The 144179-nt window shown below is 42.1% G+C and overlaps 1 long non-coding RNA gene across 2 annotated transcripts; it reads right to left on the bottom strand.

Moving 5' to 3' along the window:
* Positions 1–24891: 24891 nt before the first annotated feature.
* Positions 24892–122775, bottom strand: LOC144588583 (uncharacterized). 2 transcript variants are annotated; one of them, XR_013544199.1, is made up of 2 exons: positions 120278–122775; positions 24892–30269 (listed from the first exon to the last, which is right to left on the bottom strand). It is a non-coding gene; the product is annotated as an uncharacterized LOC144588583 (long non-coding RNA). The 2 variants fall into 2 exon arrangements; XR_013544198.1 differs by lacking the exon at positions 24892–30269 and adding an exon at positions 95927–97057.
* Positions 122776–144179: the final 21404 nt, after the last annotated feature.

Here is a 144179-nt window from a genome sequence, read left to right as displayed (position 1 = left end):
CACCGTTAGCACTATGCTGTGTTTTATCTTTGCTTGTGTTGCCTTCTTTTTATAGACTCATAGAGTCATAAAATAATTTAATTGAAAGGGGTCTATAAAGCCAACCCTTGCTCAATGCAGGAATCCAAATCAAAGCAGATCTGACAGATGGTTGTTCAATTTTCTCTTGAATACCTACAGTGTTGGAACACTCCCCACCTCCCAAGGTAATTGGTTCCATTGTTGTACTGCTCTAACAGTTAAAATGTTTTTTTTTCTGATATTCAACCTAAATCTGGCTTCCTTTAGCTTTAGCCCATTATTGCATGTCCTGTTCTCTGAGATATTCGAGAACAGATCCTGCCCCTCCTCTGAATGACTACCTTATCTTACACCTTTCTTCCTTCTTCACCACCCTGTCTCCCCTATTTTTCCTTCATTTCCCCAAACATGTAACACCAAGAAAGCGTATCAGTAGATGTGAAAGTGACCGTTGCAAATGGTTTAACCTATGAAGGCATGATCAGATGGTGGGAAAGGCATGTGTGTGATCACATCAGAAAAGTTCGCTTTGCAATCTTTCCCCCCCTCTTTTTATAAATTATTATTATATAACAAACACACAACAATCAAAGGAATACAAATACAGTGGGGAAAGGAAAAGAAAAACGAGACAAAACAAAACATAAACATAGAGAAGTGTTTACAATAATACAATATCTAATATAATCTTGACTCCATGGATGTGTTACATTACTAAAATCCATAACATATATTATATTCTCTACTCATATTTGTTTCTGGGCCTAATCATAAAACATTTTCCAGCTTTCTTTAACATACATGCTTAGGTTCTCACGTAATGCCTCTGACCAACTGTCCATTTTTGCAATATCTAATAATATTTAAAACTCCTCTATCTTCTTATTTTCCTCTTCCCCCATTTTTGGGCCCAGATCAGCCTTGCAGCTATAAATATGTATACCAACATATATAAAATTTTTTTTAATCAACAATTTCTGGCATTATATTCAACAGAAACATTTATAGTTATTTTCTGTTGTATAATTTTTTGTGTAAAATCTTTTATCTGTCTCCAAAATCTTTTTGCTCTATTGCATGTCCACCACATATGAAAAAAATCCTAGGTTGCTGAGAACAAATTCACAAATTCAATTTGTGTACCTTGGCTCAACAATCTCTGACACTCTCTCCCTAGATGTCGAGCTGGATAAACGCATTGAGAAAGCAGCTCCATGTTCTCTAGACTCACAAAGAGAGTATGGCTTAATAAGAAGTTGACGGCATACACCAAAATCCAGGTCTATAGAGCCTGTGTCCTGAACACACTCCTATACTGCAGCGAGTCCTGGACCCTTTGTGCACGGCAGGAGAGGAAGCTGAACACCTTCCATATGCGTTGTCTCCGATGCATTTTTGGTATCACCTGCCAGGACAAAGTTCCAAATAGAGTAGTCCTAGAATGAGCTGGAATTTTCAGCATGTATACATTATTGAAACAGCGCCGTCTACGTTGGCTTGGGCACGTCGTGAGAATGGCTGATGGTCGGATTCCAAAAGATCTCCTGTATGGAGAATTAGTGCAGGGTAGCCGCCCCCGAGGGAGACCACAGCTGCGTTACAAGGACATCTGCAAGCGGGGTCTGAAGGCCTTAGGAATGGACCTCAACAGATGGGAAACCTTGACGTCTGAGCGTTCAGCCTGGAGGCAGGCGGTGCTTCATGGCCTCTCCCAATTTGAAGAGACACTTGTACAGCAGACTGAGGCAAAGAGGCAGTCCCGAAACAAGCAAAACCAGGGAGCTGGACAGGGGACAGACTGGATTTGTCTCCAGTGTGGAAGGGATTGTCACTCTCGAATTGGCCTTCTCAGCCACACAAGACACTGTTCCAAGACCTCCATACAGAGCACAATACCATAGTCTCTCGTGACTGAAGGATGCCCACTGCTGAGAACACTTTCAACATACGTTGCTAACCCCCGACGTCATTTTTGCCAGTTTAACAGGTGTGAAATGCCATCTATAAAATATCTTTAAAACATTGTTTCTCAAGTTTACAGGTTTAATCCATCTATAGTTTTCATTCCACATTTGAGTCCAATCATCTATATGAATATGGTAACCAAAATTTTGTGCCCTTTAATCATCACTACTTTCACCCTTTCATCTTCTAAATTACATTCTAACAAAAGGTATACATTTTTGTATAATCTTATCACTGGTATAATTCCATAACTCATCCACCTGAACCTTCCCTTCATAACAGCCCATTATTTTGTCTTTTTAAATCCTTGATTCTAATTTTAACATTTCCCACCAGTCTCTCGGTAGACCCATTTCCTTCACCTCCTGTATACAGTGGTGCCTCACTTGACGACGATAATCCGTTCCAGCAAAATCACTGTACAACGAAATCGTTGTCAAGAGAAAGTTAAAAAAAAACCATTGAAATGCATTGAAAACTGTTCAATGTGTTCCAATGGGCGAAATAATTCACCATCCAGCAAAGATTCTCCTTAAGGCGGCCATTTTCTGGTGCCTGTATAGCGAGGAATCCGTCCTTAACACAGCAGGGAATCATTTTGCACAGCGGGGAGCCATTTTGAGAGCCGGCAATCAGCTGTTTTTAGATCATCGTTTAGCGAAAAATCGGTTCCCAAAGCAGGGGACCAATCGTCATCAAGTGAATTTTCCCCATTTAAACATTGTTTTGCAATCGCAAAAGCAATCGCAAAAACCTCATCGTTAAGTGGATTCGTCATGGAGCGGGGTAAATTGTTGCCCTTTATTTAAGAGCTCTTTATACGTATATCTCCATTCTTTCAACATTAAAGAAGATTGTGTAAAAGCTTCCAAAGGTGCTACCCATATCAGAATTGTTTTATACATTTGCCCCTGAAATTTTTGCCAGACCTGATACAGCGCTTTTCTTACAATATACTCCAAAAAAGGTGTTCAATCTTTGCCCTTGCTGTAACATGTTTGTTTGTTTGTTTCTTTATTCTATTTGTACCCCATCTATCTGGTGAAATGACTACTCATATGCATGCCATCCTAATCATAAATCATGTCCTTCCAATTTTAAAAGTCTTTGGTCCTCCAAAGTAATCTATTCCTTTATCCAGTTCAAGGCACAGGCCTTATAATATTTATTTATTTATTTATTTATTTATTTATTTATTTATTTATTTATTTATTTATTTATTTATTTATTTATTTATTGGACTTATATACCAACCCATAGCACTACAAGCACTCTCCGGGCAGTTTACAATTTTTTTTTTAGTAGACAATATAGTAGACAATTTGGCAAGCCCATTCCTCCTCTTTCTTTTAAGTCCTGTAAAGCTTTGAGCTTGATTTTCATTTTTTTAGCTTGCCATATAAATTTAGAGAACACAGTGTCTACCTCCTTAAAATATTTATAATTCAACAATATTGGGAAATTTTGAAATGTGAACAAAAGCTTTGATAAAATATTCATCTTTATAGTAGCAATTCTTCCCAACATTGAAAGTTGCAGCTTACCCCAATTTTCCAATTTTTCCTGTATTTCTTTAAGTATCGGAATATAATTATCCTTCATCAGAGTGCTTGGTTTTTGTTTTTTTTAAATATACACTTCCAAAAAATTAATTTTTGATGTGTGTTCAAATCCAGTTTCTAATTCTAAGTTTTTTGCTTCTTCTTGTGTCATTTTTGTCAAGAATTTAGGTTTTTCATAATTCAGTTTAAGTCCTGATACTGCACCGAAGTTTTCAATTGTGGCTATTAATTCTCTAATCGATGCCGTCCAATTTCCTAGCAACAACACCAAGTCGTCAGCATAAGCTTGTAATTTATATTCTTCTCCTTTTATTCTCAACCCCCTAATTCTGGAATTTTGTCTTATTTGTCTATTTAGTATTTCAAATGCCTAGATGAAAAGTAAAGGTGATAGGGGCACCCTTGTCTTGTGCCTTGTTGAATTTGGATCTCGTCCAAGATTTGGCCATTGATCTTGACTCTTGCTTTTTGCTGGGAATAAATTGATTCCACTGCCTGAAAAAAACTTCCTTGAAGATCCATCACCTTTAATTGATTCAACATAAAGTTCCAATTCATATTATCAAAGGCTTTCTCTGCATCATTTGCTTTCCTGAACTTCGTAATACAAGTGGTGCCCCGCATAGCGAGGTTAATCCGTTCCAGATTAACCTTCGCTATGGGGAAACATCACTAAACGGAACAGAAAAAGTTCCAAATGGGCCCAAAACTCACCGTTCTGCGATGTTTCCCCATCCGCGAAAATGCTGCGTGTGGCCATTTTGGGTGTTCCGGTGGCCATTTTGGGTGTTCTGGTGGCCATTTTGGGTGTTCTGGTGGCCATTTTGGGTGTTCCAGTGGCCATTTTGGGTGTTCCGGTGGCCATTTTGGGACTGCCGAACAGCTGTTCCCCCGTTACAATGCGATAAAACATCGGTATGCGATCGTATTAGCGATCGCAAAATCCTCATCGCTATGCGGATTCATCGTTAAACGGTGCGCTCGTTATGCGAGGCACCACTGTACTCCAATATGTCTATTACTGTCCTTATGTTTGCCGCAAATTTTCGTTTATGTAGAAAGCCAGTCTGCTCTTTATGCACAATCAGGGTGAAGACCATTTTCAACCTGTTAGTTAAAACTGAGGCATAACATTTATAATCCACATTTAAGAGAGAAATTGGTCTATAATTCTTAATTTTGTTCCTTTCCATTCTTGTTTTATGTATTAAAGATCTATGGGCTTCTTTCCATGATTCAGGCATTTTTCCACCTATCTCAATAGCTTCTAACAATTTTTTAAAATGTGGCATCAGTTTTTCCTGGAAAACTTTATGGTATTCTGCAGGCAATCTGTCTGGTCCAGGAGACACTGTTTTTCTGTTTTTTCCATGCTTCCATGATTTCATCCATTGCTATAACATTATTTAGATTTTTTACCTGTTGTTCCGATAATCTCCAAGGAAGGATTCCTTCTAAGAATTTTTCTTGTTGCTGCAAAAGTATTTCTTTTTTTCTTGTACAAATTGTCATAGAACTTCCGAGCTATTTCTTTAATTTTTTCCTGTTTGAAGATTTCCTTCCCTTCCTCATCCAGAAGAGAGTTGATTTTCTCTTTCTTTTTAAATCTTATATGTGAACCATCTTCCTGGTTTATTTCCATTTTCAAAAATGTTTTGTCTTGCAAATTTTACTTTCTTTGCCATCTCTTCCTGGTTAAGCAAAATCATTTTATGCTGTAATATATTAATCTTATGTTTAAGTTGCTGTGCTGTCGTATTTATTTTTAAAGCTTTTTCTTCTTTTTTAAGTACCATTAATAAATGTTGATATTGCTTACTTCTTTCTCCTTTCTTCTGCATTACTAAATCAATTGCTAGTCCCCAGATGTAAGCCTTCCCGGTATCCCAGACATTGGCAATCCCAATATCTTGAGGCTTATTTATTTTAAAGAAGAACTCTAGTTCTTTTCTTATTTTCTTCAGGTAAACTTCATCCTTCAGTATGGATGTGTTTAGTCTCCATATTCCTCTCCTTTGTGAATAATCCAAAATCATCCAAACCAGATTATGATTTGCAAAGATATTTGGGAGAATCTCACTGTCTTCCACTTGTTGAATTAAATCTGCTGATATCCAACAATTATCTATTCTGGGTCAGGATTGATATGTATTTGAGTAAAAGGTAAAGTCCTTTCTAGTTGGGAATCTCGTCCTCCATATATCAATTAGTTTTAGCTCTTCTGCCATTTTCAATTTTTTTTTCGGAATTAAGTTTCTTCTGTTTTCTCCTCCCCCCCTGTCCACCCTTGAGGTATCTTTTTGTTTATCAAATGCCACATTGAAATCTCCAATTATACATAATTTTTCTTCAATTCTTGGGATTAACTCCCTTTTAAGTTCTTCATAGAATATTCCATGGTGTTTTTTGTTGTTGTTTTTTAGTGTAAATATTTATCACCAGGATTTTTTCACACGCTTTCCACACTCTGACCATAAGAATTCGTCCATCTTTAGAGGCATATATCAATTTGGGGTCTAGCTCCTTTTTAATGTAAGTAGCTACACCTCTTTTTTTTTCCTGGTCTGCTGCTATAAAGACTTTATGTAATTTGCAATCTTTCTTAAAGCAACCCTTCTGTCCATAGGGGAATCACTCCAGCCCAGCTCCCCAAAGTAGTAGCCCTACATGGGCATAGATCGAGAATGGGCTGGAGCTCAATTTCACACATGTCATGTGATCACCGGGAAACAGTTCCTACCAAACAATTCCAGAAGTGGTCCAAACTGCAATCTATTTCCCCATGTAATCACACCCTTCGTCACAGATCTTAACATATGTCAGTGACCTGAAAGAAAGACAGAGGAGAAATCATGAAGAATAGAGGCATATCATTTTGCCATCATCTGTGTAACTGAGAAGCAGAAAACATGGATTCTTTCTCTTTAAAAGAACCGTATGTAGTAAATGATAAATAATTAGAAAATAATAAATATATCACATGTGCCTTATGGAGTGGAACAATTTTCTGTCCTTCTTTAACAATATTTCTGTTGCCTTTTTGTCTGAATGATGCTTTTGTTGCAGAAAGTAACTAATGCAGGAAGCAGAACTTCAAAAACTTTCCTTTTGGGGATCATCAGCACCCAGAATATTCCCAGTCAACATGATGTATAGTTTTTAAAAAATAACTTTTTCATGCTCTGGTTATGAAGATGGCATGGGGGAGAATGAACGATAAAGCAAATATGATTTTAGGATTTCATTTAGAATATCCTATGTGTTTAGGTCTGTCCCACACTCTAACTAGAGTCTGAAGTGGAGTCTCTCTGTTTACACGAGATATTCCCACATTGTTTTAATGGAAAAGGTCCCCACATGCCACCCCCCCTGTGGATTTATTTGGTTATGTTCAAAGGCAATCACAGAATGTTGAACAGATGGGTTGCCTCCTGTAAGAACATATAGATGGTTGGGAGGCCCAATTAAATTATCCTGCTATTCCTTGAAGGCCGTGCCAAAAAAACGTTGAGCTTGCTTGTCAGCTTTGATTGTGTGAAAAGAAAAAAAAAAAAGAAAAAAGAAATGAAAGACAGCTCACATTAAGTAAACATGTTGCTTATTATTTTCTGGTCTCTGGAACATACCACAGTCTTTTACATTAACAGGTCTTGTTGCAGATATTTACGAGCCAATGAGATCCCAAAGAAGATCACGGTTTGCTGTTATTTAAAGAAAGTTGCTTTAGTTATGCTGGCCAGAGAATGCTGGAGTTGTAGCTCAAACAAGGATAATAGGATACAGACCAAGTGGACACCATATTTTGTTGGAGTTCATTTGAACCTTGTATGATGCCTGTGGTCTGAGTTGACTGGGTGGGGCTTTTCTGAGCTGGAATGTCAATCTATTCAGAATTAACCAATCATTTCCTCCGACTTCTGAATTCATAGAGAGCTCTGCCTCTCTGTGAGTGTTCCCTTTCCCTCTCTTTAGTCTGTTGGAAGTCAATTGGTTTGTTTGCTGTAAATCTGCTCACAACTGTAAGTAATGAAGCATTTTTATTCTTTCTCCTACAAATGTCTCAGGGTGAGCTACTGATGCCTTAAGTGCCAGTTAGTGAGAAAGGAGTGGACTATCTCGGGAACTTTTCCTCCTCTGTGAGTCTCTGTACTTCTACTGTGTAACAAAGGGGATTTTACCAGAAATACAAAGCTCTGCAACATATTTATGGGCAACAGACTTGGGATGCTGCTCTCTTTTGACAACAGTTCCTTATTTTTTCTGTCCCTTTTCTGTCCCATCTTTTTATGGTGACAACAGGGTCTGGGAAAAGTACTGTTTTGGTGTCCAACTCCTAGGGCCACTTAGCCAAAGGGATAACTGCTGAATATTACTGCTAATGATGTTCAGAGCAACTGCCTTCGCCGTTCCAAAGTGCACAGGCTCCTGAAAATAGATGTATACTAGATTAATTTAATTTCCAGTCTACTGGTGTAAAACCTCTGAATGAGGGAAGAAAGAGTTATTGTCTTCAAAACGACTGTCATGTTCCATGGGAGTCTCACCAACTGTCACATACAGCACTGATGGTACCTGTCTGTCATGGGTTTGGAGGGAAAGTTCCATCCTATGGGGAGTGGAAGGCGGGACATCAGGGGGGAGGAGCTGTACTGTATATATATTTGGAGCTGACGTGGAGAAGTGGAGTTGGAGTCTGTGTGTCAGACTGGGTACAACTGTTCGTTAGATAGTACATACCTGATAGGTTCAGGTTTCTATCTAGGTAGCCAGAACTGATAGGTTCAGGGTCTGTGCGTTACCTTAAAGTGTTCCGTGGGAACCAATCTGTTGTATGTGTATGATTGGGACTATACCAAGTTCCAGTTTCCTATTTACCTGATCCTTTTATTTACCCTGTTTGTTGTTTCAATAAACCTTGTTCTTTTGTTTATTAAAATCCATTCCTGGTCTGGGTGACTTAGTAGAGCGAATGGTTGGTGGCAGCATAACTACAGGGTGGGATACTCCAGTAGGTCTGGGGTTGCCACACCAACCTACTTCCTAGTCATTGTAGACGTTAATAGAACACTTTCCTATATTTAGTTGACTCATACTGGTGATACTGCAGGATGAGGCATTCCAACTTTTGCACGGCAGGTGGGTTCAAAACTTGGACATCCATTTCCACTATCTCCAGCTAAAGCACCCCCTGTAGGCTGGTGATAACTCCTCTGCAAGCATAATAAGGTTTGGGAAAACCTCACCCATATAATCTATTGTGGGCTTTAGAGAGCACAGGATGTGAAGCCTGGTGGAAACAGTGGTGACTATAGTAGCTGCTGGGAGCATTTTGCCCCCTAGATGGCTACTGAAACCTCGTTGTGGGATTTTCTGAATCATATAACCTGGTTAAATTGGTTTTGAATCCATTAACCTGGATTGCCAGGTTTTGAATCCATTAACCTGCATTAGTTCCATAATCAGCCGACCGTATTGCCTTGTTAGCCAGTTTTTCCTAAATTTGGAGCCCGTTAAGTCAGATTCCTATTTTCATAATTAGTTAGCCTGGAAGCAATTCTGCCTACTTCCCCATCTGTCCCAATTCTAGTATGATAGAAGAAGGGATAATTTATAGAGCAACTCACACATTCATTGTGAATACTTCTATAGAGGTGAACAGTGTGGACTACCAGAATATTTCATGGCAGAGACTAGAGGCTGATGTTGGAGATAGTTCATGAGTGGAAGAGGAATTGACAATTTTTGTCCAGTTGTGTCCGACTCTAGGCGGTGGTGCTCATCTCTGTTTCCAACCCATAGAGCTAGGGTTTGTCTGCAGACAATCCTCCATGGTCACGTGGCCAGGGTGACTAGACACGGAATGCCATTTAGAGTCCTCACTAAAAAGAGCATTGAAGTGTTACAACCTCAACTTATCTCACTTCATGCTACGTAATTCTGGTCTTTAGGATTTAAGCATGGGAATTCTTTAAAGTCTGATTTCATAGACATGGAAAGACTTCCTCCATCATTTCTCTGCAACATTAACATGCATTCAGCTCTAATTATGGGCCATGTCTCACGTCTATTTCTGGCCTGGATTGTTCAGATGCAGCCTTTGGGGAGGCTGAGCTGTAAATTGGTTAGAACTTTTCCAGATGTTGGATTAATAGAGGACTGCTCAAAAGCAAGGTTTTGTAATCTTTAAATTCTTACAAGTATTCACAAGGGGATGTAGTTTATCTAGGTCATATGTAAATGGGGATGGTTCTTAGTATTTCATTCAAACCTCCATAACTTCAGCACAAGGGAATAGATGTTCTTTGTAGGCTATAAAAACCACCAGGAGTCCTGTGGTCTCTTAAAGATGAACAAATGTATTGTGGCAGGAGGTTTCCTGGGCCAGAGCTGGCTTCATCAGATGTGGGGTTTTGCCCACAAAAGTTTATGCTGTAATAAATTTGTCAACTCTCTAAGGTGTTCCAAGACTGTTGGCAAGTCTTGCTCTAAATGTATTAAAATAAGCGATTCCCTTTAATCTGTAGGCTATAAGGGGCCCCTCCCCTTTGGGTGATTATCATTTTTAACTTGAAAGAAGACACTTCTTTTTTGTTTTTTAAAGAATGTGAGAAATTTTCTGGGCATGATGATTACTGCCTGTGGGCAGCTTGATGATAGGTTGTGAAATTCAGACCAAGAATTCATTACAAGGAAAGGGTTTGGGTTTTTCTTTAAGTGGTGTAACATCTTGGAAGTCATATATTTATTTTATTTTCTAGGGGGTTCCCCCCTGGAGATTGATAGCAATTGTATTGATTTCTATTAGATGTGTCAATTTTTTTGAAGGGTGTTGACACACGGCACTCACATCACAGTATCTTCTCTCTGTCTTCAAATTTCTTGCTGTGACAATTTTTCTTAGCAAGCTTGAACCATCGGCCACCATTTGATCGGAGGTGGGTAGATGAGTGGATTCTGCTTCACTGAGCGAAGTGAAAAGAAAAGGCTCAAATTGGATCTGACCATACGGACAGAGCAATTGAAAAGTAAAGGGGAATTAAGTCCGTCATGACTAGAGTTGTAACAGAAAAAAGTATGATCTGGATTTTTTTTTTTTTAAAAAAGAACTTAGCCAATATGCAGCCTGGAAAACTATTGATGAAAGTAGGTAGATTTTTTTTTGTTTCCTGGCAGTGGGAATTTGAATCACACAATGAATAAATGTGCAAATGATGCAAAGTTCCAAACAGAGTAGTCCTAGAACGAGTTGGAATTTTCAGCATGAATACATTACTGAAACAGCGACGACTACGTTGGCTTGGGCACGTTGTGAGAATGGCTGATGGTCGGATTCCAAAGGATCTCCTGTATGGAGAATTAGTGCAAGGAAAGCGCCCCAGAGGGAGACCACAACTGCGTTACAAGGACATCTGCAAGCGAGATCTGAAGGCCTTAGGAATAGACCTCAACAGATGGGAAACCCTGACATCTGAGCGTTCAGCCTGGAGGCAGGCACTGCATCACGGCCTCTCCCAATTTGAAGAGACCCTTGCCCAGCAGACCGAGGCAAAGAGGAAGTCACAAAAGCAGCAAAACCAGGGAGCTGGACAGGGGACAGATTGGATTTGTCTTCAGTGTGGAAGGGATTGTCACTCTCGAATTGGCCTCCTCAGCCACACTACATGCTGCACCAAGTCCCCCATACAGAGCACTTTACCATAGTCTTTTGAGACTGAAGGATGCCTAACCTCTAATGATGCAGCCACTGGAGGGGCCCTGGACCTCAAACAGTGAAGCTGGCCTTGCCTTCCACCTGGGATATCGCGAGACGGATTAGTCTCATGTGAGGGGAGGGGAAAGCCAGGGTATTTAAAGAGGCTTTCCTTTCTGGAATACCCTCTTCTTTTTGGGCACCCACCCACCCTCCCTATTGCTAGTGTGAGTTATTCTGGTCGCCCTTACGGGGCTGGATAGGAATTTTGGCCTTCATCCTGATTGGCCTGTGGATGGGGGAGTTTTTTGCCTATCCCACACTAGAAGAGGGTTGTGGCAATTTGGTGGATTAAAACTTCGGTCACACTGGTGGGTAGTGTGGAAAAAACAGGTACCGTATTTTTCGCACCATAAGACGCACTTTTTTCCCACAAAACGGGGGTGGAAAGTCTGTGCGTCTTATGGAGCGAAGAAAACAGATTATATTTTCCTGTTTTCTTCTCCTAAAAATTGGTGCGTCTTATGGAAAGGTGCGTCTTATGGAGCGAAAAATACGGTATTTACGGTGGGTCCCGCTGTAATCTGAAGTAAGCCAACAGTACATCCGACCACCTGGCACTGCGGACCGTGCAATTACAGTGCCTGTGGCGGGAAGATGTGCTGGGCCACTTCTAGACTAACAACCCTTGAATAAAGGGGGATCAAGGTCTGGGGTTGTTGGTTAGCGGCTGATCAGGTTCCTGCTATCCTTAAGATCGCTAGAGCCTGGGGGCTGGGGACTCACCCTTTCATTGATCTAGGACTATTTAGATACTCACATCATTTAACTGTTTCCGCACTACAGCAGGCCCCTTCCTTCTGAATGGCAATTATGAATATGAATGTATATTAACAAAGTGTGGCCCATATTTAACCCATATCACTGTCTCGCGTTTTATTCCGGAGTTGGGAGGGCAATACATCTGTTTCAAAAATGTGAAAAAAATATGTTTTTGTCAGTGGGGAAAATGCACACAAACTATGAAAAATGCATGTCAAAAGTGTATATGTAGGAAACACATGCATGAAAATAAACACAGATTATCGTGTGAAACACAAACACAATGTGATAGGAAACAAAGACAAAAAGAAAATGAAGACAGGATTCAGAGACAAAATGGAGAAATCCTTTTTTTTCCTATCACTACCTGTAACTAATTCGTCTCATTGATTTAAGTGAGTCTGTTTTAGTGGTGACAAGATCTGGACATAACCCAAAAATTGGATCAGGTGGAGGAAAGCCTGGTTTTACTTCACTGTCTAATAATTCTATTTAACTCTTTATTTATTATGAATAGACAAGCCAGAATTAAGAAATTATTGCACATGGTTCACTACCTCTTCTAAGTGAGATCATAAGAGGGGGTTTCCCTTCAAAAATATTATTCAGTGTTAAAAAAACACAATTCAAAGTTCCTGACTTTACTCAATACTCAGGGTGTTATCGCTTTAGTGAAGATACTATACTCTCTAAACTCACACCAAACTGACATTAAAGGGAATTTTAAAGATTTTTAAATGGCATTGCAATATGTAATGTTTACCTTGCATCAGTAAATTAATCAGGAATTTTAAGAAGCTGTCTTCTTCTGCACAGTCACCCTTCCCCACTATTAAATGTGCTTAAAGTAGCTCACATGGCATTTTGTAAAGTTGGGACAGTCAAAGAATTATGATTGAGAGCTGTGACAAATTTATTAGAGCATATGCTTTGGTGCATAGAGCATATCTTAAGTTGGTACATCTTTACATACGCTTCTTTTTAGAAGGGAATGAAGGCAGTGAGGTCAGAGCGAAGTGAAATGCAAAATCTACAGTGTAATAATTACATCTATCTATCTAGCTGTCAAATTGGGACAACAGTTCATGTATTGGATGAACCGGACTCCAGTCTATGGAAGATTAATTATCCATAATCAATTGGTTAAGTCTTTAAAGTGCCGCGAACTGCTTGGCAGGCCTTGTGGGAAGCAGGGCCAATGAAAACAATCTCACTCACAGTTTGAAGGCTGTCCCTTTAACCCTTTAATAGCATTGCCATTTTGTGTCCTGCCATACTCTGTGTCTGTCTGTGTGCAAGTATGGATGAAACACAGCCTTCTTAAATCTCGGGGGACCAAAAATATGGTGTCAATCACAGGTATGACTTCACTCAGTGAAAGGGAGGAGCTGCTTTGATTCTTGCAAAACATTAGGGTGGAGCAATGACAGCATGTTTTGCCTCACAAATTGGCTTCCACAAAGACGAACAAAAGCAGATGTCGCTCCACTGCCTTAGCTATCTCGACTTTGTCCCACTTTATGGCTCTGTCTTAAGCAGGGGTGAGCAGTTAATTTCTATAGGGGGGGCCACATGAAAAATCTGAACTGTGTTTGGGGGCTGAACCAACTTTACTTAAAAATAAAATGAAACAGCGATGTTATGATTGTTTTTATTTTAAACTTGTTAATCTTCACAAATACTAAAGAGGTTTTTTGTGGTATGTTAAAGATAAGCAACTGATCAACTTTAGACAAAAAGTTATGAACGGTTTTGATGTTCAACTTGTTCAGTGAGAGAAATCCAGTCTGTCTTGGGCTGGAACTAGTGCTTGAACACCAGACTGGAGCGACGACTGGCTGGCTGGACAGGAGCGGCTCGTGAGTCATATGTGGCCCCCGGGCCGCACTTTGCCCAGGTATGATCTTAAGGAACTTGTGGATTTGGATTTTGATGAAGTATGCTAGACAGCAGTTGTTTGCTCCCCTGAATTATTGTTATCCTAGTATAACTCTAGAGTGTAAATCCACATTTACTTTTTTCTAAATAAAATATCGCACTTTGGACCAGCTGAACAGACAGCAGATACTGTGGCTAGGATTAATCTGAAACCCAGCCAACTGGATAACATGGGAACTGTACCTTCCCTCATTTTCTCAATGGTTTTTCCCTACCTCCACCCCACTAAAGAAGAAATTAGAGAATAACATCAACGCATCCACACAAGACAAAGATCATCCACACCATTGCATACCCAATCCCTCTGTAGAGGTGTGAAAGTGGGACACTGTGGACAGTGAAGAAAACTGACAGGAATAAAATTGAATTGTTTGAAATAAGGAGCTGGGGAAGATTTTTTTTTTCAGATGCCCTGAAAGACATACAAGTGGGCCCTGAAATTTCTCCGGAGGCAAAGGTGTTGAAACTGAGGCGGGATGAGATGGCGGGATTCTCTGAAAGAGACAATAATGCTGGGAAAAGTTGACAGCAACAAGAAACAAAGAAAATAAAATATAAGATGGATTGACTGCCTAAAAGAAGCCACAGGCTTTAGTTTGCAAGAGGCGAGCAACGCTGTTAAAGACAGGATGTTCTGGAGGTCACCTGTTCATATGGTTGCCATACGCCACAGACGACGTCATGGCGCATAACAACAATTTGTATCTCCTGGATACAAATATGAAGTGCCCGTGTCTAGTCTACATATATGGACACAGATATACTGCAGCCAAAACTGTGCTCACGACCCAGAGTTCTATCCCGGGTAACAGTCTCAAGGTTGACTCAGTCTTCTATCCTTCCGAGGTCGGTAAAATGAGTACCCAGCTTGCTGGGGGGGGGGGCGCAATGTGTAGCCTGCGTAATTAACTTGTAAACCGCCCAGAGAGTGCTTGAAGCACTATGGGGCGGTATATAAGCAGCACATATCATTATTATTAAAGAAATTGTAATTCGAATATCTGTTAGTACTAAATTCTATAAACTCTCATTGCAACTGACAAAATTAATGTAGAATATACAGTTCTTTTGCATCTGATGGAGTAGGCTGCTGTCTATGACATGGATGTAAGCATAATTCTGTTCATCTTTAAAGTGCCATAGTCTTGGATGTTTTACAGCTTAACCTGGTTACCCCTATGGAAACTATTAGAAAACACAACAGTAGTTCTTGAACTTGCCTTCCAATTTGCTTCTGAGCTAAAAGCTACAAAGCCCCCAATGACTTTGAGCCAAGTCATCTGAAAGGCTGCCTTCTCGCATGTGTACCTTAAAATCCTTAGCAAAGGCCCATTTATGTGTCTTGTCATCTGAGAACCTAGGCTGGCGAGTACATGAGACAGGGCATTCTCAGTAGCAGCCCTCTAAGTCTGGGGCTTCCTACTAGGAGAAGGTTGATTGGTTACATTTCTGTTGCACTTACAGTGGACAGCAAAAATTGTACTGTTCCAAAATGCCTTTAGTCTCTGGGGCTGGTTTTGGGGAAATGTTTCAAATCTATTTTTGAATGTTTTGAATTTGTTTAGAATGCCTCTTTTTTTGTTTTCTGTAATCTAGTCTAAATTGGGAGTCCTGGTGGTTGGGAGGCATTAAACAAATAAGGACCATGATGATGATGATGATGATGATGATGATGATGATGATAAGGCAGATGTTCACAATTCCCATTTTCTCATTCATTTCTCCTCTATTTTGCATAGGTAGGAATAACTTAGATCAAATCATAATGGCTATCTAATTGCCCCTTTCCCCATACTTCATCCTAGAATCACACACCCCCATAGTTTGTTAATTTAAATTGTTAGATTGCAATTTCCGAAGGCCCAGTTAAGCACAGCTAATGGACATGGATGATGGTATTTATAGTTTATAGCTCAACGACCTCTGGGGGGCCATGGGTTTCCCACTTTTTTCTTAGAAAGGAATATGATGTTCAACTAGGCACTGTGACAAATTCTTTGCTTGGACAGAAGCCTTTAATCTAGAGATCATTTACATGAGGTATAAGGAATAATCCGTCCTTAGCTGGAATTGTTTCTTAGCCACCCACTGCATCTAGTTTAAATGCAACTACTCCTCCCTTAATTGTTTTAAAGACCAACATGAAATTCTCTCTCAACAGCATCCAAAGTAATAGTTTACTTTTCCTCCCAACTCCTGTTTGTAATTACAATAGTCATTGTGAAATACATAATTGGTTCACTTCCCTGCACAACAATAAAAAGATATAGATTTTTGAAATAAAGCTGGTCTAAATTAACAAGCTTTGGGGAGGGGGTGGCATTAACCCCATCACATCTTACCCCGTCTCAAAATGCATGTCCTCAGGAAACGTTTTGGTATTGATATGATCTGTGATATTTTCAGGTCAACATCGGTGGGGAGTTTGCTGCCTGATGACCCTCCTTAGACCTCTAATGTCTTTAAGGAAACTTTATTTCTTTATTCTTAGCAGAAAGTTGCACAACTCAAAATCATGGGCACACATGAAATGTAGGCAAAACCAATTAAAACGTTAATCGGACTAGTTTTGACCAGAAGCAGTCAGAGCTTGTGATGCTTGTAGAAGCCTTTCCTTGACTTCAACCATTGTCCAGGGGATTGGCATCCACGAAGTGGATGATTTTGGTGCTGTTCCAATGCGACACTTCTGGAAGTGAAGGATTTGCTGACTTCATGCTGTTGGCCAGGGGACACCCAAGTACAGTATGCTCCCAATACTTTCTCACTCTTCATAGAGGCTCATTCTGTGTCCTCATGTAACGTTCAGCAGATGTGTATCCCTCATTTCTGCTCCATGTGCAATCACAGCCATGAAACTAACTGGGTATGTGTCAATGAATGCCTTTGGGAAGCAATCAGAGTGGGCCCTAGCGTTAGGTAGAGTGGAGTGACTGGTAGCAGATGCTGCAGCTGAATCACTTGCATTCTGTGTTCAAGGCATTAGCTCAAGTCTCAGGGAATTAGAATGTTTCTCTCACTTTCCAGGTAGGAGGACAAAGTTTATGGAATCTTTTGATGCTAGAAGAGGTAACAATTTGTCTTTTGTGCATGAGATGGCTTTAGCGTCTGGGCATCCGTGTGTGTCCATTTCCAGCGATATCCAAGGCTCACTGATTCGACATGAAGTTGTTTGCCAGTGTAGGGCAGAATGTGTTTGTGTGTGAGAGGCATATGCAAAGCACAGCAAGGTGGAAAGTACCTCACCAGTATTGCGACTCGTGAACTTTTTAGTTGCACAAGTCCTGGCAGCAATGGCAGAAGGCCTGGAAGAAAACTCCCCATGTGCTGGCAGTGAGCCTTGCATTAGTCCCAAGAGCAGTCTAGAGTCTGGAAAGACTCTCCATGAGTTATGTGTGCTAATAGCTGAGGCCATGATACAAGACCTACATTGCGGGAATGAGGACATCCACAGCAGCTGTTTTGCTACCTGTCCAGCTGTCAACAACGCCACATTTTGGAAGCAATGGGAAAATGCTGACTTGCTTACGTTTTCTAAGCTAGCTTGCTCTCCTCCCATGTCACAGAGACCACTTTGTCCTGCTGAAGTAAGATGAAACGGCTGGTCTGTTTGTTTTCTGTATGTCAAAGCTCAACACATTATATTCAACAAGGATGACTGTGCAGTCTTAAGAGCCAGGACAGATTGAACAAATTCAAAGGTCAAGATGCAACTTTATTGACACCTTATGACACTTCACATCTGCTTGGCTGGTAACTGCATTATGATCTTCAGGTAGAGAGAACATATATCCTCTTGTAGGGACACCAGTACTCCATTTAGAGTACCTTCCAAGGCCGTTTCTCATATTTTTTTCCCTACCTTCAGGAAACCCTTTCCACACGAATGTTTATTGGCAAAGGCCACTGAAGAGGTTGGGAGTAAAGAAGAAGGTGGGTGGAGAAAGCCTTGGGGGCTTTTTGGAATCAGTCAAATGATAAATAATAATGTTATTTTGTCCCCTTCCTTCTTGTTAGCTCCTTATTCTGTGTCTGAAGAAAAGGAGAGTCACATATCTCTTTGGCTCTGTTTTTCCTTACCTTTTATATACATGTTTCCTGTTATACTTTCTTTCTGATTCTCTTCCTTGGAAGTAGGCCTATGTGTGATTACTAGGGAAGTTCCCTTTTTTTGGAGCACAACTCCCAAAATCCCCAACATGTGAGGATTTTAAAGTTTTGGATTCCTTACAGTGAGTCCTCCCTTGCTCACCTCAGCTCAAGAGAATGATTCATGGTGGCTTTGCCCACTTGCAATGGGCCTGTTTGTCTCAGAGTGGCCACTACTTCATAGCCACAAAGGAAGACAGACATTGCTAAGATTGGTTGTTGTAGGTTTTTGGGGCTGTTCGGTGGTGTTCTGGAGGTTTTTCTTCCTAATGTTTCATCAGTCTCTGTGGCCGGCATCTTCAGAGGACAGGAGCTAGATACTATACTACCTCACACACTACACCAGAACACAGACAGAGTTGTACAATAACTCCTGTCCTCTGAAGATTATGGCCACAGAGACTGGCGAAATGTTAGGAAGAAAAACCTCCAGAACATGGCCAAACAGTCCGAAAAACCAAACAGCTTGAAAAACCTACAACAACCATCGGATCCTGGCAGTGAAAGCCTTCGAGAATACATTACTGAGTATTATGTACATCTATGTGGGAGAAGCAGAGGAATCACCATTTACAACAGAATGTCTCAATAGGAGAGCTTCTTAGAAGTGTTTAAAGAATCTCCGGTTTCCCTTGGAACGCACTCTGAAAACCACAAGGAAGCAGTAGGAAACTTTTCCCTAGGGATGCCACAAAGACTTATAATTAGTTGGTTCATGTCAAATCCAGTTGCATTGCTTGGATTTATTTATTTATTTATTTATTTATTTATTTATTTATTTATTCATTCATTCATTCATTCATTCATTCATTCATTCATTCATTCATTCTATTTATACCCTGCCTATCTGGTCATTTTGACCACTCTAGGCGGCTAGAGTGGATGTATTTCAAGCCCTGACATGGATGCAACAAACTTCAATACACCAATAATTCAAAACAAGAGTGATTACAAGTATAGGGCACCTCTCTAGTTTTGCAGGCTTCAGCAGTTAAAGTCAGCATAGTATATCCAGATATCAGTTGTTGTAACTCTTTACTTATCAAAGGAGATTTTTTAAAGTTGCCTTTAAAATGCCTCTGTGCACTGCAATTCCACTTTTAAGGCTTTAGTTGTGCTTTGCCAAGGAGACCAATCAATTTTTAAAAGCTGGCTCTCGAATCAAGCAACGACAAATCACATCAGAAGAAATTGTCATTTTGTTTTTATACAACACTTCAACGTTTCCTTCCCACTCATAGAATCAGACATTCATTTCTCCTCCCGCTAGTCAACTTGTGGTCAACATTTCTCTTTCACATCAAGTATATAAAGGCCTCTTTCTGGCCAGCAAAAAATAAAAAAATAAAAAATAAAAATAATATAAAAAAAATAAATCCCTTGATGTCAGGGAGCGGAGGGCAGAAGGAAAAGATATAAGAAAAGCAATATGTGCTCTGTGTGGAACTTGAACTTTTAGTTTGTGAGTATATATATATTTAAAAAAACCAAAAACCGATAAATGGTATATATGAATGGCAGACCAACATACTTTTCATCTGCTTTCTTATGACATTGTGGTGATTCAGACTTGAATCAACTGTTCTTTTCATGCAGAGCTTGGAGGTACTGGATTAAAAAATATTTCTATGATTATTTGCTTTTTATGGGAATGGGAGGGGAATAGTGTTGTTTATTTGCTGTAATGGAACAACTCACTAAGACCGTGTTTGTTTGTTTTCCCCACACAAAGAATAATGCTAATATTGCATTTTCATTATCACTCAACTTTTATTATGTAAAGTGGCTTGCACTTCTGTTCCATTTTTATTACCGGATTACTTGTTTTATCATTATTACTCACTTTTAATTATATCATGCAGGCAGGATGTGTGCTCTGTTCTATCCTGGCCTTGAAACAGAGAGTTGTGCACCAGAGAGCAGTGTGGCAATGGCCAAAATCCTGTTCACGTAGTTATGCGGCACAAACTGAATGATGTCATCACATGGCGCCAGTAATATTAAACTAAAACGAATTAAAAGCTTCCTATCCCCACCTGTTTCAGATTCTGAGGCTCTCTAGGGTTCTATTTTGCTCTGAGGAAACTTCTGGGAGCCTTGGGGTTTGGGAGGGAAGCTGGTGTCCCACCATGATTGGGACAGCCAGTGGTGATCCAGCCACCCTCTGTTTCTGGACTGTACACCATTGTGTTGGTTTGTCTATTGGGTTTTCCTGACACTCTGGGAAGTTGTAGGCAACTGCCTTCCATGCTTTCTGGGTTGTGTGGGTTCTGAAGAAAGAAGAGACAGGGTCTCACACTGCTGTCAGTGGCATGGGAATCTCATCTGCAGGTTAAAAATAGAATACATACACATACCAGTGTCTACCTAAGTAAGTGTAGGAAAGCAGCAATAGTAACCCAACAACAATAGCCTGTCTTATTTCTGAAGCCCTGGTAATGGTAACAAGTAGCCTGTTAAGGTGGAGAACAAGCAAGATGATCAGATACGTATGAAAAGCAGAGTTCTAAACTCTGCTTCCATGTAATGAAAAGGATCCTCTCCTTTTCTAGTGAGAGGATCTCAGGTATGGCTCAGATGGATAGCCACAATTTGGAAGGGTGTTTTATTTCTGGATTTCCTTTAATTACTTCTCTAGGTGTGTATGTGTGTGTGTTAACGAACCTGAGAGGATATGTTGGGGTGGAAACCAATCCATTGCTATTGATCTGTGAACAAAACAATTGGAACACGTCAGAGAAGGATGTGTGTCTGGGAAGGAACATCCTATGCACATGGTACATTCTCAAGATCCACTGTGTTGAGTCTTTATATATAATTATGTGCTGAAGAACATTTCTGTATGTGCTTGGTATAAAACTAAAGCGCAGGACCTCTATCACTTGTGAGAAGGAAGCAAGGAGTCAAAAACGGAATTCGGTTCTATCTTCACTGTACAAAAATTCTGAAGATGCTTCAAAAAACTCCTTATAGCAACACATTTTCATGGAGAATTCATCACCTAGCAACATGATTATGAATTATAGTGAAGATCAGGTCATACTTTGCTAATACGAAGCTGTCATAGAGCCTAAGGAACATTCAAGGGATTGATTAATTGATTGATTGATTGATTTACTGTGTTTCCCCGAAAATAAGACAGGGTCTTATATTAATTTTTGCTCCAAAAATGCATTAGGGCTTATTTTCAGGGCATGTTTTATCTTACATCTTCTGGTTGCTGCACAAGGGTGGAGGCCGGGGTTTCACTTAACCGGGGGGTTATTTTTGGGGTAGGGCTTTTATTACGAGCATCCTGAAAAATCATACTAGGGCTTATTATATATATATAATAATATATAATGCTTGTGAAATACAACCACACACCAAGACTTTAACAGCCAGTGGATATTTAGAATATTCTATTTGTGAAATCGATATTTCATTTTGTTTCCAGATGTCTGTCAAAGTGGACTTGTCCATGAAAGCTCACATGAAAATATACATAGTCTTTAAGGTGTCACATTTTTGACTTGTGTTGTCTCGTTTCATTGGACTTTGTCTGATACAATGGTTTAAAAAAGGCTATTAAGTAAGACAAAATTTACAGTTATTTTTCCTGGAGGCTCTTTCCAGCATCCTTGCCTAGCAGGATTATTTTTCCCCACCCTGAGACAGTTTTATAGGACACTGCCCGAAAGGACAGGGGGTGGGGAAAATAAAATAATTTTTTTGAACATCAAACCTCATGGTTAATCCTAATATTTTCTCCCTTGTTCTTTTTTGTTTTCCCAGTGAAAAGCAAATATAAAATATATTGTTTCTCTGCAACAGGGCAACAAGGCTTTTTTGAGTTTTAACTAGCAAGTGCTTTTGAGAATATATTGCTAGGCGTGACTGAAAGCACCAATAAAAAGAGTTTCTAGTTGTTTCCCTCTTTTCCCCCTGCTTTTGACCCAAAGGGAACTCTGTGTAGAGGATATACTACTTTTGCCTTGAGTTTGTTTTCATTTTTATTGCCAAATCCCAAGGAGCGCACTGCAAGGAAAATAACCATTCAATGCTCAGCACCTCGAGAGTGTAATTTTAACTTGGTCGAAATGTTCATGAACTTCCAAGCAGTAACCAAAGCCTAGGAAGGCCCCAGAAGAGGTTGGGCTACCCATTGCGGAAGATGATTCTCCCCCCCTTTTTGCCAACAGAGAAGCCCCGCAATGTCAGGAAATCCTGCTTGGCATTTAATTGTTAGTGACTTGTTCGACTGAGAACAGAGGTCCTTGATAGCTCAGAATATGAAAGAGGAGAAGAGACCAGTGAATGAAAAGGAAGGGGGGAACTCTTTAAAACTGCCAAAGAAAACCAGGAGTGCCTGTGATCCTGAACAGAGAGCACAAAGATGTGTAATTCTTTTTTGAAGATCTGGAGGGGATGGAGTGATACTGAAGAAAAGGGATTCTCAAAGAATATCTGGGTGGGTTGGCAGCAACAGTGTAATGGCAGAGCTTTCACTTATCGTATTTTTCCATGTATAAGACTCTTTTTCCTGAAAAAGTAGTGGGGTGTCTTTTACACAGAAGTAAGCTGAGCCAGCTGAGGAGAGAACAAAACGGCCCATACCTTGCCTCTGTAAACAGGCTTCCTTCAGTCACAAGGCTTAGCTTTCTACAGTCAGGAGACTTAGCTTCCTCCAGTCGCGAGCCTTATGAAACTGACATAAGCTGATGCTATACAAACCAATTGGAACACACCTCCTTGGAGGTGGAGCCTGTGGGCTCAGATTCAACAGGGACTCCTAATGTCTGACATTCTGAGCCCAGAGGCTGAATTCTCAAAGCTACATTTTCTTAATTTCTGGGTTAGAAAAGTGGAGGGGTCTTGTAAACGGGGTGTGTTATAAATGGAAAAACATGGTAAGTAGAATCTCCCAACTACTGATGAGCAGCAGTCGGTTCAGAAATACATTTCTTTATGATTTTATTACAAAATTTGGAAGTATCATTTCCAGTAGCTAAGCTGGCTGGGGAATTCTGGAGGTTGTGGACCAACAAAGCGAGAAATACTTTGCCATCTAAAGTCCTGGCCATCGGCATCTCTTGGCACTGAATTCATGAAGTCTACAGACCCATGACCAACATTTTTATAACTTACCAACGGTCCTCAATGCTGCCCCCAGGGAAGTTGTCATGGTGGCAAAAGTGTAGTACTTTTGTTTTCAATTTTCTATTGTGCTGCTGAAATTTGGTCGTGTGGTAACAAATGAAGAAGCACTTCTTTTTAAATAACGGCCTGTACGAGAATCTGCACCTTATTTTGAGACTGTGTAATGTTCACAGAACCTTCCTGGTCATGCTTTTCAGCTTCTAAACAACATGTGCTCTCCCTGCATGTCTTATTTCAAAGTAGAAATTCTTGTTTTCACATTTCTTTTTTCGCTCTCACAATTCAGTGATGTGGTATCTGCTGGATTTGGGGGTGGCCATGAAAGCCCTCCGCTTCTAGAACTTGCCCATCCCTGACTATGGGCTGGATTCAGGCTTAACCATCTTTAGAGCAGGACTCCAGGATCAAATAACTAATGACTATATTCCCTTTACCTGAGGAGTCTATTCTAGGCATGGATAATTCTGGATCCAACCTAACGATGCTTAACAAATTCCAGTTCCAGTCCTTCAGATTCCTTTCATTTTCTGTACAGCTTAAGTTTTTAAATATTTCATCAAGTAGAAGGTCTCCATAGGTGTAGGTTTTACATGGCAGTTTTCTGAGTTTTCTGCAGTTTTCTGAGCATCTATATCACACCTCAGCAATCCACAAGGATGTAGAAATGAGCCTTTAGCTCAGAATGAAATGCTGATAACGGACTCCAAGGTGTGTCATTCTCCTTTGAAGTTTCACAATCCTTGGTAAGAAACCAAGAAAGCATGAAGCAATTTAGGTGAGCCCCAAATATCCATCTGTTTTCCGAGGCCAAGCAACATTTCATTAATCCATTGTTCTCACACTAAGCGCGGCTGCATTTCCACATCTTGGTGTAATCACAGAGCATTTGTACAATTTATGCAAAATCATGCTTTACACGTATAACTGGGTGAGAACTATATTGAAGATTGAGAAATTAGTCTTAGGAACGGTTTGTGAACCCTATAAAATGTGTATTTCTCTTTGTGGTGTGCATTTGTCAGCTTAGTGAGTAAGAAAATGCATGCTCTGTACATTCATATGATTTAGATTTACTAACATATGTATGGACGCTCTTCTGTTATACAGCCATTACATCTCTCATAAAAGATGACATTTCCTAAGAGGATTTTAAAGAGACCTGATTTGAATGTAAATGTATTACTCAGTCCTTTCATATACTGTATTTGGGTAGATAATAGCAAACATGTTCAATACTGCAACCAGCAAGGTTGTTAGTAATGGAGGGGGAGCCTGTATGTTGCATGAACTACTGAGGAGAAAACAATCTGCAGCTCTCTATAAGATTCTTGTCCCTAAGGACACTGCCACCCTTAGAGAAAACTGAGAGGCAGGGTAACCCAGATTTTAAAAAAACCTTTTTTCTGCATGATGAAATTGCACCTATGTCTTTATATATAGGAGAATGCGTTGCAGAGTTTTGAAATTTTGGTTAAATTCCTTTAACTGCCAAGCAGAAGTGTAGGAATTCAAAGAGCCAAATAGCTTTAAGTTCCCCAGAGTAATCCACTCCTTTTCTCCCTAACTGGCACTTAACAGTCTCAATAACTCACTCTGAGACATTAGTAGCAGAAAAAATAAAAAACATTTTCTTTACTTACAGTTGTGAACAAATCAAACAGCAAACTGATAAACACGAGTGCCTTCAACAAGCTTCAACAGACTCAAGAGTGGGAAAAAGAGCTGAGCAGAATAGCAGGGCTCTCTTTGAATTCAGAGGTAGGAGGGAAATATTGGGTAGTGCTGGATAGATTGACAGTCTCTCCAGTGCAGAAACGTCCTGCAAGCATACCTACTAGAGGCAGCATGTGAGGTTGTAAAAACTGCAGAAGAAGCCCTTGGGCTAAATTCAGAAGCTTTCCCCAATTCTCCTTTAGCAAAGCCAACCTGTCCTTCTGCTTGAAAACTGCTGGGCAGAATTTGAGAGGGAGGGGGAGAGAGAACAGGGTGGCAAGAAGGGACAGAGAAAACGAGGCAAGGGCAGAAGCTGCAACTACAAGATGCAAGCCCTTTTTCAAAACAGCACCCAATCCAGTTCTTTTCTGCTCCATTTTCTGCAGATACACCACAGTTACAGGTGGTATCGCATCACCCTTTTTTTCTGCCAAAGCAGGAGTGCGTGCATGAAGAAATTAAGTGGTGCAAATGTCTCCTAAAAGTGAAGTGAGTAAGGAGCAAAGTTCCAAATATCTTTATCTCCCAAGGCAGAAGATCCACAGCACAAAGAAAAGACCTCCAGGTGTAGATTCTTTAAGGCTCTAATATAAAATACAATTTCAGATACAAAGACATAATATCACTGCATGGATTCAACCTTCCAGTGTCCCTCCTGCACAAATGTATTCAAATTCTACGACCTAAACCAGTGGTTCTCAATCATGGGTCCCCAGATGTTCTTGGTCTGCAACTCCCAGAAATTCCGAACCTGAATTGGTAGTGTGTCTGGTCATGCACAGATATTGGGATGCAAACTGAAAAAGAGTACCTAGAAGATGACCTCTCACGTAGTCAGAGGTTCGTTCCATGCTCAGTGAAGCTGGACTACAACATGAAACAAGAATAGATAACATTCAGGCTAGATTATTGTAATGGGGGTTTTTGGTGGAAGGGGCTTGTTGTGACCTTCAGTTAGCTATACTGATATTGTAGGCCAGCTTTCACTGGGTGAAATTCAAAGCAAAATTTTGTGTTTGATGCCAAGACTGAACTTTTGTTGTTGTTGTTTAGTCGTTAAGTTGTGTCCGACTCTTTGTGACCCCACGGACCAGAGCACTCCAGGCCCTCCTGTCTTTCACTGCCTCCCAGAGTTGGGTCAAATTCATGTTGGTAGCTTCGGTGACACTGTTCAACCATCTCATCCTCTATCACCCCCTTCTCCTCTTGCCTTCACACTTTCGCAACATCAGGGTCTTTCCCAGGGAGTCTTCTCTTCTTGTGAGATGGCCAGGGTATTGGAGCCTCAGCTTCAGGATCTGTCCTTCCAGGGAGCACACATGGTTGATTTCCTTCAAAATGGATAGGTTTGTTCTCTTTGCAGTCCAGGGGACTCTCAAGAGTCTCCTCCAGCACCACAATTCAAAAGCATCAATTCTTCGGCAGTCAGCCTTCTTTATGGTCCAGCTCTCACTTCCATACATCACTACTAAAACTGAACTAGTCCTAAGAAATAATGATCTTTTAGTAACTCTTCGACACAAAAGCAATAAAACATGCACTATTGTATTTAGTGGAGTGTTATTATTTGTGCATGTGCAACAAAAGGGAAGTTGCCACGCAGCGCACATTCAACCTAAACACTGGACAACATCCAAAGAACAGCCTTCAGACCAAGCTGCCAATATATTCTTGGATGACGTTGGCAGTGCTCTGCCCATTGCAATGAAATCTAGGAACATTTGCTGTTTCAAAACATGTGTGTTATTTTACATCTATTGGCATATGTAAAATTGTAATTTGGAATGCAATAATGGAGTTTATAAATTTGGGGACCATCACCCAGTTAAGGACACCAGATGCTAAGCTGATTTGATTATGTGGCCCACTTTTGCATTGGCAAAAGAGCATCCAAGGCAAAAGGAACAAAGGCAATCTCACAAGTGCCTCACAAACTTTGGTCTGTGGTGTGACAGGGGTGGTTGAACAGGCATGAAATCATATTCTTTTATGTCATGTTTGTATCTCTGCCATCTAAGTTGTTTGAGTCCTGTTTCACAATGTGCAATATTTTGCAGTGAAGCAATGAAGTTAAACCCAGTCTCAGAGAAATCCCTTAATCCTGCATATTACTGTGGAAGCTTGTACTTTGGTAAATACATTCGTAAAGACAATGTTCATTGTTGGAGGGCAGTTCCCACTTCATTTATAGCAGCTTTGTGGTATAAGGTGACCAAACACATTGGGCTTACCTAAACTATAAGGTGTGCAAAACAGTAAGAAAACTCAGATAAAGGTACTTTCTAGATTACAGTTTTTTTTCTTTCGTTATGCTGAGCTTTAAACATAGTGACTAACTGTCCTGACGAAACAAGAGTGTTCAATTTCAGTAAGTAGACAAAAACTTGCTGTTTAGCTGAATGTCCACAAATGGGATGATTCAATGACCAACCTGTATGTTTTCCAAAGACCAATTCCTGGCCAGGAAAGCAAGTGCTTGGATTATCTCCTGAACCACATGATATGGGAAAATATTATGACATTTGCTATGGAATGTCCTGAAGAATTGGGACTTGGGCTTGTCACCTCCTATTGCCTTAAGTGCCCTGGAGTCAAGTGGAGAGAACATTTTTCTGGAAACAAAGCCAGAATCTTAAGAGGAACAGTGTTCACTGGTAAGGAACAGCTTGTTCTGCTAGCCATCAGATTTCCCTTATAAACCGAGGCCACCCATATAATAATTCATAAAGAAAATGTTTCGTATTCTTTGAGGACTGCATTGGCCAAGACTATTCTCCTTGCACCTTTTTAGTTTTATGTATATATCATTATTTCATCAGCTCCAGGCATCAAACATATTGCCAACATTCCCCTCCACCCCCACCCCTCTTCTCTTGTTTATTGCATCATTGAACCTGGGTAAATGAAGGCATCTAGCCAAGCCATCTGGTAATGATAAAACAGTGCTCTACAATAGAGGAAGATCAACAAGTCATATGGATTTACGGTAATACGAAGCGTATGTATACATCTCCTCCACACACCTTAGAATATTAGTCATTTTGTTTTGTTTTGTTTCTCTCTCTCTCTCCCCTCTGCCCCTGCACACACACATATAGGCTGGAGGGTGTGAGAACTCAAGAATCATGCTCAGTGCAATAGTTAACAAATGTGGCTTGCATCTTTCCCCAGTGTTCTTTATAACTCCTAAAGCATCCGTCCTTTGTCTGATATTCCGCAGCTGCAACTCTCATCTCTCCAATTGCCACGGCTACAGCAGGAATCGAACACACCTGGTGGGTACCAGTTTGGGGAAAGCTGTGCTAGAGATTATGGCAAACTTGGTATAATTCATGCTTGCCTAATAACATACAGGGCTGTGTATAAAACCACAAGCTGGAACATGAATGAAGTAAAATGCAGCCTGCACTGCACCCTATTTATGGCTGTGTGGGAGGCTACTTCGTCTTTCTGGTAATTTCCTTAGCATTCCATGAGACAATCTTCGTTCATGCCTCACACTGCTCTGAGTTTCCCTCGCTTGCCTTTAATGATGTGACAACACCACCATATAAGACTGGCTACCAGGGGACATCACTCGACTCACTGCACCATCCTTGATTGGGTGGGAACGTCTGTGTGACTGATCCAGGAAGGAGGAAAATAAGCAAAGCATTTATTTCACACTTCTGTGGCTAGCAAATTGGGTATTCATAAAATATCAGGATTATCTTCTAAAATGAAAAAAAAAACCTTTCATCTTGGCTGGAAATCAGCAGAGTTTGGAAACAGTACTCTTTCTGGATTACAATTCCTGGTCATGCTGATGGGGATTCTGGGAATTGGAGTCCTCCACCCACCCAAACGTTCCACATTCCTGAAGAAATTGGCAGTGTAATGAGATATGAAGATGACTTGCTGTTTGCTTTTCTAAAGAAGTCCAGGAGATGAAGCTCCACTCTGGACAAAAATGAGTGTGTGGTTTAGATATCAAAGACATACATCAAAATCTAGGCATTTGAAGAAATGTTGCTGCATATTCACAATCGATCAGACACACTAGCTCAACCTATTGAGATGTCAAGACAGCCTGTCAAGAATTCATTAATCCCTACATCCATTTAGGAAACAGTATATCTCTTTGATCCCTATAGTGTGTCTTGTTTATGTGTGACAACCATTGGCTGAAATCCTGTAGTGCAACTCTAAGTGTGCAGTGATGGTGATGTCATCAGCAGTGGGAAATCAGTGCTGATTCAAGGCATTTTGGAGTGTAACTCATACCCAAAGCAATGAAATAATGTCATTCTGAAGTCCCTAGAGGAAACTTTTTAATCAGAAGTGACTTGCCACTGCTGAGGACATCATCACTGCTATGTACACAATATGATTTCAGCCATTGTGTATGTTCATCAACCAATGAGTACGTACTGTTGCATACATTTACTTTGTACCCTAAATTATAGGGTGGCAATATTCCTAGATATGACTGTTTTGCAGATTGTCTATGACATCAAGGCATATACATTCCTCTGTTTCATTCTTCAAAACAGAAGCAGTATTTCATTATATGCACGAAGAAGTCCAGTATGGTTGTTGGCCTAAAGCTGAGCTGGCCCGTGCCATGGCAAAAAGGATTACACAAAAGGACTATAACAATAAACATTGGGGGAAAGGTTACAGCAGCAGTATCCTTAGCACAACATTGGGGATGAATCCAGAGCATTGGGAGACCCAAATGCCTCCTGAGATTAACCACAGCATCCCCCAACTGCCAGCTGGGGCACAACCAGGACTAACAGTCCACCAGACATGACATGGGTGCATGTCACTCTGTGGCTCAGTATGTCCTCAAGAAGCATGACAGAAATTTGCTCTTCACTTGAGGAGAGAAATGATGTAGTAGGGCTTAGCATGTTCCTCCCCCACTGCACAGATCTATTTTTCCTAATTCATTGCAGCTGAATAAGGCGTATGTCTATCTCTCTTGCCATCCTTCATCTCTCTTACATGGAGTTCAGAATCCATTCTGAATTCCAGCACTCCTATTTCCATTCCCACTTTGTAGTAGACCTTCTCCACTCCCTCTTTAGCACTTAAACCCTTCCACATATTTGCTGGCTTCTGTCATGTCCACACCTTGAATGCCATTGAGCCAAAAACTGACCGTTCCCCAATTTCACAGGTCAGAATTTTAATGTGCTTCCGAGAACAGTGTCCACTGACTTTCTGCTGTCGAGACTTCCAGGTGCAGCTTCCCTCAGCTGCATGAGGAGAGACTGGAAAAGGTCCTGGGAAAAAGAGAGTGGGAGATGGTTGACCACTTCCAGAAAAACAAATCAATGTGGATATTGACATTCCCAGATGAATTTTATAATCTGTTGCTATTAAGCTATGAAACCGAAGGCAGACCAAATGCAGTCAATTATTAGGAACACAAAGAGAAGACCCAGCTTTTAGACTTTTACAAATTAGCATCAGGCCGAACTTCCATAAAACTAAATATTCAGCTTGAACTTGGGAAGAGTTTAGGGGCACAAAGAAAAGGTGAATAATTCCATTCACAAATATTAAGGAAGACAACTGTACTTGTAATGGTCCATAGCACACGTGGTAAAAACAAAGGAATCTTTGGGCATTATGCTGTTTTCCCACTAGTATTTTGCATTTAGCTGGCTAGATAGTTCAGTGGCTTGGGTAGCTGGCTACAGAGTCAGAGATTGGGGTTCAGTTTCCCCACTGTGCCTTCTGAGCATAGAATCAGCCTATGTGGCCTTGGGCAAAACACACAGTCCCAGGGCAACCTCCAAAAGAAAGGAATAGTAAATCGCTTCTGTCTCTACCTGAAAACCCTTGAAAAGGGGTCACTGTAAGTCAGAACTGGCTTGATGGCATTTATTTATTTATTTATTTATTTATTTATTTATTTATTTATTTATTTATTTATTTATTTATTTATTTATTTATTTATTTATTCCCCACCCCTCTAGACCATGTCTACATGGCACATGGTATTTTGTATTTAATGATTACTTTTCATTGTGCTTCGATGCGTTAGTCTGATTTTTTAAAAACTTGGAACTACTATTTAAAGTTACTATTGATAAAGAGGTGACTAAATACAAATGATTAGGTTTTAACGACTAGTGTTTTAATGATTAAAACAGTTAGCAATGATTCTGTCACAGAAAAGTCTTCTTCCCGGGCAGTAGATGGAAAAGATTCCTTCCACTTTCCTTAGAACATTTTTTTTTTTGCATTTTTAGCCAAGCACTGCAGCTTGGAAATGCTAGCCGACGTTAAAGTTCCATGAACTGATAAAGCCACTGTGGAATTCTATGTTTGCATTTGTGGTACAATAGATTATATGAGTGGATGAATTGCCCAGTTTCACATTGTAGCATGCTCATTATTTTAAAACAATGCATTTTTCCTTGCCGTTTATGAAAAAAATGGTAAATTTTCTTAAGTGCTGATAAATAAGAAACCAAACTAAATTCTGTCACTGGCCAGATTCACTAGGCAGAGCAGTTCCCTGATGGAAGAAGACCACATGGAAGCTGTCCATCATATTGCTGTTATAGAGGACAAGATTGTCAGAAACCCTTTAGTGGTGAATTGTCGTAAGTTAACAAATCTTTGTTGGCATTGTGGGCTGCACAGCAAGCTGTGTGACTTGGTATGCAACAGATAACGCCTATGGAGACTACTTAACTTATAGCAATTCACTGCTAAAAATTACTCCTTTTGTGTAACTGTGCAAGAGGATGTTGGTCCAAAACAGGATTTTTGACATACTGCAGGAAATATGTACCGTCTGTCTTATTTTGCCTCATGCATGCAAATATATTGGATGTAATCCTATTGGTGTTCTCATAACTTCCCAGCTAATTGTGGCTAATTTGCAACGTGCTTGGGGCACGTCTAGGTTTTGCTATCTGGTTTATCACCAGGGAAAATAACTAAGAAGTGTTACAGCAGCTCAGCAGTTAGGCACAATTAAGTGCAGCATGACACAAAAACTTTATACAAATAACAGGACTTTGCACATTATTTTACAATTTTTTACAATTGTTACATAGGGGCCCCTCTCCTGTGACACCCTAAGGGCCTGGCTCCACTCTCAGGTTTTCACCCCTGAAATCTCATTGGAAGGGAAGCAGCTGGCCAGGTAGTTCTAGGCACCTGAATATGATTTCCTTGGTTTTGAACAGTTCTAAATGTCACGTTCAAAACCGAACCTTAGAAGATACACTTCAAAAATTCAAAAGCTCAACTTTAGTTAATGAAGATTTTCATGGATTGACTTCACAGTGTCTCAGAAGGAAAGACACTGAACTATACTGTTGCTAGTGTTAATTTTCTGCAGCTAGCAATATATTTTAAGTTCAATATACTTCTCTAGGTGCGTTAGCCATACAGTATGACTTTTCAAGCAATGTGTCATACAGTATCAAAGAATAAAACTGTCACACCAAAAATTGGGAAAGAATTACACAAAGACACATCAGATGTGAAATAGAACTAAGCAAGATTATGTCACTAGATACCAAGATTATGTCACTAGATAAATCTGCAAAACAAACAACTCCTCGAGATTTAAGGTAAAATTGTACAAGTTTTTTAAAACATCACTTGCCAAAAAGCATTGCTTTTCTTAAAAAGCATCTTAATAAGAAAAGACATGTACACATTTGACAAGTGTACTGGAATAGAAGCTAGTGATAGGGTGTTAAATGTTTTCTACAACCTGTATGGAAGAGGCAGAATAGCGACACCATTTCCACATGGACATACCTAATTTTTCAGTGGCATTATCCTGAAACAACTCTTTAAGTGATGCTGAGGGCAAACCATTAAGTCATGCTCTTGAAAAAGCCATTTGGTATCTAGAAATCATTAGATCTTGGAAATAATATTCTAGTGGTTTTCAGCCGTGGGTCCCCAGATGTTCTTGGACTAAAACTCCCAGAAGCCTTCACCACTAGCCAGGATTTCTGGGAGTTGGTGTCCAAGAACATCTGGAGACCCAAGGTGGACAACCGTTGCACTATACTGTTCTGTGTTACAAGGAACACCTCACCCCCTTTCCACAATAGTTTCACTGGCTACTGATCTGTTTCCAAGCATAATTCTAGGTTATGATGAAGCCCCATACAACTTGGGCCCGAGAATATGAAAAATCGTATTCATTGGCTCTGAGATCAGCGGGAGAGGCCCTTCTTTCAGGCCCAACCTTCTGAGGCTCGTTTGCTGAGGAAGCAAGACTGGGCCTTCTCAGCGGCTACTCGTAGGCTTCAGTCCTCCTGCCAAGGGAGGATACAGAAGCCTCTTTCTTTGCTGTCCCTCCATGGACAGGTGGTGAGCATTTTGTTCAGGCTGGCCTTTGGCAACTTATTAAAGTCAAGTAGTCTGGAACAGAGTGTGTTGAGGTTCTTGTCCTTTTAATGTAAACCAGGGCTCAACTTTTAGTAGACATGTCTTAAAGTGGCTTCCTTTCAATTGCATTTTAATATATGGGTTTAATTTCATCTCAGCATGTGTATTTATGGTGTTTCAACTTTACAGATCATTATATATTAAGCCACCCTGGGACCCAGTCCTGGGAGAACAGCAGTAAACAAACAAACAAGTGGAAGGGTAATAGATTGATAGAGTTCCTATTATCGCATTAGTGTGTCTTGGGAGTTGCAAACACATGTGAAAAAATTGTCCGGAGCACTACATAACGAATTTTAATTTCTTGCCAGCAAAAACCCAAATCTCCTATAAGCACGCATCCAAATGAGGCAGCCCATTGTACAGTTTTATGTTCCATTGTATTAGCTGTGAGTATAATTGCATATGATAGGAGGAAATGTGCACTCGAGATGCTGCTTTACAATAGCAGCTATTACTTCCATACAGAGATGCCTGTGGCCAGCCAAAGCAAGATGAAATCCCTTGTGATGTTGTTCCTGTACCAGATGCTTGGCGAAGATCACAAGTGAAAGAATAACAATGGCCTATTGTTGGATGGAAGCAATGAACAATGGGACCTCTTTCTCGATACACTGAGATGCAGATCGAGAGTTCCGGTGGGCAAGATGAGGGAACTGCATGGTGATTCTCCACCTACGTACGTGTTTTTAATAGGGAAAAATAAATATTGTTCATGGATTAGGCATCCTTCAGTCTCGAGAGACGATAGTAACGTGCTCTCAATAGAGGACTTGGAACAGTGTCTAGTGTGGCTGAGAAGACCAATGCAAGAGTGAACTGTTCAATATAGGCTTCCAGAGTCCAGACGTAATACAGTGGTGCCTCACTAGACGATGATAATCTGTTCCACTGAAATCGCTGTCTAGCAAAAGCAAATCGTCATCTAGCGAAAATCAGTTTGCAAAGCAGGGACCAAACATTGTCCAACGAAATTCCCCCATAGGAATCACTGTTTTGCGAATCGCTATAGTGATCACAAAAAGTCAATGTCTAGCAAAAAAACTGTCATGCGGGGTAACTGTCTAGCGAGGCACCACTGTATACACCTGACTGCTTTGCTTTAGTATGAACAGTCCAGTTCACCTCCAAATTCGGAATGACCAGGATTCAACTGCTGATTTGCACTTGCGTAAGTGAAATAGTATAAGTGACAGTGGCAAAGGTTCCAGCCACTGGATGGACATATCAATGTCCTGGATCAGCGTAGCTGGCTTTTGCCCACTGTCCAGGAGGATGCGAGAATGCCCCGGGTCATGTGCTTGGTTAGGGAGGGCGAGCACGACTATTTAAAGAAGCGCTCACCCTCATTGCACCCTCCTTCCTGTTTGAGCTCCCTCCCTCCCTCCTTATTTCTAGTGTGATTTTATGGTTTCCTTTTAGGGGCCGGATAGGAATGTTTGACCTTCATACTGATTGGCTCTTGGATGGGGGGGATTTTTCGCCTATCCCACACTGGAGAGGGGTTGTTGTTGGCAATTTTTGGTGGGAATTTTAGGTCACATTGGCAGGTAGTGTGGAAAACAGGTCATCTTGGTGTGTCCCATTTGTAATTCAGGTAAGCTAACAGTGTATCCAACCTCCCGGTTCTGCGGATCGTGCAATTACAGGGCTGATGGTGGGAAGATGCGCTGAGCCACTTCCAGACCAACAATCATCATCTAAAGATGGCTTGAGGTCTGGGGTGATTATTAGCAGCCGGCCGGATTCCTGCTGTCTTTAAGACCTCTGGAGTCTGGGGCCGGGGACTCGCCCATTGACATATTTGGATACCCTGCATTCACCTGTTTCCGCACTACGGCAGGCCCCCTCCTTTGACGATGTTGGTGAGATACAATTTGATCTGATTTAATAAAGTATGGCCCGTATTTAATCCATATCACTGTCTCGCATCTTTATTCTGGGACTGGGTGGGCAATTGCTGTTATTTAGTGAAGTGTTACTTCTGTTCCCAGATATGTGCCTGATCAACCACTCAGCAGTGCACTGGCTTCAGGAAGAAAAGTGTCAAAAAAGAGATATCACAAGTTTATTTGTGCACTCATCATAGGCATCCTTCAGTCTCGGAAGACTATGGTAACATGCTCTGAATAGAGGACTTGGAACAGCATCTAGTGTGGCTGAGAAGGCCAATTTGAGAGTGGCAATCTCTTCCACACTGAAGACAAATCCAATCTGTCCCCTGTCCAGCTTCCTGATTTTGCTGCTTTCGTAACTGCCTCTTTGCCTCGGCCTGCTGGACAAGGGTCTCTTCAAATTGGGAGAGGCTGTGATGCACTGCCTGCCTCCAGGCTGAATGCTCAGATGTCAGGGTTTCCCATCTGTTAAGGTCCATTCCTAAGGCCTTCAGATCCCGCTTGCATAGCAGCAGATACAAAGCAGTTCAGGAAATGCAGGCATAGTTCAATTCACAGTGCCAACCAGTTTTAGCAAATGTTAGTTGCACCAGTCATAGTTCTTTTAAAACCTGATGGGTCCTAATTGCCTATTCAAGACCAAATAATCAGAGAACATTGGGTACGGCACTTGGAATAGCTTACAGTGACATACTGGGCAAAATCCTGATCATGCAGGATTTTGTAAAGTTAGTAATACTTGTGCTGTCAAGTCAATTCTGACTTATGTTGACCCTTTCCAGGGTTTTCCAGGCAGAGGGTACTCAGAAGTGGTTTGCCATTCCTTTCTTCTGGGGGCGCCATAGGGCTGTGCCACTTGCCCAAGGCCACCCAGGCTGGCTAACTGCTCCCTGGAGTCCCAATGGGGAATCCAACTCTAAACCTCTCGCTCCGCAGCCAGATAACTCACACACTCTAGCCAGCTCATCATAAAGTATGCCTGTGGAAATATGCCAGATAACAAGGCAGTGAACAATTTGATTGCACAATCCGTCCCACGACTCCCATTATGAGTCTTGTGCAATATGAAGTGGTTCGTAGATAGCACATCTGCCTTGGTGCTGTTGTCGCTATGCCCCTGTAACTACACAAGATAATTTTGCATGACGTTGCTAGAAAAAAAATATATATTCCCTCTCCCCCCCCCCCCCAGCTACTATGGTAATGGAAATCAGAAGGAGAAAGGAGGTTGGGGTGAAATTGGCAGGGGCATCCTTGTCAATCACTGGTGCCAAATCACACATCTCTTTCTTCCTCCACCACCACCCAGAACTGTCTCCCAGTTAAGGAAGAGATTTTCATCTCCGCCTTTCTTTGTCCTGAGGCAGCCGCTGTTGGAACTGATTAAAGCCACTTCATAAGCGGATGCTATCTCACAAAGAAATTTCATGAGATGAAGATGTTTTTACAAGCTGCTGTCAGCAAAGAGCGTGTCTGCACTGCACAGTGAAATCAGTTTGATGCCCCTTGAACTGCTACAAAATTCTTGGAGTTGCAGTGTGGGGAGATACATAGAATGTACTGCTATAGTGCGCTAGAGTTTTCTAGCAAAGAATTCAGAGTGTCTTTCCAAAGTACAGTTCCCAGCCTTTCACAAGATGGTGTCCATAACGGCTAGGTAAAGGTAAAGGTAAAGGTTCCCCTTGACAATTTTTGTCCAGTTGTGTTCGACTCTAGGGGGCGGTGCTCATCCCCGTTTCCAAGCCACAGAGCCAGCGTTTTGTCCGAAGATAATCTTCCGTGGTCACATGGCCAGTGCGACTTAGACACGGAACGCTGTTACCTTCCCACCGAGGTGGTCCCTATTGATCTACTTGCATTTGCATGCTTTCGAACCGCTAGGTTGGCGGGAGCTGGGACAAGCGACGGGAGCTCACTCCGTTGCATGGATTCGATCTTACGACTGCTTGGTCTTCTGACCCTACAGCACAGGCTTCTGTGGTTTAACCCGCAGCGCCACCACGTCCCTTTCTCCACAATGGCTAAAGTAGCATCAAACTGATATAACTATATAGGGAGTGCATGCCATGTGCTGTCAAGTCACTTCTAATGGCAACTTTATGGATTAATGATGTCTAAAAAGTCCTGTCATTAAGACATTGCTTAGGTGTTAACACTGCAAATTCAAGGCCGTGGCTTCCTTCAACGCAGTGCCCGTTAGGTCATCCTGTTTTCTTACAGTCTTCTGTATTTGCAAGTATTACTGTCTTTTCCAAATATGATAGCCTCCGTTCAATCATTTTAACTTCTAGTAAGAACTCTGGCTTGATTTGATCTAGAACTCTCTTAGGTCTGTAATATCCATATGAATCTTCTGAAGAAACTTGACACATCATGTAGCAACCAGCAACAGCAATAGTCTCAATCTTTGGTGATACACTAAGAGAAGGGGACTTGGTGGCGCTGCAGGTTAAACTGCAGAAGCCTCTGTGCTTCAAGGTTGGAAGACCAGCAGTCGTAAGATTGAATCCACGCAACGGAGTGAGCTCCCGTCGCTTGTCCCAGCTCCTGCCAACCTAGCAGTTCAAAAGCATGTAAAATGCAAGTAGATAAATAGGTACCACCATGGTGGGAAGGTAACGGTGTTCCATGTCTAGTCGTGCTGACCACGGAAACTGTCTACGGACAAACCCTGGCTCTATGGCTTGGAGACAGGGATGAGCACCGCGCCCTAGAGTTGGACATGACTGGACTAAATCTCAAGGGGAACCTTTACCTTTTACACTAAGGAAAAGAGGCAGAAGGTAACTAAATGTGGACTTTGCCGTACTGTCCATATTCTGAGCAAAACCTCAGAAGGCTGGTCTCTGGTCTGTGGGTTGTACTGCTGCACTACTGCTGCAATCTCAGCAGGCAACTGCCATATACCAAAACATCCCATCTGCCTTTTCTACAACTCCTGCTACGATGTCAAGGAAACATCTTTGAAACCACGACATACGGTCTTGGACTGGTATGATATAACAGATACGAGTTTTAACCAAAAACATCATTAGTTGAACAGCAGTGTAATATGCATACTCTAGCCACCTAGAGTGGCCTTTTAGGCCAGATGGGCAGGGTGTAAATAAATAAATAAATAAATAAATAAATAAATAAATAAATAAATAAATAAATAAATAAATAAATAAATAAATAAATAAATAAATAAATAAATAAATAAATAAATAAATAAATAAAGACTGTTCCCAATATTGCATTTTTTATTTTTTATTTTTGCATTTCTGATGGTGTTATTTTAGACATCTGCAGTTGGTTATAATGTTTTAGAAAATTCTGTGGCATTGTTCCCAGCGCTCCAACAACATCGGGGGCTACTGAAACGTGTTTCATCCACAAGCTAGTTATTTCTATGGCCAGGTCTTTGTATTTTGTTAATTTCCCTAATTCTTTATCTTTAGCACTGGCATCCCTTGGAATTAGAATGTCAATTGTCGAGGCTTTTCTTTGTTCTATTGCTATTATGGCTCAAGGTATTATGCTCAAGGTATTATGTCTGTCCGTTTGCATCTGAAAGTCCCACAAGATCTTAACTTGTTCGCTTCCTGCCACCTTCTCTACCTGATGTTTGCACGGCTTCTTGGATGCTGGAAGTTTATATTTTTTACATAATGATCAATGTATTAATTTTGCAACTCTACCATGTCTAGCTAAACATGCACAGATGAGGTGTGACACAGTTTCATCTTTTTCTTGGCAGTCAACATTTGCAATTTAAACTAATTCCTGAATTTTAGCTTTCATGACATTGTTTTAAAGTGCTTGTTCTTCTGCAGCAAAGATCAAGCCTTTGGTTTCTTTCTTAAGGGTCCCCAGTTTTAGCCATGCTCATGTTGAATTGTTTTGTTGTTTTCTACTAATTTTAGAGCTACCACAAGCAGCAAAGATCAAGCCTTCAATTTCTTTCTTGATGCTCTCCAGTTTTAGTCATGCCCAAGTTATTATGTTTTTCATCAATAGTTCTCAAATATTGTCCATACAGTAGTTTATTTTTCCCGCTGTTTGATTTATCTTCAAATCATTGGTTTTTAAAAAATATTCAACCTTTGTTTCTATTCTTTTCCAAGATGTTTTTTTTATTCTTATTAGTTGCCTAGAATCCTGTGTTCAGCTGGAACATTGCTTCTTGTCAGCTGGAGAATTTAATAGAGAGAAACTACTACATATAATATAGCTTCTTATTTAGAAAATTATATCCTACGGTGCTTGATGTTCCAGATAAGGAAGTAGCCTGGTTTTATATGCAACCGAAAATTTATTTATTCCCTTATTTACTTCTAGAAAAGAAAATGACTACTCTGAAAATGGACTCAACTCCTGTCATCGGTATCTCCAGTGGTATCTGAAATACATTTGAACTTCTAAGGGGCTTTTAAAAGTTAATAAGAATTCAGATTAAAGGCTTGCATTTGCAATATTACCCGGCCTACTGTCTGGTTCCAGCAGGCAAGAAGCCAAAGCCATGCAGTTCGAAAACATGAAAGAGGCACATAATATTTGAGTCTCCATTTTGCAGAGAAACTTCCTGAGTGGTCGGAAGCTTGAAGCACTTGGAAAGTTAAAGCGACAAGCATGAAACGCGCCAGCCTACCAACCAGTTCTTAGTGGTAACAACAGAAAATGCTCACTAAGATCAAACAGACAAATTCAGCTGCCACCTTTATGTAAGAATCCAGGTGTCCCAGCTCAGTCACCTTTGTATGCAGAAAATCCAAAGGTTCATCCAGAGTACAGGATTTTACTTTTAAAACTGATTAGTTTTAACCATAATTTCAAGGCCAGCAAAGTAGTTACAGAAGCAGAACTTAGGGGGGAAAAAAGGACTTTTCTGGACCAGCTGCTGGCTGAGAAACTAATTACAAGTAACTTGATGGTTGAAATCCAGTAGAAAGTTGCAACTGGAGTAGGCCCATTGAATCAGTTTGCCTGCCCTGCCTCCATGACATCAGAAGGCTCCACCCCATGACATCATAACAGCACAGCTGTGGTCTCAGGTTTTGGCAACTGGAATATTAGAGAATGGAACGTGAGGGGCCTGGCAAATTATAGTGATGCCTCTACTTACGAATGCCCCTACATACAAACATTTCAACTTACGGACAGCTCCGGTCGCAAAATTTTGCTTCTACTTGCAAACAGCGCTTTCAATTACGAACACAAAAAGGCAGGGGAAAAGGGCGGGAAATTCAAATAGCTCACTGTAGGTGGCGAAAGAGGCTGCTTCTTTGTAGCTCTTTCGCCCTGGCAGTTAGAGATCCGAGGAGCCTGCCTGCTAAGGTAAGGTGCTCCTTTATACTTTAAAAAAAAAGTTCTGGGTATTTTTGCAGTGTGGCTTTAGGCTGGGGGGATTATGTTTCTGTGCTGTGATGGGTCTTGGGGGGTTGTTTGTTTTTTGATTTCCCCCATTTCCAGTGGGGGGGTTGGTTGCTTTTTGGAGTGTTTTTTTCCCCATTTCTGATGGGTCTTGGGGGTGGCTTTTTTTTGGGATTCCTCATTTTCGATGTGTCTTGAATGCTTTTTGCTTCATTCTCTGTGCATTTCTGATCTGCTCCATTTGTTTTTGCAATGGTTCCTGCATGCTTCCCTTGCTTTTTTCTTAGATTTTTGTGTACTTCCAACCTTGTCCCTTTGTTTTCTGTGCATTTCTGATCTGCTCCGTTTGTTTTCTGTGCATTTGCAATGGTTCCTGCATGCTTCCCTTGCAGCTTGGGTTTGGGCTAGGTGTGTGGGGGGGTTATGTTTCTGTGCTCTGATGGGTCTTGTAGCCCCTTTCTGCTACGGTCTGTGCTGGCTGGTTTGCTCTAAAATGGAGTTTAGATTTAAGTCTCCTCCCCATCCTTGTCTTCTCTCTCTCTCTCTCTCTGCTCCCCAAGTGCTTGTTTTGGTTTAAAATGTGTTTTGTTTAAAAGGTGCTTGGTTTGGTTTAAAAGGTGTTTGATTTTGAAGGTGCTTGGTTTGGTTTAAAAGGTGTTTGGTTTTAAAATGTGTTGGTATAAAATTGTTCCCCATTGTTCCCTCCTTTCCTGCTCTTTTTTTTAACCTAAGTCATCTTAGGTTTTTTTAAAAATTCTCCCCCTAATGGTAGAGGACGGATTAAATAGTTTTGCATGATTCCTATGGGAACTAATGCTTCGACTTACAAATGGCGCCTCTACATACAAACAAAAAACATCCGGAATGGATTAATGGGTTTTCAGTGCATTCCTATGGTAAATGCTCATTCAACTTACGAACGTTTTGATTTAAGAACATCTTCTGAGATGGATTAAGTTCGTAAGTAGAGGCACCACTGTAGTATGAATGAATCCTCAAAATCTTTGCTTTTCCCATCATGAGCAAAACTGGCAACAATTTCTGAAAGTGTTATTTGAGAATAGAGAAATTATGCATATTTTATCTTTTTTCTTCCCGTCCCCCCTTCCCCCGACGTTCTGGATCCTTTCTGCCCTCCTTTCCTTACCTTGTGAATCGCTTGTTGCCGTATCGAGTGCGGGGCCGCGGGCTGGAGCCAGAGCATAGGCGCGGAGCCGTGGCTGAGTTCGTCCTGGGCTTTTCGGCTTCGGCGCAGCTCGGACGCTCGGGTGCCTGCGGTCCGAAGAAGGTGGCTGTTTGTTGTCTGTGGCGCTTGCCGCTGAAGCGTTTTTCGCGCCATTGGAGACCCAGCTCTAAGATCGTCTGGGGGTTGCTTGCCAGAGAACGGGCTTCTCGGTCAGGAGCCTCTCTGAGGAGGAATATCGTCCGCTGGTGGCTGGTGGCTGGGCGCTTACACCCCCCCGAGCTTGGAAGTCTAGCGTCCGGAGCCCAATTGGTGACATTTTCCGGGGTGAGCGGAGGCGGCTCGCGTTCTTTCTGAGTTCTGTGGTCCCTGCTGCTGGAGCAAAATAAGGCGAAATTTTGGGAAGAGGCGGCGGAAGGAAGACCTTCTCTGACTGATTCCAGCTTGTCGGATGACCGCCATGTTGGGCTCCCTGTGGGCAGCTCCTGCCTTGTTCCTAACCCCAGACTGCTTACCCTGCCTTCTCTGGACTATCTGTAGAAACATCTTGCTACTCTCTCAAAGAAGGGCAAAGGGGATAACAGGGACTATTTATTACTGCATTTGGCTTCTGTCGTTCCAGTTGCTGCCTGCTGTTTTTAAACTGAACAACTCAGTGTGCAACATCTCTACTCTGGCACCTTCTCTGGACTTAACATCAATCCAAACAGCCTTGGAAAAATCTGTCATTGTTAATAACATCATTAAGATCAGTAAAGCTCAAAAGGCAAGGCTGCGATCCACTAAAGGATGGACTTGACCCAGCTGGGGAGTGGGGGGGGGGGGTAACACTATTATTATTTTTTGATGTTCCTTATAGCTATTTAATTTAATTTAATTTACTTTGTATATGTTTAAAACTGTGTTAGAATATTTGTGTTATTAGCTTTTTTTTTTTCCCTTTCCTTTTTTCTTTTCTTCCTTATTTTGTCTGGCATGGAGGGGGAGGCCTGTTTGACCAGCAAGGGGCCTTTCAACATCCCTGTGGTTATGGGTAGAGGGCGATATGGCGTTGGCGCAGCCCCCACTCGTGTTAGTAGAACGGTGAACAGATGTTTGAAGGCTGTTCACTGTTCTGAGGCTGTGACCAACCCCCAGAATCGAGGTAACCAGTTCAGCCAGCCTTCCACTCTAACCCTGCTGCTGTTGAATGCCAGGTCTGTATCCAACAAGCCCCAGCTAATTCAAGATCTTATTCTGGAGGAGGATGCAGACCTGGCATGCATAACCGAGACGTGGCTTAATGGGGAGGGTGGACCTCCTCTGGCCCTCATCTGCCCGTCCGGTTATGATGTCCAGCACCAGGGTAGACTGGAAGGGTGGGGGGGGGAGTAGCCATTGTATATAAATCCACCTTGGAGGTTACCAGGCGCTCCTCGGCGGTAAGGCCTGGTCTAGAGGCCCTCCACGTGTCGATTGGGGCCAGGGATGGAATTGGGATTTTGCTGGGCTACCGCGCTCCCTGCGGCCCAGCCACTTCCCTTCCGGAGCTGGCTGACTTTGTCTCCGCGGCATTGTTGGGATCCCCGAGGCTTTTGGTCCTGGGTGATTTCAACGTGCATGCGGAGGCAGAGGTTACTGGGCCAGCTTCTGAGTTCTTGGAAACCATGGCTTCCTTGAACATGTCCCAACAAGTCAACGGCCCCACCCACGTGGGCGGTCACACACTGGACCTGGTCTTTTCCTCCAATTGGGGTGAGAGTGGTCTGATGGTGGCGGACCTGGTGTCAGTCCCCTTGTCATGGTCAGACCACCACCTGATTAAATGTAACCTCACAGTGGCTCTCCCCCCACGCAGGGAGCAGGGGCCTATTGCTATGGCCCGCCCTCGAAGACTACTGGATCCGATTGGTTTCCAAGATGCCATGAGAGGGATTACCGCTGACCTGGCTAGCGCTCCTGTCGACGTTCTGGTGGACAGCTGGTCTACCGCTGCCACCCGGGCAGTCGACACGATCGCGCCCAAACGCCCTCTCCGACGCAGAACACGTCCGGCGCCCTGGTTTTCCCAGGAGCTCCGGGCAATGAAGCGAATAAGGAGAAGGCTAGAGCGTAGATGGAGGAAGAATCCGACGGACGATAATTGGATAGCCGTTAAGGTCGCAACTAACCTTTACCTGAGTAAGGTGAAGGCTGCCAGTAGATCATTCTTCGCTAACCGGATAAGCGAAGCATCCAACCAGCAGGCGGAACTTTTCCGTATAGTACGCGACCTATCCGGAGTTGGCCCGGGAGATCGGCCTCCCCCTAGTTTTTCTCCGGACCAATTTGCGGCATTTTTTAAATCTAAAGTGGAGGCCATCCGCCGGGAGCTCTCTCCCTTTTTAAATACAGTGAATCGAGCTGAGATGTCCAGCGCTCCGTCTTGCCCGGTTATTTTTGATTCTTTTCAGCCAGTTACACCTGACTCTGTGACCAGAGCGCTTGACCGCTGTCGGGCCACCACCTCCTCCTTGGACCCTTGCCCGGCCTGGCTAATCAAAGCAGCCAGGCCGAAAACAACTGAATGGGCCGCAGCTATAATAAATGGGTCTTTCCTTGAGGGCAGATTTCCATCTGCCCTCAAGGAGACACTCATTAGGCCCATACGAAAGAAATCTAGTTTGGCGGCGGACGAAATTGGCAATTACAGGCCCGTCGCCAATATTTCTTTCATGAGCAAAGTGGTGGAGAGGGTGGTGGCAGACCAGCTTCGGGCGCTCTTGGATGAAACAGATGCACTGGACCCATTCCAGTCGGGCTTCAGGCCGCGCCATGGGACAGAGACGGCATTGGTCGCCCTGTATGATGACCTCCTGAGGGAGGCCGACAGGGGCAAATTGTCTCTGTTGGTCCTCCTCGATATTTCGGCGGCCTTTGATACCGTCGACCACGGTATCCTCCTGGGGAGGCTCTCCGAGTTGGGAATCGGTGGCCTGGCGTTAGCCTGGCTCCGTTCCTTCCTGGAGGACCGTCCCCAGAGAGTTCAGCTTGGGGAGAGGCTCTCGGCCCCGTGGAGCTCCAATTGTGGGGTTCCACAGGGTTCGATTATCTCCCCAATGCTATTTAACATCTATATGAGGCCGCTAGCGGGGGTCATCAGGAGGTGTGGAGCGAAGTGTCACCAGTATGCTGATGACACTCAGCTCTATATCTCCTTTTTGCCAACTGCAGGTGATGCCGTCCTGACCCTTCAGCGCTGCCTGGAGACTATACTGGAATGGAAGCAGGAAAATGGTTTGCGGCTGAACCCGGACAAGACGGAAGTCCTGAGGGTGGGGCCCCCCGTGGTTGGTGGCCTGGTTGGCCCTCTCTCTTTTGGGGGGGCGACCTTGGCCCCGGCGAGCGGGGTCCGCAGCTTGGGCATACACCTGGACCCGACGCTCACCATGGAAACACAGGTGACGTCGGTTGTCCGCTCCGCCTATTTCCATCTTTGGCGGATTGCCCGGCTGCGGCCCTATCTCGACACGGGGGCCCTCACTACCTTAGTACACGCGCTCGTAATCTCAAGATTAGATCACTGCAACGCGCTCTACGTGGGGCTACCTTTGAGGCTGATACGGAAACTTCAGATGGTGCAGAACGCAGCAGCCAGACTTCTTACCGGAGGGAGAAAATACCATCATATTTCTCCCATTCTGGCTAGACTGCATTGGCTGCCCATTTGTTTCCGTATCGACTTCAAAGTTTTAATGCTCACTTATAAGGCCCTAAACGGTTTGGGACCTCGATACTTGGCGGAACGCCTTCACCCACCAAGTTCTACCCGAACCACTCGCGCGAGCCTGGAGGTGAGGTTGAGGGGCCTGACGCCGAGGGAGGCCCGGAGAGAGAAGACAAGAAACCGGGCCTTCTCGGCGGTGGCCCCTCGCCTTTGGAACAATCTCCCTCCTGAGATTCGCGCGGCCCCCTCGCTGGGTACATTTAAAACTCAATTAAAAACATGGCTTTATGTCAAGGCCTTCCCTCCTGCCAGCGTTTAATTTAATTTAATTTACTTTTTTCTTCTTTTTCTACTTATTATTTATGATTTTTATGTTTTGTTAATTGACATTTGATATTTTTGGATTTATGCTGTTATAATTGTATATTTTATGTTAGCCGCTCAGAGTGGTACTGACCTACCAGATGGGCGGGATACAAATCAAATAAATAAATAAATAAATAAATAAATAAATAAGTTTTAAAAGTTGCAGAATGTTGTTTTCTTTGCTACAGAATTTTTGATTGTTTCCATACAGAACCACCACCAACACCACCATACATACTGCATCAATATTTAACAGACACTTAGGTTTTCGGTTAAAACTTCTATCTTTTATATAATACCAGTCAATGTTTTTATAATTTTGATTGACTGTACCTGGTGTTTTTGAATAATAATTATAATAATTTCTTCCAATAAGTATTATTATTATTAACATAGTGCTCTGTTTCTTACTGACATATTCATGTTTGATTGCTTCTCTCTCTCTCTCTCTTTTTTTTTTTACATTCTTTATATCCTGCAGATGTCAAAAAGACCTCTTGAGGCTCATCAATGTGAGATTCTCAAGAAAGCCAAGTCATGCATTTGCCATTTGCAAATGGTGTCTAGAATAGGAACAACGCGTCTTCTCCTTGTGTAGCTCCTCTTTTTGTAACAGTGCGAACAACATGCTTATTGAAATAGGGCAAGATTCCCTGGGTTTCTTATTGCCCGTGCTCATGCTTGTTCTGTCTTTCTTCTCTCTCTTTCTCTCTCTTTCTCTCTCTTTTTCTCTCTTAGCATCTGCTTCTATCGTGATGGACAAGTCTCGTGCACACGAACCCTTCAAAAACAATCCACATAAACCTATGACACACTGATCTCCTTGGGAACATTCCCTTGTGTCTTCAACAATACTCCTGTATCCCAGGCTTCCAGCAGCTTGAAGTCTCTGGCAGCTGGACTGTCCAGTGGCTCAATTTCTGACTCATTCTTTATTGGAGCTGTAACGATCTCCATATGTCTGGGATCTTTGGAAGGGATGCAGGGGTTTCACGGAACAAGCCTCGGTGGATTATACCCTTAACTCTTTGCAAACAGCTCCATGGTATCCACTAGATGTGCACTTACTGGCATTGTTGCTACAGCTCCTGAAACAGCTCCTGCAGTGGCCAGGGATGGGCAGTCGCCAGAGGCCTGCAGGACGGACATACCAGTCCCTGGACTTCGGACAGCCACACCTGCTCCTCGACTTCCACCAGCCGAATTTTCATCTTACAAATATTTGTAAACCGGAAAAAAAATCCTCCTGTGTCTTCTAGCGGCCATCAAAAAATATTAAGCAATTTGGGGGACATGTTGGAGTCCGATGTATGCTAGGCCCCCTTGAAACACTTCAGAATTTCCTCCCACGAGGATATAAGGAAAGGCAGAAAGGAACCTTTTGAGCATTAAAAAAAAGTTTAGGATGTGTTTGAGGTGCCCCCAGTGTGGTGACGGGCCATGATACTCACCTCTGTCTAGTCTGCCACCCATACGGCTTCTTGGTATTATGAGGTATACAGAGTTTGGAAGGAGATGAGTTGCAGAAAACTATGTTATCTTTAACATGTTGTACGGCAGTAAACAAAGGCAAAATAAGAAATCTTGAGAGTGCCTTGCTTAGGGTTTAGTCTATCTGTTTGTGTATTATAGCCTGTTGTGAGCCACTAGCCACCCCCAAGAATTCCTGCTCCAAACTCACGAGTGGGATACCATGTTTCCCTCCCCATTACAGTTCACAAAATTTGCACAAAATATTTGTTTTGTATTTTCCCCTTTCTGACATTAAGCATGCACAGAGACTCCCAGTTAGCAATGACCCATCCCATGGGTCTGCTTTTGAAAAGTCTCTGCAGCAACACAGCAGCAGTTGTTATTGTTTTCATTTTTCTGAAACTACATGATCCTGCAATAGAGATGAGCACGAACTGAACCATGAACCAGGGGGGAAAAAAACAACCAACTGGGCTGGTTTGTGGATCCCGTTTTGCCAAAGCAAAATGAAACAGTGAACTTTTTTTTTTACTTTGGCAAAAAAAGTACCAAACTTTTTTCTGCTTCGGCAAAGCGGTATGTCTGGCTACCCCCTTGTACATTGCTCCTATTGCCTCCCTACTTGCTACCACCATTCTCAGAGGCAGTGGACTGGGCTTCCCTGCTAGGAGAATCTAGGCCCACTGCCTCTGTGTATGCACCCATTGCCCAGTTGATCAGTGATGGTGGTGTGGCAATAGCAGCAATGGGAGCAGGGTGACAACAGAAGCAAGTAGGGCCCTCCCTCCAGGCATGAACCGAAAGCCAAACTGTGAACTGATTCAGGTTTCAATATGGTTTGTGGTAGGTTGTGGATAACCATGAACGATCACAAACCACAATTTTTCATCTCTAGTCTGCAATAGTGCAAATTTGGTCTTGTAAATATACAAATTCTCTCTTAGACCATTAAAAAAACCCTCATCCTTTTGCCATGAGAAGAAGAAACCATTTAGCATAATTTTTGGAAGACATTTATTTTATCCTTCCTTGAATTACACCTTGCCTCTAACTTTTCTTGGCATATTAGCAACACAAGCCAGAGATAGGGAATCATATTCTGGAGATGGGCAGATTCTCTCCCATGGGCCAGAGGATGACAGGACATGGCTTAATTGCATTGGTGTCCATTGAAAGGGAAAGCGGCAGCACAGGAATCACTGCTGTTATCACCGATCACTGATCAGGGATAACAGTCTAGATCCCTCTCCCTTGTAGATTAACAGTGGGAGTTTCGAGGATGACCTGTTACTATCTGTGTTATCAGATTTCAAAATTGTGTGAGCCAAGTTAGGCCAACAGCCTTCCAGGGTCCTCAGACAAAGGATAAAGCCCACAGACGTCCCCTTTGGCCAGACCTCTTCTGATCCTGAAGCAAGCCCCGACCAACTTTATGAAAGAACACCCCATCTGAATCCACTCTGTTGAAGTTGCAACATGAAGAGTCCAAGGAGTGATATTAGGAGCTGTGCTGGGTCAACACCAAGAGACTACCAACGTCCCATGTTCTGTTGGTCCAGGGGAGAACTGATTGGCAGTGGCACAGTGGGGCATGAAGGCAACTCCCAAGAGGGCCCCAGCAATTGCACACAAGAGATGCTGTCTTGCTGGAGGCTGAGCCCTATTTGCTCCCTCAAATGTTGTTATGGTAAATGTGAGTCTGAGTAGCCACCAGCCGTTCTCTGAAAGTTCCCAGATGTCAGATGCTTCTGTTTGACTTCCACTGATATTTTGCCTCTAGTAGTTGATACCAGGCTCCAGAAATGACCTTCTTCGTTCACTTCAGCAATGGGAGCAGTTCCATACCCACATTTATTTGCAACATCAAAAAAACTAAGATCATGGCCACTGGTCCCATCACATCCTGGCAAATAGAATGGGAAGATATGGAGGCAGTGACAGATTTCACTTTCTTGGGCTCCATGATAGCTGCAGATGGTGACAGCAGCCCTGAAATTAAAATACGCCTGCTTCTTGGGAGGAAAGCGATGACAAACCTTGGTAGCATCTTAAAAAGCAGAGACATCACCTTGCCAACAAAAGTCCAAATAGTCAAAGCTATGGTTTTCCCTGTAGTGATGTATGGAAGTCAGAGCTGGACCATAAAGAAAGCTGACCGCCGAAGAATTGATGCTCTTGAATTGTGGTGTTGAAGGAGGTTCTTGAGAGTCCCCTGGACTGCAAGGAGAACAAACCTATCCATTCTAAAGGAAATCAAGCCTGAGTGTTCACTGGAAGGACGATCCTGAAACTGAGGCTCCACTACTTTGGCTATCTCATAAGAAGAGAAGACTCCCTGGAAAAGACCCTGATGTTGGGAAAGTGTGAAGGCAAGAGGAGAAGGGGACGACAGAGGACGAGATGGTTGGACAGTGTCATTGAAGCAACCAACGTGAATTTGACCCAACTCTGGGAGGCAGTGGAAGACAGGAGGGCCTGGCGTGCTCTGGTCCATGGGGTCATGAAGAGTCAGACATGACTAAACAACAACAGTGATGCAACAAAATATGAAATGGGGCAAAGGTTAAAATATGAATTTCCCCAGCTCCAAAACTCACACCCCATTAAGAGTGGCTTGAAATCTGGTGTTTCCCATTATCACCAGTAGCCAGTCCTACCCTGCCACTCCTGTCTTATACAAATTACAAAGGGCTTGAAAACTAGTAGCAGATCCAGGGCATATAGATATAGATTTGCAGGTGCCTTCTTAACTAGTCTGGATAAATTGGATAAAAAGTCATGGGCAATTAAATGTTCTAGACCTCCCTAGCAAGAAAGAGACTTCTTGGGAGCACCGTTCTCTGCCAGCGTGCAAGGGCTGTTAGATCTTAAGAGACAGCCGAAGTTTCAAGGCATTGCTATGCTTGTAGAGTCAGCATTCTAGAAATTTCTGCATAAGAGAGGGTATGACATCAGCCACTTCCCTTTGTGCTTCCTTGTTCCTTTTGAACTGCTGTAACAAGGGCACCTGAAGGGGATTCCATCTCAAATGGGCAATCAAGAGCCATGAACTTTACAAAATATCTACTCCTCATTTCTTGATACGGACCAATCCAGCGGTCTGTCTTTTTCAGTTCTGCTAATTGTGGGGCTGCTTAAAGTTTCTTTAATGATGAGCATCTGTACTTCCAAATTTACAACTGCAGCATTGCTCCTGATGTGATATGTGCAATAGGCAAAGCCACTTTGGCTGCAAACCCTAGCTGGAATTGGTGGCAACTGCTGCAGTTGCTGGACATATTTTGCCACTTTGCTTGGCCAGTGACAAATTGTTTTCTTTCTTAGCTCCGGATTGCCCTATTGTGTCCTTACCTGGATTCTGGATTCATTTGCCCCTCGTGCCTCTTTCCACAATTCATTGGCCAAGCAGCAGTTCTAACCCCACTCACTCCCCGAGCGTGCCCCACGTCAGTGACATTACACAGGCTTCTGCTCTCAAATCCTTGCCCTGAGAGCTCACAAAATGAGCTGCTGCTAACCGGGCAACCCTAAATGTCCATGAGTTTGAGAGCTTCTTCAGTTCAGGTCTGGTCGAAGGTGTAAAAATAAAGGACCCTCACTAGTCTTTGGAGAAGAGACAGTAGAGGTCATTTCTACTGAAACGGGTCTGCTCAGCAGCTCCTAGGCCTTTTACAGTCTACAGCAGTGGTATCCAAGCTTAGCCCTCCAGATGTTCTTAGACTTCAACTCCCAGAAATCCTGGCCAGCAGAGGTGGTGGTGAAAGCTTCTGGGAGTTGAAGTCCAAGAACATCTGGAGGGCTAAGGTTGGACACCACTGGTCTACAGTGTCATTGCAGAGCTTTGCGGTGTTATGGCTGGAGGACTGGACGGGATTCCAGTTTTAGTCCCCCTCGAATCACTACCTTCACTGGCTGTTCTGGGGTTTGTTACTCTCTTTCACGGGGTCCTTGTGAGGGCAGAATGGGGAAGAAAGCCATACATGCCACCTTGAACTCACTGAAGAACGGTGGGACATAACCTTAATGAATAATAAATAATACAGAAACTCACTTCATACTCTTTCCAGCTTGGGAAAGCTACTTTTCCTCCCCCAAATCCCCCAGCCTGCATGGCCAGTAAGAGTTCTCACCCCAAAAAGTAACTTGTCTAAGCCCTGAGAAAACTGAATATTGGGTAGGTTTTGAGTTTTTTTGTTTTGTTTTAAAGAAACAGCTCTTGTGGTTTTGCATATGCTAACTTCAGCAGAGAAGAAAACAGAACATTACAAATAGTTTCTAAGGGGGAGAACAATGTTTTAAAGAATAACATTGATACAAAAAAAACACGAAGCCAAATGTTTTTGGCTAGTGTTCAAGGCAAACGAAACTTGAATTTGTTTTCCCAACTTGGTAGTTGTAAAACGTAACATTTTAAATACCAGCAGTGAAATGGACTGCTTGGGGAAATATTAAATACTTAAAGGTTTATGTTGTTTATGGATAAGAAACATGTCCCCCATCGTGATGGGTGGAGTTTGCACACCACAATGTTCTTTATATAACGGTGATCCCTGCTAAATAGTGTCCTCTCTCTCGATCGAGAAGCACCCCATAGCATAAACCACGATCCTGCCCCGAAACAACCCATTTCATCTGATTTTTGGAAGCTAAGCAGATGAGACCCAAATAATACTCAGATGGGAGACCACCAGGGAAGGCTAGGAAAGAATCCCCCTTGTAATCTTGGAGGGCTGCTTCCATACAGAGTTGACAATATTGAGACAAATAGACCAGTATCCTGATGCGGTCAAGGGCAGCTTTCTTATGTTCCCACATCACAGGACAGTATGCTGTTTATATCCTGTCCGTCCTAAGTCAATGTGCCAGGCGTTACAATGGACACCAAGGGATTACATTGTTGAATTGTTCAATGAGTTGTGTATCCCTGGGGACCAGATTTCAATACCATGTGGGCCATATTAGGCCAACAGACTGGAGGACTCCTCATGGCCTTTGGTATAAGACTTCCAGGGCCCGCAGAAAAAAGGATCAGGCATCCCCTTTGGCCAGACCTCTTCTGATCCTGAAGCAAGCCCCAACCAACTTTATGAAAGAACACCCCATCTGAATCCACTTTGTTGCAGTTGCAACATGAAGAGTCCAAGGAGTGATATTAGGAGCTGTGCTGGATCAACACCAAGGGACTATCAACATCCCATGTTCTGTTGGTCCAGGGGAGAACTGATTGGCTGTGGCACAGTGGGGCATGAAGGCAACTCCCAAGAGGACCCCAGCAATTGCACACAAGAGATGCTGTCTTGCTGGAAGCTGAACCCTATTTGCTCCCTCAAATTTTGTTACGGTAAATGTGAGTTTGAGTAGCCACCAGCCGTTCTCTGAAAGTTTCAACTTGTCAGATGCTTCTGTTTGATTTCCACTGATATTTTGCCTCTAGTAGTTGATGCCAGGCTCCAGAAATGACCTTCTTCATTCACTTCAGCAATGGGAGGAGTTCCACACCCACATTTATTTGCCTTTGTGATGCAACAAAATGTGAAATGGGGCAAAGGTTAAAAATATGACTTTCCCCAGTTTGAAAAGTCATACTCCATTAGGAGCGTGTCCCTGACACAACTGGATGCAGAATGCTTTGGTGGAAGTGCTTCAAGGATGGCACTTTTGCCATGGCTTTAGTGCAACTCTCGTGTGTGCTAACTCAAGTTACACATCCGCAGTTGCACACTAGGATTTTGGCCACTGGGTACAGTTTTCTTTCCCCTAAGATAACTCATATAACTCAGTGGACTTCATGACAGGGATCCTGCACTGCTCAGCCTTGTTTGAGGAGTTTGGCTCACATTACGATTTAGGAGAAAGTTGGAATGGAGCAAGAGGCGTTCCAAGAAATTTTGCTTCCCAAAGCAGAAAAAGCAAACAGTCCACTGCTCTCCCAAAACAAAGCACAGAGTCACCAGAGCACTACAAAGCACAGATTGGCTGATGACCCTAACCCACACTTTCCCCCAATTTTATTTTATTATTTATTTATTTTTTTGGAATTTGTAGCAGGTATTGGGTTGGTATATGCTGAGGGCTGTTCATTCAGTTCATTCACCAGCAGTATGGAGGCATGGACTTATTCTTGAGATAAAGAAAAGTGGCTTTTAAATTTCCCAAAACATTTGGGCATTGCAGCATAGGGCCTGAAAGGATGTCATAAAAAAAGAAGAGGTGGCTACCGAGGGAGAGGGAAGGACTTTAGCAGAGGGACAGCATGTCAGTTGATAAAGAAGAGCTTCAATTTATACTTTCTTCTAGTGCCAGGAAATGCAGGTAGGGACAAAATCACAAAACAGGCAAGAGAGCTTCACTTTATGATGCAGTATTGTGTTTGAAAAAGACACAGGGGGAAAAACCCTCAATGTATGGTTTGATTTTTTTTTAAAAAAAATCTAGAACGTGTGTGTGCATGAATATGGGTAATACACACACAGGGGGGGGGGACTTTTAGTGCTCCTGATGCTTGGCAAGCTTTCTCTTGTTCAGTGGGCAGACTTTTAAATCATCCTTTTCATTGGCTGAAGAAATAAGGCGATTAAGCATTTCCCAGAAAGTTAGTGCTGTAGGTCGTGTGTCACTTGACTCTTCTGCCCAAAGAATCCGCACACAGGATTCAAACCACAAGCCAAATGTGGCGTCGCTCTTTGATGAGCTCGAAATTTGTCAAAGGAAAGAAGATGCCCCCCCCTCCGCGGGGAACACAGGGGACTGTTCCAACTCAGCAGCACCCATTAGGGAACAATAAGCCAACCCACCCCCCTCCAGCCACCCCCCAACTTTGGAACATGTGTTAGGACCATCCAACACAGAAATAATTTGGATATTTATGGCTTTGGCCTGAATTCAAGAAAGCAAGAGAACCAGTATTTTTTAATAAAGCAACAAAGACAGAAGGAAGGATAGAAACAAGAGGGAACATTGCAGTCCATCTTTGATTTGATGGAACAAGAAAATGATTGTGTTTGCTTCATCTTGGGTTTAAAACTAAAAAATCAATGCCAGGGACAGATAAAATCTTCATTTTATCACCCCATTTCCCCAAAGTCCCATTTATCACTGAAATCTTTGCTCAGGAGCTGTGCTCTCTGGTGCATTGTTCACAATGCATGTCCATTTTTTATTAGGCCCAACATCAGCACAAGGGATGTGTGAAAATGTCAAGCTCAATTTCATCAAATATTGAATTTTCCTAAGCGCAGGCTCCTTCCAGCAAGGGTCCACAGATTATCGTAAGTATTTCTGTCCTCCCTGCAAGGAAATGACTGCATATATTTCAAATGCATCAACCTCCTTTTGTATGCATTTCCCTGACTGGCTAAAACCAATAGTCCTACAGAATTTTGCAGGCACATGCTTCCCATAAGCACATTCATTGAGGAGAGGGGGAAGGATTGCTTACCAACTCATGAATGTACACTTTTCAGACTAAAAATTCATGTGGAGGCGTATTTGGTTGTGGAAGGTGCCACCTGGGTAACTGCATCTTGAAAGGTAAACTGATGGATCCCTAATTAGCACAGAGAGTGGGTCAAAAGCTAGAACTCACCAATGCAAACTATGGTAGTGTGCTTTTTTTTTTTAATTAAATTTAATACACTGTTTTAGCTTAAAAACTGATTCCTTTTGTTGGAGCTTTTGCAACCTTGCATGCTGCCTTTAGCAGGTATGGCCGGGAGGGACCTTTATGGGCTTGGGGTGACTGTCAATCTATCCATCACTAACCAATGGTACCGCCTGTCTCAGAACCGAAAGAGAGCCCAATTTCTCTATTCGATTTCCCTCTCTTTAGTCTGTTGGAAGCAGTGTTGTGTCTTGTTAGTTTACTGTTGATCTGTTCACAACTGTAAGTAATGACACCTTTCATTCTTTCTATTACTATTGTCTCAGAGTGAGTTACTGAAACTACAAGTGCCAGTTAATGAGAAAAAAGGAGTGGACTACCTGGGGAACTAGAAGCCATTCTGCTCTGTGATTTCCTGCACTTCTGCTTCACTGTTAGAAGAATTTAACCAGAAACCCCGAAAACCCCCAGAAACACAGCTATAAATACTCAACTATCCAACAAACAGCAACAGAGCATGGACAGAGTTCCTACTCCAGTCCTCTGAAGATGCCGGCCACAGAGACTGGCGAAACATCAGGAAGAACAACCTTCAGAACACGGCCAAAGAGCCCGAAAAACCCACAACAACCATCAGATCCTGGCCATGAAAGCCTTCGAGAATACCGCAGAAACACTTTTCATACAAAGTTCCAGACGATGCAGCTGCATCCACCATCTTAATTCTTCCAGAATGTCTCTTTACAATTTTTTCCGGCTCTGCAAAATGGCTTCCCTTCGTAAAATGACTTGCCTCCCTTCGCAAAATGCCTGTTTTCCAGACCCCTGCTTCGGAAGACAGTGATTTTAAACAGCTGATCGGCGGTTCTCTGTGGGCAATCTTCACTGGACTATGAGGTATTTCCCCATTGGAACACATTAACCGGTTTTCAAGGCATTCCAATGGTTTTTTTCCTGCTTGACGACGATTTCGCTTAACAGCGATTTTCCTGGAATGGATTATTGTCGTCAAGCAAGGCACCACTGTAAGTACATTTTGGTTGCAATCCTGTTGTGCATCACTCACCACTGATTGAAATCACTAGTGACTAAAGACAATGTCCAGCTGTATGTCATTCATACATGGTGCAACAAAGTTGTGTGCACCCTAAAATTCCCAAAGCCTTTAATCAGTGATCACGTGCCACTGCTCCTGATGTCATCCTTGTTACACACACAGAGCTGTGCAACAGGATTTCAGCAAGCATATAAATGTATACATGAATTTAACAGGGATGTTGGCAACTCTTTGGTTCCATGTCCCAAGTTCAAGTCCAAATGGTCAAGTCCAAATCTTTGGTATAAGTCCTGAGTCCAAGTCTGAATTTTTGGTACCAAGTCCTGAGCCCCAAGCCTCAAGTCCAAGTCCCTAATAAAAACAACAATTTTCCCCTGGCAAAAAGGAGGGGGGCAGTGGGTTCTGAGTTGTGAGTCAAGTCTGAATCATTGGAATAAAAATCCGAGTTGAGTCCAAGTCAAATTGCAAGTGTGATTTAAGTCCAACTTGACAGTGAGTCATGCAAATCGAGTTCCCATCCCTGGTATTTAAGAAGAGAGAAGGGGTCGTGGAGTGGAGTGGTTCCATATCTTGGGTCCCCAGATGTTCTTGGACTGCAGCTCCCAGAAACCCTGGCCAATATAGCTAGTGGTGAAGGCTTCTAGGAGTTTTCATCCACGAATATCTGGGAACCTAAGGCTGGGTATCACTGGCGCAGTGTATAGAGTGTCAGACTAGAATTCAAAATACCTGGGCTCAAATCACCACTTAGCCATGAAAAGTCACTCGAAGGGAGGGGGCAGCTATGATAAATCGCTTCTTCAACATCTCACCTACCTTGAAAACCTTTTTAGAGTCACCATAATTTGGAACTGACTTGATGGCATTTAATAATAAGTGGGGACTGTGGGACAGGGGGAGGAAGTCTTTAATTATGGGAAACCACCACTGCCAGCATGATTTTACTGGTGGAAACAATTTCCAACTTTGAAAGGAATTACATAGGACCTCTGAGGGATCCTAAAATGGGAGAAGGAAATGTTTGATTTCCAAAAAATTGTCCCAGCTGATGACTGTCATTAATCATATTCCACAGAACCTACAGAAGAGGATTCCAGGAAAGAAGGGATAATCTCATTCCTTTTCATATAATTGCAACATTCTACATTAGTTTTATAGTGATGACTGTGGCCTCATTAAATAATGGATGATGGATACCACATGATTCAAGTCCTGACTTGCACTGTACCTTTGCACTGCTGAATTTAAAATATTCATTTTTAAAAAAATGAAATTGAATCAATAGCTGGAATCCAGTAGTAAGTTGCAACTAAAGTAAGCCCATTGAATCAGGGGAGTACCACATTTTTCCGTGTATAAGATGCCCCCATATATAAGACACCCCCCACTTTTCTAACCCAAAATTAAGAAATCTAAGTGGGGCTTAGCAAGTGTAGGGGGAAAGGGATCAAAGCGCTGTAGGATTGCTTTGATCCTGCTTTCTCCTTTCGTGCTAAGCCCCACGAGACTTAGCAAAAGGAAGGGGAAAGGGGTCAAAGCAATCCCTCAACTGCATGAACATTTTGATCCCTTTCCCCCTTATACAGTCACGGGATTGCTTTGATTCTTTTCTCCCTCCTTTTGTTAAGCCCCATAGGACTTAGCAAGCAGAGGGGAAAGCAGGGATCAAAGTGACCGTGCAGCACTTTGATCCCCGCTTTCCTTTTGCTAAGGATTAGCAAGTGGAGGGGAGAGCAGAGATCAAAGCCCTGCAGGAACAATTTGATCCTTGCTTTCCCCTCCACTTGTTTTTGTACTCTTCTCAGCTTACTTCCGTGTATAAGACGACCCTCAATTTTTAGTCTAAAATTTTAATACAAAAGTATAGTCTTATACACAGAAAAATACAGTATTTGGTGAGTCAAAATCTATGTAAATTCTATTGATTCAATAGACCTATTCTAGCTGCAACTTAATACAGGATTTCAGCACTGGGTTTGACAGTGCTTGCAAAAAACAGGAAAGAAAATAGCTACGTACTTTAAAAAAACTACATCTCTAACAAGAATTTATCTGCTTTCTGTAGCACCCATGTGCTTTTTGTACCATCAAACTATAACTGTAACTAATTACTTTTAGAGGTAATTTTTGAGTTTAGCATCCTCTCTTTTCTTTGGCTGTGCTATTTATTATCATTATTAAGGGTATCCCTTGTTCTTCTCATGTACAAATTGACTAAGGATGAGAAACTTCCACTTGGCCATGGTGGTAGACATTACCTAAGGAATTAACCAGGCCATGAGCTTGAAATGTGTACAATAAATTGGTGCTGATGGAGATAACACTGGTCTTCAACTGAATGCTTAGGAAGGGGGTTAACTGCCTGAGGGCTCCTAGTTTTGCAAATTAGCCTAAATGAAATTCTATTCTTCCTTAGGGATGTGAAAGTTTTGGTCTCACTTATGTAGTGCTTGCATTCTCATGCCTTTCTTTTTTCATATTGGGTTGTAACTCTTTGCTTGTTTTTCTCTCACAGTGCAATTTGGTGGTGGTGGGGCTTTGCATCAAGGGACTGCATGTGCTTTTGCATCCAGATTTAGAACCTGTCCACACTGGCATATAGTTATGGTATATGGTTCCCTGATAGCCCTGTTTGGCACAGAAAAAAAAGACCCCATCCACTTGTATTTCTACTTAAAATTATCCCTCCTTCCCCTTTAAGAGCTGGCCCGTATCTTTCTGGCACAGGGCTGGGGCATGCAGTCTTTTTGGGACGGTTCATTGAGATGCAAAATAGTTCTTTGGTCTGCCTTTTTGGATGAGTACCAAGACTTCAAACAGACTGCACTGAAGATAAGGACTTTTTGAACACCGATCGGATCACACCAAATTTCAGCCCTGAGTTTAGGCATATTCCCTGTTGACTAAAAGGCATGGTTGTCCATATATGTTAAATGTATGTATTCTTAGTATTTGCATTTCTATAACGTGCACAAGATTTTGTGGGTATTTTAATACTTCAGCATATATCACAAGCATATATTTTGAAGGCAGGATGTGCTTCATCCCACAATGAGTCTTGGACAGAGAGAAATTGATACTGTTGAGAATTACGAACCTGATGTAATTCTTCTGTTGCCGCTGCAAGTTTGCATTACGCTGGTCTTTCGAAGGAAGGAAGGACGGAAGTGGAGGGAGAATCATGTATGCTGAATTAAAATCTTGGCTTTTGTCTCCCTTTTTGCTAAAGCCAACTTGTTTAGCACACACGATTCAAAGAAAGAAAGAACAACAACAACAACAAAAAACCTCCAGCAACCATAGATGTCAAGTAGAGACCAAAGTATGGCAATCTGGGCTTCTGCCAAACAGCTGCAAAGGAGCGAGGAAAGAGCATGATTTGAAGCAGAGACATGGCAAGCAAAGGTGGGGGGATGTTTAACCCTCTCTGCTGTTGCTTCCTCTTCCCCCCCCCCCCAATTATCTTTTGATGGAAGATAGCAGATCTCACTCTTCTTCAAAAGCCTCCTTCCTAGGCATGGGTGAGAATTTTGTTTGGGTCAAGGGGGGTGGTGGTTTAATAATTTCCAAAATATTTCTCCGTAAATTTGACAAGAATAAATCTGCAATTGAAGATATGCGATTGTGAGATATCATCCATCCAGATGGAGGGCTTCGAGGGCTTTTGTTGTTGTTTAGTCATGTCCGATTCTTCGTGACCCCATGGACCAGAGCACACCAGGCCCTCCTGTCTTCCACTACCTCCCGGAGTAGGGTCAAATTCATGTTGTTAGCTCATCCTCTGTCATTCCCTTCTCCTCTTGCCTTCACACTTTCTCAACATCAGGGTCTTTTCCAGGGAGTCTTCTCTTCTCATGAGATAGCCAAAACATTGGAGCCTCATCTTCAGGATCTGTCTTCCAGTGAGCACTCAGGGTTGATTTCCTTTAGAATGGAGGGCTTAGCTTTTGGCAATCTGCCCTGGGATTGTTGAGTATTTAGAGAGAGAATAACGAGGCCTATTCCCCCAACAATCTTTAACAGCTACCTGGCAGGTAAGTATAATACAATACAATCTGACTCTTGATTTGTTAGTCTAGTACAGTGGTGCCCCGCATAGCGATGTTAATCCATTCTGGATTAATCGTCGCTATGCAGAAACATCGCTAAACGGAACGGAAAAAGCCATAGGAACGCATTAAACTTCATTTAATGAGTTCCTATGGCTCTCAAACTCACCATTGAGCGAAGTTCCTCCATAGTGCCGCCATTTTCACGCCCTCGGTAAGTGAAGGCAGGGCGCGAAAAGACTTGCGGCGGCCATTTTAGGCACCCGGCGGCCATTTTGGAACAGCTGATCAGCTGTTTCAAAAAACATCGCTATGCAATGTTTTTAAACATCGCAATGCGATCGCATTAGCGATCTAAAAAATTAGATCGCTATGCGGATTTGTCATTATTTATTTATTTATTTATTTATTTATTCAATTTCTACCCCGCCCCTCTAGACAACGTCTACTCGGGGCGGCTTGCAAACATTAAAACACATTAAAACAATGTAGAAAAATAACTAACATAATTATTATAATTAATATTATCCAAGATGGCAACATTAAGAACCAGAAAAAAGGGGAAGGAACTTAGGTGATTGGGGGGAAGGCCTGTCTGAATAACCATGTTTTTAGTTGGTTTTTGAACACACCCAGCGAGGGTGCCAGCCGAATTTCAGTGGGAAGTGTGTTCCACAGCTGAGGGGCAACTGCCGAGAAGGCCCGGTTTCTTGTTTTCTCCTTCCGGGCCTCCCTCGGCGTCAGTCCCCTCAGCCATCCCTGCTGGCTATATCGGGTGACTCGGGTAGATCTGGGTGGGAAGAGGCGATCTGCCAAATATTGAGGTCCCAAACTGTTTAGGGCTTTATATGTAATCATTAATACTTTGAAGTCAATGCGGAAACGAATAGGTAACCAGTGCAGCGCAGCCAGAGTGGGGGAGATGTGCTGATATTTTCTCACCCCACTAATAAGCCTGGCTGCTGCATTCTGGACCATCTGGAGTTTCCGCAAGAGCCTCAAAGGCAGCCCCACGTAGAGTGCATTACAATGGTCTAGTCTCGAGATTACGAGCGCGTGGACTAGAGTAGTGAGGGCCCCCCGATCAAGATATGGTCGCAGCTGGGCAATCCGCCATAGATGAAAATAGGCAGAACGGACCACGGACGCCACCTGGGTTTCCATGGTTAGCGCCGGGTGCAGATGTATCCCCAAGCTGCGGACCTCACTCTTTGTGGCAAGGGTCGTCCCTCCAAAAGAAAGGGAGTCACCTATGCCGCTGACGGGAGGGCCACCCACCCTCAAGACCTCCGTCTTGTCCGGGTTCAGCCTCAATCCATTTGACTGCATCCATTCCAGTACGGTGTCCAGGCAGCGCTGAAGGGACTGGACGGCATCCACTGAAGTTGGAATAAAAGAGATGTAGAGCTGTGTGTCATCAGCGTACTGGTGACACGATGCCCCACAACCTCTGATGACCCCGCCCAGCGGCCTCATGAAGATGTTAAACAGCATTGGGGAGATGATCGACCCCTGTGGAACCCCACAATTGAGATTCCACGGGGCCGAGACATTCTCCCCAATCTGCACTCTCTGGGGGCGGTCCTCCAGGAAGGAGCGGAGCCAGGCAAGTGCGAGGCCACCAACTCCCAACTCGGAGAGCCTCCCCAGGAGGATACCGTGGTCGACGGTATCAAAGGCAGCTGAGATGTCGAGGAGGACCAACAAGGACACATTGCCCCCATCGGCCTCCCTCAACAGGTCATCCAGCAGTGCGACCAGTGCCGTCTCTGTACCATAGCGTGGCCTGAAGCCCGACTGAAATGGGTCTAGAGCATTGGTTTCATCTAAGAGCGCCTGAAGCTGGTCTGCCACCACCCTCTCAACCACTTTGCTGAGGAAGGACACACTGGCGACGGGCCTATAATTGCCAATTTCATCCGCCGCCAGATTTGGTTTCTTCCTGATGGGCCTAATGAGTGTCTCCTTGAGGGCAAGGGGTACCTTGCCCTCCTGGAGAGACCCATTAATTATTGCAGTGGCCCATTCAGTTGTTACCGGCCTGGCTGCTTTGATTAGCCAGGCCGGGCAAGGGTCGAGAGAAGAGGTGGTGGCCCGACAGCGATCAAGCACCTTGTCTACCAGCTCTGATGTTACAGGCTGAAAAGAATCGAGAATTACCGGGCAGGACGGAGCGCTGGACATCTCTGCTCGATCCATTGTATTTAAAAAAGGAGAAAGGTCACGGCGGATGGCCTCCACTTTGGATTTAAAAAACGCTGCAAATTGGTCAGGTGAGATGCTAGTGGGAGGCCCTTCACCCTGGCCAATTCCGGATAGATCGCGAACTATACGGAAAAGTTCCGCCTGCCGGTTGGATGCTTCGCTTATCCGGTCAGCGACGTAAGCTCTTCTAGCAGCCTTTACCTTATCAAGGTAACGGTTAGTTGCGATCCTGACAGCAATCTTATTGTAAACCGTCGGTTCCTTCCTCCAAGTGCACTCTAGCCGTCTCCTCATTATGCGAGGCACCACTGTATTACTAACTATGAATAGTGCCTCGCTAATGTTTTGTTTTTCCTTTTTCCTGCTGCTCTCTGCCAGACCTCCTTACCATCTCCCATCCAACAACTAAGTGGGCCCAATCTTGTTTGGCTTCTCAAGTCAGAAGAAATTAGTTGTGTTCAGGATGGCATGGTATACAACGTATGTACCCATCTTCATGTTGGGGAGAGATGTACTCTTTTAATTTGGTGGGTGCAATGGCTATTTTCTTTTTGGTACAAATACCCCAACATCTGCACATTTCTTCACTTATTTGATGGAAAGAACTTGAAATTTAAAACAAGAAAGGAAGGAAGGAACGTCACTACGTGGACAGTCTGCAAAAGGGATCCAAAATAGGCAGAAATCACCTTGAGCCCTCTTGATGAGAAAGGTGAGGTGTAAATAAACTAACTTACCAAATAAATAAAATAAACCAAAAAACAGAGGCCAGTAACACTGTAATTAGACAAGTAACCAATGTGGGAGAAAGTGAAAGTGACAGATTCACTCCTCCCTAATTTACACCTGCGAGCCATAAAGAAACAGGATGTTCCCTCCCCCCTGCTCCTTATCAGGGGCTCTGAGAGTCCATTACTAAAAGTCGACATTGACATTAAAGGTAATATGTACTGGATCATTTTCTCTTCCACGATACAGTTTCTCTGTTTCTCAGCTTACCTTGTGCTTACCTTCCAACGACCAATCACAAAATACGGGATGCTAAATGCAAGAGGCAGAAGTAAGGAAAAGCTGATGTTTAGCCACATAACATCTGTCACCACTTGAGCAAGCAAGACGTCTAGATACAGGGTAAGTGAACGGTTTGGTTTGATGCTGAGAGATTGCCCTATGTGCATTACAGTATTTCTCTGCTCTTTTATCCAAAGTATTGAAGGGAAAAAGCCAGCATCCTATTTATCATGTGTGCACACTATGCATATAGACGCATACACGCCCACACAACCCTCCAAATTCTCACATTGCATCCTCTCTTGAATTGCTCATGAGACGTCTTGTGCCTTCTTTCTCTTGCAGTTCCTGAGGTGCTAAAAACAGAGAGAGGACAGATGTTTAAAAGAGTAATGGTTAATAGTGAGTGACATCTTGTTGGGGCTTGCTAACAAGTAATTTAGCTCATGGACCATCAACTAAACTATTAACCCTTTCTACTAACTTTCTCCTCTTGTTGAAGACTAAATGCAAAAGCTGGTAGTTGAGCGAGTCAAACCTGCTGTAACGGGATTGCCTTTGATGTCTGATAATGAGATTCTTAAGGCCATTGGCAACCTCTCCACACGCACCCCACCCAAATTTCCATTCTGTTGGTACACTTAGCTCCTCTAGTTTGTAGATATTCTCTCCCAAATTGGTGCCCGGACCTCTTTGTTCCATCCAAGTATATGCATAGAGCTTGCCCATCCGCTTCTAAGTGAATGCATTGTGGTGGAGATTTCTGGCAGTGGGGGATACACTTGCCGATTCTGTTACAAGAGTCATTCGTTCCTCAAATGTTCTCTATTTCCACTGTGAAATCCGTCACTTCTCTGCATACAAAAACAGTGCCCTGCCACCCCCTCCCTCCTCCACATGGTTACATGGGAAATTTCTCAGAACAAAGAGTGTGTAGAAAAGCCCATAGACTGTAGATGGGTTGGGGCAGCTTAGATGAGAGACATTGCCCTTCCCTCCCACAAGCTGTATTCTGCCACGTTCCCATTCCTATCGCTGTGGTCTACTGATGTTGACGGTGTTGGTGCTTCTTCATGTCACTTCAAAGAGGACAAGAGACATTCCCAAGCTATTGAGTTTCTTTCCCAGCTCAATGTAAACGAAAGGCAAACACAGAAGTGAGTGACTCCATTCCCAGTTAAGAAATCCTTAAGCATTGTAATGCATGGAGAGAGGGTGGAAGAGAACTGTGTTTTATTCCAGACTCCTCTCATCAGGAGTATCGTCCCATTTGCCAAGACCCCTTGAAATATCACACCTCACCTTAAGAATTCAGTAGGCTCCCACAGCATTTGAGAGGAATAAGGTGCACACAAATGTACAACATACTTAAAAATGTGAAAGGCGAAAGTAGGTACAATTGGGAAAAAACATATATACAAACTTGCTGTGGTCAGTGGAAGGGATGGATAAACTAGCGAAAGAGCCTAAATAAAAACATAGATAAAGAAGAATGCACAAAAAATGCATATGGATTCCAGGGCAAGAAGAAGAAACAACAACCCAGTCTTCTTGGGGCTGGAGCAGTGGTCTGAAGCCAGCAGCGAGCCACGGAGGGGGCCAGAGGTGGCCTGGCGATGGCCATGTGGCTCCGTGGAATGCTCCGATCATTATAAGAGCAACAGTGGGTGATTCCCCTCCCCTGCCATCCTCTCATCAATTGATTACAGAAGGCTTCACCCCGCCAGCTTTCCATTGGCGGGTGGGGAAAATTCAAAATTATGACTACAGCCAAGCTGAGCAGGGAACAGAGTGCTCCACTCCAGTTCACTTGCCAGATATAAAAGCAGAGTGAAGAAGCCACTCCAGCAATTCCACAGCTTGCCAGCTTTTTGCCCTTTCCCCTCTCCTGTTTATGGGGGTGGTATGATGGCTCTTGTTATGTTTGTCGCTTGGTACAGTATTTGAGTTTTGGCAATTATGCCTACTAAGTCTATGTTGAGCCCCTAACGACTACTGGGCCCCAGAAGAGAACTAGTTTCGCTTTCCTATTTTCCCTATGAATTTCCATAAACGAACCATACACCATCTCTCTCTCCTTTAAGAAACACAAGATACAACACCATACATATGTAAACTGATAGGGAGAGCTAGGAATGAGAAAGCGAAAGAGAAGACGGGTAAATGGGTGGGCTTAAGAGTCGGAGAAAGTAATAACGAAAGGTAAAGCTACATAAGCAGCTGAACTTTATGAAACGCCCCAGAGGATCATCTGAAGGCACACAGTGTAGTTCTGGCTCAGACCTTCAGCTGGCTCCCTTGAAAGCTGAGTAAGTTTTGGCTTGGACTCCTGGCTCAGAGTCTTGGCTGTTGAGTAAGAAGATGACCTTTCCTCCAGTAGAGTGAATAGTGAGAGAGGATTCTTTAATGGGTGTTGATGGATAGGCCAGGAGTGAGACATATGTGGCCCTTCAGACTTATGCTGTTAGATTTGGCCAGTATAGCCCATGGTTAGAGATAACAATTGGCAATCCAGACATGTACTGAAGTAACTTCATTCAACCAAGAGCAATACGGACTGAGCAAACACCATGTCTCCCACCTGGCAAAGGAACAAGACATATGGAGAACTCTTCCTGACATTGATCAGGGGTGCTGTGTTTCAGCAGTGGCTGACAGGCTTTGACTGTTTACTGTAGACTCGACTCTCTTTTGATCCCACATTGTCCTTTAGACCCTTTTGCTTATTTTCTTGGGAAGGGTATTTGCTTTAACAATACATGATGTGTGATTGTTTTGACTTCCCAAAGCAATGGTGTTCCTGTTCTGGCTGAAATTGTCTTTCTCTCTCTCAGAAACATCTCTCCAGGAACACTTCTTTGTTCTTGGGGAAGAGGCCAAGATTCTGAGAAATTTTGAAATCCACCGGAAATGGCCAGCACTGAAATATTACAATAAAAGTAGCAGTTATTGAAGGCTGAGACCTGGACGTACACATTTCTGGTAAAGGGATGGGATGAATCAAAATTAGACTTTCACGGTACATTTTGGGTGGTGTCCCCTTTTTCTGCTCCATTCTGGAGTCTCTTCCTGCTAAGTTAAATTTCCTGTTCAGTTCACATTGGCCCATCCATTATTTGCAAAAACAAGTGTATTAACATGGACATAGTTCATCCACATTGGAATGATTTTGGTGTAAATTCTTTTTGCCAAGGCATTTTCAGGTCAGCTGCTTCTGTTTCACTGTTTTTGCTACTTGTCTTTCCCTTGATGTAATATTTGTAGTTTCTATTGTCTTAATTATTTTTTTGTTTTAATTATATTGACATGCCATCATGTATTATGTACTCATATGAATGAAGGGAAATCTAGAAATGTTATAATTTAATTCTTTTTAAAAAAATCTCTGGTTTATTAATGTGGGTATTATGCTTTCTGCATTCAGAATCCAAAATGCCAAGAAATGCCCCAATATTGCTGCACAATACAGTGGTGCCTCGCATAACGAGTGCACCGTTTAACAACGAATTCGCATAGCGATCCCTTTTTTGGGATCGCTAATGCGATCGCATACCGATGGTTCCAATGGGCAAAACTCGCATTGCGACGATCGGTAAGCGTTTCGCTTACCGATCTTCGCATTGTGATGTCGGGGAATCAGCTGTGCAGCGGTTCCAAAATGGCCACCGGAACACCCAAAATGGCCGCCTGCATTGTTTTTGCGCCCTGCCCTCGCTTACCAAAGGCGCGAAAATGGCAACGCTATGGGGAAACTTTGCACAACGGTGAGTTTTAGAGCCATAGGAATGCATTAAACTAAGTTTAATGCGTTTCTATGGCATTTTCTGTTCTGTATAGCGATGTTTCCCCATAGCGATGGTTAATCCGGAACGGATTAACCTCGCTATGCAGGGCACCACTGTATTACGCCCACATTGCCAGCCGGAAAAAGGATGTCAAGTTTTATATAGCAAAGGGCAACCTGAATGTTGGTGACACCAGTGGCAGCAGTCAAGATGGTCTACAAGATGCCTTCTTGTGCTCATTACCATTCACAATCTGACACCAAGCAAGGGAAAATCACAGAAGCTGACTCCTTTTTTTCATCAATTAACCACTTCTCATCCAGACACAAAGTGACTGTCTGGGCTGTTTTTCAGTAAGTTTCAATGGTGGGGAGGGATCCTAAAAATGACACTCGTTACTATAGAAATAAGTGTGAGAGATAATATCCAGGAGTGCTTGTATTTAATGAATGTCATGTCATTAGGTTAGTGGGAGGCATGAGGCTACAAATAAATTTCACAAAGATCCTGTATGTACAAATACCTTATTCTAAGAGGAACATATCAAGGTTATAACATGATGACCTGCTCAAAGGAGAAGTTTGTACCACTTGACACAAAACAGCTTTCCTTCCCTAGAGGAAGAATGACTGCTGATTTAAATTCCTCCCTACCAGTTTCAGTCCAGGAAGGCGAGGGTATAAAAACTCTTCTGGTCTCGGTGACCCCTTTGCCAAAGAACAGAGCTTGCTGAATTAGAAAACAAAAAGGAAGAACATGGCTTGGAGCAATGAGGGCCATTAGGGAGCCCAAATGTGTTAATTTAGAATTGGCTCACACTTTGGCAGGCGTCTAGATCCTAGAACTGCTGGATCTTAGAACGGTGGTTTAGGTATGGTTGGGAGTTTGATGCCTCCTTGACAGGGGCTGGACTTGATGATCTATGGGATCACTTTCAGCTCTGCTGTTCTAAGATTATCGAACTGATCTTGAGGAAGGCCCAGTGAACCCATTGGCTGACTCCCATTTCTCCCCTTTTAGAACTCAATCCCAGCATTAATTTCACATTTTCACCTCTTCTTTGCTTTTGTTTTAATAAATGGCACTGCTGGGGTTAGATGGCATCACAGTGGTTTCAGGATTGAAACGAATAGCTACCTTTTGTTCAAAATAATTAGCTAGTTTAAGCAAACCTTTTTTAAAAAAAGAAAGACTGGCCAGGATCCTATTGGTGTTTGCATAAAGTTAACTTAATTTGTCATGGGTAATTATGACTAATTGACAGAGTGCTGGTGTATATTTCACTGACAACCTTGTTCCGTCCTATTTTTTTAACAGTTTGAGATTTATTTATCTATCTACAAAAAGTCTAAACATAAGTCGAGGTGCCTTTTTGCATGCAGAAAAATTGCTTTGCATTCTTGTATATATTTCCCTCTAAAGCATTCCTTTCCATATATAGTTTTTTTACATCTTCTTGATTGGAAGAAATTGTAAAAATTTAGAGGTGTGAAACCTGAAGGAGAATTGCATGTCAGTTCAGGAATTCAGTAAATTCATATCGAAATGGAAGCCAAGTACATTTCCTTGTCATTTCCAGACTTTGTACTGGGAACGCAGAAGGCTCTTTCTCTGGTATGTACCTTCCTCCTTTTTCTTCCTAATAGCACCAGCAAAATTTTACAAGACAGAATTATAGGATGAGTTTATCCACCAGATGGTTATAGATGGTGGGCGGTTTCCAGTAATGACCCTCCCAGAATTGAATGGCAATGATTTCTTTTTGGCAACTATTTAAACTATGTTGTTCACTGGTGCTGTGGGTCTACCTCGCCATTGTGCCATCTTCTGAAACACTGAAGTCTTTTGTGCCTTTTACCTAAGCACCTACCGTATTTGCCGGTGTATAAGGCGACTGGGCGTATAAGATGACCCCCCAACATTCCCACTCAGAATGTAGAGTTTGTTATATACTTGCTGTATAAGACTACCCCCTCTTCCGCATGCGTGATTCTGCTTTGGCTGCATCATGGGGAGAGTTCCTTTTGCCCCTTTTGGTTCCTTATCGGAGAGAGCCAGGGTTTGCTGGAAGAAGGAACAGCAGAGAGGCGGCAGCCATTTTGGAGAGGCGGCAGCCATTTTGAGAGGCAGTAGCCATGTGGTTGCATCTCAAAATGGCTGCCTCCTCTCTGCTGTTCCTGACAGTCAGCTGTTCGGCCCTAGAGTCAGGCTGTTCCCAGGCTAGGAGTGGGACTCTACTCGCTCCTACTACCAGGTAAGTGACTTCGCTGGGAGAGAGGGAGGGTTTGCTGGACATGCACCCGGCGTACAAAACGATCCCCCCCACTTGGAGGCATCTTTTTCAGGGCCAAAAAGTCATCTTGTACGCCGGCAAATACGGTCATAGAATAGCTCGGTGGTTTAGTTGGGAATTCGATTCTCCTCTGTGCTTCCTTGACAGGGGCTGGACTCAATGATCCATAAGGTCCCTTCAAGCACTGCAGTTCCAAGATGATGATGATGATGATCATCATCATCATCATCATTGATTAGCAACTATGGGATGAGAACTGTGGTTTTCTAGCCACAGACACATAAGTAGGGAATGGCTTTCTGGGACCTTCTTGAAGTTGTAGTCAGTGGTAAAGTTGGAAGTCTTGGCACTCATCATAACATTCTCCACAGGACGCCAGCCCCATAAGGAGACACCAACAATGCTGGCAACAGGCAAATGGGAATCAACTATTTTGTAAAGTTAATTACCCATTTAAAACCAGCCCAACCTCAAATACTTTGAATGACAAGAGGGATAGCTTGCAACAATACAGATTCCTATGCCAGCTACTGTGAAGATTTCAGCTCAGCTCAGAGGGAAAAGGGAAACCTGAGGGGCAAGCTGGATGATTCCATGCTCCCCATTACTCTGTAAGTCCTGGACCTTGTGAGTCCTAACTCCACTACACCACTGCTTCTGGTCCAAAACCACTAAAACTATGCACCTCAAAAGATCAGAGAGATGCATGCTTTTAATACAATGCTAAATTTAATTACTTGAATAATCAAACAAAGCTTATCTTCCAGTTTAAATTAATGTTATGGCATAATTCAGCTAGCCATCCCAGTACCTATGTTGCATATAATTAGCTGTGTGCAAAAGTTAAAAAGAAACACAGGCTTTGATAGTATCATCATTAACAGACAGTAGAATTACAAAGCCCTCCTGTGCATAGTCATTTCACATTTACTGGTTTAGCCCAACTGTATTTGTGGCAATGATGTCTTTTTGTCCATAATGGGTTTCATTCTAAGCAAAGATTGTTTGTTTATTGTTTTTTTAAAAATTTTTAGGAAATCAAAAAGTGAATCTCACTTATATTAACATGGAGTGGAACTTAAAAAGCAATATTTCCATGTTTTTCAAGGGGTAAGGTTGATCTGAAGTCTATGCTTATCCTTTATATTTGAGGGTACAACATCAACCATAATATTTTGCTGCAAATGTGTGTTTTTCCCCATTTTTGGGAATCTTTTTAATAATTTTCATCCCATATTGGTTGCGCAAATTGAAATTGGAAATATAGCTGTGTTTAAAATCCAAGATGTTCCAGAGGTGGGAAGTGATGTGTCCGCCAGCAAAATGTACTTCCCTCCTCTTAACATTTTCCAGGACTCTGAAAGGCTGCAAAGCCTTTGTTTGATTATTCAAGTAATTAAATTCAATACTGTATTAAAACATGTTAATGAACGACGTAAAATGCACAACCACATCAGCTGTTTTGCTTTCTTTCAAGCTTGGGCTAAATCCACAATTTCCTGTCAATGTGTCTTTCAATGAGTCCAACCACGTCAATTTGACATCAGTAGCCTTGCCTTAAAAAGAAGAGGGAAGAAAATGACCAGTGGAATTTGCATCAAGAAAGCCTTTTTTTCAGGGAACACAACCCAGGGATACGCAAAGCGATCTTGGTTATAAGCTCAGAGGTCAAATCCTATAGACATTAGTTATGTATACTGGTAAGGAGCCAGTACTTTGGGGAATTTCTGACTATTTTTCTTTTTCTTTTTTAAAAATCAAAAATAATATTTTAAAAAAATGTTCAGGAGAATAACTAGAAACAAGGTTAGGAGCTGCTGTCATTTTTAAAAGAAAATGAACAGTACCTTTTGCTCTCCTACAATGTGGTGGAAACAGGAATGAGCATCAGCAACTACCTGTACAAAAGAAATAGTAGCTTCACTGACCATATTAAAACAATTCCAAGGTCTGTGCCTATCTTAGGCAAACCCAAAGAAGGAAGGAAGGAAGGAAAGACAGAAAGTATGCAAACTTTCAAGACCACAGATTTCTTTTTCATGGAAGATGTTACAGAAGTGAATGAAACAAAAGAGGAAAACCTTATTTTGAAGCCATGTAGTTTTCAGGAGATCTGGAGATGCAAGGTGATGGGTTCTTCAGATGTTCAAATGGGCTGATCAGGTGAAGTAACAGAATTCACCTGAGCATAGAGCCCACTGAATTTCTTGGAAATGGAAAAGCAGGCATGTTTAGCCCTCCATTCTATTCCCGTAGTGTTTAACTCTGAACTGATAAAGGTATAAGTAGATGTGACCAAATAATGTTAGATTCATCATGTCAATCTCTAGTTATTGCTTTACAGTGCTCTAATGTTGTTGTTGTTGTTGTTGTCATGTACTGCCAAATCACCTTTAACCCATGGTGATGCTATGAACGAGTGAACTCCAAAATGTGCTATCATCCCCCGCTCAGCTCTTGCAAACTCAAGAACCATGGTTTTCTTTATGGAATTGATAATAAACGACATTCTAATATTGTTCCTCTAAATACTCTAATGTTATGCATCTAGAAACATTAGTGCTTCCAGGAGGCTTCTTTAAGTGCTTGCTGCTTACTAGAGAAGTCATGAGGCTAGGCTTTCAGTTTAAATCAGGGGTGTCCAACCTTTCACCTTCCCTGGGCCACATTAGAAGATGAAAATTTGGTTTGGGTCGCACATAAATTTGGTTTGGGCCGCATGGGGGGGGCAGCCCTAGCTGTCCTCCGCAGCCCCACTCCAAGCGCGCTTACCAGTAGCTGCGATCTCAGATAGCAGAGGCTGCCAGCTTCGACTCCGGAGGCTTTATGGGGCTGGGAGGGGGTCCACCTACTGACGGGGATGGCACAATGCAGTCACACAGCCCCCCTCTCCCCTCCACTCCTGCTCCTTCCTTCCTTCCCTCTCTCCCCCCCCAGCCGCATTCTGGCCGCAAGCACCAGCAGTGTAACTTGAAACTCTGGAATTTCTTTACAAATAAAAAATGCACTGGGCCGCATTATGAGCCGACCTGGGCTGCACGCGACCCTTGGGCCGCAGGTTGGACAAGCCTGGTTTAAATGAAATGAGGAAAAGGTAGCTTGAGTTTAAAGAAACAATGAAAGTGGGGAGAAGGAAACTGAAGTCAGAATTCTCACCAGAGGAGTGGCTGGACCCCCGGAGGCTCCAGAGAGGGTACCCTTTCTTGTATTAAATTATAAGTCACAAGGAGTGATAAACAGTGGTAATAATGTATTAGTAATGAGGAATTAACCACATTGCATTTGTATAACTAGTCCAGTAGGACCCACGTATTTGAAAAGGATCCGTTCTGTTATCCACTGTGAATACCTGAAATTGCAAATAGAAGTGAAACATATATACAACATACAAGGAGGCAGTACAAAGGCCACAAGGTCCACCTCCTTGTATGTTGTGTAATAGATTAGGCATCCTTCAGTCTCGAGAGACTATGGTAACGTGCTCTGAATAGAGGTCTTGGAACAGCATCTTGTGTGGCTCAGGAGGCCAATTCGAGAGTGACAATCCCTTCCACACTGAAGACTAATACAATCGGTCCCCTGTCCAGCTCCCTGATTTCGCTGGTTTCAGGACTTCCTCTTTGCCTCGGCCTGCTGGACAAGGGTCTTTTCAAATTGGGAGAGGCCATGATGCACCGCCTGCCTCCAGGCTGAACGCTCACAGGTCAAGGTTTCCCATCTGTTGAGGTCCATTCCTAAGGCCTTCAGATCCCGCTTGCAGATCTCCTTGGATCGCAGCTGTGGTCTCCCTCTGAGGCACTTTCCCTGCACTTATTCTCCATACAGGAGATATTTTGGAATCTGGCCATCAGCCATTCTCGTGACTTGCCCAAGCCAACGTAGACATCACTGTTTCAGTAATGTATACATGCTAAAAATTCCAGCTCATTTTAGGACTACTCTATTTGGAACTTTGTCCTGCCAGGTGATACCAAAAATGTGTTGGAAGCAACGCATATGGAACGTGTTCAGCTTCCTCTCCTGCCATGCACAAAGGTTCCAGGACTCACTGCAGTACAGGAGTGTGCTCAGGACACAGGCTCTATAGACCTGGATCTTGATATATGCCGTCAGCTTCTTATTGAGCCATACTCTCTTTGTGAGTCTAGAGAACATGGTAGCTGCTTTTCCAATGCATTTATCCAGCTTGACGTCTAGGGAGAGAGTGTCAGAGATTGTTGAGCCAAGGTACACAAAGTCATGAACTGTTCGACAATTTTCCAGTGTTCTTCTAAAGCTATCCAAATTGACAGCTGTCTCCACATCACATGGCAGTGAATTCCACAGTTTAACTATGCCTTTGTAGACATACAGGAGGATCGTGGTATTCACAAGGGATCAGTTCCAAGCCCCCTGCACAATGCTGAAAACCGCAGATATAGCAAGCCCTATATATAAACCATAGTCTCTGGTTCCTTCTAGTGGCCTGTTTTGGTAATACACATCGGAAACATGTATTTCTAGGGTTTTTTATTTAACAGGTAACTGAAACCACAGGTACTGATCCCATGGATATGGTAGTCCTACTGTACTTCCTTTTATTTACCCCTGATCTCCAAAGATTCAGCTTCAGCGGATATCTTTCAGAGTATTATATGAATGACAAAACTATACTTTCTCCATATCTTGCATACTGTTACACACTGCTATATGTCTTGCCTTACTAAACTTGTTATGTAGGTTAAATAACCCAAATATAACATTTCCTAGTAGAACAGTTAGTCTGAAAAAACTGCACTGTTTCCAGTGATACAGTATTCTTTTCCAGGCATGGTTATGCTGGCTGGATAAGTCCGTGGTTTAGGTATGGTTGGGAGCTTGATTCCTTACTGTGCTCCTGTGAGCAGAGCCAACTTGTGTGACCTTGGGCAAGCTGCACAGTCCCAGGGTGTCCCCAGAAGAAGGGAATGGGAAACCAATTCTGTGTTTTTTCTATATCTGGAAAACCCTGAAAACGGACATCATAAGTCAGAATTGACTTGATGACATATGATCCTTCTTATTCATCATAGGCATCCTTCAGTCTCGAGAGACTATGCTAACATGCTCTGTATCGAGAAGTGTCCTCTCCAGATCATGAAGCCTGAATAAAGTAGTATGGAGGATAGGCTGTTACCCAAGCAGCAAATCCCCCCTCTCCACATTGCTGAAATGGTCCAATGGAAAGGCAAGAGCCAATACAACTGGTTCCAGCGATGTCACAGGAGTTGACAGAACGACATGAACTGCCTTCGGGAATCTACATTCAGTCATTGGGGAAAGGAATTAATTACATGTAATAGTTATTTGTAGCTAGTTAGTGCCAGTCTCTGCACTTATTTGCATAGCTTTCATGGGGATCTGACAGAAGTAGAGGGAAGACACTGAGGAGGCTGCAGGCAATAGTTTGTTTGGAGTAACCAGTGAGACATGAGACAATATGCAACAAATAAAACATCTAGTTACCAGTTAAACTAACCTGGCCACATTGGTAACGTAATATACATTGTTTAATTCCAGTGCCCCAAATATGACTAAGTCTGGGTTAAATCCATTGTTTGAAATCAAAATCCAAGCAGAAACACCCATGTATCTATGAAATTATAATTGTGATAGCCATGCTGCATTGATTTAAACATCCACGTATTCTGTGTGACCCAGACATTTGTTTCAAACCAAGCTCTGGCAAACAGATTCCTGATTTAGAATATGAGCAGTTTGAAAACTGCTGGCAATGGTTTCATGCGCAAAGTTTAAGCTGCATAAGGGAGAAGATTTTCCTCTGGTTGATTCTCTCTCTTCCTGTTGGTTTACAGAGGGAACTCCAAGAAAGTCCAGACAATGATGAGTGAATTAAAATTGGTAGACGTTTTCAGAAAGAGGGCTAACATTATGATTTAGAAAGGCTGACCAAAGCATCAACCTTTCTTTGCACATCTGGAAGAGTTCTCTCTCTCTCTTTTTAAAATCTGCTTCAGCTTTACAAGGGAAGTTGATTACACAAATAAACAAGAGCATGGATGCGGTCATAGAAAAACCTGCACTGGAGATAATCTTACAAAAACAAACGCCGCCTCAATGCACTTTTGTTTATTGCCTTTACGCCAATATTATTGACCTTCTCATGTATATTGTAAAGATGTTGCTGCACAGCTGGCAATAGCCCTTCTTGTCTGTGATTTGAAAGCCGTTGTCTGCTACAGTGCTGTATCCCACCAGCTCCATACTCTGGGTCAACTTAAGTTGCAGCTGCCAACACACTGGTGTGGGATTTGTTATTAAAGCTAGTGTTGCTGCTTAAATCCAGAGAGGAAAAGAGTGTTTTATTTTTATGGTTCTCTCACTTTTAGATTTATAGTAATCATTTTGATGAATGCTTTTGAAAAATATCATAATGAACCATTCTGACCCATATATAAGAGTTGTGCTTTCTCTTAGTTCATGCAATAGTTTATGTTTTCTCAATTGCTTGTATTTTTACAAACTTAGACTTCTCCTTGGCCATTCTTGAGTGGAAAACATACCGTATTTTTCCATGTATAAGACTATACTTTTCTCTAAAATCTTTAGACTAAAATTGAGGGTTGTCTTATACCCGGAGGTAAGCTGAGGAAAGAACAAAAATGAGTGGAGGGGAAAGCAAGGATCAAAGTGATCCTGCAGGGCTTTGATCCCTTTCCCCCTATACTTGCTAAGCCCCACTTAGATTTCTTAATTTTGGGTTAGAAAAGTGGGGGCGTCTTATACATGGGGCATCTTATACATTGAAAAATACGTGCACCTTTTAATAGTTTACTAATTTATTCTGTAACATTTTGCTTTAGATATCTATATTACTCTAAGCACACCTTGAGTTAAAATACTCAATGAACTGAAAACTCTAGAATCCATTGTATCAATTCAAATTGGAACACAAGTGTTCTTGCGGATGTTAATACCTTTATGCTTGGGCCACAAGTGGCCTCCATACAAATGAAATTTGGTAAAATTTGAATTGGTGGAAATCCGATAGTTAAGATCTAGAAGTGAAAATGAAAACTGAATACCTTCAGCACACTTGAGGCACACATATGTTTTATTTGTGCAATCTTTTAAAAAAAAAACTAGAATGTAAGAATTGCCTTGATTGATGCAACCAGCCATTACTTTAATTTGTAACTCTCCCAGAAAGGCTAGGTGGGTGGGAAAGAAAGTTTATTAGTCATCCCAGCATTTGGTAATTAGATGTATACTGATTTACAACATGGAAATCTATTCTTGGTTGTCACTCATTGAGTCATCAGAATCAGTGTTCCTGATAACTACCAATCAGTTTCCGGGCAGAGTCCTTGTTGAAATTACAGGGCTAAACCCAAATGTTAATTCACACTACAGTAAATCCACTGAATTCATAGGACTTACATAAGGGATGACTTAACAAGTCGCATTCATTCAGTGGGTCTACTCTTGTTGGGCATAGTTTATAAATGTTATCAAGCATAGTGGAACTTAATAAATGTACTTTTTTTTTGAAAGAGTCTCACTGCTGGATTTTTCTATGCCTCTGAAATCTTGACATTCTGTAATGAAACATGTCCCACCTTCTCCACTAGAGATGAGAACGACTCACCATTTTGGCGAGTCATCCAGCTTCATGAGTTGTCAAAAGCAGATGACTCACGAAGCACGAAGTTGCCGCCATGAAGCGATAAATAATGGAGTTATTTGTCGATTCATGGGGGGGGGGTTATTTTAAAAAAACTTGGAGTAATCCAGGCTGCCCTTTCCAAAGATGGTGACTGCGGCTTCTTTTAGGGTAGGGAAGCTATAGCTGCCATCTTTGCAAAGGGCAGCAATTCTCTCTTTTTACACACTGTGGCTGGGAGGCCAGATGGAGACCTCAACAGCGGTGGTGGCGATTATGGTAAGGGTGTGTGGATGGGGGTGGGGGGGCTAAGGTAGGGAGAGGAAGGGGTGGTGGTAGGCTATGGTGATGGGTGGCTGCCTATCAGCTGCTGACTAGCTGATTGGCGGCCGGTAGGCAGAATTTTTTTTATATATGAATGACAAATAAAACGGGTAAATATTCGTCCCTTTGTATTTGTTGGGGTTTCTGGAACCCACAAATATGAAGGGATGAATACAGTGGTGCCTTGCTTAGTGATGTTAATTTGTTCTGAAAAAATTGCTGCTAAGTGATTTCATTGCTAAGTGAAACGTGGTTTCCCATTGAAATGCACTGAAAACCGGATAATCCGTTCCAATAGGAACGAATTGCCGTCCTTAAGCAAAAATTGCCATAGGAAACATCGCTAAGCGAAACGCGGTTCCCCAATTGAAATGCATTGAAACCTATTCAATGCATCTCAATGGGGGGGGGGGGAATACAACAACAAATTTAAAAAAAGTCAGAACAAAGTCAAATTTGGTTAACAAAGGGTTTATTAAGTGCACTTTATGATTTCAAACATTTTAAACAGTAAACTTTAACTTTATAAATAACAGAAAAACATTTAAAAAACAGCAAACATGAGGCTGTTTAAACCATCGTTAAGCGAAACAGGGGACCCAAAATTTAATCGCTATGCAAAGCATGGTCCCAACCATCACTAAGTGAAAATCGCCCAGCTAAATGAAGCACAAAAACACTCTGAAAAAGTCGTTGCTAAGCGATTTCGTCACTAAACGGAGCGCCCGTTAAGCGAGGCACCACTGTATTTAACAAATCGGCTATTTTCATCGAAAAAGGAGATCCGTTTTTATATTCGTCTCCATCTCTGTTCTCCACCAATTTGGCTGTTTTTGCATCTGGAGGATCTGATCAGCCAAGCTGGGTAAGGAGCAAGGGGAAATGAAGTGAACCTTCTCCAATAAGATCAGAACTTGGTTGGCTGCCTTATTTAATGCCTTTCGACAATGAGCTCACGGTTGTGCTCCTCCCTACTTCAACTTTACAGCAACCTTCATCTTAGACTGAAATATCCCGATGTACCCACTGAGGGAGCAACTAAATGGGTATTTGTTCCATCGTTGGCACCATGTTTCTCACTGTTCTTTTAAATATTCTTTTCTGTTGGCTATACAACATTAGTGCTTAGTTGCAAATAGGTTCAATCTTTTGGCGCAAATATGCAATGCATTTTGTACAGCTGGCAGGACTGTTGTGTTGTGGGTTGTGTTTTTTTTTTTTTTTTGTAATGTTTTGGCTTGCATTCTTTTGACCTGTTTTACCTTGTGTGATCACCTATATCAGTCCTTTGGGGACCGTTTTGGGCATGTGTTGGGCACGTCCAGATGATCTCACTGATGATGTACAGAGCAGGGTGGAGTGTGGGAGTGTAGCCAACTCTTTTTGGCCACCTTCTGCTTCTACTGCTAACGACAATCACTGCAATGAAATCAATGAAATTTTGCAAATTGTATTTTTTTAAAAAAATATGTTTTCTTCTATTTTAGGGTTATAGCTTTAGTGCTGCTCCCAGACTCTGGAACTCGCTCCCGTGGGAGGCCAGGCTGGTCCCATCTTTGCTGTCCTTCCGCAGGCAGACAAAGACCTTTTTCTTCTGGCAGGTTTTCCTTTAAATGACTGATTATTTTTTTTTTAAGGGATCATTTTATTCTGTACTTTACTTGTGTTTTTAATATTGCTCTTATGAATTTTAATATGATATCTGTTTAACACTTTTAATGTTATAATAATTTATTATTCAGATTTTAACTTTGTTTCTTTTAATAACTGTAAGCGGCCTTGGATCCTTTAGGAAAAAGGGGACGTATGTTGCAAATATTTTAAATAAATAGTGCTACAGCGCTAATTCAAATGCACAGAAACTTCAACACTAGGGACAGAGAGAAGGAATTTGTATGCCAGTGAAAGGAGTGGGTGAGAGGGTGGTGATAATGCCAGAGAAAGGTGAGGGGAAAGGAGGCTGTGTGATGTGTGGACACTTGAAATTAGAGATAGGCATGATTTGAACCATGAACCAGAAAAAAACAAAACAAATTGGGCTGGTTTGTAGTTCAGTTCATAAACCAGTTTGGGGACCCTGTTTTGCCAAAGCATTTCTGCTTAAAGTACATTTTCCTGGGATAATTAAATATTTTTGTACGAACTGTGACAATGATTTAGATGCGAGTGTACAAAGAGGTTTGCATCAACCTGGGATAAACTGTCATGTTCTGAGTTTCGTGGCTCACTATGGACTAGAAATTCAATCCCTCAAGCCCTAGACTCTTTCATGAGTATATGAAAGCAGAGAACAGAAAAATTCAAAAACCAGCTTTTCACAAACTTTATATTATGTAGAAGAGGATCATCTTTGAAACAACATATTTTTTCCAACTTTCTTGTTCAGTTTTGACTAGCATTACCATCTCCTTTTTCTTAGCCAATGAACTTCCAATCTCTGGCTCTGGATCATACATTTAACACTTTTGTTGTCTTCTCCATTCATCCAAATAATTTGGTTTGAATTCTTTAACAGTTATGCAACTGTAAATATAATACAGCACAGTTCTATATGTATCTACTCAGAAACAAGCAAGTCCCAGTGAGTTTACTATGATTCACTCCCAAGGAAGGGAGTACAAGATAACCATCCTTACATCTTTAAGATGCTGGGAGACTCTTTTGTGTTTTTTTTAATCAGCAACAAGCTGACATAGGTACTGTTCTGGAATGTGGAGGTACATGGACCGCTGTTGGTTTAGTTACTGAATGATGTTTAACAAAATGGGGCCTGCAACTGGAAACAGGGTGGTGATCCTTGCCAGGAGTGCCATAAATAACAAATAAGATGGTGGATGTTTCCCCCAAGGTCCCTTGACAGCTTCTCCAAACCAACAGTATCTGTTCAGAAGTTTATGACCGTGTCTGCATGGAAGCCTGGGAGGCTCTAGCACAGGCTGAATAACAACAGATGTTCTCCCTTGTAGTCAAAACATCGACAAAAGACTCCCTAGGTTGTAGGGAGTCCACCTAAAACAACTTATTTTAACCCATTACATATGTCATCCCGCTTTTCACGCCCATTCCCCTACAGTCCTGTATATCACAGAGACGTTATTTAGTTATAATTAAAGTTGGAGGTTAGTAACACATACACTGTTGAGTAAAGGCAGTTCAGGAAGTTCTTGCTTTCACAGATATACTTGACAAAAAAAGTTAAGCACTGAGAAGGTGTTTTTTTTCCCTAAATCTTCAATTTACCATGAAAAAATGTAGTTAAATCTTAGATTTGCATTGCTAGAAGGGGCCCTATGGTTCACTGAGTCCAGCTGCTGTCAAGGAGTCACAGCGGGGAATTGAACTCACAACCAAACCTAAACCATTGAGCTATCTAATAATTGTCAGAGAGCTGCTTTTTCCTTCTGTATGCTAGTTTGTACAAATGTGTTCTGGTTGCTGGTTGCTCAGTGTGCAGCTTTTGGCTCCAAAACATGTCACAAAACCAATGAACACTTGCATTTTGGAATAAAATATGTTTAGAAATATCTTCTTGAGAGAAAATACATTTAAAAGGCTAGGTGAGCTAGTTCCCTTCAGAAGTTTGATACCTCAAGTCCCATAATCCCTGGCCCCATTGGCTGTGGTGGCTGAGGCTGATGGGAGATGTAATCCGAAACATCTGGAGGGACTCAAAACACATCTTTTGCAAGGAAGGAAATAGAGTCCAAGAAAACGATGCTTTAAAATGAGCGAATATATCTACAATGTGTTTGCATTTTTTGTCAGTCCATTAAAATAAAAACAAAACACAGGCAATACTGTATGTGACTCTCTTAGGACCAACCCAAATGGTATAATGTAGTCTTCTGTTAGATGCATAAGGGAGTTGAATGATACATTAAGCTAAAACAGCAACTCTCTGTCATTTTGGGTCATGATAGAGAACTCCCAGAAGCAGTTCTAAGATTGTACAAAATCCCAAATCAAGAGTGGATTGTACTTCTGTTGGACCACAAAGATATCAAAACCAGACAAGTGTTCATTTCTTGCAGGCATCCTCCTTACATTGGTCATGGCACTGCGTGAGAGAAAGAGGAGAACAGAAAAGTCCCCAAAATTATTCTGGCTGGATGTTAAAATTCCAGGATCTGAAGTTTAAACAAAAATCCCAGGATGGAGATTATAACCTTTAAAAGCAATTGTGTTAGACTGACTACACAGGTGTTTAGCCTGCTGTTTGGTTCACTGCATGGAAAAGCTGGTTCACTCCTAAAGATGGCAATCATCATCATCATCTTAGAACTGCAGAACTGAAAAGGACCCTCTGGATTATCGAGTCCAATCCCTGTCAAGAAGGCACAGTAGAGAATCGAACTTCCAATCTCTGGCTCTGCAGCCAGATCTTTAAACCACTGAACTATCCACAGCATTTTTGCTGGAGTCAACAAGCCCACCCTAGAGTAATCCTATCCATTCCTTTCTGAGACCCGTCAGGATCTTCTACTTTTTTTTTGGCGCAGGTAGGATTTGTTTGGTCCATTTCTGGCATGTGTATTTGGTGGAAATGGACCAAAAGTGAACCATCCCCTAATTTGCCAACATTGTGAAGTGTTTTAATAGGATAGCCACTTCAGGATATTGTCAAATGAATCACTTCCTCAGTTCTGTGGAGGCACTGAGGAAGTGAGAAAAAACTTAAGCAAGTATTAGAATATCCACTGCCCAACCTTGCGAAAATAAAAAACTAATGGGAAGCTTCCCTCTGCAGGCTTTTGTTTACTTTGCTTTTAAAGGTTTGCTTGAGCATCTGCCCTATTCAGCTGTGAGCAGGTTCTTGACTGGACCTTGAAGAGGAGAGAGAGGGGAAAAAAGCTGAAGGAAGGAAGGAAGGAAGCATTTCATGTGTCTTTTTAAAAAGAAAAATACACACTTTGGAAAAAAAATCACTTCCTTGCCTGGAGAAGTGATTTATTTGCCAGCCACTTCACAATATTGGCAAAAGGTAAAGGTATAGGTTCCCCTTGACATTTAGTCCAGTCGTGTCTGACTCTAGGGCGCGGTGCTCATCCCCATCTCCAAACCATAGAGCCAGTGTTTGCCCGTAGACAGTTTCCGTGGTCCAGTGGCCAGCATGACTAGACACGGAACGCTGTTACCTTCCCACCATTACCTTCCCACCTATTTATCTACTTGCATTTTTACGTGCTTTCGAACTGCTAAGTTGGCAGGAGCTGGGAGAAGCGATGGGAGGTCACTCTGTCACATGGATTGGATCTTACGACTGCAGGTCTTCTGACCTTGCAGCACAGAGGCTTCTGTGGTTAAACCCGCAGCGCTACCACGTCATTATATTGGCAGAAACTGTGTGCCAAATAGGGTCCCTTGAGGTCTGAATGCCATTGGGATACAAAGATCCCACTAAATGGAGTATCAAGATCTCCAAGTGACCCTATTTAGCCTGAACCAACCTGTTCTGTTCACACACTGCATAGACAAGTCCTTAGTATCACATTTTACCTCAGGAGCGGCAGATTCTGTTGTCTTCTTCCAGTTTTATAGGCAAAGAGATGCCAGGCATATATCAAAACTTTGTTGTCTTTTTTTTTTTCAGAGCTCATGGCTGAAAGTAGCTGCATCCAGAAATGTGGTAGTGCCCATATCACAAAAGCTAAAGCTAAAATCTGTGGCTTTTCACACAAATTGGTCTCTTTTCTGTCACTTGATACAGAAGGAAAACACAATTTACTACACTTTACTGAGATTTATATCCAAATGAAATCCCCTTTCTCTCAGAAAAAACAAGCCGTGATGGAGCTGTACAATATCCGGGCTTAGAAGAAAGGTACCTCCAAAGGCCAGATGCAGGGGAGGGGTATCAGGAGAAAGGTCTCTAGTTGTCTCGTATGCTCCCAGAGGCATCTGGTGGGGCCACCGTGAGATATAGGAAGCTGGACTAGACGGGCCCTTGACCTGATTCAGCAGGGCTCTTCTTATGCTCTTACGTTCTCTATAAGAGGTCTCAAACAGATCTTTTTCAAAAATTAAAGAAATCTACAGCCTTGCTGGGCCTTTCCTGTTTGTTTTGTTTTTTAATTAGCTAAGCTAATTGAAAGCTTCTGACCAGGGAAAGCTTTGGCAGTGGTAGAGACAAAGTAGCATAGGGAACCATGCAAGACTGCAAGATTTAACATAAGCCCTGTGTTCTCAGGATGGGGTAGGGAGTGAGGGAAAAACACAGGAAGTCCTAAGAAAAATCACTGGATGAATTAAGACAAGCTTTAGAGCAGTGGTCCCCAACCTTGGGCCTCCAGATATTCTTGGACTACAACTCCCAGAAGCCTTCAACACCGACTCTGCTGGCCAGGATGTCTGGGAGCTGAAGTCCAAGAACATCTGGAGGCCCAAGGTTGGGGACCACTGCTTTAGAGCACCACTGAGTTTGATCTTCTTCTGGTTGAACAAGGAACAATGCTGTAGTGATAACATTGTTGTAGAAAAACTGAGCAGAAAAAAAAAAACTCTGCAGCTGAAATATCTTTTTAGTGGCACACTAGGCAGATGATGATTGGGATGGGGATGATTTGCAGCCAGATTCAGAGTATTACACTACCTTGTAGAGAAAGGAAGGAATCGGAGCGGTGCATTGCCACCAACCCCAGATGCTTGATCTCTGGCAACTAGCTTTTTGAAATATGAAAACTGTTGTTCTAGGAGTAAATAAATCAGAACCAGTTTCTATGACTTGTTCTGCTTGCACAAGATTATAAAATGCATATTGCTTTAGAGATTTATGTAAGTAAAATTTAGTAGATTACAAAGTAAAGAATATAGTAAAGGTAAAGGTTCCCCTTGACATTTAGTCCAGTCGTATCTGATTCTAGGGCACGGTGCTCATCCCTGTCTCCAAGCCATAGAGCCAGCGTTTATCTGAAGACAGTTTCCGTGGTCATGTGGCCAGCACGACTAGACATGGAGCGCCGTTACCTTCCCACTATGGTGGTACCTATTTATCTGCTCGTATTTACATGCTTTTGAACTACTAGGTTGGCAGGAGCTGGGATAAGCAACGGGAGCTCACTCCCTCGCATGGATTCGATCTTACAATTGCTGGTCTTCTGATCTTGCAGCACAGAGGCTTCAGTGGTTTAACCCGCAGCGCCACCACATCCCCTATTAAAAATATAGTATAGTACAATATAATGTGCCCTATAAGAATATGTAATCAAACACAGTTGAGATTAGTTTCTGTGTGATTCTGACTTCAAACTTCATTGCACTTAATCCTGAAATTTAAGAAACACAAAGTGCTGAGGCTGTTTATATACTGTGCAATCAATTGTCCCTTGAAATGTGTGTAAAAGCAGATGCAGGAAAGTCATTTTTGTCCGCATATTCTCCAGCTTACTGATATGAGCTCGTGTTGTCCAGTTGTGGCTAAACATGCGTAACACATTGCGCCATTCACACTGTCAGTTCAGGGTTGCCATGGGGATGAGTCAAAACATTTCCCCCCTTCCCAGGCTCTCTTCTCCACAAAGGGAGAGCTTGAACGATTCTCCTCCGCCTTTCTGGCACAGAAAGAAGAAGCACTGTGAGGGAAGATTAATGGTGACACTGAGATGTTAATGTTTCTCAGGCAGCTCCATGCTCCTTTGAGGTGGGCCAGTCAGTTTCTGAAGGCTTCTAGCAAGGGGAATGTGAATGGAAGCCACTCCAACGTGAAACTTTAATGCCGTTATCTCCTGGGATAGGCGTGGAGAATAAAGCTTCGCAAAGCTCTCTCTGCCACATACCGAACCCATTAAAACTCAAGGGGGGAAACCCTCGCTGACACCCAGCTGGATCCTTTGCATCTGTTTTCTCCACAGAAACAAAACCAACGGGCTTGCCTTTCTGAAGCTGAAGCAGGATTCCATGCCTAAGAAGTGGCCCAAGGGCAGCTGGAGACATTCTGCTGCCTGAGGCCAAGGATAAGGTAAAGGTAAAGGTTCTCCTTGACAATTGTTGTCCAGTCGTATTTGACTCTAGGGGGCGGTGCTCATCCCCGTTTCCAAGCCATAGAGCCAGCGTTTGTCCGAAGACAATATTCCGTGGTCACATGGCCAGTGTGACTTAGACACAGAACGCTGTTACCTTCCCACCGAAGTGGTCCATATTTATCTACTTGCATGTGCATGCTTTCGAACCGCTAGGTTGGCGGGAGCTGGGACAAGCGACGGGAGCTCACTCCGTCGTGTGGATTCGATCTTACGACTGCTTGGTCTTCTGACCCTGCAGCACAGGCTTCTGCGGTTTAGCCTGCAGTGCCACCACGTCCCTGTAATGTAGGATAATGTAGGATAATGTAGCATCTCTCATATCTGTTCTGTGTACAGAACAGAAGACGATGGGATAAGGAAGTGGAATCAACATTGTTCAGTGCTCACTTCAACCACAGCAACCTAAGACACAGCAGCAAACAATTTTAGGAATTTTAGAATAAGCTGCAAGAGCTATCTCCTTTCAAGAGAAGGGAAAGGTGAGGATGCTCAGAACGAACAGCAAGGGGCTACCATTACTGGGAGCTACATTAAAAATATATGTATTTGCAAGATCTCATTTAAATCACAGGTGATGTTGGACTAATGGTGTAGTGGAGTTTGGGCGCACAGTGCCAGACCTCCAGGACTTTCTTGTTAGCAAAAGCTATGATGCCATGTAGCTGGCTGGATAGCTCTGTGGTTTGGCTATCTCACTGTGGAGCCAGAGGTTGGGAATTTGATTCCCCACTGCGCCTCTGGCAAGTAGAGCCAGTCTACATGGTCTTGGCTACACAGTCCCAGGATGGCCCCAGAAGAAGGGAATGATAAACGACTTCTGAGTATTTTTCACCTGGAAAACCCTGAAAAGGGTCACCATAAGTCAAGTCAAAAATTGACCTGAATGCACATCATAGTCATTATATGATACCATCTTCCACTTCTTCAGAAGCTTCCCTCAGCTTAATCTCTCAGTAGCTGAGGAAGGAATGGCTTTTTCCAACAACAACAACGTATTTTTGTTGTAAATGTGTTTGAGGGTGCTTTGGTCTTGGATGAGTAATTAAAAGCAATTGACTTTATAAAAGACCCAATTCTGGTAGAAATGAACTAGTTGAGTTCATTTGTGCATGTGGATTGAGCCATCTGCCTCCGTGATTCAACTCTCCTTATAAGATGGAGAGAACTGAGCAGTGAGTAATGTCACGCGCTTAGACCAAGTCCAGGTTAAACTCTGTACTTTAAAAAACAGTGCAGAATAATAGAACATTTTAGGAAGGAAGCTGAAAAGGTTCAAAATCAAAGAAATTGATTGCATACTCATAATGTATTTTATTTTCATTTAGGGACTGCTGGGTAAAGCAGTTTAGTTCAGTCTCGTAGACAGAGTGGTAACTCCCTTAAATTCTCCAGTTATCAGACCTCACACAGGTTTGAAACTTTAGGCTAATGAGGCCTGTCTTGTGGCAGACAGGAATTAGGAGCAAAAAGCATCCTTTGGGGGAAACATTTGAGCATGACTCACTGCCAAGCCGTGGGTGTAGACTTGAGGCCTGCAGATTAGCCTAGTCTCTAGTCTCTGTTTGCTGAAAGCACACCCTCATAACGTCAGTGATCCAGTCTGATTAGCTGCTTGACATGCTAGGAGAAATCTCTGCCTATCTTCTAAACCATTTCATCAAGAAAGTTCAAATGGGGGTAATTTAAGCAGAAATAAGAGTGTATTTTGCCTGGTGGAGGTGATCAATCTGAGTTCAGGTCAATGAAAGTTAATGACCACGGTAGAGGGGTCTTTCTCCTCCAGTCCACAAGCCACTCATGGTCCAGGTGATAACTCTGGACAGCTAATGTCAAGGTTCTTGGCCTCCTTCCTGGCCTGTCCACACTGAGAATTTGTTCAGCTTTCCTTGCATTCATGAAATCAGTACTATATCTTGGTGTCCATATGACATAAGGCTGAAACTTAGGTCAACAGAGTCGAAGCGGGATGCCCAAAAAAAAAAAAAAAAAAAAAAACAAAACAAAAAAAACAAAAAAAACCACAAAAACACACCTTTATCTGTAAAATACTTTCTCTCTCCCTGAATTGTGGTGCCTTTTTCTTCTGTTCCTTTTCAATTCACTTAATGTGCAATATATTTAAAGATTTGCAAGGGAGATCATCCCCCAAAAGAGTTAAGGAATATACAGAAAAGAGGGGAGCAGAATGCAGGAGATGAATAAAGCTATAATGGAGCAGCCAATAAAGGAAGATGAGCGTGAGGAAATAATAATTTAAAAATAGGTAAGACACCAGAAACTGATAGATTGGAGCCAAAACATTATAAAATCTTCAGGAAAATGTTGGTGTCTAAACTAAGGTCCCCTTTTTAAGAGAACAATGGAGGAAAAAAACAATCATTATTTTAATTTGTAAAAAGAATAAATGCTTCAGAGACCAATTTCTCTTATAAATCAGGATACAAAGATATTTATGGCAATACTAGTGAAGAGAAAGAATAATTTTATTACTATGTATATTAAAACAGATAAAACGGTTCTTATGACTGGAAGGCAAATGGCTGACCTGACTAGGGGAGTGTTAAATGTGGTAAAAGGAACACATAAACAAAAGGTTAAGGCAGGTGTTATTTCATGCGATATTTACAACACATTTGATATGGTGGAATGGCCAACATAAAAATGGTAATTAAAGTTTTAGGGTTTGGTAAATATTTTCAAGGAGTAATTCAACAACTATATTCAGAGAACACTGCAGCAATACAAGTAAATAATGGTATACTTGTTTAATGCTTGTTAAATATCATAATAAGGTACTGTAATGCACTCTACGTGGGGCTACCTTTGAGATTGGTGCGGAAGCTTCAAATGGTGCAGAATGCGTTGGCCAGACTTCTCACTGGGGTTAGAAAGCATCATCATATCTCTTCCACTCTGGCTGCCCTGCATTGGCTGCCTGTTCGTTTCTGCATTGCTTTCAAAGTGTTAATGATGGCATATAAAGCCCTAAATGGTTTAGGATCTCAATATCTAGCGGAATGTCTCCTCCAACCTAGATCTACCAAAATCACTCACTTTAGCCAGGATGGATGGCTGAGGGGCCTAACGCTGAGGGAGGCCCAGAAAGAAAGAACAAGAAAGTGGGCCTTCTCAGCAGTGGCCCTTTGCCTTTGGAATAATCTCCCCCTAGAAAATTGTATGGCATGCCTTCCCTCCTGTCAATACTTAATTTATCGATTGCTATCTCTTTTGTATTATTGTTGTTGCGATATTTTATATTGTTATTATTTGTACTGCTGTTAGCCGCCCAGAGTAGACTTTGGTCTATATGGGTGGGGTTATGAATGAATGAATGAGTGAGTGAGTGAGTGAGTGAATGAATGAATGAATGAATGAATGAATGAATGACTAAATAAATAAATAAATAAATAAATAAATAAATAAATAAATAAATAAATAAATAAATAAATAAATAAATAAATAGAAAATATTTCACTAGGCTGAGGGACTGACTAGGCAGGGATGTCTCATTAGTCCTGTAATGTTCGCTTTAGTTACGGAACTACTAGAGAATGCTATTAGAGAAGATAAAGAGATTATATCAGTTTTAAAGATATAATAAAGATTAGTTTGTTCATTGATGATGTTTTATTAACAATAGAGGTTCCTTTAAAAGCCATGGAAAAGGTAAAATTGTATGTAAAAGAATTTGGTGAGATAACTTGTTAATATATAAATTGGTATGAACTGGAAATGTTGATTTTTAATTATAATAAAGAGGAAAGAGATAAAATTGAAAAAGAATTAGATGTTAACACATCCAAGTGTTTAGATATAATTATTTCAAGTAATTTGGAAAGATTGAAAGAAGAGAATTTTAAAATATTGAAACAAGTAATCAATAAGTGTGAAGATATAAAGAAAATAGGATTATCATGGTTTGGCAGAATTACAGGATGCAAAGTGAATATATTACATAAGATTAATTTGTATTCATAATATTACCAATAAAGTTTAGTGAAGAAGAGCTAAAGGAATGGCAAAATATGATCAATAAATGTTGTAAGAGAGACAAGAAGTCTTAATATGATGAGATGGTATAAATCTCATAAAAGTGGAGAGTTAGGATTTCCTCATTCAAGGCTATTTTATATTGCTAATCAGTTAAGACATATTTTAGATATTATATCTCAGTCTAATAAGCTACTTTGGCTAAACTTGGAAACACAAGAATTATATGTGAATTTGCTGAATAGTCTCTTCATAGAAGATAATATAAATATAATAAAAGGGAAGAAACTAAAATCCCTTTCTTAGAAATATTATAACATTTTGGAATCGATAGAAAAACTATTTATTTCACCAGTTTCTCCATTATGTCATTATGACTGAGAAACACCCTGAAAATCTAAAAAGATTGACTGAAAACTTACAAATAAAGGATTTTCAAAATTAAGGATTGCTTAGAAAGAAGGCTGAGCGCTGAAGAATTGATGCTTTTGAATTGTGGTGCTGGAGGAGACTCTTGAGAGTCCCCTGGACTGCAAGGAGAACAAACCTATCAATTCTAAAGGAAATCAACTCTGAGTGCTCACTGGAAGGACAGATCCTGAAGCTGAGGCTCCAATACTTTGGCTATCTCATGAGAAGAGAAGACTCTCTGGGAAAGACCCTGATGTTGGGAAAGTGTGAAGGCAAGAGGAGAAGGGGACGACAGAGGATGAGATGGATGGACAGTGTCATTGAAGTGACCAACATGAATTTGACCCAACTCTAGGAGGCAGTGAAAGACAGGAGGGCTTGGTGTGCCCTGATGCATGGCATCGTGAAGAGTCGGACACAACTTAACGACTAAACAACAACAAAAAGAAAAAATAAAGAATAAAGATCAAATAAAGGAAGTTTCAGGTCAAGATGAAATATCCTGGTTTAATATTATTCAGTTAGAGCAACGAATAAAGAATTGGATTAAAAAAATACGAAATGTAGGAAACTTACAAAATATAAGAGATAGGAAAGTGAAGGTGATAGTAAGATAATGAAGGTTATGCTGTTGGAAGAGGATTATCAGGAAGACATAATCAAATCGTTATGGGAATTTGACATGAGAGAATAAATAAGTTCCAGTGCTTGGAAAAAATATGGAATAACAGAATACTGAAATCAATCTCAATAACAATAAAAGAGATTTTATATAAATTAATTTGGATATGGTGTTTAATGCCCATGAAACTCAATCAGATAGACGATAACTGCTTGGAGGAGTGCTGGAGAGGATGCCAGAAAAAAGATATTTATTTTCATATGTGGTGGGGATGCGAATATAGTACAGTATACTGAAATTTTGGCAACTTCTTTTCAAAGAAATAAATGAAATAATCAACTTAAACTTAGATGTATGTCCCCAAATAGCACTATTATCAATACTGGAAAAAAGAGGCAGGTAACTGGACAAATAGAGAATTCGTTTCGAATTTGCTAGTAACGGTGAGAATGATTATTGCTAGGAACTGGAATGGTTAATCAAATCATATTAAGTGAATGGTACAGGGAAGTTTGGGATGTAATGATAAATTTACATGTGATATACTGTAAGAGTTAAGAAGCGGGTAATTGGCAGAGATGTGTTTCTAGACTTATGGGGAGAATTTATTAATTTTGTATTAATAAAGGCTTAACTCAAGTGTCTATACAATTTTGGAAAGGGAAGGGGGCTTCCCAAGGGTAAATAGTATATTCAGCTTTTTTTTCCTAACAGCCCCAGTGGTGGGGTACAATAAGCATGTAGTTTTTCTTTAGGATTTTCCTCTATTAGATGGTTTAATATTTCGGATGTGTTATTTGTTTGAATTTGTTAAAATTTGATAAACAAAATTAATAAAAAAAATATAGTCCCAAACACCTGCAGAGGACAAATTGTCCTATTGCCAATGGAACATGTTATTGTTGTGGTGTGTCGTCAAGCTGGAATTGACTTATAGTGACCTTAATAGGGCTTTCAAGGTAAGTGAGATATTTAGGGAGTGGTTTTACCAGTTCTACTCCCCGAGTGAGTTTCCATGGCTGAGCAGGGATTTGAACTCTGGTTTCGAGAGTCCATCGCTCTCTTTCGGCTGAGCACTGCTGTTGATTAAGAGCCTGTTATTTTTCATGTTCCTGGTTTACAAGTCCTGAACCTTCTCTCCAGCGTCAGCTGTTGCAAGAAACCGGATACTGTGCTACATGAACTAAACACAAGGTGCATTCGCCGATACAATCTATTGTTTAGTACAGCAAGTGCAGTGTGATATGTAATATCTGCTGGAGACATCTTTCCATGGGAGCACATTATCTTGGAAATAACATTGGCCAGGTCTTCCGAAGGTTGCTTTCAGAGACTTGATTGTAGTCTTCTCAGTGTCAGAACTGGGCTGTGAAAAATTCACTTTGAAAGGCTTTATGGCTTTCAGCTATTGAAAGGCAATCTGGGCTGAGACTTGGCACAGAAAGATTGTAATGCGGGTTTACTCAAGGGAAGGGAACAGCTGCAGCCTGTTGGAAAACAGAATACACTTCCTATAATTTTACACAGATGATCGTTTTGCTGCAACAATTGTGATTTTTTTTTAAAATGGTGCTGTTGAAACAGCAGATCCAGGTGAGATACCCCAATTCCATTATAGAAGCTATACGGGTTTAGATGGTGAAGCATAGAATTTACTGTACTGTTCACTGTCTTTCCAAAACTTGCTCAGCCAGTAAGGAGTGGGGAAGGATTAACCCCTCTCAATCTGATCCATAATTCATTTTAGGAGTGGGGAGAATTGATTCATATCCCAGCGATCCACTGGATATAGATTAATCTAGAGCTGTATTCATTCATGTGCATTCATGTATTAAACTAGCTGGATAGCTCAGAGAATTATGGGTCTGGCTGTGGAGCCAGAGGCTGCAAGTTCACTTCCCCTCTGTGTCTCTCAAGAGAAGGTCTTTCTTTCTTTCTTTCTTTCTTTCTTTCTTTCTTTCTTTCTTTCTTTCTTTCTTTCTTTCTTTCTTCATTCATTTATTCATTTATTTATTTATTTATTTATTTTATTTTATTTATATGTCGCAGACACTACCCAAAGGCCTCTGGGCGGCTTACAACATTTAAAGTACAATAAAAATTCAAAACAATTAAAATGCAATTTATATATATATATATATAAAAATATAAATTTATTTATATATACAGTATATATAAATTGCCATTGGACCCACAGCTAATATTATTTCAATTAAAATAATTTTAAATTTAAAATTAAAATCAATTATTTCACTACATCACACCTTACTAATTTTTGTTTTTCACTAATTGTTCTCTGCTGGTAACTGCCATAAATTCACCACAGTGTAATCCACTTCCCTATAAATCCTATGTATGAACTTTGTAATAATTAATTCCATGCTGTCAAGTCAACGTAGAGTGACCCTTTCCATGGGTTTCTAGGTACAGAGTGTGCAGACATGGTTTACCATTCTCTTCTTCTGGGGTTGCTGTGGGATTCTGCAGCTTGCCCAAGGCGCCTAGAGTGGTCACATTTGACCAGATAGGCAGGGTATAAATGAAATAAATAAATAAATAAATAAATAAATAAATAAATAAATAAATAAATAAATAAATAAATAAATAAATAAATAAATAAATAAATAAATAGAGGATAGAGTAATGGACTAGGATTGAAAAAGCCTAGGTTCAAATCCCCAACCAAGCCATGGAAGCTCATTGGGGTGTGGAACCGTTAAAACCTCTCATTAAGAACTTCGTGGCACAGTGGTTAAACTGCTGTAAAGGTAAAGGTAAAGGTTCCCCTTGTCAATTTGTCCAGTTGTGTCTGACTCTAGGCGGCGGTGCTCATCTCCGTTTCCAACCCATAGAGCTAGCGTTTGTCCACAGACAATCCTCCGTGGTCACGTGGTCAGTGTGACTAGACACAGAATGCCATTTATCTTCCCACCGAGGTGGTATCTATTTATCTGCTTGCATTTTTGCATTTTGCATGCTTTTGAACTGCTAGGTTGACGGGAGCTGGGAAAAGCGATGGGGGCTTACTCCGTCGCGTGGATTCGATCTTACGACTGCAGGTCTTCTGACCTTGTAGCACAGAGGCTTCTGCGGTTTAACCCACAGCGCCACCACCAAAACTGTGCTCACGACCTGGGGTTCGATCCCAGGTAGCCGGCTCAAGGTTGACTCAGCCTTCTATCCTTCCGAGCTCAGTAAAATGAGTACCCAGCTCGCTGGGGTGGGGGGGGGGAATGTGTAGCCTGCATAATTAACTTGTAAACCACCCAGAGAGTGCTTGAAGCGCTATGGGGTGGTATATAAGCAGCACACTTTGCTTTAAATATCTCACTTACTTTGAAATTAGGGTCATTAGAAGTCAGTTCCAACCTGAAAACGCATACCAGTACCAGCAAAATAAAAACGAAACAAGATTGGCCTAATTTTTGCAGAGAGCCCGAAAATCAGGGGAAAGTCTTAGAAGGGCATCTCAGCATGGCAAGGCTGAGAAAATGATGGCGAATGAGAAATTTTGCAAATACTTGTCACATCCCTAGTCTTTACATTCAAAGCCTGAGATCTCTTACCAGAGATAGGAAAAGTTACTGACAGACAGACAGACAGACAGACAGACAGACAGACAGATAGATAGATAGATAGATAGATAGATAGATAGATAGATAGATAGATAGATAGATAGATAGATAGATAGATAGATAGATAGATAGATAGATAGATAGATAGATAGATAGATAGATAGATAGATAGATAGATAGATAGATAGATAGATAGATTTTCCTCTTTCTGTGCTTACCACATGGATAAGCATTGCGATTTCTAACAACATTATTTAGTTGTTGAGAACAAGTATTTTGTTTAAGGTACAATCTCTGTGCTTTTGAATGCTCCGCAAGGACATCCCCCAGCTTTGTTTAATTTTCTTTACTTTACCTGATGTCCCACTGTTCAGCGCCTAAACAAAAGACCTCTCAACCAGCTCTAGTGGAGCAATTTCCTGTGACATTCATCATGGTGTTTTCCATCTGTCTGTTGGCTTTTGTGGTCCTGACAGTTGTTTGAGCTCAATTTTTCACAATCTGGCTTGGATGGGACCTTCATCTCCCCAGCTCAGTAGCTGGGTGGGCCTCAAGAGATGTCCATTTCCTTCCTCACGTCTTTCTACTCAACAGCTCCATGTACTGTTGCTTTCCCTCTAAGTAGAGATCATCATCATCCTCTCATCATTATCATCACAGAACTTCAAAGCTGAAAGAGACCCTAGGGATCTTCAAGTCCAGCCCCTGTCAAGGGGGCCCAGTGGGGAATTGAACTCCCAACCTCTGGCTCCACAGCCAGAGACCAAAATCACTGAGCCAGCAGTTCATTTCTGAATGGAAGAGAAAGCACATGGTAATTCATGCAAAGCACATATTTTTCTTCTTGTGTGTGAAAAAAAAACGAGTTGACAAAGGAGTCAGATATGAGTCACTTTATTTGCTAAAGTGCTCTCTCTCTCTCTCTCTCTCTCTCTCTCTCTGTGTGTGTGTGTGTGTATTTGTTTTTTTATGGTTAGTCCATTAGACTCTCTCAGCCTGACCTACATTTATGTTCTGAAGATAATGAAAAAGACCAATATATGCCACCTTGAAACTCATAGAAGGAAAGGCTGGGATAAATGTAACCCCCCTCCCCCCCATCTCTGGTATCACTTTCTAGATGTGGAAAGTGGTGTGTTTGCAGAGAAGAGGTCCCAGCCTACAAGGGTCCTACACACGAGCCAAATGAGGTTGTTCGACCTGTGAGCAGAAGCTGTTCTTTCACAGGGGGCATCACTTGGCATATGCAGAAAATGATGTCAGGAGGGAGGGTGATTGCCTCAGAGTATGGTCAGTAGGACGATAATGGTGGTAATTACTAGTATGGGGTCTCAGGATATCTGTGAGGCTGCTGAGAATTTTTTATTGATTGATTGATTGACTGACTGGATTGGATTGGATTGGATTTGTACCCTGCCCATCTGGCCTATAAGACCACTCTAGGCGGCTAGACCACTTGGCACCAAGGCTGATTCTGAAACTCACCCACTCCCATTCTCATGACATGATGAGGAAGATTTGTAAATCGTGACTAAAGTTTGGCTCTGTAGGTTTCAGCGCTTTGAATATATGGAGCCTTTGTGTTGTTGTAGCAAAACCTGAAGGATCAGATCAATAGAAAACACATGCACACGTGCTGTCAAGTCGATTCAGAGTTTTCTAGGTAGAAAATCCTCAGAAGTGGTTTACCTTTCCTTTTTTCTGTGGGTATCCTTGTATTGCACAGCTTGCCCAAGGCCACACAGGCTGCCTCTACTCACAAGAGGCCCAGAGAGGAATTGGACTCCCTGCCTCTGGCTTTGTAGCCACATCCCTAAACGACCGACCAGATAGGCGGGAAATAAATAAAAAAAATATATCTCACTTGGCATATGTAAATCAGCACATGATCACCATGACTTCTCAGACCGATTGATTTATTTTATTTCTGACCTACAGTACATTTATTTTATTTGTGATCGATATTATAATTCTGGGAAGACTGAGAGTTTTGGAAGGATAGAAATGTGTCCAAGTACAGCAAAACCTGTTTAACTGGAAACCATATCCAAACACCATGGAATCAGGATGTTGACACAATGCAGTTTAACTAGAGCTTTGAAAATAGATAAAAGAAATGGAATAATGGGTCTTATATGATAGGGTAGTCTGTGTGCTGGAAATGGCTGAGCATCTGATGAGCAAATCTCATTCTGGGAGTTGAGCAAAAAGAGAGCATGCGGAAGAACGGAGATAATGGAATATTCCTGAAATTTGCCTCTTTCTTGCCTTTCAAGTTGTCCCCATCTATTTATTTTAACAGTGTTATTATAATTTCAGGTTGCCTGTTGGACTATGAAGTATCTCACTAATATTCCTCCATAGATCATCACCCCCACCTCTCTCTCATAATGATTTGTGATGTTCAAGGTCCATGAAAGATTTACTCAAACCTGAACATTGATAAGATTTGCTCATCAGATCCTCAGTCGTTTCCCACACACTGACTACCCTATCATACAAGACCCATCATTCCATTTCTTTTATCTATTTTATCTATGATTCTCTCAGATTCGTGCTGGGTTGACTGGAGCAGAGGAAGAGTTGTTAATTCGACATAAAGTTATGCGTAGAGTTGAAGCAGTCCATATTTATATTTGATGAGGTTTAAATAGAAATAAATGTGGACAATTGGGAATGTCTTAAACTGTAGGGGAAAAACTGTAGTTGATATTTTTCTGTCTTTCTATCTTTATTTTATTTCATTTCAAATATTTATTTTCAATAAAAACATTTTCAGACAAATTTCACAAAATTTCTGAGACTTGTGCTTTGGTTAAATTTCAGGGGTGGAAAAAAGAGGTGCAGAATCAGCATCCTGATCTTCGCAACATACTTTCCCTCACCCCACCCAACCCCCAAAGTTCTCTACCTTTTCTAAACTCTCAACTTTCCTCAGGTGACAAAGTTCCTCAAACAGAAACAAATAAATAATTCTCAAAAAGTCATGTTGACCCTGGGTTGGCACTCTAATGAAGGCACAACGTTAGGATTCAATATTTTACTGATCTATATCTGCAAATTAAACACCGTTGTCTTCCTTTTCTCTTTTAGGCTCTGTTCATCTGCAAAACAAAAAACAAAACAAAACAAAACAAAAAGTAAAGTAGCACTTCAAAATTGTTTTCTTTAAAAAGCAAAAACTGCCATGGGAATGGGCAGAACAAGTGGGCCTGGAAACATGTTTATACTGGCCTCAGGTGGTAGGCCAATTCCCAAAGGGGTCACCGCCTACGACAAAGTGAATGTTCCTATGGGGGGGAATGGCGGATTTATGGGGGGCACACAACCAAGATGCACTATGGGGGGAGATGTAAAAAGGAGGGTTCAGTTTATCAAGATATGCCCTCATATTCCTTCTATAGCAGGGGTCCTCAACCTTGACCCTCCAGATGTTCTTGGACTTCAACTCCCAGAAATCCTGGCCAGCGGAGGTGGTAGTGAAGGCTTCTGAGAGTTGCAGTCCAAGAACATCTGGAGGCCCAAGGTTGGGGACCACTGTTCTATAGGACCTGGACAAACTGTCATTCAAAGTCAGTCCCCATCAGGATTTTACAGTGGGGTTTCGACTTACGAACGGCTCGACATACAAACGTTTCGACTTACGAACCGCTCTCATAGGAATATATGGACTCGACTTACGAACTTAGATTCGAGTTACGAACTCTTTTTTTCCCTTTTTTTTAAAGCTAAGTCATCTTAGGTTAAAAGGAAAAAAGAAAAAATATCCCCCTCTAGTGGCAGAAGGCAGAATAGCAGCTTCCCATTAGTTTCTATGGACGAAAAGAGCAGATACGGATTAAATGGTTTTCAATGCATTCCTATGGGAAATGCAGATTCGACTTAAGAACTTTTCGACCTGAGAACTGCCTTCCAATACGGATTAAGTTCGTAAGTCGAGACCCCACTGTACTCTGAAGCAACTGAAATCATACCAGTCACACTGGCAATTTGCAGCTAATTAACAAGGGGTCGGTCACGTTTGCAACCAGACACATGGGCAGCACTTTGTTAGTTAGAAACAATTAGCTGCTACAACTAACGTGCTTTCATATACTGTGGAGAAAAAATCCAACAGGATTGGACAAGTATTTCTATACTAAGTTAACTAAGGGCATAAATATGATCAATGAAGGGGGGGGGATTTTAGAGAACCTCTCCGCTCAACCTATTCAGGAGTTCACACTCCACTAATTAATCCCAGATTCTGTTCATGTGGTGCTCTTTGTTGGTGGCAGGCAAGCTGAGCTGTTCTCTGTAGGCATAAGCGATCTGCTAACAATGACTTCATTTACTCTTTTAACTTACTGTGCAATAGAACCTTCTTCAGCTAATAAATCTTGCCAGCCTTCTTTAACAGGAGTCTCATATTGTGACATAAACAATTTAATTATAAATGTTATGCCTTCAGCATATCTTGAAAGCATGGCTGAAACAATAAATTCAGTATTTTGTCCCAGAACCATATTTCATTTCTTTTCTATAATTTGAATTATTCAAATTGGGTGCATGTATATACACAAATAGTTAAAACTTAACTTGAGCAGTTTGGTAAAGGTAAAGATTCCCCTTGACAATTTTTGTCCAGTCGTGTTCGACTCTAGGAGGCGGTGCTCATCCCCGTTTCCAAGCCATAGAGCCAGCGTTTGTCTGAAGACAATCTTCCGTGGTCACATGGCCAGTGCGACTTAGACACGGAACGCTGTTACCTTCCCACCGAAGTCGTCCCTATTGATCTACTTGCATTTGCATGCTTTCGAACTGCTAAGTTGGCGGGAGCTGGGACAAGCGATGGGAGCTCACTCCATGTGAGTAGATTAATAGGGACCACCTCGGTGGGAAGGTAACAGCGTTCTGTGTCTAAGTCGCACTGGCCATGTGACCACGGAAGATTGTCTTCGGACAAAATGCTGGCTCTATGGCTTGGAAACGGGGATGAGCACCGTCCCCTAGAGTCGAACACGACTGGACAAAAATTGTCAAGGGGAACCTTTACCTTTACCTTTTCAGAAATGAAACAGAGCCACTGATTATTTTTTTTAAAAGAAGAGTGATTGTTCCTATGTTATCTAGACAATTTCCCAGGTATACGGAAGTGTACAGTAGGACTCCCATATCCACAGAACAAGATCCATAGTTATGTTGTCCATGGCTACCACTGCTGCAACCCAGCCTACAGTGTGACCCGCATATACCTCCTCCTCTCGCCCTTCCCCCCAAATGGGTTTGCTAATATCCACATTTTCAGGCATCTGCAGGAGCCCTGGAAGATGGGGAAAAGACACCTTTCTTTCCCCACCCTTTTGAGTTGGGTTGTAATAAATATTCCAAGGTGGTTATGAGAAATTTGTTCCTCTCCTTCCATTGAAACCGCCCCTTCCCTCCTGAATTTTGAAGAGCACAATGATGAGGACTAATAGATTCAGTTTAATTAAGTTGTGAATGAAGTTGGGCATGCACTAAGAAAAGGGGCTGATTTAAGCCTTTATTTCTGCACTGCAGTTTTTCCAAAAATTAAGTCCACATTACCATTACGAGGATGCTCTTGACAGCATAAATGTAATCAAATGTTCCTCATTCTTATTAATTAACATTTAACTTGTTGATGCTTTCTTAATTTCCCACTAATTTTCCCATACCTGGAAATGTAAGCTGGGGAGGCTTGTGGACCAGGGCTTGGGAGCCTTCTCCAGAATTTTGAGGATGTGCCATCCCACCAAATCACAAACCATCTATGACTACAAGGGTCCCATGCCAAGTTGGCAGAAGCCCTGAACAGGTGTTTTAGCAAACAGATAGGAAGGACCACAAAAGATGCGAGGCTGGAAATCCCGTTCCTTGCAGCACCCTGTGTAGGTTGGATGGCATGCGGGGGGAGCTTGGCTGCATTCTCTGACATCATCAGATCCCTGGCCAATGGGACAGGTGGACTCTTTGTCGTGATTTGATTACAACCCTTGGAATACATTTCCAGGCAGCATAACCATGGGGAGAGATCATCCCCAAGCACTGGCTGAGACCAAGACTAGATTTTTGCTGTTCTCTTTTCATGCACAGGGATGAGGAGCAAAGCCAGAAAGGACCTTTTGTCTCTCAGATTAAACTCAGCAGGAATTCCAGATGTTTTTGTCCCCAGCTTTAAAGTGTGAGATTAAGCTTCAACTCTGCTTGTATGTGTGCATATGTGCGTAAGTCATGCACACACATTTACATATATGCATGCACCTGCATGTAACTTTCATAGAAGAAACACTGAGTTGTAACCTACTGAATCAAGCAAGGTTACTGCACGAAACCCAATCTCCCAAAGATTCCAGCTGAGGCATATGCCAAGCTTGGAAAAGCTACTGTTTGAATGGCAGAAAGCCCCAACCAGAATTTTCAGGCATATGGAGTACTGTATGTACGTGTATGTGCATATATCTGAACATGTGTAGTCATGCAAAGTTTGTTACTTTCGACAGAAGAGATGGCAGCAACAGGACACCACTGTTAAGCCACCTTATTTCATGGATACGTTGCAAGCAGATGCGTGTTTCAGATTAATTGCATTTGGAACATATTTCATAAACAACAATGCCCAGAAGTGCCACGTGCAAGATTCAGCTTATAATGTGCCACTCATTTTTAAAAATATTGTCTTAAGAAGTAGAGTTGGGGACGAACCGGAAACTTGCTGGTTTGTGATGGTTCGTGGTGTGTGGCTAACCACAAACCGTGTATCACAGACTACCATAACCCCATCCCACCCCCGGAAAAACAAACTGGCTTGCAATTTGCAGAACAAAGCACCGAGGAGAACAAAGTTTGCCGCTTTCTTTTGCTTTGGCAAAATGGGATCCCCGAATCAGATCACGGACTGAATGGCCAACCAACTTGGTTCGTTGTTTTTTCTGGTTTGAAGTTTGGTTCATGCCCATCTCTATTAAGGAATGCTTAAGAGTAAGGAATAGCCCTTTCCATTGCCATTGTTTGCATAAAGCAGCTGATAAGCTCTGGAGCAAGGATTGTGCCACTCGGAGAAGGGTAAATGCAGCTGCTATCTCACTCTTGCTATTACACAAACATTGTATCATCCTGCAGTAAATCATCATTAACAAATTTATGGAAGCAAAACTGGAGATAAGGTAAAGGCAGACTTTATCTCCTCATGTGTTTCATATTAGGGAGGGGGGAAACCTCTGTGCTATCTACCGCAGCAAACACATGTTTTCCCTTGCATTTTCAACCAGTAATTGTGCGGGTTTTCTCATGTGACGGATCTCTTCTTGCTGTGAATGAAAATCTCTGACTCAAAGTCCCTTCCTCTTATTTCCAGGCCAGACCTGAAAACAAGGAAAGGTTGGGGGCAACTCAAACCCTGACTAATAGGGAGGTACAAATTAAAAACATCACAGACAAGGAGACAAGAGAGAAAAGATGAAAGTAATGGAAAAGACAAACATACATAGCAAAGGGCAAAATGAGAGTCCTTTCAAGTCATCATAAACTGCAGGGAAAGGGGATTTCTGGGGGACCCATTGACAGCTCATTGAGGCTGTTTTTCTTCCAAAGATAAAAAATTCAACTTTAAAGCATGTTTGACTCAAAGGTTATTGCAAAGCTTATATGTGAGAGGATAGAGGTCAGAGCTGTTCAGAGCAAAAGGTATAAGAAAAACAGAAAAAATCAATGTAAATGTGCCATATGTTTTTTTTTTACACAAATGCACTTGTTCGGAGCTTCTAATGAAGCTGGAATTAATGGATCCATAGTCTGTACTGCTCACCCATTGCTTAGGAAGCAGAGCTTTCCAGCAGATGACCATGAAGCACAAAATTATGTGCTATTTGCTGGCAGAAGAACACACAGAACTTTAAGATGCTGCCTGTTTATTTTATTTTATTTTTGTGGAATGACAGTTTCCAGAAACTCCCATTCAGTATGGACACTAGGCAAACTGACTGGGGAATCTGGGAGTTGTAAATGTTGGAGCTAATAGCTAACTGTTGAGCTAATACATACCCCCACTGACATGGTATTCTCCCTCAGACAGTTGCAGGAGAAATGTAGGGAACAACAACAACCACTCTTTGTGGCCTTCATAGATCTCACAAAGGCCTTTGATTTGGTTAAGAGGGATGGCCTTTTCAAAATACTTCCCAAGATTGGATATCCACCTCGACTCCTTAACATCATCAGGTCCTTTCATGAGATAATGAAGGGCACTGTATTTTTTGATGGCTCAACATGTGATCCCTTTGACATCGGAAGCGGAGTGAAACAGGGCTGTGTCCTTGCGCTGACCTTGTTTGGGATCTTTTTTGCTGTCATGCTGAAGCAGGCCTTTGGAACTACAACAGAAGGTGTCGCTCTCCAGACTAAATCAGATGGGAAGCTCTTTAATCTCTCTAGACTAAGAGGGAAGACAAAAGTCCAGCTGAAATGCATGCGGGACTTCCTCTTTGCCAGTGATGCAGCTGTTGTTGCCCACTCTGCTGAAGACCTCCAACAACTCATGAGTCGTTTAGCAAGGCCTGCCAAGACTTTGGACTAACAATCAGCCAGAAGAAAACACAAGTCATGGGCCAGGGCGTGGACTCACATCCCTCTATTACCATCTCCACGCAAGAACTGGAGGTTGTTCATGATTTCGTGTACCTTGGCTCAACGATCTCTGACACTCTCTCTCACTAGATGTCGAGCTGGATAAATGCATTGGCAAAGCAGCTACCATGTTCTACAGACTCACAAAGAGAGTATTGCTTAATAAGAAGCTGATGGCATATATCAAGATCCAGATCTATAGAGCCTGTGTCCTGAGCACACTCCTGTACTGCAGTGAGTCCTGGACCCTTCATGCACGGCAGGAGAGGAAGCTGAACACATTCCATATGTGTTGTCTCCGACACATTTTTTGTATCACCTAGCAGTACAAAGTTCCAAATAGAGTAGTCCTAGAATGAGCTGGAACTTTTAGCATGTATACAGTACTGAAACAGTGACATCTACGTTGGCACGGGCATGTCGTGAGAATGGCTGACATTCAGATTCCAAAAAGTGTGCTGCTTTTTGGAAAAAGATCTCCTGTATGTAGAATTAGTGCTGGGAAAGCACCCCAGAGGGAGACCACAGCTGCGATACAAGGATATCTGCAAGCGGGATTTGAAGGCTTTAGGAATGGACCTCAACAGATGGGAAATTTTGACATCTGAGTGTTCAGTCTGGAGGCAGGCCATGCATCATGGCTGCTCCCAATTTGAAGAGACCCTTGTCCAGCAGGCCGAGGCAAAGAGGCAGTCTGTTGTTGAAAGTTGTCATGTTTGTCAGTTTGCTGTTTGATGTGCTCACAACTATAAGAAATTGTTTTTAGTCTTTCTACTGTTAATGTTTCAGAGTGAATTATTGAGACATTGATGCCAGTTAGAGAGAAAGGGAATGGGCTACTCTGGAGAACTTTAAGCTAATCTGCTCTATGAATCTCTGTACTTCTGCTTTGCAGCTAAAGGAATTTAACAGAACATTCTGCAATAGTCATAACCACACTCTAATTCTTCCAATCTCTGCACCATGTCATAAAATTCACTATTGGGCCAGTGGAACCCAGATGCTATTCTGTGGGTGGTAGTCCTCATTTTGGACTACAGTTCCCAACTGAGCCCACTGAATTTTTGAACTTTCTGACAGACGGATAGGCGGCTGTCATGACTGGTACCGGCACTTAACATCACAGGCTGTGCTATTTACAAATATTCTTTTTCTGCACAATATGCAGAGGAAAACTTCATCCGTCAGCAAAAACAAATGCCTGGTGGAAGTATGAGTCAAACAGAAGTGTAACAGTTTATATAATTAACAACAGCAAATAGTTTGAATGAGGCTGTTATTGCCAAATAGCATAGTGTGCGGCTTCCATCTCTGTTTCTTTGCTGTGCTGAAAATTGTACGATGAGCAGCTAACTCAAGGGTGCCTGTATGCAGGGGTGCAGGCTTAGCCCAAACCAATTTGCTACCTGAGGCAAAGGCATATATACCTACATAAATGTTTGTACACAACTGTGGTGGCTCTTGAGCCTTTTTACTTACTTTAACACTAGCAATGGAATTGAGTCCTCCATGATATCAGAGGGCGGCAGAATGGGTGGTGAAGCCGTTGTTGTTGTTAGGTGTGGTGCGCTCCAGTTGCCACTGGATACTTGCAATATGATTTTGAGGTGAATTTGTATGGCAAGAAAATGGCCAAGATTCAGGAAGCATGTTTGGGAGGCTACCATATATATGTGGCAGCCTCCCAAACATTTCTTCCTGAATCTTGGCCATATATATATGACGCCTTACAGTTTCAGCACACTGGAGCCCGTAATTCCACATTGCTGTAGCAGAAGGCCTTTATTTATTTATTTATTTATTTATTTATTTATTTATTTATTTATTTATTTATTTATTTATTTATTTATTTATTTATTTATTTATTTATTTATTTGATTTATACCCCGCCCATCTGGCCTAGAAAGGCCACTGTGCTACAGCCAATTGTCTGAACAGAGGGCCTGTACGATCCTCCTCGCCTGAGCAGAAGACATGATGTGTCACAGCAATCACAAGGCTTTTCCAACCCCACCCAACAACAATAAGAAATCATATCAACAGCCTGAAAGGGGAGGGGGGAGAGGGAAAGGGTGGAATTCAAGAGCTATCCAAACAAAAATCTGACCATATTTCACTCAGCTAAGGTTGAGTCCACAGATTACTCTTCTACCATTGAATCTGGAGTCATTGGAACTGCACTTAGAAAACAATTTGGGTGTGTTGGAGAACCAGGCGGACTCCACCGCTGAGTCAAAGCTTATCAGAAGGCATTGTTTCCCCCGAGAATTTCTTTAGTTGTTTTCTTTTTCTCAGCCGTCCCCTGTAGGAAAATGATAACATTTTAAATATTTTCTCTAATGTCTTAAAATGACACTGCTCCCTTTTTCAAAGGCACCACTCACCTGGAATGAAATTTACAGATCTAATGGCCATCCACACTTGGAGTATTTAACATCTAAAAGCCTGCCTTCCAATCTTTGCTTATCAGGTACTCTTGGGGCAAAGAAGATTGCCACCTCTTTTCCCCCCAAAGGCTCCTTTTCTTTAACAGTTATAAGGAACGGTTAAACAGCAATACAGCAGGCAGGCAGAAACAATTAATAATAATAATCATTCTCATCATCTTAGAACCGCAAAGCTGGAAGGGACCCTATGGATCATCGAGTCGAGCCTCAACATGGTTCTCTTCATGCTGGAAATAGTGGTATCTTAGTTACTTCAGGTGCTTGCACATTTCATTCAGTAGAAATTTACCAAAATACACTAGTTTCTTCATATATTCAACAGGAACAACTTGACTTCTGGTTTTCTTGTTTTTTAACTGATTGTGACCGGCAGATCCAACCATACCTACAGGAAGTGCTCGGATGAGTGTGAGAGGGAATTCTTAGTCATCTTGGGGTCTTTTCAAGGAGAAAGGCCGGGTGAAAATATTTTAAATAAGTAAATTTAAATAAATCTTGATTCCTTTTTGTAAGTGTGTGTCTCTCCCTGTGGGTACACACATACACAAACATGTACACACACGTATGCACAAGGCACACTGTGTGGAACTAGAAGTCAAAGGCCATGCTTTAGGAAAGACTAACACGATAAGAAGCAAATGGTGAATGGAAGCCACATAAGGCTTTGAAGAAAGTTTATCAAGGAAAGCCCTGTTTTTTTTTTTACAGTCAGGGAGAAGCAAAAGGAATGAGTTGAAGCAGATGTGCTCGCCTGGAGAAAAGTGATGTAATCTACCAAAAAAGTTGGGCCGACTGCAAAATACCAAAGTGTACAAATGTATGAAGCTGGGAAAATAAAGTTTTGTTGAAGCGGGGCGGGGGGAGGGGTGTGGCAGAAAAATGAGGAAAGGAGATTGCCGTGTTTCTCATCAAAATGGAACACAGGTTTCTGAGGGCTTTGGTCACTAATGTGAAGAGGATTCAGAAAGGCAGGTCATAAAGTCAAATGAAATCTCTCTGGAAACACTCAGGGTTGATCTGTGCACATGATCGCCTTGCATATTGGCCATTACAGTTGTCACCTGGGTTATTAGATTTGTCTAAGCAGCCAGATCATGTTCAGGCAGGATGTAGCCAAAATGAGGGTCTACAAATACAATAATGTTTAGAGTAGGACTAATAAAAATAGAACAAAGTCGCCCCTCTCCCCCATCCTAGTTGGTCTGCTAGGACACTGGTTCTTAACCTTGGGTTACTCAGGAGTTTTGGACTGCAACTCCCAGAAGCCTTCACCACCAACTGTGCTGGCTGGGGTTTCTGGGAGTTGCAGTTCAAAAACATCCGAGTAAAAAAGGTTAAGAACCACTATGCTAGGATAATATTTGCTGGATATTGATCCACCTCTTTCTTAAAAATCAGATAATTGGCATGGTGTAAATCCAGTTATGGGTGTTGAATTGGGTTTTCTGGTCTCGAGGAATTGCTAGGCTGGCCCAGACCTCCAGGAAGGAAGAGAAATCTCACAGGAAATGATGATGGAGGATGGTTTTGTTTTCCAACAAGAAAAACAAACAAAAACAACAGAGAGAGAGAGAGAGACACAGAGAAAGAGAGATTGGGGCACCTTAAAAACTAATGGTTAAATTTTAATATGAGCTTTCATGGAATAGGGACGTGGTGGCGCTGCAGGTAAAACCGCAGAAGCCTCTGTGCTGTAAGGTCTATAGATCTTCAGCTGTGAGTTCGAATCCACGCAACGGAGTGAGCGCCCGTCGCTCGTCCCAGCTCCCGCCAACCTAGCGGTTCGAAAGCATGCAAATGCAAGTAGATTAATAGGGACCACCTCGGTGGGAAGGTAACAGCATTCCGTGTCTAAGTCGCACTGGCCATGTGACCACGGAAGATTGTCTTCGAACAAAAGGCTGGCTCTATGGCTTGGAAACGGGGATGAGCACCACTCCCTAGAGTCGAACATGACTGGACAAAAATTGTCAAGGGGAACCGTTACTTTTACCTTTTCATGGAATATACCCACTTCTCCAGACATAGTGTGTTTAAAACCTAGATTCAATTCTTTAAACAAACAACTTTCTGGTTTATGAACATGGGGCATTGTGCTTCTGTATCCATGATTCAAAATGCCAAGAAAGGGACCAGTATTGCTGAACAACATCATGTTCATTTTGCCAGCCAAAAAAACCAAAACAAAACAAAAAGGATGCCAAGCTTTACATAGCAAAGGGCAGCCTGAATTTTGACAACATCAGTGCGAGCAATCAAGGCGGTCCATAGGATGCCCTCTTTTGCTCACTAGCATTCACAAAGTGACAACACAGAAAGGAAAATCGCAGAAGCTGGCCCTTTTACATCAGTTAAGCACTTCTCCGCCAAACACAAAGCAATTGTCAGGGCTGTTTTTCAAAGTGGGGCGGGGACCCCTATAATACAAAAGAATGGAGAGCTTAAAAACAAATCTAAAGAGAAACATTTCTCCTTGCACCAAAATTATCCCTACAGCTGAGAAGAAAGCTCAAGAAGCATTTTGGAATCTGCATTAAAAAGGGCGCTTTTCCCATCAAACAACTTGTGAAACTACAAAGAAGGGGCCCAATATGTATATCACCAGTTTATCTCCTCCTTCCCCCTTCTCACCTGAACTTTTTCTGGGTTTGGGAGATGCTGGGCAGTTGCAAGAAAACAGGGCTGGCAACTAGCTTGGACAACAGAGAGCAGATGATGGACTCAGCACTGATTCTGGATGTCCAGGTCTCAGCAACTGGCCACGAGTGTATTTGCATAGTCAAAACTAATCTACCTGGCTGTGCTCATTTCTGCAGAGTCTGATCCTGGAGATGGTTTGGTCCTGTGGCTTCCCACCCCCAGTAGAATAGTGAAACACCCAAGATTTGACAGAACAAGGAGAACACATGCATGCAAACAACATATTAGCAAGCCAATTAAAAGAAAAAAGCATTGAAAAGTTGAACAAATGGAGAGGAAGCCCTAGAATTGCTACTCACAGAGGTATCATTTGGTCTAGGTTAAGTCTCGTGACTGTACACAGAAATAGATGGCTCCATTCAACCGAGAAGCATGAGATGGGGGGTGGGGGGGGGAGAAGAAAGATGAAAGAGGACAGAAATCCTCTTTGATCTGCTCTGCTGTCCCCTCCTCCACCACAGGGTTCCCCATACCCACCCATGGATCAACTCACTTTGTTTTCTGTTGATATCTGGCATGGGAACAGTGACATGTATCTCATTCTGAGCTTTTAAGTGTGTTTCGTCTGCTTCTCCACAGCCTGCTAGAATGCTTCCGTTAATGTGGGTCCCCAAAGAAGCCTATGTGGAATAGAGTGTTACACACACTGCAAAGGGATGGATGATGAAGTGACAAATTACTGGCTTCTCTGTTTGCCTTATTCAGGGATGAGCCACACAATAACAGGAAAACTCTTCAATAGACTCCTGGGATAAGGCCGTTTGCAAGGTGGAACTTGGTGGGAGGGAGAGTGTGATTACTCCTCCTGGCTTTCTCTTGCACTTCTTTATTGTTGTTGCCATCATCCTTATTATTTGTCTCCTTCAGATTAAGAGATTGTGGATCCGCCTCTGAATTCTGCCATCTTCCCAAACAGCAGATCATGGAACGAACGCTTTAAAGCTGTCCGAGGCACCTGATGATAATGATAACGGCGGCGATGATGATATTGTGCAGCTTCCCAGTGCAAGCTTGCTAGGATGCATAGATAGCTCATGATCAGAGCAGGGGAATGCTGCTCTGAAATTTTGGGAGGTAGAATAGCATTCTCAAGGGTCATCTGGGACTAATTTTTTAAATGAATATTCCAAACACAATTAGAAATGTTGCAAGGATTTGCATTTTTAAAAACCACAGGCAACAAATCAGCAATCAGAATTTGAACACATTCCAGCTGGATATTTTCATTTAAAATCTTTGTTGCAGGGGCTGATTGGGGAAATGTTCTGCAAACCTTCTGCGTTGACTAAGTGCAGAATTTGGATTTATTTCCCCAACCTTGTCTTCATAAGTCCAATATATAGAGAAACCCAACAGTGGAAACAAATAAAACTTGAAAACCCTAAATCAGGGCCATTAAGGCCTATATTTCTGCTGATGGAGAACAGCAGCTTCATGCTTCACCCACTCTCTTTTTCTCCTGCTGAGAAATTATTCTTGTATAAGATTAATTTCACGCAACCAAATTCATGTCAGTTTTAGTCTAGTCTTTAATCTGCAGAAGATACAGCTGTCAAAGAGGACCAGACCAAAGTGGAGATGCTGATAGTTTTAACATATGAAACCGTACTTTTTAAGAACACAAACAAGTTTACAATGACCTTTTTTTTTAAAAAAAATGAAGATTTTAAAAATAATTAAATTATCTCTATTTTTAAAAAATGCAACAACAAGAATTGCATTGTATCCTTTTGCAGAACTTATCTTCTCATAATTCCTAAGAAACCAGGTCTCCTGTCTTTGCATTTTCGTATTCTCAGACTTGATTTCGTTTTTGTGCCCGAGGGTACAGGGATTTTAGTAGGGGAAAACAGATAAATAAAACCCACAAAGCCGAAGAGAAGCTGGACAACTGAGAAAACACATGTTGCTTCCTTAAAACATCAGATGGTTTAGTCTTCCTACTGGTGCGACCTCGGTGTTTCAATGTGAAAAATTTGATCTTTGTTTATTGAGCTAATGCAGCAAAACCTGGAGATTTCTGACCGAACTAAACTGCTAGGTGGCACTGGGAACTGGTTACATTGCCTGCCAGCCTGTACACCAGGAGTGGGCGATAGCAGCGTGCCAGTTCACACCCCCCCCATACAGTTTATTTAGATGTATGCCACATCTTGCAACATAGTTTTGTTTCAAACCATGCACAAAATCAAATAAATACAAGAGGTATAATTACAGGGATGATGCATCCTGGCAATCAAGTCATCCACAATTCACTTTAACTGTTTTAACAAAATAAATAAATAAAATCTGTGCCAAAAATGGCTGTAGAATTTCTTTTAGGGCTGATAGCAAAGCTGTTTAGTGGTATTTTCCAGAATTTGCACACGTAATACAGTGGTTGAAATCCTGTTGGTAAGTGTAGTAAATCACACTAGATCAGCTGTTCCCAATGCGGGGGCCATATGCTCCCCTTGGGGGCCCTGGGACATTTGAAAGGGGCCACAGATTCATCTGTTCATGTTGTACCGTTGTTTGCACCCAGCCAAACACTTTCCTTGTCTGATGGGAACCTTCAGCCTGAGAAAAGCTCCTAGAAGGACCACAGTAAAATAAATAAATAAATAAATGAATGAATGAATGAATGAATGAATGAATGAATGAATGAATGAATGAATGAATGAATGAATAAATAAATAAATAAATAAATAAATAAATAAAACGGTTGAGAATGGCTTCATTAGACTAGGTTCATTGAATCAGTCGGGATTTGGTGAGTTGGCTCTTATGTAGATTCCACTGATTGAAATAGGTCTACTCTACTTGTGATAGAGCCCGGAGACAGTGGAAGACAGGAGGGCCTGGTGTGCTCTGGTCCATGGGGTCACAAAGAGTCAAACACGACTAAACGACTAAACAACTTGTGATTTGCTTTAAGACCAAGATCATCCACACTATCTTATTTCCAATCACCATGTATGGAAGGGAAAGCTGGATAGTTCAGAAAGCAGACATGAAAAAAAATGGATTCATTTGAAATATGGTGCTGGAGGAGAGCTTTGAGGGTACTGCCAGAAAGATGAACAACTAGGTCCTAGAGCAAATCAAGTCTGAACTATCTCTGGAAGCAGAAATGTTGAAACAGAGGCTTTACTCCTTTGGGCACATCATGATAAGGAAGGATTGTCTGGAAAAGACAATAATGTCGGGAAAGATGGAAGGCAGAGGGAAAAGAGGAAACCCATATACAAGATGGATCAGCTTCCTAAAGGAAGCCATAGCTTTGAGTTTGGAAGAGCTGAGCAGACCTGTTGAGGATAGGACATTTTGGAGATGGCTCATTCATGGGGTCACCATAGGTCCGTTGCAACTTCATGGCACATAAAAACAACAATTATAAGGAGCACAGATTCCATGAGTGCTGAAAGACACCAGGTTGTTAAAATAGGAACTTTCCACGCCTCCCATAGTGTGCACCTTCTCTTGCTTCATTGTGTGACCGGTCACCGAGAGATAAACATGGACTTTGTCTGGAAATGACTCGGGCATAAAGCTCTGCTGCTGGAATAGCATCTCTGGGACAAGAACATTTTCTAACAATGTGCTCTTTGTAATGTGTGCATGCCTACACAGTTGATATTTTACATTTCCCGCTTGTAATCATGAATAATCATAAGAACATAAGAAGAGCCCTGCTGGATCAGGCCAAGGGCCCATCTAGTCCAGCTCCCTGGATCTCATGGTGGCCCCACCAGAGGCCTCTGGGAGCACACGGGACAACTAGAGACCTGTCTCCTGATACCCCTCCCCTGCATCTAGCATTTGGAGGTAGCTTCCTTTTAAGTCTGGAGATTTTACATCCCCATCATGGCTTGTAACCTGCGATGGACTTTTCCTCCCGAAGTCTGTCCAATCGCCCTGTCGTTTCCCACGTCTCCCCTCCAGTCCTCTGGCACTGTGGCCATCACATACCATCAAACCGATTCTAACTTCCATTTACCCTTTCCAGGTTCTAGGTAGAGAGCTCTCTGAAGTAGCTTACTATTTCCTTCTTTTACACCCATTTACTGGGGAAAGAAATTTAACAACCAGTAACTGGGAAAGGCTGTCTGGTAACAAGTGACTTGCAAGCAGTACATACTCTGCTGTTAAACTTGCTGGTAAATTATGTAGACACCTATGTATAAAACAGATTACAGACCCATGAATACGATTCCAATTCTTTTTAAGATCACTGTTGTCTGTATGCACTTTGAGTGAACCATTCCCTAGATATAGATTAGTTAGCTGTTTCTGCAGTAAGGGCCTGAAAGCCACAACCTGGATCGACGGTTCCTATTTCCTTTGCCCCCTTTGATCTATTATTACTTAAAGCTGCAGTCTTCATTGTCTGCCGAATGCACATCTGCTCTTTAATTTGCCTTCCTCCCAGTGCAGATGGCCCCCTTTTCGGAAAGATCACATGCATACGCTTGCTTGTAACACAGGGAGATAAAGGAACTGATGTTTTCGGAGATAGGAGGTAGCGGAGCTGGGCTGGAGTAAAGGAATCTGAGCAAATCTGTGGTGCTCATTGTTTGCTTCTTGAAAATTTATCAAGTCATCAAAAGTAGGCACTTTCCCAGTATTTTACAGTAGTTCTGGCTGCATCCTCAGTTTTAAAAGTTTGGGATTCCTCCTTCTCTCTAGTACTCCAGGTTTCATAGCGACAAGCTAGTGAACTAGATCTTGGCTCACTCAAAGTATGTCCAATATTTTTCCCCTTGTTTACTTTATGGCTATATTTAAACTTGTGTTATCTCCTGTCTGTCATGAAATATCTGCGGAAGAGAATTTTGCAGGGAATTTGGCATCAATTAACCCTCTTCTTCTTCTTTTAAATCAAGCTAGAGGTATTGTTCGATGCCTGTAGCCCTGATGGCAGGGGGAATTCTGGGGCCTGCAGTCCAAAAAGAAGCAATTTTTCCAAACTGCGATGGCTGCATTTGTTCACTGGAAGGAGAAAAAGTGCTGAGTCTAAAAGTCTGTGCATGTACACACTAGGGTTATACACCCTTGCTTGTCCTGTTCTCATGTGAGAGAACGAAAAGTTGCAAAGTTCCCTATCTGCAAGATAGGGAACTATTTTCTGTCCCTCTTAATGAAACTTTCTTCATTTGCAACAGTGGTACCTCGACTTAAGAACTTAATTTGTACTGGGACTGCGTTTTTAAGTCGAAACATTCTTAAAGCATCATTTCCTATAGGAATGCATTGAAAACCACTTAATCCGTATCTGCTGTTTTTCATTCTTAAATCGAGGCGCTATTCTTAAATTGAAGCATTAGCTCCCATAGGAACTACAGTGGACCCTCGACTTACAGACGGCTCGACTTACAGATGGCTCGACTTACAGACTTCTCTGGCTGCAAAATTTAGATTCGACTTGCAGCCAGAGAATCGACTTACAGACCAGAAAAAAACCAAAATGGAATAAAAATAGAATAAAAACCACTGGTTATGGGATTAATCGGTTTTCAGTGCATTGTAGGTCAATGGAGATTCGACTTACAGACTTTTCGACTTGCAGCCACCATTCCAATACGGATTAATTCCTTAAGTAGAGGGTCCACTGTAATGCAAAGTTGGTTAATCCGTATCTACCAGTAGGGGGCGAAAGTTTTTATTTTTATTTTTCTTCTTTTGACCTAAGGAGAACTTAGGTCAAAAAAAGGGCAGGAAAGGGTTCCCCCCTTTTTTTGGTTCTTAAGTAGAGTTTCTGATCAAGTCGAAGCAACTTTTTGCGAATGGAGCAGTTCTTAACTTGAATAGTTCTTAAGTAGGGATGTTCTCAAGTCGAGGTACCACTGTATTTGCATACATTTTAGAGTGGAAAACCACTCGTAGCTGCAGGGTTACATGAGCTTTTAAGAATCAGAGGCACTGAATGGGTTGTTTGTTTCTTTTTGATTGGTCTTTTTGATTGCGCACACACAGACAGAAATGCTTTGCTTCACAAATGGGAAAGCCTTTGGGACGCAGAAATTTTATTGCAGAAGCCTCCACGGGCAGGGGAGAGGGGGTAATGCTAATCTTATCCGCAGGCTGCAAGAAATCTCAATGAGACGATCACAATGCGACAAGATAACCTGTCTCATTAAGAACTACTGATTCAACAAGATTTCTTCACATCCCTAACACACACACACACACACACACACACACACACACACACACACACACACACACACACACACCGTAGCAGTGCATGCTTATGGATTTTGGAGCATGTATTCAACGCACCACGACTCCACCAGCCCCAGGGTTCACTGGCCATTTTTCCAAAGGAAATCCCTCCGCTCCCAAGAATATGCACATATGGAAGTGGAGGGGACTGAAACAGATACAGGGGTTTCTTCCTCTCTAATCACATCCCTGCCTTGCCTATTCACTGTCCCTTTGGATTTGGCATGACTCATATGTTTTCTGTGGCAACCACATTTCTTCCTCAACTCCATCCACCTAAAGGGCAGGGAGAAGGTTAATTATAAGTACACAGGCAGGAAATCAGGGAAGGCATCAAAGAAAAGGAGATTCCCGCCCCCTTGGTGTGCTGCTGTTCCATTCTCTTTATCTCCTGGTTCCCTTACATACTCCTCTTTCCTTACAGCCCCATGCATTGTTATAATTTTTCCCAGCTGCCGTTGCTTCTCCAACTAATATTTACACTGGGTTATGAGGAAGCATGTTTATGAGGGGGAGGGCAGTCCTGAGTCATCCTGTAAGATTCTCCCCAGTGCCTGCTTTTGGGCACTGGTTCACTATTCCTCCCACTATTCCTCCCAGCCTGAGTGTGTATGTGTGTGAAAAACAACATAGAGGCAATGCCATCATTATATAGTTCACTGGCCACATCTTCCAAAAAGAACTTAGACTAGTGTTGTTTGGTCTCGGTGACACCATGATGGAGTCCAAGCTGACTGATGACATGAAGACATCTAGGGCAGTGGTTCTTAACCTTGGGTAACCCAGGTGTACTTGGACTGCAATTCCCAGAAGCCTTCTCCACCAGCTATACTGGTTGGAATTCTGGGAATTGCAGTCCAAGAACACCTGGGTTACCCAAGGTTAAGAACCACTGATCTAGGGTATTATGATGAAGGTGGTTTTCAATAAAAACAAAAATGGCACCAAAGTTGCAGCCAAACCCAATATCTTGGATTTTAGTCTCACGAGGAGCTCAGTTATCATTCTACTGCTATCTTAAACATGGAAACGGCAATTACTGATATATTTTATTTAATGCATTTTTTAAAAATTGTTTTGGATATGATCTGTTGCATTGCAAGATGGAATCATTCCTGATGCGTTGAACATCTGATGTCATACTTAAACACAAATGTGTCTGTAGCCAAAAATGAAGAGAAACTAAACCTTAATATGAATACGCCGGCATTCGAAAATTGGATTAGATTGCATTTCTCCATCCTGGAAACATTTAATCAAATCAGTTCATTAGAATATGAAAAACAAACCTGCGAATATGAAATAACAAAACCTGTTTTTAAGGCTTTTATCCTGCTTTGTTAGTTTGTTAGTTAGGGTGCAGGTGGTATCCATGATAAATAAATATTACTCTCCTTTGAAAATGGAGCCAGTCATCAAATCTAAATCATTACGAATAACATTCTGCCCTCAACAGAAATACATTTTATAGATCCAATAAGCTGAGGCGCCAATACTTTGGCCATGTCAGAAGAAGAGAAGACTCCCTGGAAAAGACCCTGATGTTGGAAAAGTGTGAAGGCAAGAGGAGAAGGGGATGACAGAGGATGAGATGGTTGGACAGTATCATCGAAGCAAGCAACATGATTTTGACCCAACTCCGGGAGGCAGTAGAAGACAAGAGGGCCTGGCGTGCTCTGGTCCATGGGGTCATAAAGAGTCGGACACGACTGAACGACTAAACAACAACAGGAAGTATATGTAGCCAAAGGCATTCATACAAACCAGGCTGCTCTGCTAATATGAGTATTTCCCCCCTTTTAAACAAAGTGCAGAAAATGTTACAATGGGCAATATATGTGTGCCAGCCAGTCCTGAGCTACTTCAGAATACTCTATTCCTTCTCCCAGTTCCACCCAATTTTCATTCCCTCCTCCCCAACAGCTATTTGTGGTGACTGTGCACGTTCAGGACACTGCTCCGGATTCCCCTGCTCATAGAGGATTTCCCCACCTGTCTTTGTTCTTTATACGGGGCAATATTTCTGGGAATATTGTGTATTCCCAAGCAGGTTGGTAGCCCTACATGGCTGGACTGCCTAAAGAACCAAGATCATTTTGGAGCTTTGGAAATAGAGATAATGATGCATCCCATTTAAAGTATTACTGTGTGTGAAATATGTGACCCTCTGTAGGTTGATGAAGTATAGTTCCCATCATCCTTGATCCACAGCTGGGCTGGCCAGGGCACATAGGAATTTCAGCTCATTACCATGTAGAGTGCTACAGATTCCATAGTTTAATTTATAACCCACTTTTCTCCCAGGAATTGCTTGCAAAGAATTTCTCATCAGAAGGCACTTAATGTTTTTATCTGACTAATAGGATGGCTTGCTGTTTATGACTACTGTAAGAGAAGGAGGCGATAGTAAGTAAACTCAGGCCAGAAATGTATATTGGAAGCAGTCCATGAACAGAAGGATGGAAATCTTAACTAACGTTTTCGCAGTGTTAACTTCTCTCATCTCTGGAATTGTGTAAATTAGCTCGCAAATGCAAGAGTAGGTGATACCATTTATTGGACCACTAAAGAATAAAACAAATTGCAAGCTTTCGTGGATGAAAACCACTTTCTCAGGCTCTAAACATACCCTCTTCATGGATGATGCCGAAAAATTGTCCAGAAATGGATGTTACATATCTGAAAGATGATCAATTATTCTTGTGAGGCTGCGCTTCTACTGCCTCATCAACAAGATTTGGACTTTTTACATTCTTTGGCGATTGGTGTCTTCAGGATTGAGATAAGGGATTCCTCTAAGGTTTTATTTGACCAACAGGCTGCCTCAATCACTCCTCTGCAACCTTAATGAGCCTTATGCTCTGTAATAATAATAATAACTATGCCTCATTGAGCTAGTGACAGCTTATGGCAACCCTTTCCAGGGTATTCTAAGTAAACAGTTGTTGTTGATGTTGTTTAGTCGTTTAGTTGTGTCCGACTCTTTGTGGCTCCATGGACCAGAGCACGCAAGGCCCTCCTGTCTTCCACAGCCTCCCGGAGTTGGGTCAAATTCATGTTGGTCGCTTCAATGACACTGTCCATCCATCTCGTCCTCTGTCGTCCCCTTCTCCTCTTGCCTTCACACTTTCCCAACATCAGGGTCTTTTCCAGGGAGTCTTCTCTTCTCATGAGATGGCCAAAGTACTGGAGCCTCAGCTTCAGGATCTGTCCTTCCAGTGAGCACTCAGGGTTGAGTTCCTTCAGAATGGATAGGTTTGTTCTCCTTGCAGTCCAGGGGACTCTCAAGAGTCTCCTCCAGCACCACAACTCAAAAGCATCAATTCTTCGGCGGTCAGTTTTCTTTATGGTCCAGCTCTCACTTCCATTCTGAGGGCACCACGGACCTGCAGCCATATATCCAACTCACTGAGCTATCCAGCCAGGTCTAGTCACCCATTCTATCTAATGTCTGCTTCTAGCACGAAGGGGAGCACTTTGCTTCCCTTGCAGTCAAAGAGAGGAGAGTTTTGGAAGATCTGGCTTTTTTTCAGGGGCTTTATCAGGTCCAAGAAGAGGAGATAACAGGAGCAGAGAAACAATTGGTTCCAAAACACACACTGATAGGGCTAGCCAAAGCCTCCATGTCTGTGACCCAACAATATTTCATTATACTGTACAGTATAGTGTAATGTCTACTCCTAATTACAGCATTCACTAGAGTTTTATGTATCATTTTGTAACAGAGGGAAAAGAACTGGCTCAGTGAGGACAAAGAGTGATTGATGAGTGAGGAGGGAAACCCCTGCCCAAGCTTATTTATTTCCAAGGGTTTTGGAGGGGTTTATTTATTTTTCTAATGGTGGGACTCCTTTACTTTTCAAGATGGTAGGAGGTTTGCAATAAGGCAGAAGGCAGGATTTTCCATATGGCAAAAGACTTTTATTTTAATATTCCTGAGACAACTTTTCTGTTATGACCATCTGTCTATCAGAGCTGCTTGCTCTGGTTTGGTTTTATTTTTTCAAGGCAAGCCTTCCCCTTCTTTGCAAGAACCAGACAGGAAGGGAAATGGACATAAATCTGTGGCTACAGTGAAAAGGGGTTTCCTTCTCAAGCAAGCCCATGTGAAAACTATCAGCACGCTCCCCCCCCCCCCTTCTTGTTAGGTCAGAGAATGCCAACCATATAGTGGCTGATTTCATTCACGCACATAGATGTTTTGCTCCTAAGATACATGTTGACAGCATGGTTCAATGGGCAAATTCACACTGCTTTTGCCTGCCTACGGGTATATACCAGAGGGCCATGATTTTCTTAAAGATGATAAGACAGATGTCAAAAAAAGTCAGTTCTCCAGCATAGATGACTCAAGAGCAAGCAAAGGTACACCACCCTGAAATTTGGAGTTGAGGTTCCTCCCTCATCCTGCTCTGTAGACTGTGCCTGCTTCTGAGGGTACAGGTATATTTCCAGAGTATTAGCCCTGTTGTCTGGGAATTCTGGGCCAAGTAGACTAAAACGTTGCTTTTCTAAGCTCTGTGGGACGTGGTGGCGCTGTGGGCTAAACCGCAGAAGCCTGTGCTGCAGGGTCAGAAGACCAGCAGTCGTAAGATCGAATCCACGTGATGGAGTAAGCTCCCGTTGCTTGTCCCAGCTCCCGCCAACCTAGCGGTTCGAAAGCATGCAAATGCAAGTAGATAAATAGGGACCACCTCGGTGGGAAGGTAACAGTGTTCCGTGTCTAAGTTGCACTGGCCATGTGACCATGGAAGATTGTCAAGGGAACCTTTACCTTTACCTTTCTAAGCTCTAAACACTTTGAATCAAACCAGGAAGGCTTCTTTTGACACACTGATTACGGCTCAACACTTTTTTGTTCATAGGCCTCATTCCAAGAATGTGCTGAATCGTGTTTTGGGTACATTCACCTGTTTGCAAACCGGGTGGATATGATGGTATTTGAAAAGGATGGGTCAGGTAAAAAAATCATTATACTTCCAATTCCCATGAAAATACACACATTATACATATTACATATACATACACTGGGGGGAGGAGCTGTCACATAACCATGTCAAAGCTCAAAAGGGACTCTTTCCTATAGATTAGGGGTCTCCAAACTTTTGACTGTGTTGGCCACACCGGATATTTTTAATATTTTTGAGTGCTGAAGGAACAGGAATATGTGCGCATGTGTGCGGCCACACGCAAGCACACATGCATGCAGACCCCTGCTCACCCCCTGCCTGCATGCATGCATGCATACACAAATGTATGCTCCCCCGCCCACCCCCACAGGCCTGCACCCCCGCTCTTTCACACACACATATGCAACCCTGCCTGACCCTGTATGCACGGATGCATGCCCCCTGCCCCCAACTGCCTCCCCATGAGCACAGGTTGAACTGAACAGGCCGGATAAAACGGCAAGGTGGGCCAGATGAGGCCCGTAGGCTGTAGTTTGGTGACTCCTGCTGTAGATTAATAAGAGCAATAGTGGTGAATGACATGTAAAAAAGCAAACAAAAATTCTAGATCTCCTTTTTACAACCACATCTGTCTGTACTTCTCAGCAGTCTTAGAAACCATAGTGAGCATTCACAATTCACAATTGATATGTGTCCATTTTGTCTTTCACTAAACCCTCGTGAATCCCTCCCTACTTTGACAGACTGAATGGCTTATTTGAGTTTTTTTTTTTGGCCCTGATATCTAATCCATAGTTATTTTGTGCACAGATTTGGTGCAAAATGGGAAGATTGACATAAACACTTATTAAACACTCTAATACTGGCTGAAGTCTGTCACACTAGAGTAGACCCATTGAATCATTGGGCATCTGGTGTGTCATCTCCTCCAAAAATTGTATTTGTGATGCTCAAATCACCCAAAGGAACATATGGCATTCAGGCGGGGAGTTCCACAGGCCACAAATCTACCACTTTATGCTGAGGCAAGTCCTCAACCTCCAGCAGTGCATAGCATCTGTGCCTTGAACAAGCCTGACCCCTAAAGAACACTTTACTTTTACTCAGTACTTTGAAACATGGACTTTGTGAATCTTTAGAACTCACAGCAGCTCATTTAAGTAGGGCTTCTCTATGGTAGCTAATCAACGGCCTTTTCCACTCCTCTGGATTTAGCCAAACCCCGCTGGTCCAAGAGACTAGTTAAGATTTTCATAATTATTATTTTATATAAAGAAAATATAGTTTCATAGAAACAGTTTGTTTTGCTTAAGCATTAGCATAAAGACATGTTCAAAGGATTACCATAGTTAAATACAAAAAATACTTCCCATTAAAATAACAAACACTAAAAAGCTGAGTTAAGGTGGGCTAGCGCCACCTCCTTTATTTTCCTTACCATGTTACATTCTTTTTCCATTCAGCTACATAACACAAATCCATCAGGAACTTCTCTTAGGAAAAAAGTCCTTTCCCACAAAATGGTCTCTCAAACGTAACCCATTGTCCATTTTCTTCATTCCTCGGACCTCCTTCATGGCTGTAAACCAATTAACTCAAAGAGGCGTAACTGCTCACTCCACCTCCAGTTCTCATGGAGATGCAGGTAGGTTATATCCATTCTAATTAGACAGGATTTTGTTAGGTCTTCACACAGGGGCCTCTTCGACCCTGCATTTTTATCAGGATTCACTCTGTGCCAGCCTGGCAGTAATTAGGGAAAACAGCCTCTCAGCTTTTTCCAGATTCCCATGTCTTCAAATCCTTTCACTTTGAAAACCTAACTGACTCGATTTTCTCTCATTCTCATTGACTACAAGTCCCAGTTTCCTTCAGTCTCATGACAGTATTGATTCAAATGGGCCTATTTTAGTGTGCCTTACTATGTTCAAGTAAGTACAGTATAACAAACAACTAGGATCAGGTATTTTCATCTGAAATCAATAGCATAAAAATACATAAAATTCATTTCATTTTCTTTGGGAGACCAAAATAAAAATTAGGGAAAATAAAAACAGAAATGAAAGCAAACCAAGTGGCTCAAGTTGATTGCATGAATCTAATGGCATTGCTTTTTTTTTTCCCTTGAAAGTTCGACAACTTTAGCTTTGAGGGAAGAAAGGGGACAAGGCCAATCATGGCCCCTTTCCAACCAACTCGTTTGTTTTTAATACTGTGAGAACTGAAAAACTTCGTAGCTGATTCTGGAGTTAAATACTGAACTTTTCCTCACCTTTTTCAAGGGCTCATGCTAGAGCCGGAACCTGCTTATGGTGCGATTGCAACACGTTTGAGTTCTGTGGAGCTATTTGTTTATTTACTGTTGATGAGCCTTGCAAACACAATTGCACAAAATTAGTCTCTTATTCACAGTTACATAACATACAACATGAACAGCTATAATAACAACAAAATGCTACAATTTGTGCACCCGAGTCATCAAGGACAGCATCAGTACAGGGGTTGCTTGTAGAATTTGCAAAGTTCAACTTCTTAATTTGAATTCAGACAAAAATCTAAGACATCTTCCTCTAATGGATTCGGTCCCTAACATAACATCAGAGTGTGATGTTACATGCAAAGTCTTCAAAGCCTTAGAATAAAATATTAGTTCAATTGCATATATATGAATTCACTATGTGACTTCACCTCTCTAACACAAACATCTAGGAATTAGAAGTAGAGTGAGCTGGCCAGGGCCTTAGCAGTCTAAGTGACAACAGCAGTTTGGCCTCTTCAACTCTCGCACTCTTTCTGATTCAAATCTCTTACTCACAGCCCTGTTCTTTCTTAGTCCCACCCCCTTGGGCTAAACCAATGTTTAATAGCAGTTACACAAACACAGCTGGGCAGTCAGTGATCAAGGGATACAATCCTGGTCCTCCCTCAAAAAAGAAAAGAAAAGGCAGGGATTAGGAAGGACTCCAGGGTAAACTCTAATCAAGGGTGGGCAATATTTCTTTTAGACCACTAAAGTTCCACAAGGCATGGTTTCATTGAAATTCACTCTGCAGTTTGTGCTGAAGGGGAGCCTGCAGAGCCACTTAGCCATCTCCCTAGCCAGGGAAAGTCAAGCCAATTCCTCTGCCAGGAGGTGCACCCTCCTTCCACACCATGGGACATGGGTCTGGCTGGGACATTTATTTGCCCTGATCCCATGCAAGTTGCTGGGCATCTTCAAGCAAGGCAAACAAGATGTCAGAAAATTGGGGGGGGGGGAATAAAAGAGGGCAATAAGAGGGAGAGTTGGGGGTGAGGAGGCTCCAGCAAAATTTCATTCCCCCCCCCCCCAAAAAAGCAAGCAAGCAAGCAAACTGATGGCTTCAAGTACTTGCAGTTGCCATACCAATTCAGCTCCATATCACTTTCTCTTCAGGCAAGCATTTCTGGTTTAGCAAGGGGATTTCTTAAAGGGATAATTTTATTTTGTTGGTTTACTTACGTTTTTAATATTGTTCTTATTTGTGAGTTTTTAATATGATATCTGTTTAATGCTTTTTAAATATTGTAATAATTCATTATTTAACCTTTTAAATATTGTAAGCTGTCTTGGATCCTCTGGAGAAAGGCCAACACATCCATCCATCCATCCATCCATCCATCCATCCATCCATCCATCCATCCATCCATCCATCCATCCATCCAACAGTTGTCATACCTTTGGAAACCAGATATTTAGGGAAAGTTCCTTTCATATCATGTTAGTGGGCTTCCTAGAGCTTGGAAGGGTGACTTTCTTTCTTTCTTTCTTTCTTTCTTTCTTTCTTTCTTTCTTTCTTTCTTTCTTTCTTTCTTTCTTTCTTTCTTTCTTTCTTTCTATCTATCTATCTATCTATCTATCTATCTATCTATCTATCTATCTATCTATCTATCTATCTATCTATCTATCTATGTACCTGCCTACCTTATCTATCTATCTATCTATCTATCTATCTATCTATCTATCTATCTATCTATCTATCTATCTATCTATCTATCTATCTATCTATCTATCTATCTATCTATCTATCTATCTATCTATCTATCTATCTATCTATCTATCTATCTATCTATCATCTATCTATGTACCTGCCTATCTATCTATCTATCTATCTATCTATCTATCTATCTATCTATCTATCTATCTATCTATCTATCTATCTGTCTGTCTGTCTGTCTGTCTGTCTGTCTGTCTGTCTGTCTGCCTGCCTGCCTGCCTGCCTGCCTGCCTGCCTGCCTGCCTGCCTGCCTGTCTGTCTGTCTATCTATCTATCTATCTATCTATCTATCTATCTATCTATCTATCTATCTATCTATCTATCTATCTATCTATCTATCTATCTATCTATCTATCTATCTATCTATCTATCTATCTATCTATCTATGTACCTGCCTACCTTATCTATCTATCTATCTATCTATCTATCTATCTATCTATCTATCTATCTATCTATCTATCTATCTATCTATCTATCTATCTATCTATCTATCTATCTATCTATCTATCTATCTATCTATCTATCTATCTATCTATCTATCTATCTATCTATCTATCTATCTATCTATCTATCTATCTATCTATCTATCTATCTATCTATGTACCTGCCTACCTTATCTATCTATCTATCTATCTATCTATCTATCTATCTATCTATCTATCTATCTATCTATCTGTCTGTCTGTCTGTCTGTCTGTCTGTCTGTCTGTCTGCCTGCCTGCCTGCCTGCCTGCCTGCCTGCCTGCCTGCCTGCCTATCTATCTATCTATCTATCTATCTATCTATCTATCTATCTATCTATCTATCTATCTATCTATCTATCTATCTATCTATCTATCTATCTATCTATCTATCTATCTATCTATCTATCTATCTATCTATCTATCACATTACCGCTCCCACAGTCTTCCAGCCAGCATGGTCATTGACCACACTACTAGGGGATTTGGGTAATAATTGTCCCAAAAATAACAATTCCAAACTCTGACTTGGGGAGGGTAAAGGAAGAGAAGATAGTGATGAAGTGACTAAGACAGCTTTAGGGCTTTCTGAGTAGCCACAGCTGGAAACTCCACAAAATCTAGAGCTCGGGTCTAATCCAGCAAGGCTCTCCTTATGCTCCTAATTAGATTTGTTTGTTTCTAAATCACCATCCCAAAGCAGAACAGGGAGATGCCCAAGTCAAGAAAGGATAGTAAAACTGTCAAAAACAAACAAAATGGATACAATTAAATCTCAATATTTTATCTGTTGATTTTTCTATCTTATCTGGTTCCTAACATGAATCATGTTAGATTCCTTCCAGGGCATTGGGGAGAAGGAGGTGGTGTCGGCAGAAGTACTGTCCATCATTTAATAACTGCGGTCCTTGTCTCATAAAGAAAACCTCTTGGTCCCTGAACAAAATCAGAGGCTGTTCCTTAGAGGGTGGGAGTGTCTGTATGAAAAGTCCCTGTTTAGGCTCATTGATCAGAAGCCTTATGACAGTTTAGGACTCCGTTCCCATCTCTGCGGCAATCTGTACAGAGCTTTTCTTTATGTTTCCCTTGAAAAATCTCCCATTGGCAGATAATTGTATATAGAATCAGGTGTCTAAAGAATGGAAAGTCCTTGCAATGTATCTCCTTTGTTACGATGAGAACAGCTGGATTGCTATGGAAACGGTTCGGTATCTGGAGGGATACCTGGCCAAGGTTCCTATGACAAATCAATATTATTTCACCAGCCACAATTTTCCATGGTGTTTCGTCGTTCTGTTGTTCAGGTGGGGGAAGCTCTGCTCCCTGACTGTTCCTCCTCTTCTTGGGGTGTTCTGGTTTAGGGGGCTTACAATTCCTATTGTGTCTGCTTCTTTCTGACAGCTGATGTGCCTGGGTGTTTGGACCACAGAACTGGAGCCTGCAAAAAATATTTTTTTCCAGGGGTGTTAAGAATATATTTTTTAAAAATCTCATTCTTAGTGATTGTCGGTGTCTCACTATACTAAACCTTCTCACCAAGGCTCTGCCTCAATGAGATTTCTTGGCTCCTCCCCAAAATGGGATTCTGATCACATTTCCTCAGTTTCTCCCTTTTTAATGCCTGTTTATTTGCATAAGAAACTGCCAAATTCGTTGCAGCTCGAAACCCAGTATGGTGAATCCCGAAAGACTTCACTTTGCACAGGAATTGCAATAATTTTACAGAGGCAAGTGTTTCTTCTGGGGAAAAATGATCATGAAACATCTGTGAAATGTTATTTGTTTATTTGTTTATTTGTTTATTTGTTTGTTTATTTGTTTGTTTGTTTGTTTGTTTGTTTGTTTGTTTATTTATTTATTTATTTATTTATTTATTTATTTATTTATTTATTTATTTATTTAACTTATATGCCGATCTTGCAAGGGTTCTCCCCCCCCAAGTCTTGTACAGTGAAGTCCTTCTCCAAGAAAAAAAGAGGAGAGAATCACCCTTCTCTTCTCCATTCCCAGTTTCTCACAGAGAAGTTGTGAGACCACTAACCCTATCCCTTACTCAATATGGTCATTACTACTGAACTACAACTATTTGCCTCAAGGAGTTTTGCCTTTCCCATGCATGACAAAGCTGGCTGGATAGTTCCGATTTAGGCATCCTTCAGTCTTGAGAGATTATGGTAACATGCTCTGAATAGAGGACTAGGAACAGCGTCTAGTATGGCTGAGAAGGCCGATTCGAGAGTGACAATCCCTTCCACACTGAAGACAAATAAAATCTGTCCCATGTCCAGCTCCCTGATTTTGCTGCTTCTGGGACTGCCTCTTTGCCTCGGCTTGCTGGACAAGGGTCTCTTCAAATTGGGAGAGGCCGTGGTGCAACGCCTGCCTCTAGGCTGAACGCTCAGATGTCAGGGTTTCCCATCTGTTGAGGTCCGTTTCTAAGGCCTTCAGATCCCGCTTGCAGATATCCTTGTATCACAGCTGTGGTCTCCCTCTGGGGCGCTTTCTCTGCACTAATCCTCCATACAGGAGATATTTTGGAATCCGACCATCAGCCATTCTCCCGACATGAACTGGATAGTTCAATGAGTTAGGTATCAGGCTGAGGTCAAGAATTTGATTCCTCTCTATCGAATAGAGCCAGCCTGTGTGGCTTCAGGAAAGTTGCACAGTCCCAGGATGCCCCCAGAAAAGGGAATGATAAATCACTTCTATGTACTCTGTACCTAGAGATCCCTGAAAAGGGTCACCATAAATTGGAACTAATGTGATAGCATGTAATTTCGATTGTTATATTTTACCAAAGACAAAGAATGAATGGAATGGAAGAAGATTAAGCATACAATGTTTCTTTCTAATTAGTGAAATGTTTTTGATTTATCTGACTCAGGTCTACCTCCACTTGCTAGTCCCAAGAAAAATAGACTCATTGAATCCATGGAACTTGCTCATGTGTTGACTTGCTGTTCCATGTTGACTTGATTCCGTGGGTCTGCACTACTCTAACAATGGATGTATTGCTTAACAATGGATGAGCTTCAGTGTTTTCTTCACTAACTAGGAGCCTGTGCAGACTGGCCATTTTGGTGTGGACTGGATTGGGGCTACAAAGAGTTGGTTGGGGAGTAGTGATGTGCCATTTGACATGCTCCTCCTGTCTGAATGGCAAACAACCCCTGGTAGCCTGATCTACTGTCAATTGAGTTCTTCCACTGATTTAGAGAAGGACAGGAGAAGTGAAATTACTTTGTTACATCTGCTACTTCATCGTTGATGCAATGAATAGTTTCATTTAAATTTAAGTTTTTCTTTTCATGTCTATGTACTGCCAGTCGAGAAACTACCAACAGATATAGTTTTTATCGTCAACACAGACAGGCAAATTTTTTTTTAAAAAAAATGTAAAGTGATTCATCACTTCAGTGATGATCTAGTAGACATTAAAAATAATATTACTTCCTCTGATCATCTGTGAAAGGTCAGGGGAAGTGTTAATTTCTGATATGCTGAAGTGGCCCAGAGGCTACTTCAGAATACTGGAGATAGACACCAGAAGGAGCTATGAGTTGGGAATGGACTAAACTGAAGCCCTTCAATTGGTACCAAAATAGTAGAACCCACAGACAGATGTTGAAAAAGGTGTGGTTCAGAACAAACTGGTGCACTCCAGTGGCATCCAGGGGAAAAAAATGAACCAACCCGACCCAGGACAAATGTCCATGTGGATTTCCTCTAACAGAAGAACTTGGAAGAGTTATGGGAAGGAAAGGACTACAGTTCCCAGAATGTCACAGCCTAAATGGCCACTGGCAGCTGCAGGGTTGGTTGTTTTGGGAGGTGTAGTCCAAAGGATCCCTCCCTCCCCCGCTGAGCTCTAATAAACTGTTCACAGCAATCCATCCAGACAGTGATCTCCCACCCACAATCTCAACTAGCTTCACTTTTGGAAATATCTTGAAGGGCAGCCCCGTGTAAAATTAAGTACAGAAAAACATATTTTCAATCTCAGATTATCCCAGCCTTTAAATTGTAAGGGAAGTTCTGGGGGTTGTTGTCAATACATCTAACTTTTCCTAGCTCTTTACGAGACATATTGAAAAGGCCCAGCTGTAAAGTTACCAGAGGTTCCCAAGATAGCCTTCAGCTGGTGTATCCATACCATCACGTCGCTCCCTGACACAAAGGACATTTCAGCCGTTCCTGGGCCTCAGACCCTGACATTAAGAATGTACGTTGTAGCCTTAGGCCTGGAAAAGATTCTGTGAGGCAGATTTTTGGTAGCACAGCTTCATGGGCCTCACAGATTATCACTCTCTACCTTGCCTGTCTGGATGCCACATAAGCTCCATCTTATAATGGTTACTGAAGGGTCACTTCACAAAAGTATACCCATGATATCACAGGGCCACATCCCTGGGACTCAGAATCTGTCCCTGACATTGCAAGGAATGGGATGCGGTTGACCCGGCAACCCTAGTCTTCAGTGACAATGGTTGGTTAAGAGGTGCTTCTAAACTATTACCTTAATGGTACAGGGAGAGTGCAGTCCTATTCAATCTGAGGCCTGTATTCAAAATACTCGTCTTTAAGTAATCTTATCTTCTAAGTTAAGCCCCAAATCCCCTTGTTTTTCAAAGTCTTTTTTTTTAACTGACAAAATGCATGCAGCCGTTCATACTACTTGCTCTCTGGACAGCAAATGAACCACAGGGGCCTCTGCACAGCACCCCAATCAAAGCAGCATCTTTACACCCCTGCAGCCCAGGAAATCAGGGGATGCTCCTTGACCCTCTGAAAGCTTTCAGGTTAGGCATGCTCCCTGACTTGACAAACTAATCATGATCAAAACATGTGCGCTTGGAAGAGGAATGTGCTAGCCGCACCCTCCTCCAGTATCACTTAAGAACATAAGAAGAGAACTTCTTTCTCTATCCTACACTTGGAGGGTGACAGTCGGAACTGAAGGCTCTCTGCTCTCTGTGGGGGTTCTCCATGAACAGTGGAACCCTGAATATCCAGTTGAATTTTGGCTGAGGGATTCTGGGAACTGTGGTAAAAAAACCAATTTCCCTAAGCTCTGGCTAAGCTTTTGGTCTGGTCAAGAAGAGTTCTTCTCGTCTTATGACCCCATTGCCTGCTCTTCCTGCTCCAGCTCCTTGGCCCTCTCCCGTCCTCCTTCTGCTTCCTCCTTCCCTACCAGAGGCTGGATGACATCATGGCTATCTTGACATTGATTGAATTCAGGACCTCTAAACAATGAGATTGTGTTTCATCCAAACCAGCCTTTCAGCTTCTGCAGCCAATCATTTTTCCCCTCCTTCCTACACCCCTTTGTACATTTATTTCACCTTGAATGATCAGCTGCATAACAATTTACATGTATTGTTTCTCATTGTTTGACCGCAGCATTCTAGACTTCTATATTTGACATATTCTCTGATTTTTGGATCTTTATCCATTGCCATTCTTACTGTAAAGTTAAAAATTAAAAGTGTTGCTATTAAAATATGTGTGTGTGTGTGTTTAGTCGTTTAGTCGTGTCCGACTCTTCGTGACCCCATGGACCAGAGCACGCCAGGCCCTCCTGTCTTCTACTGCCTCCCGGAGTTGTGTCAGGTTCATGTTGGTTGCTTCGCAGACACTGTCCAGCCATCTCATCCTCGGTCGTCCCCTTCTCCTCTTGCCATCACACCTTCCTAACATCAAGGTTTTTTCCAAGGACTCTTTTCTTCTCATGAGATGGCCAAAGTACTGGAGCCTCAGCTTCAGGATTTGTCCTTCAAGTGAGCATTCAGGGTTGATTTCCTTTAGAACTGATAGGTTTGTTCTCCTTGCAGTCCAGGGGATTCTCAAGAGCCTCCTCCAGCACCACAATTCAAAGACATCAATTCTTCGGCGGTCTGCTTTCTTTATGGTCCAGCTCTCACTTCCATACATCACGACAGGAAAAACCATAGCTTTGACTATTCGGACTTTTGTTGGCAAGGTGATGTCTCTGCTTTTCAAGATGCTGTCAAGATTTGTCATCGCTTTCCTCCCAAGAAGAAGGCGCCTTTTAATTTCAGGGCTGCTGTCTCCATCTGCAGTGATCATGGAGGCCAGGAAGATAAAATTTGGCACTGCCTCCATATCTTCCCCTTCTATTTCCCAGGAGGTGATGGGACCAGTGGCCATGATCTTGGTTTTTTTGATGTTGAGTTTCAGACCGTTTTTTGCACTCTCCTCTTTCACTCTCATTACAAGGTTCTTTAATTCCTCCTCACTTTCTGCCATCAGAGGTTGTTGATATTGTTGATATTTCTTCCGGCAATCTTAATTCCGGCTTGGGATTCCTCCAGTCCAGCCTTCCGCAGGATGTATTCTGGATATAAGTTAAATAAGCCGGGGGACAATATACAGCCTTGTCGTACTCCTTTCCCAATTTTGAACCAATCAGTTGTTCCAAATTGATGTCATGTTTGCACCCAATTCTCCAGCCCACGTCTGTGACTGTTAATGACAAGATATTAGATGTGGAAAATCACAGAATCACAGAATGACAGAGTTGTAAGGGATTCCAGAGATCATATCCATTTCTCTGCTGATGAAGGAAATCCAAACTCAGTATATTAAAATATACTGTGTTTATATGGAATTTAGCTTTGAATGTATCCCCCAAAAGACTTTTGCACATTATGGAATAGAGACTAGGAAAGTTATTATTTTATTTTATTTTATTTTATTTTATTTTTAGCATCCATTAACCAGAATTCCACACCAGGCCAGTGAGGGATTTGGCTGTTGTAATAGAAAAACATAACTTTTCCACTTTGATATTGAATCTCACTCTTTGCAGTACTCTTTAAAAAAATAGTCCGAACTACACAATTTTAATGCTGACAATGAAGAATTTGAAATACTTAAGAGATTTTGTATACCTTGGTTCAATCATCAATCCAAATGGAGACTGTGGCCAAGAAATAAAAAATATACTTCGAAAGACAGCAATGAAGGAATTAGAAAAGATCATCAAATGTAAGGATGTATCCCTGGAGACCAAGGCCAAGATCATTCACGCTGTTGCTTTTCTGATCCATGTACGGGTGTGAACACTGGATAATGAAGAAAGCTGATAAGAAAAAAAATTGATTTGTCTGAAATGTGGTTCTAGAAGTGAGCCCTGGACTGCCAGAAAGAGGAACAAATGGGTCCTAAATCAAATCAAGCCTGAATCTCTGGAGGAAAAAATGTTGAAGGCAGAATTCTCTGGGAAAGACAATAATGCTGGGAAAGCTTGAAAGCAGCAGGGAAAGAAGAACACCCAGTATGCGATGGATTGGCTCCCTAAAGGAAGCTACCATCTTGAATTTGCAAGAGCTGAGCAGGACATTTGAAGACAGAATATTTTGGAGATTGCTCATTCATGGAGTCACTATAAGTCGGGGACAACTTGACAACACATAATAAGAACAATGGGAAAAAGTAACACTTCTACTTCAGTACTAAATCTCGCTCATTCTAACACACTGGAAAATAGTCTAATATCCACCTTATTCACTATATTGAATACCCAGCCTATGTAAATTTTTGTAATACCCACTGTACTGAAACGTAAGATAGCATTCCTACTGAGGGTTGGTTTTCTCAAATTCCTATCTCATATACTGTACAGTATATGCTGTATATATAGGATATATGTAATACTATGTATATATCGCTGATTTAGTCACTATAATAATAAATGAAAAACAATATAATTTCATGCAAACAGTGGCAGAAATCCCTTTGGTTTAAGTGGACCTGCCCAGATTTGCATCAGGAAGTGCAATGCTGGTCTTGATCATTTTATGACAAGTACTGTACTTTCAGCTGCAAAGTGCTACTGCTATGGATTATAAAGTGATGTGATGAATGGCTTTAAATGTGTTTGCTGGAATCTGTCTCCAGCTTCAGAGAAGTGAGGAATAAATGTTTTCAGCAAATAATACAATTAATAATCATAAACTTGTCATTCCCCTTCTGAAATGTTTGCTTCATGGGCATACAAAGCTGGCATGCAATGTAGATTATGTTGGGCAGAATGAATGTCACAATTGTAAAAAAAGGCCCATAGCGCATTATTAAATACTGTACCCTTTTCACATACAATGGAAACCAACAAGAAAAACAGAGGTGGGAGGGAGAACAAAGAAAGCAATAAGGCAAAGTAGTTGAATGAATTATATGAAAAAGAGGGTGCCAGAAGTGACTGCAGAGTTTTGCATTTCTGTTAAAATTCCTTGTGCTACACAGAAAAAGTACAGGGATTCACAGAGGGGAATAGTTTCAAGTTCCCCAAAGTCCATCCCTGTCTCATTAACTGGCACTTACAGTCTCAATAACTCACTCTGAGACACTAGCAGTAGAAAGAATTAAAAAAAACTTACAATCGTGAAGAGATCAGCATAGCAAAGGAACAACAAAACACACTTCTTCCCACAGACTAAAGAGAGGAAAAGGAAGAATCAGCAGTGGGGCTCTCTTTGAATTCAGAAGTGGGAAAGAACTCTTCGTGCTGGATAGATGGTCACCCTAGTTGTGAAATGTCCCTCCCAGCCACACCTCCTGGGGGCAGCATACAAGGCTGCAAAAAGTCCAACAGAAGTGGGGGATGTCTGGGAGAAAGACAATGGAGGAGGCAGAAATCATGGAAAGGAGACAACACTGGAGTGCCCTATTTGTCCCCATTCCATCTTGCAGCCCCACCCCCCGGTGTAAGTGCAGCTGTTGAATCTCATGAAAGCACCAGTCTTTCTAAATGCAAAAGGCACTTGGTAAAAACATTGGCACTAAAAACAAAAGGGGGTGGGGTGGGGGAAGGAGGTGAAGAAGGAGCGACATCAAAAGCCTGCTCGGTGGGTGGAGATATCATAGGAGTCTTATACCTTACAGTCCATGCAACCAGAGCACGCCAGGCCCTCCTATCTTCCACTGCCTCCCGGAGTTGTGTCAATTTCATGTTGGTTGCTTCAATGACACTGGTCCAGCCATCTCATCCTCTGTCATCCCCTTCTCCTCTTGCCGTCACACTTTCCTAACATCAAGGTCTTTTCCAAGGAGTCTTCTTTTCTCATGAGATGGCCAAAGTACTGGAGCCTCAGCTTCAGGATCTGTCCTTCCAGTGAGCACTCAAGGTTGATTTCCTTTAGAATTGATAGGTTTGTTCTCCTTGCAGTCCAGGGGACTCTCAAGAGCCTCCTCCAGCACCACAATTCAAAGGCATCAATTCTTCGGCGGTCTGCTTTCTTTATGGTCCAGCTCTCACTTCCATACATCACGACAGGAAAAACCATAGCTTTGACTATTCGGACTTTTGTTGGCAAGGTGATGTCTCTGCTTTTAAAGATCCTGTCATCGCTTTCCTCCCAAGAAGCAGGAGTCTTTTAATTTCATGGCTGCTGTCTCCATCTGCAGTGATCATGGAGCCCAAGAAAGTAAAATCTGTCACTGCCTCCATATCTTCCCCTTCTATTTCCCAGGAGGTGATGGGACCAGTGGCCATGATCTTAGTTTTTTTGATGTTGAGTTTCAGACCGTTTTTTGCACTCTCCTCTTTCACCCTCATTACAAGGTTCTTTAATTCCTCCTCACTTTCTGCCATCAGAGTGGTATCATCTGCATATCAGAGGTTGTTGATATTTCTTCCGGCAATCTTAATTCCGGTTTGGGATTCCTCCAGTCCAGCCTTCCGCAGGATGTATTCTGGATATAAGTTAAATAAGCCGGGGGACAATATACAGCCTTGTCGTACTCCTTTCCCAATTTTGAACCAATCAGTTGTTCCAAATTGATGTCATGTTTGCACCCAATTCTCCAGCCCACATCTGTGACTGTTAATGACAAGATATTAGATGTGGAAAATCACAGAATCACAGAATGACAGAGTTGTAAGGGATTCCAGAGATCATATCCATTTCTCTGCTGATGAAGGAAATCTAAACTCAGTGCATCCCTTACCGATGGCCACCCAGGCTCTGTTTAAGCACCTCCAATGAAAGGAAATCCATCATTTGCTGAAGCAGTCCTTTTTCCCACTGCTAAACAGCTCTTGCCATTAGAAAGTTCTTCCTAACGTTTCATTAGACTCTCATTCCTTGTGGTTTGGACCTGAGGTAACTGGCTCCATTGTCATACTGCTCTAACAATTAGGAAGTTTTTCCTGATACTCAAATCTGGCTTCTTATAGCCTGAGTCTATTATCACATGTCCTGCACTCTGGGATGATCAAGAAGAGATCTTGTCCTTCCTCTGTATGACTACCTTTCAAGTATTTGAAAAGTGCTTGGTTTTCTAGTCCTCTGATCATCCTCGTTGCCTTCCAACTTGCTCTTTTTAAAAGTGTGGTGTCCAGAACAGGACACAGCACTCTAGATGAGGCCTAACCAATGCTGAATAGAGTGGGACTAGTGCCTCATGGGATTTGGAGACTAGACCTCTGTTATTGCATCCTAAAATAGCATTTGCCTTTTTTTCCAGCCACAACACATGATTTCCGGCAAAGTGCTTGCAGCTGAACCCAGAGTAGGGCCTTATGCAGTTCCGTTCTGGTCAAGAAATGCTGATGAAAATAATGTCTGCTACTGGCTTTAGCCAGGCACTTCCTGTCCTCGGAGAGGCAGCTGCCTCGGGTGGTGGAGCATCAAAATGGCAAATGCACCAGCCTCAGAATGGCCACTTCAGAATGGCTGTAGTCTAAGGCAAGCAACTGTCCAAAGCTGCCTATTTATTCTAAGGGGGATAACCTGGGAAACCATCTGTGCTGGCAGTTTCTTGAAAGCAGAATATTTGGAGATCTCTAGCTCAAGGTGTGCACCATGACTTCTTTGTCAAAGATTGGAGGATTTTATTTTATTTTGTTTTCTCTCATTTCTGTTCCACCTTCCCATCAAGGAAGAGACCCAAGCCAGCTCAGAAAAGCTTTAAAAAAGAGATCTGCTGAACCTTGTGGTGTTTTCCTTTCTCAGCTCCCACTTGCCACCTGATTTTTGGCTAAACAATCCCAACTTGTTTGAGAAAGTCTGAATTTTGGGAAAAATAAATAAATAACTAGGACCCCAAATGCAAGCTAACTATGGCACACAGTACTTCATCTTGGACATCTGCTTTTGATCCATGAAGCAAAATGCAAAGAACCTTTTAAGTAGGTAGCACATATTATGTGACATGTACTTCTTATCATGTCATTGTAAGACATAGATCAGGTCTGAAGACAGATAAGGGTGTGGCAAGGGGGGGGAAGAGGTCATTTTGGTCCCTTATACATCCAATCAACTGATTAGACCTGAAATCAATAAGTGGAAATGGAATGAACTCTTTGTTTGGGGAAAACAATGGTGTCCTAAGTCCTAATTGCATCAGGGTTGTTATAGAGATAAAATTAAAAGCCATAGGATGACTGCAAGGATTAACAGGATGCTAACATTTAAAACTTGAGATGTAATATCTTCTCCTTATCTTAGTAGTGGGTGTTCCCCTTAGTTTATCCTTTCCATGTGCACAGTACAAAGAAATCCTTTTGTTAGGAGAGGCAAATAGAATGAATGTGATCTGCTCCACCAAAACTCTGGAGGAGATAGAAGAAATTGGAATAGATCCTGCATGAATGCTGCAATCCACATCAGGAATAAATTCAGTGAAAGCAAGAATAAGTAGGTGTCTTGGCACATGCATTGAAAGATCTGATTCCTTGACAAGAGAGTCATGTTATCACCCCCTTCATATCCAAGCACCCAGCAGGAAGTAGAAAAGGAAATCTAGCTTAGTTTAGGGACACCTTTTGTGTTTTGATGGTTCACCAACCATGCTTCCAAGCATTCCTGAAGACAAGTGAATGGTGACATCATAGTCCATCATTGCACCATGTGTTTTAGAACATGTACAATGGGGCATTGATCTGCTCCATCCATTCCTGTTTCCTGTTTCTGAGTGCCTGTCCCTGGCGAAATCTTGCCAGGGAGGAGAGGTGCTTAGAAAGCAATGCCTGTGTGCTGCCCTGTACGGAAGCCTCCTTCGAATTCCAGCTCCTTCTACATCAGTGGTTCCTCATTTTTTGGCACCATCCCATTCTTCGATTTGGGAGAAACCTTCCTGCCTCCCCTTTGCTATCAATCCAACGTCATTTTCATAACAACAACAATCAATTTGTAATTATACATTGAAAATGAACACCAAAACTTTCTTAAAATATGATATGAAATTGATTTGGTGGTACTGTATAAAACTTCAAATTTTGAAAATTTATTAAATGGATAAACTTGTATTACTATTCTTATGAAAATCTTACCGTATTCTGCACCTCTGGAATGTCTTCTGGCCCTGAGTGGTTTAACAACAGTGGTTTAACGAGTGCCCTCTTCCTACTCTAAGCAGCACTGGTGAAACAAAGGTACCGGTACTTCAGGTTAAGAGGAGGGGTTTTTAAAAGCTCGATTGTGTTTTGGAATGCAAAATAAATAAGTAAAATCCTGCACTTCTTTATATTAGTTCTTTAATTCTAAGAGAATGTCCAAAGGATCTGTTTTGTTGATCCCAAGATTCCAGGACAAAAGCAAAGGAAATCCTGAATGCCTGAAATCAGCTCCCCTCTAATTTACATGCCATTTGCCCACAGCTTGGAAAAGTTACTTTTTTTGTTCAAGTCCCAGAATCTCTAACTTCTCCAGCCTCTGATTTTAGCCTTGTATATAGTGAGAAAAAAAAATGAGCTTTGTTATGATTTTCTCCTCACTAACAACCCACAGAGTCAATGTTCCTTTCAGCTTCCAAAGGATTAATGGCAAAATCAATTAAAGCCACAGAAGGAAGACAGCCAAACTGAGAAAAGCTACTCCTTCTGGCACTTCTCCCCTTCATTTGGGGGTGGGGGTTTGAGGTCTTGGTCGCTAATTCACTTTCAAACTAAGACATTTCCTTTCCCAGGCTGGAGGGTGTTTCATTGGTATCAATGAGCTTGATCTAAACTAAACAGGCTTACAATAAACCAGACAGCCTCGGCCTTTTTGATATCATTAGCCTTTAACCTCTCAGGGACTTCTTCAGAAGGGGAGACATAATTTATTGCCAGATGTTGAAAAAAGCGTTTGCCATCCAAAGCTCAAGTGACAACTCCTGGCCAAGGAGTGTCAGCTTTCTAAACACACTTCAAGCACTGACAGAAACAGTTGTCAACACAACAGTGTGTCTTGGTGAGCTCGGGTGGGCAAACCAAGGACAATACGTTTTTTAAAAGGTCATTTATTTGTATTTGATTCTTACATTTCCTGACCCTTTCTAACTAACATGCTGGATTTCCTTGTCAACACAGAAATTTTGTGAACTTAAAAGCTTACCTCTTTGGTGGTTGTTATAGAAGAAATTCAGAAGTGGTCTATGACCTGCGCTGTATGTAGTCTACACTGGGGGGGTATTACTAACCTTTGCCACAAAATGCTAAATTTACTAACTACTTCCTTTCTCTTATTGGTGCTGTTGTCATTACCGATTGCACACATAATTTGTTTCATTGATCATTATTAATGGGTAACATAGTTATTACCACTAAGCCAGGAAAATCCAGGAACTCTCTAGTTCCCCTTACTGGCCTGTTCTGATACTGCAGCTTTTGAATATTTATAAAGATGCAAAAAACAAAACAAAAAGCCCTATAGTGCTTACAGCTCTCTCTGGGTAGTTTACAGTTTAATTATGCAGGCTACACATTGCTCCCTCTGAGCCGCCCAGTGACCTTTGGTAGAGTGGGTGGCATATAAGTTGAATGAATGAATGAATGAATGAATGAATGAATGAATGAATGAATGAATGAATGAATGAATGAATGAATGAATGAATGAATAAATAAATAAATAAATAAATAAATAAATAAATAAATAAATAAATAAATAAATAAATAAATAAATAAGGTGGGTATTCAATTTACTTGCCTTGGAAGGATCAAATGCTGAGTGAACCTTGAGCCAGCTACCTGAATCTGCTGCGATTGAACGCAGGTCATGAATAGAGTTTTGGCTGCAGCCCGGCAGTTTAACCACTGCATCACAAGGCTCAAGAATATGTACATATCCTTTTCCATGTGGGATTGAGAAAAAAACCAGCCATTAGTGTTTGGGAACTCTAGGGCTGTGTTTCAGTGACTTGTCCAAATGAGTGTGTACACATCAAAACGTAGCATTACAACACTGAGGTTCTAGTCTATTCCTGACTTATACTCAGGTCAAAACAACCCTATGAGGGCTGATTGATTTTAAGTCCATAAATCTCTCTGATGAGGCTGAGAAAGTGACAAGGTTCAAGGTTATAAACAAGGTTATAAAAATCCCCATGGCTGTCTGGGGATTTGAACCTGTGTCTTGTCAACCTCAAATTCCCAGTCCAATTTTCTAACCACTGTTCCACACTGTGTTTTTCTAGGTGCCAATGTCACATATGTGATTCTGCTTTGCTATGAACAAAAGTGGGCAAGGAATGCTGAAGGGCGCTGGCAGCTCACACTCCCTATGAATTGTATTCCATTCTCCTCGGGAAACGGCATCAGAAATTGCCCCCCTACATATTTTCAAGCCATCTTGGCAAATGTAAGGATTAGAAATGTTTGCCTAAGTGCAGAAAAAGCATATAACTAGAGATGGGCACAAAACGAGAACAGCGTTTTGTGGGTATACTTATATCAGTTCTCTGAGATCATGGAGGCTCTCAGTAGCTCCAACAGTAATGGGCTGTTCCAGATCTCCAAAACTGGCTAGAGGTTCTTGTTACATACAGCACTGATGTTACCTGTCTGTCATGGGTTTGGAGGGAAAGTTCCATCCTATGGGGAGTGGAAGGCGGGACATCAGGAGGAGGGGCTGTACTGTATATATATGTGATGCGTGTGTGGAGAAGTGGAGACGCTGGGATGTGACGAAGCAGCAGCTGGGAAGAAGAAGCTGGTGTGGGAGTCTGTGTGTCAGACAGGGTACTACTGTGTGTCAGAGTACCAACCTGATAGGTTCAGGTGTCTGTTGGTCAGCCAGAACTGATAGGTTCAGGGTCTGTGCTTCAAGTTAAGGGTTCTGTGTGAACCAAACTGTATGCATGTATGAATGAGAATAAGCCACGTTACTTTATCTTATTCACCTGATCAATTTATTTTCCCTGTGTGTTGTTTTAAATAAACCTTATTCGTTTATTTGTTTAAAAATCCATCCCTGGTCTGTGTGACTTCTTATAGGGAATGGTTGGTGGCAGCTTAGTTAACGTGTGGCAGATCCCAGTAGGTCTGGGTTTGTCACATTGATTGGTGTCCAGCGTGTGGGATACGACTGGTCCAGTTGTCCAGCGGTCCAGCAAAGCCTTGGCAAGTGTGCCCAGAGCAAGGGGGGTCTAGTCAGGGACAATCTGAGGCGCGTAGGTAATCTTCTAGGTGTACCTCACGGGGAGGTGCGCTAGTGGAAGAACGTGCCAACTGGGGAGACTAGATTAGGGTGCTCTGAGGCAGCCTGTTTTTGGCGGGAAAAAAGCTGAGGCAAAACTGTGTAGTAGAAGTGAGCTAGCTTGCCTGCTGAGAGGCCCAGCAGAGGGGGGTAGACTCTGGCTGGCTACAGTTGCAAGTTAAGTGCTGAAGAACAGCAGCAATCTATAGAAAGCTGGTTCTGAGGCAAAAGAGAAAAAAAAAGTGGTCGTTTTATTTTGAGGCTTGACTTTTTAAAGCAGCCTGTTCTGAGGGGGGATTATGCCATTGACTCGAAGCCAAATGGCAGAAATGGGTGAAGTGAAAGACCCCCAGGTAGACCAAGGTTCTGAGGATGAATTTGGCTCAGTGCAAGGTGACAGCACGGGAGAGCAAAACCCAGAACTCAGAAAAATACTCATAGCCCAACAGCATGAACTGAGGGTGAGGGAAATGGAGGAAAGGGAAAGAGAGAAACAGCGGCAATTTGAATTAGAGAGAGAGAGAGAGAGAATGGAGAGGGAAGAAAGAATGGAGAGAGAGAAAATTGCTCTGGAAAAAGAAAGGATGGCGTTTGAATTAAGGAAATTGGAAATGATGAACCAGAATAATAATAACAATAGGGATTCTGAGGGAGGCCAATTGTCTAAGGCTGACCTGAAGAAATTCCCTGTGTACCACAAGGGAGATTGTCCTGAGGTGTTCTTTTCCTTAGTGGAAAGAGCGTTTGTGGACTTCTCAGTGAGGGAAACTGAGAAGATGACCATCATGCGATCTTTAATCAGTGGTAGCCTGGCTGAGGTCTATGCCGAGATGCCTGAGGAACTGATGAAAGATTTTGCAGAGTTTAAAAAACTGGTGTTTGCAAGACATGGGATAAATGCGGAACAGCTGAGGCAAAGATTTAGGTCAATCACCAAGAAGCCAGAGCAGACTTTTACCCAAGTGGGGGCTCAATTGGTGAGGCTGCTTGAGAAATGGCTATCTCAGGAGGGGACAGAGACCTTTCAGCAGCTTAAAGATTTAATAGCGCTGGAACAGTTCTATTCAGTCCTGCATGGGGAATTGAAATTCCAGGTGAGGGAAAGGAAACCAAAATCTGTGGCAGAAGCAGCCGAGATCGCAGATTTTATTTCGCAAATAAGAAAGCCCTTGGGTGAGGGGAAATCTGTAGGTAAACCCAAAGAAACCTACAGCAAGTACTCTCAGGGACCAGGGAAAAGCCAGCAAGGGGGAGGGGCCCATGGTGAAGGGAAGCCCTCAGACATGAAACCAAGACCTCAGATTTTGGAGGGAAAACCAAAACAAGATGAGAGAGACTCAAAATACACCAGAAAATGTTATTTCTGTCAGGGAAAGGGCCATCTAATCTCAGAGTGTGAGAAATTAAAGCAGCTAAAAGGAATTGTGCCTCAGGAGTCGAGTGGAACCAAGCCAAAAGCTGTGTTCTGTGTCCAGAAAGAGCAGGGCTCATTGTCACTGAGGGAGCCTGTTGCCATGGCGACTCAATCTGGAACAGCTACATCTGCTGATCAGGCTAAGGAAAATGGTCCTCTTGTGGAGGTCAAGCGATGCTTGCTCGTGAGAACAGATTCTCAATTGTTTGAGACAGCAGGGGTGGACGTAGGAATACTTGGACATCAGTATCGGGGGCTGCGGGACACTTGTTCCCAGGTGACCCTGTGCCATCCAGATATTATTCCTAGGGAGTATGTAATCCCAAATGAGAGCATGAAGGTGGCAGGGATTGAGGGGCAGATAATCTCACTGCCAGTCGCGGAGGTACCTGTCAACTTTCAAGGCTGGAGGGGAGTTTGGCGGCTAGCAATTTCATCGACTCTGCCAGCAGCCGTGCTCGTGGGAAATGACCTGGCTGAACATGTGAAACGGGTGCTAGTGATTACACGCTCACAAGCCACCACGGGGACAGTTCAGGGGGGTAATGATGAGCCAGAGACGGAAGCAGGTGGGGGGAGTTCAGAAGCTGTGGTGGAAACCTTGACCACAGACAGCCGATTTGGACAAGAGCAAAAGGCAGACGCCACTCTCCAGAAGTGTTTTGAACAGGTGACTGACGCCCAGCTAACACCTGAAACCCCAGTGAGATTTCTGGAGAAAAAGGGGATTTTATATAGAGAGACCCTGAGGAATATCTCAAAAGGGGGAGATGGGATCAGAAGTCAGCTAGTGGTACCTGAAAAGTATCGCCCCATGATCTTACAAAGGGGGCACTCTGACATGTTTGCTGCACACTTAGGGGTGAACAAAACACAGCAGAGAATCACACAGAATTTTTACTGGCCTGACATAGGGAAGCAGATCAGGGAGTTCTGTAAACAATGTGATGTGTGTCAAAGGCAGGGGAATAGCCGCGACAGGACCAAAGCAAAGTTGTGCCCTTTGCCTGTGATTGACACTCCGTTCAAATGCATAGGGGTGGATATTGTGGGACCTTTGCCCAAGGCCACAAAGAGGGGGAACAGGTTCATTCTCACCATTGTGGACCATGCCACGAGGTACCCTGAAGCCATTCCCTTGACTAACATTGAAACTAACACAGTGGCAGATGCCTTGGTAGGGTATATGTCCAGGATGGGATTTGCCTCAGAAATAATCACAGATTTGGGAGCATCATTTACATCGAAGCTCATGAAACGCTTATGGCAAATCTGTGGAATTAAGCACAAGGAAACCACTGCCTATCATCCTGAAAGTAATGGGTTAACTGAAAAGTTCAATGGGACTCTAATGCGCATGATTAGGGCTTACTTGGCAGAGAATCCAAACAATTGGGACCAGAAGCTGCAATCCCTTTTGTTTGCTTATCGATCAGTGCCACAAGCCAGTACCGGGTTCAGTCCATTTGAACTTTTATTTGGGAGAAGGGTGAAAGGGCCCCATGATTTGATCAAGCAGGATTGGGAGCAGATCACCCAGGATGACCCACAAGACGTTGTGACATATATAGACCCTTTGAGGAAGGACCTAAAGAGAAACCTAGAGCTAGCAGCAGAGACCCTGCAAGCTCAAAAGGTCAGAAAGAAAGTTTGGGATGACCAGAAAGCCGGGGAGAGGCACTTTAACCCAGGGGAGGGAGTGCTTTGGCCTAGGCTCTGCAAAGAAAACAAACTGCAGCTGGGTAGCCCAGAAGTAAAGTGCTTGGGTCACATGGTAGGGGGAGGAGTGATAAAACCCCTAGAGGCCAAAATAGAAGCAGTTCGTGATTGGCCTAAACCCAACACCAAGAAAAAAGTCAAATCATTTCTTGGGTTGGTGGGCTACTACAGAAAGTTCATCCCGAGGTTTAGCGAGATTGCGGCTCCGCTGACCGATCTGACGAGGAAGAAGGCTGATGACCGCATCCCGTGGACCAGCGACTGTGAGGAGGCGTTCCAGAGGTTGAAGCAGGCGCTCATCAACTATCCAGTGCTGCGTGCTCCAGACTTCGACCGGGAGTTCATCGTCTACACCGATGCGTCTAACAGCGGGGTAGGAGCAGTTCTGTGCCAGGAGGATGAGAATGGTGACCAGCATCCAGTGTCCTACCTGAGTAGAAAACTTCAAAAAGGTGAGAGACATTTGGCAACCGTGGAGAAGGAGTGTTTGGCCATAGTCTACGCGATCCAGAAGGCCAAGCCTTACATCTGGGGAAGACATTTTATTCTGTGCACTGACCATTCACCATTGCAATGGTTAAAGACAATGAAAACCCACAATAGCAAACTTATGAGGTGGGCTTTAAATCTGCAAGACTATGACTTTGAAGTGAAGGTGGTCAGAGGGTCAGTGAACTGTGTTGCTGATGCCTTGTCAAGAAGACCTGAAGAATGAAGACGGCGAAAGAAACATGGACTATGTATATATATTGATGACAAAAAGTTAAATGTACCTGTTTTTTGAACTTGGTTTGTATGAATAAAGGTAAATTGATGTAATGTATATGGTAAATGTTTAAATGCCTAATTGCTATGGTTAACTTAGAATGTAAGTATAAGTAAGTATGATATGGTATGTATAACTGTTGTTGTGTGTTTTATCCAGGTTGTTTTTTGGGAAAAAGCACCTTAGCTTTCCCCCTACAAAACAACTTATAAAGAGGGGAGGTGTTACATACAGCACTGATGTTACCTGTCTGTCATGGGTTTGGAGGGAAAGTTCCATCCTATGGGGAGTGGAAGGCGGGACATCAGGAGGAGGGGCTGTACTGTATATATATGTGATGCGTGTGTGGAGAAGTGGAGACGCTGGGATGTGACGAAGCAGCAGCTGGGAAGAAGAAGCTGGTGTGGGAGTCTGTGTGTCAGACAGGGTACTACTGTGTGTCAGAGTACCAACCTGATAGGTTCAGGTGTCTGTTGGTCAGCCAGAACTGATAGGTTCAGGGTCTGTGCTTCAAGTTAAGGGTTCTGTGTGAACCAAACTGTATGCATGTATGAATGAGAATAAGCCACGTTACTTTATCTTATTCACCTGATCAATTTATTTTCCCTGTGTGTTGTTTTAAATAAACCTTATTCGTTTATTTGTTTAAAAATCCATCCCTGGTCTGTGTGACTTCTTATAGGGAATGGTTGGTGGCAGCTTAGTTAACGTGTGGCAGATCCCAGTAGGTCTGGGTTTGTCACAGTTCTAAGCATGGATTAGGCCCCAGTGAGATTCCCACTTTGGTTGTAGTCCAACAAAACTGGAGGGTGCCAGCTTGGGCAAGGCTGGCTATTTACTGACTGCAAACATTTCATCAGGTTGTCATGTAGGGCTTTTCCCAGGCCTATCTGGAGATAACGGGGCAGAGAATTAAGATCTTTCTCTTAAATGTGTTCAGATAGGTGGTTATATGAGCTCTGCCACCTGTTGTAGAGCAAAGAGACTACAACGGGAAGCCTGTCCAAAATGTAAAGGGTTATTTTTTCTTTTCTTCTTGTTGAATTCAATTAAGAAGTGGACAGTTATGAACATTTATGAAAAAGAAAAAAAATTGGGGGGAGGGGCCGAGAAATAATAAATGCCTTTGCATATATGATTAAAATTATTCCTTTTGTGAAAAGAACTGTTTTACTTTTCTCCCTTGCAGAAGGATATAATTATTCTTGTGTTTCTCTCCAGAGAAAGCCGGTCTTTCCAGACTTAATTAGGTCTGACACCTCATTAAATAAGAGACAGTCTTGTAGAAGATAATGAATCAGTTATCATGGGTTAGGCAAGACGTACCAAAAAAAAAAAAAGAGTCAGGTATTGTCTGCCACCCACATTAATTGTCCAGAACAGATTAACTGGTCTTGGATCAAAAAATATTGTCCCACCCGCATTTAATTTCCCTGCCATCACACAGAGGGAAGGGGAAACCTGAGAAGGGAAGGGAAGGCCGGAGCGGTGGGAAGAAAAACAGTCCCTTCAGCGCGCAATGGGTTGTGTCTCTCTAATGAAT

Source organism: Pogona vitticeps, chromosome 4 (genome assembly GCF_051106095.1).
Source record: "Pogona vitticeps strain Pit_001003342236 chromosome 4, PviZW2.1, whole genome shotgun sequence".
Classification (NCBI taxonomy): Eukaryota; Metazoa; Chordata; class Lepidosauria; order Squamata; family Agamidae; genus Pogona; species Pogona vitticeps.
This window is presented reverse-complemented; position numbering and strand designations above follow the sequence as displayed.